General features: G+C 35.8%; 7 protein-coding genes across 8 annotated transcripts; 3 read left to right on the top strand and 4 right to left on the bottom strand.

The window, feature by feature from the left end:
- Nucleotides 1-32,614: 32,614 nt before the first annotated feature.
- LOC122403802 lies at nt 32,615-33,097 on the top strand. The gene has a single exon (XM_043407540.1). The coding sequence runs from the start codon at nt 32,615-32,617 to the stop codon at nt 33,095-33,097; it is 483 nt and encodes a 160-aa protein (XP_043263475.1).
- Nucleotides 33,098-66,278: 33,181 nt separating this feature from the next.
- LOC122403801 (enhancer of split mgamma protein-like) lies at nt 66,279-67,635 on the top strand. Its single transcript, XM_043407539.1, has 2 exons — nt 66,279-66,353; nt 67,075-67,635. Exons 1-2 carry the CDS (start codon nt 66,279-66,281, stop codon nt 67,633-67,635), a joined length of 636 nt encoding a protein of 211 aa, XP_043263474.1.
- An 8,534-nt stretch (nt 67,636-76,169) lies between these two features.
- Nucleotides 76,170-88,071, bottom strand: LOC122403796 (calsyntenin-1). Of its 2 annotated transcripts, XR_006259648.1 has the most exons (5): nt 87,691-88,071; nt 84,642-84,921; nt 80,129-80,940; nt 77,804-79,507; nt 76,170-76,987 (listed from the first exon to the last, which is right to left on the bottom strand). XR_006259648.1 is itself a non-coding variant. In XM_043407530.1 (4 exons), exons 1-4 carry the CDS (start codon nt 87,809-87,811, stop codon nt 77,868-77,870), a joined length of 2,853 nt encoding a protein of 950 aa, XP_043263465.1. In that variant the 5' UTR covers nt 87,812-88,071; the 3' UTR covers nt 76,170-77,867. The 2 variants fall into 2 exon arrangements, 1 of the variants encoding a protein (XP_043263465.1); XM_043407530.1 differs by having other exon boundaries at nt 76,170-79,507.
- A 1,282-nt stretch (nt 88,072-89,353) lies between these two features.
- Nucleotides 89,354-93,620, bottom strand: LOC122403795 (dymeclin). The gene is made up of 12 exons (XM_043407529.1): nt 93,292-93,620; nt 92,824-93,127; nt 92,514-92,717; nt 92,078-92,322; nt 91,661-91,876; nt 91,404-91,582; nt 91,170-91,295; nt 90,998-91,111; nt 90,718-90,930; nt 90,435-90,617; nt 90,249-90,365; nt 89,354-89,955 (listed from the first exon to the last, which is right to left on the bottom strand). The coding sequence occupies exons 2-12, from the start codon at nt 93,108-93,110 to the stop codon at nt 89,785-89,787; spliced, it is 2,055 nt and encodes a 684-aa protein (XP_043263464.1). The 5' UTR covers nt 93,111-93,127; nt 93,292-93,620; the 3' UTR covers nt 89,354-89,784.
- Nucleotides 93,621-95,037: 1,417 nt separating this feature from the next.
- Nucleotides 95,038-101,849, top strand: LOC122403800 (mitochondrial 2-oxoglutarate/malate carrier protein-like). Its single transcript, XM_043407537.1, has 6 exons — nt 95,038-95,131; nt 95,533-95,748; nt 96,177-96,313; nt 100,295-100,455; nt 100,891-101,003; nt 101,640-101,849. Exons 1-6 carry the CDS (start codon nt 95,052-95,054, stop codon nt 101,827-101,829), a joined length of 897 nt encoding a protein of 298 aa, XP_043263472.1. The 5' UTR covers nt 95,038-95,051; the 3' UTR covers nt 101,830-101,849.
- Nucleotides 101,850-102,233: 384 nt separating this feature from the next.
- LOC122403790 (ubiquitin carboxyl-terminal hydrolase MINDY-3 homolog) lies at nt 102,234-109,405 on the bottom strand. The gene is made up of 5 exons (XM_043407520.1): nt 109,118-109,405; nt 106,151-106,580; nt 105,727-106,007; nt 104,853-105,150; nt 102,234-104,581 (listed from the first exon to the last, which is right to left on the bottom strand). The coding sequence occupies exons 1-5, from the start codon at nt 109,221-109,223 to the stop codon at nt 104,275-104,277; spliced, it is 1,422 nt and encodes a 473-aa protein (XP_043263455.1). The 5' UTR covers nt 109,224-109,405; the 3' UTR covers nt 102,234-104,274.
- A 30,815-nt stretch (nt 109,406-140,220) lies between these two features.
- On the bottom strand, nt 140,221-142,727 carry LOC122403793 (the record flags this gene model as incomplete). The annotated part of the gene is made up of 1 exon (XM_043407525.1): nt 140,221-142,727. A coding segment is annotated over one exon (2,507 nt), but the record flags the coding sequence as incomplete, so codon positions are not given.
- Nucleotides 142,728-144,179: the final 1,452 nt, after the last annotated feature.

The raw sequence follows: 144,179 nt of genomic DNA, 5'->3' as shown, positions 1-144,179 counted from the left end.
GTAAAATGAAATCTTCGAAAACAAACCTAAAATAATGAATCGTATCTTTTGGCCGTGAATGGAAATAATTTCGATCTTACAAATTAGTAATCTAGGTTAGGTCTACTAATGAAAAGAGAAACAAAATCAAATACAATGTTTTGGTAAATTAAATCTCTGCTAAATCTTGTCTGGATTAGGCCTGAATTTGTTGTGGTTATATTTTAATTTACGTACACGAAATAAAAACTGTGTTTCAACTGCCATAGATCGCTCTCAGGTTCTATAATTATGTTTGTCCTGGGTTAACTCTAGATTATAGTAAGGAGCAAAATTGAACCACTGTGAAAAATTTTTCATAATAGAATAAAGATCAGCAATGATATGTGTTTCGTGATTGACACGGGAGACTTGCACCATGTTTAACTATTTGGAATAAGTTGTTTCTCGACTCTAAGAGTAAAAATTGATTGAATCCGTTATTATTCAAATTGTGAAGACGTTATACGAAATATTAGTTACAATGAAGCCGATTTCACGGTTTCGCTTCAAGAGAAATAATTTCTTTGCTGCGAGATGGGCTTTCAATGTGTAAGGTTATAAAAATGTGTTCTGTAAGTGACAGCAATACGCAGTACATATTTAACTTTAGAATATTAGTTTATTCAACATGTAAAGATATACAAATGAAATCCGTGGACAATAAGTGGAAAAATTACCGTATATTGTTAACAACGCGACGCGCGTACTTTCCGATGTCGTCGTTCGGAACCAACTAACCTATAATTTAACTAAATTGTAGGCATCGATTCATAGAGGGCGTTTATGTCGATTATTCATTAACAGTGAGCCAGTCTACTGTTGTAGTCATTTTTCGCTACATTACAAGTTGTGAGGTAGTATTGGCAATTATGACTACTCAACTATTATCAAAAGATACAAAAATCAAAGTTAGTAAGTGGATAGTTAGAAGAACATTATAGATAGTTAAGAAAGTTCGTTTCAATGCTCGCGAGAAGAAGAAAGAACCGATGATGTCAAACAAATACATTAGTTTGATTATAAAATATCATCTGATGGGTTTCTTATATTATAGGGGTGTACAACGGTATATGGTGTGGGTTCATTGCATACAAATGATAGAATTATGAACCAATGTATGTATAAAGACATTTTAAAGGAACAATTACCAAAATGTATGCAAATTATTTAAAGTAACCAAGCAAGTTGCAGTTTTCTGAAAAGGAAATCACTTTTATTGAGCGTTTTAGGTCACATGCACCTTTTAGGTTATTAGTGACCACAGTTGGGTTACTTAGTGGGGCTAATCATATTTAGAGCAATTGGTATACATTGATGTCTTTTAAGAAGTTTAAGACTTTTCTGCAGGAATCTGTTTCTCGTAAGATCGTTAGTGAGTTTTGTAACTTGTGTTGGATCCTCTTCATATTGTATTTAGGGCAGATTGTCAAGATGTGTTCAATACTATTTCGTACGTTACAGGTGTCGCAGGAATTTGGTTCGGTTTTTGTGATAAGGTATGAGTGTGTCCAGTTCGAGTGTCCTATTCTTAGTCGGGTTATTTTCACTTGGTCTTTTCTATTTAGTAGTAGCGCCGGATTGAAGTCATGTATATTATTTCGAACTTTATGTAGCTTAGTTGGTCTGCTATTTCTCCATTCTTCATTCCACACTTCCGTTTGCGCCTTGGTGCAATGCTTTTGGATGTCTTGATGAGTTGCCTGTTCACATTTCGTTATAGCTGTACTGGAGCTAGCCAGTTTTGCTGCTGTATCAGCCTTTTCATTACCTTCAATACCAATATGGGAGGGAATCCAGGAATATAACACTTCTCTTTTGTCTCGCTTAAGTGTTTCATTTAATTCAATAATGTTTTGGATTACAGTGTTGTTTGTTTCCAAATTTTGTAGGGCGAGTAGGACGCTTTTAGAATCAGTTAGAATGATGGATTTATTGTGTGTTGTTTCTTCTATGTACTTCAAGGCTTGTAGAACAGCTAACGCTTCACTAGTGAATATTGTGAATGTTTCCGGGAGCCTGAATAGGATCTCATGTTCGGGAGTGCATACCGCACATCCAGTCCCCTGTCCTGATTTTGAAGCATCAGTGAAAATTTGCGTATGGTACGGGTATTCATTCGATAATTCAGTATATAGACTTTTGAGAACGTTTGGGTTAATTTGTTTGCCTGCTTTCAGAATTTTATCGAGTATGCAAGGAGGATCTATCGTCCATGGTGGAATTTGATACTGTATTCTTGATATGATTTTTGGTGTATCCATATTTAGTTCTTGCCAGTATGTTTTGACTCTACTATTTAACGGTTCCGGAAGTTTGGGTTTTTCCTTAAATTCATTGAAATGGGCGATGTTAGTTAATTTCTCGTAGATAGGATTTGAAGGCGTTGATAATCTGGTTGCTGCATACGATAAGCTCAGTTGTTTTCTTCGAGTTTCCAGTGGTATTAGACCAGCTTCACATAGAATTGCATTTACCGGACTCGTTCGGAAAGCTCCAGTGACTATTCTAGCTCCGGCATTATGTATAGGTGCTAATAATTTTAGAACGCGTGGTTTTGCAGAATCGTAGACGATTGATCCATAATCTAGTTTAGACAGAACTAAGGCCTTATATGTATTACTTAGAATTTGGAATTCAGCCCCCCAGTTTTTCGAAGCGATGACCTTCAATATATTTAATCTCTTGACACATTCTTCTTTGAGCTTTTTAAGGAATGGCGTCCAAGTGTATTTGTTATCAAAAATTAGACCGAGGATTTTTGGAGTGCTTGTTATCAAGAGTTGGTGCTGGCCTAAGTGTAGCTGTAGTTGGTGGTTTTGTGTTGTTCTTTGTTTTGAAAAAACTGTAACGGTGGTTTTGTTTTTTGAGAATTTAAATCCAGTTTGTAGGGCGTATTTTTGGAGTCTATCTAAATTGTCTTGAAGGATTTGCTGACTGGTGCTTAGACTTTTCCCGGTTATAAAGAAGGTACAGTCGTCAGCGAATATGGTGTATTTAATTGGTTTAGAGAAGACTTCAGCGATATCGTTTATTGCAATCAAGAATAAAATTACGCTTAGTACAGATCCCTGCGGTACCCCATTTAAGATTTCAACTTTCTTGGATAAATTGCCGTTGACACGGACATATATAGATCTGCTTTTTAGGAAATTGTATATAAATTGTATCATGCTTCCACTTATGTTCCACTTTATAAGTTGTTGTATTATTCGGTGTCTCCAAAGCATGTCGTAAGCCTTCTCAATGTCTAAGCAGATTGCTATTAGATGTTGTTTTCTAAGGAAGGCTTCGCAAATGTTTATATCTAACATTGCAAGGTTGTCCATCGTCGAACGATACTGTCTAAACCCATTTTGATTTTTTCCTAGTAGGTTATTGGTCTCCAAATACCATCGCAGTCTTTTGCAGATTACTTTCTCTAGCAGTTTGCATAGGCAACATGTCAGGGCGATAGGTCTGTAGCTGTCGATTCGAAGCTTGTTTTTTCCAGGTTTTAGAATGGGCACTACTATTGCTTCTTGCCACTTGGTAGGGAAGAAGGAAATCATTTTTCGTCATAATCGAGGCCCTAAACGTACAGCAACAAACGTGACAAGTTGGCTAGCTATTTACGTATTTTTTATTTTACATTCTATGAAGATTATCGAAGAAATGAATTAATAACGCGTACAATTTTCCTCCTACTTCATTGTTCAAATTAAATTCGTGTGTTGAAGAACAGTGGAATCAAATGCCACAAGATTTCTATACAAACTTACGAACTAAATATGTACTGAAAGCTAATGAACAAAATATTAAATTGATTCTATGAATGTTAATTTTTTAATGTTAAAAAATAGTGTACATTCTTCGAGACAATATACAAAATTGTTATCAACGTTGATTTTGATTGTGCGTTGATATTTTTCGTAAAAATTTTTGTGATTGGTTCAGTTTTGCTCCTCAAATGAAATTTAAATACGATGTCCTTGTGAAAATATTGGACACGTGTCTTTTTTATTTGCAATCGTGCATTAAAAATCGTTTGCTATTGGAGATAGAATAATTATGTAAATTAATGAAATTGTTGTTTCTGGACAAAGAAGTCGACTATATAAAAAATTTTGCAAAAAATCAATTTGTTTAAAAAATATTCAAACGTTTACAATTAAGTGCAACAAGGTTAATACGACCGTTAGATGTCTATGGATTTCGTACCTAGAAGAATTTTGCAAGAAAGATTTCGGATTTAACAATAACTAAATGTCAATATTGAAGAAGTATTTAAATATGCATGGTTTTGATGTATGTACATAGCTAGATGGACGAAGAAGAATTAAAAAATCCGGTGAAAGTGCTCTGATTGCAGCGAAATAATTGCCTAGAAATGACAAAAATGCCGTTGTTTAAAAAAATTGTATATTATCCATTTGCAATCCTAATATTAACAACATAATACAATGGATCGTCCAAGTTACTAAAATTCGAAACAAACTCGAATGTAACATTCGAAATTCAATTCCCTGAATTATTCAAACGCAATTAAACCAAAACAAATGCTAGCCTTCGTCATAATCTCCTTTGTTCTCAGATTTCCCAACGTTAAAAAATGACTGCCGTAATTTTCAGCGGCTCTTTAGAATGGCAGCGTGACTTCCAGCGGAGCCACTAAACAATCGTAATTCCTCGTAACACAATTTGGGCCGCTCGGTCCCCACGGTCTCCGCGCCACGATTGGTTCGAACGAAACTGGAGAGGATCAGACCCTAATAAACGCCACGCCTACTCGCCATCGGCTCTCTTACGCGATTGGCGAAGCCTTTGGGGCCCCTTGCGTACTTTCCTTTCGATTTGTTTGACTTTGAAACTCTGTGCAGGGCTTTGGCCTCGCTCACGCTCGTTCTACCTTTCTCTTTCCGTCTGTTCATCATCATTATCCTCGTCGTCATTATTTTCGTGTTTACGCTCACCAACGCCATCGTTATTCCCGGTAATTACCACGAAACGTTCGACTTTCCATGGATTTTTATTTCATTCCACCAAATATCCTTATTTATTATTTATTTCGATGATATTTCAATGAAAAGTATATTCGCCTATTTTCATGCGATCTACAATTTTAAATGATATTATATGGGCTTGAATATAAATGACTCTGGTTTATCTGGAACACAAACTGAAAAGAGGAAATTTTGTAATATCTAAAAGAGTGCCATTTTTCATCCGATCTGCAGTTTTTCTAATGTAAAATGTGTATTTTTAAGTCGTTTGTGATAAGTTTTTGCCAGAGAATCATGAAATCTGTTTTGTCAAAATTTTATACACATACTTATCGATATTCAACGAATGTGTACACATTTTAAAGTAAAATATTAATAACTGACCATTCTGCACGTTTCAGAATACGGTAAACAAAAAACAAACTTTGTGTCATGTTTACCATGATTTCAGCCGTTTTGCATATTTAAAATGAAAAATAAAAGTAGATTCGTAATTGCGATGAGTTTCACTGTTGTTGGTTCCGAAGTCAAAGAAAAAGGTCAATAATTAAAGAAATGACTTCACTTTTAAATTCGACTATCAATTTTTCAAAGCTATGCTGAAGACGTATAGTAAGTTTTGTACGGAACAGTCAAGTAGATTCTGAGAAATAATAAAAACCATTTGAAAAAACAAGCTATAAAAAAAAATCATTAAAATTTGTTGATCATTTTCTTGAAACCAAAAAACCATAAAAATTAAGAAGTGTCAAACTAAAACTTTGCGGATACAATTTTTTCCAAAATCATACTAATCCAAAAAATTCAAAATGGAGTCCAATTTTTCCCAATGATTTATAAGTATAATAAACAGTAAAATATTTTAAATCAAAATTGAAGTCGATCAAAAATTTAATAAGCTTAGTTTAAAAATTATTCGACGATTAGGTTAACAATGGCGATCCTCAGAAAATAAACGGATCTTATGACTAGGGGGTTTGTGACAAGAGAGACGAGGTGGGGACAGGTGGCGACGACCAAAGCAGGAATTGAAACGGTTGAGGCGAGAAATGGCACTCGAATTAACGATGATTAATAAATGGCCACTTAGGCACAGGTGTGCTTTGTTCAAAACGGTTATAATGCAATGCGGGCGCTACAGAGAGAGGGGTCAAGGACGCCCCGCGAGCCTTTTAAAAAGGCGCATCAGGTGCATTCTGCATTCAAGGTGGAGTTTAATTGTTGGTGTAAATTTCGCAGCCAAGGTCGGACATTTTCAGGCTGACCAAGGTCGTTGTATCGAAATCGTTCTTCTTAAACTCGGTCTACGAATGTTCAGGGTCCTTTAATCTTGTCGCAAGTTCGGTGAATTTTGCGAATAAGCTGATTGCAAATTGTGTGAAAGTCAAACGGAAATGGGCCATTTTCAATATTGGTGTGAGTAGAATTTTTGCTGGATTATGGGGAATTTTAAAGAAGGAATCATGTTAAGACTCGCTTTCTTTAAATTTGTTATGACTTTATTTAAATTGTAAATAAACTAATTGCCAAAATCGGACGGAAAAGTATCTTCATTTTTCCACATATTTTTCAAGTGCAAAGAGATAAGTACAGACTTTGGGCTTTATAATAACACTACAAATGTTGTACGACCATTATTTACGAACTTCCAGCCATTTTAACCAAACAAAAACGAAACTCCAGCATCTTTCGATCACGTGTGATATAAAAATCGATATACGAGACCCCAACTTACACAAAATCTACAGAAAAAAATTACTATCAGTTTTAGTCATAATTGTGGACTTGGTAGTATCCTTCGCACGATTACAGCTATTCCACCCAGATAAACACAAAATCCTATCTTCCACGTGTTGCGTGTGGTACAATAATTATTATGCGGGGCCACAATTTGTGAAATAATATGTAGGGCTGAGAATGAAAAATTTTCAATTTGTATTGCTTGCAAAACATTTAATTTCCTGTTTATTGGTCGGACAGCGTTGGTCAGCGAGTGTTAACAAAATGGCGTCGCGGCGTGATCCATCGATTAACGGAGAACGATAATAATAACCCGCCGCTCCAGTTGCTTCTTTCCCAAACCAATTTTTCTCTATCCCCCTCCGTCCCTCTTTCGTGCAATCTCTTTTTGTTGGGTTTCCCCCACACGCACGCCCACCGCAACCGCCGCGCTGCGCCACGACCACGTGTTCCACACGCTTCGCGCGCGTGCGCACCGCTCAGTGTGTGCGAGTCTTCTGGTCCGAGTCACACCTGCTCCTTTTTCCCACGAGATCGCTTTGACCCCCTCCCCTCCCCGCCCTCCGCCCCACAAGCCTTCCTCCTTGGACGTCCTCGGGCCACCCTTGGCTCCTTTCGCTCTCCGGCGACCGGCGACTCCGGCCCACTGGCGGCGGAATTGACTCGTCCAAGAGAGATTCCCTACACCGTTCCACGCGATCGATTCCTTCCGCAGACTTGTGTGCCCCTTTCCAGCCTTCTTCCCTTCCCCCTTTACTATTTTATCGCTTCTTATGGATATTACACTATCACACAATATGCAAATAGTACAATTTTAATAAAAGCGACTAAATACTCTTGGAGAGAATTTCAACAATATTAACCAGGAAGTGTTGAAAATGCACATGTCAAGTAATTCAATCCTTCTTCCCTAACAATTTTCTTGACTCTTATAACAGATACTATAGTTGATAACCAACAGATTTAATTTCGAATTAATGCAAATTAATTGAATAGCTTAGAGAGACTTTTATCATTATTAACTAGAAAATGTGGAAAATGTACATATCAAGTAATTCAATCTTTCTTCCCTAACAATTTTCTTGACTCTTATAACAGATACTATAGTTGATAACCAACAGATTTAATTTGGAAGTAATGCAAATTAATTGAATAGCTTAGAGAGAATTTTATCATTATTAACTAGAAAATGTGGAAAATGTACATGTCAAGTAATTCAATCTTTCTTCCCTAACAATTTTCTTGACTCTTATAACAGATACTATAGTTGATAACCAACAGATTTAATTTGGAAGTAATGCAAATTAATTGAATAGCTTAGAGAGAATTTTATCATTATTAACTAGAAAATGTGGAAAATGTACATGTCAAGTAATTCAATCCTTCTTCCCTAACAATTTTTTTGACTCTTATAACAGATACTATAGTTGATAATGAAATGGTAGAGTTATAATATATTAGCAATTTTGGAGCGAATTCAAAGTCAATTGAATAGTCTTTCAGCAACATTCACCAGAAACTGATATAAATATGGTTATTAAATCGTTGGTTAGTTATTAAGGCGCATCGCATGCGTATCTTTGTTGATAGTTATCTCTTAATTTAATGGCGTGTATTAGTTCTCCATTAAGCTAACCTGCCTATTCATTGGTTGAATATTACATTGAGACTAAATTCACTAATGAGGATGTTCTATACTTCGAAAGCAAATTTAAAATTTCGGACAAATGTAATGCAAATGATTCTGTTAACACTTTGACGGCCGCTGTCACGTATATATGACTTTGAGAGCCAGCAGACGTCGGCCACTGTCACGTGCGCGTGATCTACTGTATCAGTTACCATTTTATCGTATATTCAACTTATTACGTTTGTTGAGGTTACATTTATAATTCCTTCTAATAATATTCCTAGCATCTTCGTGTATCTCACTTTGGTGTACAATATCAGTGGTGATGGACAACGGTTTTCGCGTCATACGTGCGGCCATTAAGGTGTTAACAAACCATATTTTTTGTTTGTGTGACAACACTTTCTTAAATAAATTATGAATTTTCGTATTACCATAAATATTTCCGAAAATACAAAATATGAAAAAAAAGTAAAATTCAAAGGACTCAGCACAGATCTTATGGAAAATGGCCCCCGGTTAAATTAGCTGTACTTTTGATATGATGTAGTTCATTATGTCTTGATGAAACGTTCCAATAGGCCCAAGCTCGTAAATTGAACAGTTTCCGCGATACGGGGGATCAAAAGTTAACACTAGAACTACCGACAATTATAGTGTGTTTATTTGTACCAAGGAAATTGAAACGATAGGTGCGTGAAGAAATGTATAATGCAATGGAAATAAGTGTTTATTCATTCTCTTATAGAAAATTACGGTAAATTTCCAAAAATTCAGTCGAGTAAATTTTTTACAGGTTTTATTTGAAATTACAAATGGGTCATTTTGACTGGTTTGGTAGTCTAGTGTTAATAATAGTGCGTCTTATTCTAGACTACCACGTTTGAGCATATTTGAGTGTAAGAAGCACTGTTGTACACTGCCCATTTATTTGCCCCCTTAAAACTCAATAGTAGTACTGTGGGCCCTTAAATATTACCCCTTGACCCCCTGACCCTCTGACTCCCCTTCAGGACTCAAAATAAAAAAACGCCAAAAAGGTACAAAATGGTTCTCTTTTTCAATGTACAAACATGATGCACCGTCGACATTAGCATTACTCAGTGTTCACCACGAAGAGGTTGCTCGATCGGATTTTGCACATCATGTGGCTCTGAAAAGGGCCGTTTTTATAGTTCTCTCTATTCGGCCATAAGAATTTCAACATTCATATTGTCTTAATGCCCTCTATTAGGGCCATCTCTGGTCGTATTTAGAAGAATGCCATCCGAATATTTGGCATGCCTTTGATGACAAGCAAATCCTAAAAACCTTAAAACACTTGCAATATGTGCGCATGTACCAAATGTTTTGGCACCAGATTGACAGGTGCAGTAGTAACTATTTATTACTTCCTCTTCTAGTTCCAGTTCATTTTCGGGAATGTAAGAAATAAGAACTTGATGTTTGGTACAATTCCGAAATTGTGAATAAACTTTTAGTCTTTTAAGGCTGTTATCTACCAACGAAGTGTCAATCTGTAATTCATCGTCATCATCTTTTTGCAGCAGAGGGTCAGGAGGTCAAGGGGTAATATTTAAGGGTCCACAGTACTACTATTGAGTTTTAAGGGGTCAAATAAATGGACAGTGTACAACAGTGCTTCTTGGGACTATTGGAACTTTTCATCAAGACATAATGAACTACATCATATCAAAAGTACAGCTAATTTAACCGGGGGCCATTTTCCATAAGATCCGTGCGGGGTCCTTTCTATGACTTTTATATCCTATAATAGGCAACAAAAAATGTTGGAAAAACATTTTTTGTCCAAACCACTGTTCATTTTTACGAATTTTATGTTTTGGTTTCTTTCGTGTAAACAGCTCTTTGAGAGACCTTTACAGCCACCCATAGTAATTGGAACATAAAATTTGTTGAACAGGTAAAAGTTCCTCCTTCCCTCCATAAAAAGAATACTTTTTAAACCTCGTCCGGTGGATTCCGAGTTCAATTTCACCCGCGAAAAGTGTTTATTCAGAGTCTCGAGGATTCTGGCTTTTTCTAAATAATGATAATAATAGTAGTAAATTGGTTGGTACAAAATATATGCTAATAATGAATACAAAGTTTACAAACATCATAATACAAATGACGCAGTAGGTATTTGAAATAATAAAATTCTTAGTTGGATCAGAATGGACCCAGAGCCCGCCAGTGAAGAGTTAATAAGCAACATTCATTAATATTACCATACTATTTCACATACCTGAATAATACTCACTATACATACAAAACAGTGTAAGATATAATTGCACACAGTAGTTATTTTGTATTTTATTATATTTTATTATATGTCACAATTCCATAGAAAATACTTAATCGTAAATACTTAATATTAAACGTTCGGAAATATTTTTGGTAAATAATTACGAAGCTTGATAATTATACAAACGGTTAATTATTTGAAACGTGTTACGACTGGACGTAATTATGGTAAATGGCACGTAATTTCACGTGAAAGCATTTCATTTATTTCCAGTATCTCCGTTGATTGAAAGCGCGCTTTTTCTGCACAACAGATCGATTAATCGTTTACATATATAATTATAGTTATGAGAAATTTCAATGAATATTTATGTGCACTCCTTTTGTCTATAATTAATTCATAAACGAAGTGACTCTTTCTCTCGAACTTTTATACAATTTTCCATCATTTCCGAAATCGTCATTTTCTTTATTTTTTTCAACAAAAAATCTAATTAGGAACTCCGATTATTTTTCTTCTATTTAATGTTTTAAAATACATGACCTCTACGAGGAAATCTAATAATTTCGAAATCATTAAACACTATAATCTGAGGAATCATGCGTAGGAAGAAAATGTTAGTAACAAATTGGGAGCGTGATTTATGCAATAGTAAAATTGTAATATCTCTAAAGCTATTGACTTTGGAACGTTAGTTGATAACAAATATAAATACCCAAATATTTAAAGAATTTCGGTAACCTTCGAGTAATCTCTGTGTTAGTCTAGGGGAAAACTGATAACACCAGAATGTGTGTGTGTGAAACATTTTCCGTTACGGATAACAACAATGTCGGAAATCGGGGTAACTTAACCAATACGAAGAATAAATGTTTATAAGTTTGTATTTTAAATGTTAATAAGTTTGTATTTATCATTCAAGTGCAAATAGGGTGAAAATAACCAGAAAAATTGAAATTGTTTCGATATTGGATATCGATATGGATCCATTCTATCAAGAGGAAAAAAAATTAATTTAGAAACCGGTAGAAAATATTTAAAATTCAATTAATTCAATATCTAATGATTGATGGGCTTGCCATATGTTAGAATTCCATCAGTGTTGCCAAATTCACGGAAGTAAGGGTCGTGCTTAGGCAGATAATGGAGGAAGATTAGGTTAATAGTATGCTTCGTGTTTCAGCAGCTATTTATAACGAATAACAACAAGCCTACGCATTAAACATGATATTTTTGTAACAATAAATAATCTACCATCTGTTATATTAATTTTAATAACTTTGTATCTTGCGATAATACTTTTGTTATTTTTATTTGAGACAGAGTATAATAATGAACTAAACTAATTTTTAATTACTTCATAATTTTTTAGCAAGGAATTATACAAGCTTCTTTTGGTTTTTCAATACATTTGAAATCGAATGCAAATAATTGTGAAAATATTTTTAAAACTTCAAAAGAGTCTATCGACGGGAATTAAATTTGACAAAATATTTTAAGTCAAAACATTCAACGCTGGCCTTTCTACACTTTTGTTAAACCGCTGTTCCTTTATACAAAAAAAAACACATACAAACACACTTTAAATACACATATAAACATATCAAATCACGACGAGGAAAAACGATTAAAGTTAGAAAAAAAAAATATTGATCTAAAAATTCAAAATTCTTTTTATTAGAAATAATTGTTAAAAAAAAAAAATATTTTCGAAATGTCCATCGAGGAAAATTTATTAAAAATATGATATAATTTTTCGATAGGAATAGTGTTAAATCCAGATTTATTTTTCCCTATAGTTGACCTCAATGACCTGCGATTGGTCGAAGCAGAAGGGTCTACCAAAAATTACTACCTGCATAGCTACTTTACGATCTCTTGGCCGAAATTACGGTAGTATTTCTACCGACGGCGCAATTTCTTCCATTTTCAGGCCCACTGACCGTTACGAGGCCCAATTTTTCCCCGATCGACGCAATCGTGACACAGCGGGGGCAAGAGAGGCGGGTGGGGTGAGAGGAGAAAATGAAGGGTGCTCGAAGTAGATCCACAAAAAAGCCACACGCTGCTCGCACACGACCACCACGCTCCCACAGTGGCCACGTTCTCCACTCGTGGCCCAGGGGTGAGAAAAGTCCCATTTACCTGTGTTTGTATGTCACCATACGCGATAATAATCGCGTTTGTACGTGTTTGTCAGTGTTATCGAGCTACAACAACCGTATAATTGCGTTTCCATATCATCGCGAATGATCACCAACCCCCGATTAAACCAACAACCTATACTTTCTTCGAAATAATCGCATCTTCTTAGGCTCAAATTTAACGTCAGTCTTTAACGATAAACACACAACTGCCTCACATCTTAATCCAGTTGGGTAGTAATTACTCTCTGTGTGAGTTTCATACACTAACGCTAAAACAAATTTTCCAATTTTGTTTGTAAATATACATACGTAGTAATTTTCGTACGGAATAAAAATTGAAGAAAATGAATAAATTCTAGTAAGAAAAATGGGGAGAATGGGAATGAATTTTTGAAATATTTGAAAAAGAATTATAAGTTGTAAAAGTGAATGTTTGATTGGAAGTCGTAGGTGGTATTGGTGCGTGGTGAAAAAAGGGTGATAGTTTGGTGGAGTTAGGGGAATGGCGTGATTGGTTCGCGAGGGGTTGGAGATCGAGAGATGGAAAAAGGAAGAAAAGGAGGAGGAAGAAAGAGGGTTGGCAGTCGCCTCGAGGACAGGTGGTAACGAGAAACCAGGGAACCTCAGACCCACCGAGTTCTCACGCGCGAAACCTCCAGCTGCCACCAAGAGGTACACACACGTCGATGAACGAGCCAACGCAACGCAACGCGAGTCGATCGACACACCCGCTAGTGCGTGCGTGTACACGCGTGGTCTACGTGTGCCCCCGGTAATCCATGAGTGGTGGCGTTACCGATGGGGGGAATCCCAAAACTGACGGGTCACTTCGAAAAATTTCCAACTCTTTTTCAAGTCTTCATAGTCTCAAATCTTTTTCAACCATTACAAATCTTGGAAGTCTCGAAAGTCTTGATCGCCGGTGGGGGGGAGGGTGTTGAAAAAGTCGTCTTTCAATCTTAACAAGTCTCAAAAGTTTTGAACGTGTCATTTGTCTTTGACAGCCTTGAAAGTCTCGATCTTTTTAAAAATCTTGATCGTTTCAAACTTAAAATCCTTGCTTGTTAGAAGTTTTGAAAATCTCCAATGTCTTGATCATGTTGGAAGGCTGTTTGTTTTAGATGTCTTCATCCTCTTTAAAGTCTTGATTGTCTGGGGGGTGTTAAAAGAGTCGTTTGTTTTTGGCAGCCCTGAAAGTCTCGATCCTTTTAAACTTAAAATCCTTATTTGTTAGAAGTTTTGAAAATCTTAAAAGCCTTGATAATGTTGGAAGGCTGTTTGTCTTAGATGTCTTCATCCTCTTGAAAGTCTTGATTGTCTGAGGGGGTGTTGATAGAGTCGTTTGTCTTTGAATCTTTACAAGTCTCCAAAGTTTTGGAAAAGTTATTTGTCTTTGAATCTTTTAAACCCCTTCGAAAACTTAAAATCCTTGATTGTTAGAAGTTTTGAAAATCTTCAAAGTCTTGATAATGTTGGAAGGTCTTGTTCGTCTTGATTCTCTTGGAAATTTTGATTGCCTTAGATGTCTTCATCCTCTTCATCCTGGGTGTCTTGGAAATGTTTAATGGTCTTGATCGTCTAGAAAGCCTTGGTTTTCTTGGAAACCTTGAAAGTCTTGTTTGTTTGCAAAACTCTTGATCGGCTTGACAATCTTCAAATTTCAAACCATTCAGTCAATTAGAACTCGAGATATCATGTCGGTCATGAGAACTCATTTCTTGTGACATCCTGGATACGTATTATAAATAGCAACTGTACATTGTATTGTTTAGTATGAAACAAAGTGTGTATTCTCGAAAGATTAATAAAAAAGCAAGTGGAACCCTCGCCCTAAAGATTTTGAAAAAAACCTTAAGGGTGTATTATACTGCCAACCTTTGAAGAAATTAATTCCATCTTGATTTTCTTAAAGGACATACTTCAGAAAATATTAAATATACTTCTTTGTACAAAACTACAAAACAACCCAAACCTTGACCACTGTCTCATTTTGGAAACTAGCATTGTCTTACACCCTTTACTTGGATAACCTCATCTCTTCTATTTTTTCAACACTATATGTGTATCTTGCGTTTTATCCCTCTGTCAAAATTAAATTTTTGACAATGTTTATATTCGGATTTCTAAAAATAATGAAGTTACAGCCGTTAGGAACATATTTTCAGCTTCATAGATTGAACAAAAAATCGAAATATATTAGTCACTGTTCTGTTAATCATCAATACTATTCGCTCATTTGATTTCCAGCTAAAGTTGCGCTCATGCCAAGAAAGGTTATACATAATTACTGGAGCCAGGGGGTGCGGTTTTTGCCAGTATTTCAAACGAGGGCACGTAGTTCTAACAATTTTGATCATTTCTGTCTGAAAAAAATTGTAGCGATTAACAAAACTGGTATGAATAAACCCTCAAAGTTTCATTTCAGAAGGCTCTACGGTTCCGCCGCAAAAAATTCGCAAGAATAAAATAAAAAAGTCGAGTAAAGTACCACGGTTCTACGGCCTTCCGTGCAACAAGTTATCCTTCCATCCCCCTTCCCCTCCCCCTTACCCTCTTTGAGAAGTGGTTAACGCGCCCTGTAACGACCAATCCATTCGTCCCTTTCCTTTTTAGGGCCACTCTTGCTTCGTTCCTTGCGCCGGAGACCCGATATCTGCGTCCTTCGCCGTGTTTGCCGCTCTCCTGCTCTCTCGACACCGCCACGCATGCGCAGCTCGTGCTCCGCGTACGCCCTTTTTTCTCGCTCGATCTTCCATCTTTCTTTTGCACAGCTCGTGCTGCGCGTGCGCCACGAAGCTATTTCTCTTCCCCACTCGTGCTGCGCGCACGCCGCACACACACACACACACGCGCGTGCGTACGCGGGCACGTACGTACGTACGCATATACATACACCAATCTCGTCTCTCTTTCTACTCGGCTTCCAACCGATATTTTTTGTCACTCTTTCTTTTTCCTTTCCTCGGCTAACTAACCTCCGTCATCGTGCTTTTTGCGTCTCTGTGCGCAGCTCGTGCTGCGCGTACGCCAACCGACCTTCCTTTTCTCTTTTACTCCTGTTCGTCACCTCGATAATCGCTCGTTTCTCTTTCTATCTTCACTAGAGAGACTTGTTTTGTTTTCTTCCGCTCCTTCGAAACGATCGCTTCCTTTTTCTGCCAAGCTTCGTTTGACGATCTTTTGAGCACTTTGGGACTTATTAATTGTCGCTTAAATTTAGATTATGTTTCCAATAAACGGTAATATTTTAATTGAACCCAAAAGAAAAATGTAAAACCAGAATAGAATAATTGATAAGAAATTTTTTAATTTAAAAACTTATACATATGTATACGAGTGTATGGAAATTGATTAGAATTTTTATTATTTATAATTATCTATAGAAGCCAGAAAAATTTAATCTAATTATAATTAAGATTAAATTTATTTCATTTTTGTTTACAAGATTGTTTCTCGATTTTTGTGGAATTGTTTTTGTTTTTTTCATCTAAGCGACATCTAACATAGATTAAAAAACCAAATTGTTGTCACACGAAACTGTTTTATTTAAACTATCAAAGGAATTCTAAAATATTATGGAAAATTTGAAATGGAATTGTAAATGGAGAGAATAATACCAAATTCAAACAGAAGTTAATATTCTTTGCTGTTTTTTTTTTTAATAATATAATAGACCAAATAAAGGTTATCATTATGATAGCTGACTTTAACGAAAGAATTGTGTAGCTTCAAGGCGAAAAATGATGAAAAATAAAATAAAAATACACAATTTATAGTAGAATTTTCCCTTAAAAAATTAATAATTATTCTTCAAAATGTTGTCAATTTTGAAGACGTTGAGTATTTTCTCTTGTTTGCTTCAAAAGAACTTCATTTTTTGTTTCAAACATACAGAACGGCTGAAATCATGTAAACTATAACGCAATGTTTGTTTTTTATTTACTATGTTTTAGATTGTGTAGAATGATCAGTTATTATTACTTTACATTCGAAAAATTCGTACGCATTGTATAAACATTAACAAATACGTGTAAATAATTTTAACAAATAAAGATTGAATTCCTTTTCAAAAATTGACCTATTATTAATACTTCACTTTAAGAAAATTCGTAGATATTGCATAAATATCAACAAATACGTGTAAAAGATTTCAAAAAAAGAGATTGTGTAGTTCCCCGGCAAAAATTTTCAGATATCGTCCTTAAGAATTTTGGGGTTGAAAAATATCCTGCGCGCAGTCGAATTTACGCACTTGTGCGACAGATCGTCTCCACCCTCTTTTCAACGACTTCGACGCGGCGCATGCGTGAGGTCTCGGCTATATAAGAGGAAGAATCCTCGACCTAACTCGCATTCAATCACGCCTACTCAAATCGTACGCTTCTTCGTGGAAAAAGCAAATCGTATCCGTGTGCACACGTGTCCACCATTCTGTTTCCGTCTCGCAGCCGTGGTCACACAACTACTACGTACACATACTTACAAGGATCGGCTGTCAACAATACCGGGTCAAGAAATCTGGTTTTAAAGCAACCAGGACCGGTTTTCTGCAACGTCAGTGCCATCCTGAGCACGCTGGTCTCGAACGCAACTAGTTCGATGACTGATCGATTTATTGACGGTGCAATCTTCGAGTTCGATTCGTCGAACTCTCGACAGTGTTGCAGACTTGGGCCAAGGTCAAATGACGACGATGCTGGGATGCAAATGGCTAAAGAAAAGTACTTGGAATTTAAATTACGACAGCCTAGAGAACAAATCCAACGAACTGAGAATGAAATTGCGAGTTTCTGACATTTCGAGAAGAAGATACCCATTACTACACCAGGAACTCAAAGGTAGCTTTAATTGAGCCATAACTTTAATCACCTAGCTTTAATTAAATAAGATTTTAATTCATTTGAAAAATATGATAGGAAAGTTTTTTGTAATGAATTTAGGTATAGATTTTTAAAAACGTTTTTGGAAATGTTTGAATAATTCGTTAACCAGTGCGACTTATATATATGTATGTGCGTTAATGGTGAAAATGGGTTAATAGATTTAAGTTTTAATGGCTTGTTTTCGTAGAAATTAGCCTTGTAAATTCGTGTAACGATTAACTCCTGGTTCAAAGCTTTAATTGTATTAGAGTTAATAACAGTTTGAGGAAGAATCGACGTTTTGTTACCGAGTAAAAATAGAATTTAGAATTAGGAAGTGATTGGTGGTCACCGGTGGCCGACGCATCTATTAACGTCTTTAAAACGCTTAGGTTTAACCAATTTTTTAAATAATATAAATGGTGTTAGGATTAATGCAAAATGCCATCATTAAATTATTTTTTACATTTTAATTGGAAAATGTTGATCGAAGCTTGGAGGGCACCGGTGACCGCCACTTGAAACATTCATAATGAACGAATCCTAATATTTACAATGTTTTAAATAACGTCATGAGACATTATAAATACTGCAAAATGGCACTGTAAAACTATTTTTTACGTTTTAATTGAGAACTGACTGCCATGGTGGTCATCGATGGATATCATTTCAAATTAGTGTATTTAAAACACTTGGTACAAACAAATTTTCATATTTAAAATTGTTTAATTAATATCAGTGACTCCCGTAACCCGATAAAATGGAGTGATTGACCAATTTGACACGTTCTAATTCGAAAAAATGACTGCTAAACCTAGGTATGAGAAAATTAACGTATTTAATCAGCATAAATTAGAAATATATCGGTTGTATTGATCTGAACAACGATACTAAATTTAGTTTCACGTATTATTTTGATAGATTATGGTAGATATAGCGATGTCGAACTACGTTCGAGGACATAGGCCGCCCAGTGCATATTCTATAATATGAATAACTGTGATACGCGATAGAAACTTTATATATTTACAAAAAGAATGCGTGTGAATGTGAAAATTGTAATGAACGAAGAAAATTATGCTTTCAATCAGCTGTGATGATAATTATACTATTTTATTAATTAAGCGACTGTGATACTAAGTGCTTTAAAAATAATGTAGAATTTTATTTTTCTAAGAAAGTAGAAAATAAGTAAACAACAAATCTGTGATAATAGTTTGTAGAAAATAGTAATTAGAATATGTAAATTAGCTTAGAATTAGCTCGAGTAACATATTGTGATAAACAATATAATCCAAGTAATATTTAACAAAATTATGGGAAAAATGTTTTTCCTATAAAAATCAAATATTTTCTGAAAAATAGGATCCTTAAAATTGAAATTTTCTTTTACTTTTATTTTATCGTCAAAATCCATTTTCTTTTGTTATTAGACTAATCTATGTAATTGTGTTGCGTTTTCGTTTACTTGTAACTGCGTTTGACAAATAAATTGTGTGATTCAATACTTATTTGTTGTAGCTATTTATTCTATTTTTATTCTCAACTAAAAGCAAAGTAAATATTTACTTTACCGGACTTTGCTCCAAATGTATTGACTTCTTTTCCTCTTTGTTTAATCCTTTATTTTATTACTAAATCCGATCGAGGGAGCCTGAAAAAATGTGGACGCATTAACAGATTTCGATGATTTTCAACTAGGGGAGCATTGCCACGAAGGGGCACAGGTACAATTATCCAAAAAATTGTGAAATCTTTTTATAATGAAATTACACTTGTTTTCTAACTATACTATGCGTATTTAATTACACCCAATTTTAAATCACTGTCACTTCATACGTAAAAATGTCAGATGATTAATTTCTTTCATGTTTGAAAGTAATATTTTCCGTTTCTCAAAATGTCAAATTAACCAAAGATATAAAAAAGACTTATGCAATTTGAAATTAATATACAGGGTGTTCGGCCACCCCTGGGAAAAATTTTAATGAGGGATTCTAGAGGCCAAAATAAGACGAAAATCAAGAATAATAATTTGTTGATGGAGGCATCGTTAAAAAGTTATTAACAATTAAATTCAAAAATTTCAAATCGTTCTGGAAAAATTATTTTCGGTTGCGGGGGTCAATTACAATCATTTTTTATGAATACACATATCTCCGAAATCCTATCCATTTTTGAGAAAAAAAATCGGGTAGGTGTCTAAATTTTTCGACAAAAAAAAATTATTTTCGGTTGCGGAGGTCAATTACAATCATTTTTGGTGAATAGACATACCCCCGAAATCCTGCGCATTTTCGAGAAAAAAATTCAGTACAGATGGAACTTTAAACGTTAATAACTTTTTAACGAAGCCTCCATCAACAAATTAGTATTCTTGATTTTCGTCTTATTTTGGCCTCTAGAGTCTCCCATCAAAATTTTTCCCAGTGGTGGCTGAACACCCTGTATAATATTAAACTGATGGAGATTGAAGTTGTGCAGTTTTCCGTTATCTATGTGTGGCGCTGCTGCTGTTAGCGCGACGCGCGGATTTTTCGGTCACCCACTTTTCGGTAGACATATTTGAAAACATAGTAAAAAGTACAACGTGTATCGCTTTCAACATCGTGTTTAATACTTCATATTAAAGTGTATTTGGCCTTTTCTTTTCATGACACCCGTTATACATAGATATGCTGCAACCACCGATCACTCCACCACACCACTGTCGTGGATGTGCACATATGCAGTAGAGCTCCGATTATTCGGCACCCACTTATCTGGAATGTCCGAATAACCGGCATATTTACACCAAATATTCTTCGATAAATGTTACGGATTATATTTCACAAAAACAAAAAAGTCAACTTCAAAAGTATATGTATGTAGTCGTACCTTGTATCTCGTACTTTTTACCTTATGCTTCAGGTAAAAACGGGTATAACTGTGTATAACAGTTTTATAAAATTACCTGCTAACTCAAGTTACTGTTCTAAAATTAAACGCTATGTTTTGTACCCGAAAAAATATTCGATTATATCCTTTTAAAATTTTTAATCCGACCCATACTTTGTGTTAAAATGGCATATAATATTTAGTTCGTCATAACAAATTGATACGGTTATCTAAAAACATATCGAGAAAAATCATTATTAATTAATTTCTGCAACAATTAATTCTTCTGTTTTGTTCATATTATAAAAATAAGAACACTTCTTATTGAAGAATGCTACAGCGTGCACGATATTGGCAAAGAGTGGACTCTCATTTTAATTTATTAATTTTCAATCTTAAAGCATTCTGATTTTGAAAAATCGTATTAATAATTTACATATGTACGCCCATACATAGGAATAATAAAAAAATTTATTTTTTTTCAATAGTTAAAATATGATCAAGGGATCTTAAAACATATATTTCCGTAATAAAAATTTCACAAAATTTTGTTTCATTGTGAGCCTACATAGGTCGGAAAGTAAAAATGCCTGGACAGTCGAGATTTGACGTATGCCATTGACGTGCAGTCGGATTTCAATTGTTCAAGAGCGAGAAGGTAAATGTGAGCCTTTCTCTCTCGACTCCCACGAGACGGTACGAAATTACTTCGGGCAGCTTCGGAGAATCGAGAAAGAGAGCATGTGTCAGTTGGCCTTTGTCGAGTCTCCGAAACTCTACGAGCTCACGTACGCGTGATCTGGCATAGTGTGAAAAAGTGGAATGGGGTGTCTCCGGTGCAGCCAGGGCGCCGCCTGGCGTAATAATTTTATATACTTCATTTTTTATTAATAAATTGCATTACTACATTACGCATGGTTGTGTTTATTAAAAATTGAAAACTATTTTTCAGAAGTATCGAAAGGGGGTAGGCGCTGAAATTATTCGGATTAAATTAAAAAATTTTAAATTAACCCAAAAAAATTATTTTTTGTTGTGGGGATCAATTCCAATCATTTTTTATAAATATACATACCCTCGAATTCCTACGTATTTTCAAGAAAAAAATTCGAATAGGTGCCTAAATTTTTCGGTCAAATTGAAAAATTTCGAATCATTTTGGGAAAATTATTTTTGGTCGCAGGGGTCAATTACAATAATTTTTGGTGAATGGGCATACCTCCGAAATCCTACGCACTTTCGAGAAAAAAATTCCAGTAAGCGAAATTAAAAAATTTCAAATCGTTCTGGAAAAATTATTTTTGATTACGGGGGTCAATTGCAATCATTTTTGGTGAATACACATACCCCCGAATTCCTACGTACTTTCGAGAACAAAAATCTAATATGTGCCTAAATTTTTCGGTCAAATTGAAAAGTTTCAAATCATTCTGGAAAAATTATTTTTGGTTGCGGGTGTCAATTACAATCATTTTTTATAAATATACATACCCTCGAAATCCTACGCACTTTCCAGAAAAGAATTCTTTACCAAAAATATAATGTGTGGCCAGAAATGTTTCTGTAACTTCATTTTCTGTCTCATTTTCTCTTGTGTTAATTTTGCGTAACCTGTTGGTAATGTTGCGAGTTACACGAAAATGTCGATGGAAAATGACTAATGAGCCGATAAAGTATGTTGAGATTCATTCATCTATTTGCACGCAATTATGTTAATAGCATACTTTTTTTATAAAAGTCACATTATGACCAGAAAGTCCCAAAACATTTATTTTCGTTCAAAACAATTTTCGAAAATTGTTTCTCAATACTTGTCTCGGAAACTAGAGCCAAGCAACAGTTACATATATAGGTAAAAGTTGTTTTGAATGATGTCTCGATCAACATATTTCAATGTGATCCGAATCAGTGATGTCGCCCCTAGTCTGTATAATTAGTAAAAATTCGTAAAGAACAGAATTTTTTAGAACTCCTAACTGAGCAGGATCCCATAAAGGAGGAATATTTCGACAACTAGTTTCGTAGGTGTCAGTCTCCTTTACAAATCTCGGGTGGAAAATGGCTAGGTCTGACAATGAGTCACCCTTGCACGTGTTCGATTTGAGCCCCTTTCAAGGTTGCTGGTCAGAAAGCTTCTTTCTCGGCGGACCGCCCCGCCCACAAGACCTTTCCCGCATGGAAAAAGAATCGAGTAGCCGGAGAAATCCGACAAACAGCTTCCAGTGGCCACATTGTGACCGGGGAAAAAGGTAAATCGGAGGAAAGAGACGGGAAAAAGGCCCGTTTCGTAGCCATTGCAAAAAGTCATTGTAGATTGATGGACCTATCGGGATGCTGAGCCCATTGAGACACGAATACAGTTCGATAGCTACGAACGACTATTATCAAACCAGGGCGTTCTGTGGACCACACATTCCAATACCGTTGAAATCGTTTTTCTTTTTTTTTTTCCTGTGACGGAATTTTTGTCGACGAGCCATTTTCTGAACTTCCACCGAACTCGTCTCGTTTGAACTACAAGGAAACGTGAAGAGGCTTCGAGAACGATCACAATTATGCTGTCTTTAATTTTGGACTGTTTTTATTGAAATTTAAGGACACCTGAGTCTTAAAAATTGAATGAACGTGTGTGAATTGTAGTCGAATCTTGGTTGGAATGGCCACCGAATCGCCTGGAAAGTAACGCTTCATCCAAAAGAGTCGATCTTGTTCTTTTTTCGAAGTTTGGAGTCGACTAGAAAGGAATAGAAATTTCTAAGCCGCTACTGGTCATCCAATAGGACGCTGGAATCGCATAATTTGTAACGATAATTCTCGAAGAATGGGCCAGAGCTCGTTTTTCTACGACCATTCGCCTTTTTCACATCCTCCCTCGCGCTCATTTTTCGGGCCACAAAATTCGTTTCGAATTGAATTTTATTAAAAAAATATTCGTCCGTTGAAATTCCTTTTTTTCTGGCTTTATTTGTTACATAAATTCTGCATAAATAATTTATATATGTATATAGTTTAATTGAAAGATTTATCGAAATTAAAATTCAGAGGCAGCGCAAGTGATGACTATTATAGAAGCAGATACGAAATTCGGATTAATGTGACTAACCTGTTCGTAGCGATCTCCTAACCTAATTTCTAACCCTTTTACCTGCTTGCAGTCTGAAAGGGTTAACGGAAGTGCGTTAACGATGGTGGAAAGGGAGAAACGGTCCACCTATAAAAGGGTTAAGGCCTTACAAAAGGAACGAATCATTGTTGAAGACACTATAGAGGAACAAGTGCAGAGAAACAGTATTAAAAAGCATCCTAATCGCGGGACGGCGGACTTTTGCAGTCATTTCAATTTTAATCGAGCATGTGGAACAAATTTTTAGGAAATTTCTGCCTTTTTTGCAACCAACTGGGACTTTTTAATAATTATTAACCGTAATAAAAAATGATTACAATCGCTTGGAATTGTTAATTAGTAACCACAACACATAGAATTGTTTTATTATTATTTAGAATTCAATTTTGACTTTTATGGTGACTTTTAATATGTATGTTTAGTCGATGATTTTCGAAATTATTTTCGGTTTGGAAATATCGTCGAAATCAAACTATTTCGATTTATTGAAGTATACTTTATCGATTGCAACGGATAGATCTAAACCTTTTCTGCAGGTTTGACCCTTTTTACCTGGAATTTGGCAGTTTTAAAGGGAAACGCTATTCCTGGCCTTTTGAATCATGTAAGATATGCATCTGTGAGCCTGAATGAGCTTGAAAATAAGAAATCCCGACAGAGTTTCATGATTTTGAATAATATTGCATTCCCCCTTTTCTAACGTCGCGTCGGCTGGAACCTTTCAAACGCATCGAAAGGGTCCGTATCGAGGTTATGGTTGGTCCTTTGTTATTGTACCTCACCGAAACGGGCCTACCGGGACAAAGGATTCCGCGTAGGTTTTTCAGAACGGACCGCACGGTGGAATTTAACCCACCTGAAACGAGAAAAACTTCGGTCGTTGAAACTTCATCGATACCAGAAAACAGAATACAACAATATTGGACATGTGGCATTTTTCGAGGTTAGCTTCGTATTATTTTTATTATCGTTATTAATCAATTTAAAACTTTTAAAAATTGATTTTTGAATTTTTTAAAATATAGTTTTTTAATTTCTAAATTCTACAATATTTTAATTACATTTAAAATATGTTGGAAATATACACGCACATATGCATATTGGAAATTGGAAATCATATATTTGTAGACAGACATATAATAGTAAATTAATAGTTATTGATTTTTAAATGCAATTGGAATAAAATTGTTAACTGAATGTATATTAAATGAAATTGAAAATGTGAACTGAATGTTGATGTTGATATTCAGAATTTTTAAAAATATAGTTTTTTAATTTATAAATTCTAGAATATTTTAATTACATTTAAAATTCCTGAAAATATGTTGGAAACATACACGCACACACAGGGTGTTCGGTCACCCCTAGGAAAAACTTTAATGGATGATTCTAGAGTCAAAAATAAGACGACAATCAAAAATATCAATTTGTTGATTGAGGCTTCGTTAAAAAATTATTAAAAAATTTCAAATCATTCAGGAAAAAATTATTTTCGGTTGCGGGGGTCAATTACAATCATTTTTGGTAAATAGATATACCCTCGAAATCCTACGCACTTTCGAGAAAAAAATTCAAATAAGCGAAATTAACAAATTTCAAATCGTTCTAAAAAAAATCATTTTTGGCTGCGCGGGTCAAATACAACCCTTTTTAGTGAATATGCATACCCCCAAAAATCCTAACTATTTTCGAGAAAAAAATTCCTAATCGAAAATGTAATTTATGGGCAGAGATGTTCCCCACAAAATGCGAATCTATAAAACGGTATAACTTCTGAACGGATTGGAGGATTTTAATGTTTCAAACGGCAAACAACGCGTATTTTGGTGAAGAATATGTAGAAATTCTAACAATATTGAAAAAGTTGTTTCTTGACTCCGTAAAGTGAGAAAAGTCCCACAAAAATGGTCCAATTTTCAAACAGCCATAACTCCTACAATAGTGACCGTATCTCAATGAAATTTAATGTGGAAGTAGAGCTCATGGATACCTACAAAAAAGTACTAAACAACATTTTCGTAGGACGTCAAACAAATTTATTAAAAATCAAAAACTAATTTTTAAGAAAAATCGATTAAGTAGTGCCTAAATTAAAAAAAAAATTTCAAATCGTTCTCGAAAAATTATTTTTGGTTGTGGGGGTCAATTACAATCATTCTTGGTGAATACACACACCCCCGAATTCCTACGTACTTTCGAGAAAAAAAACTCTTTATCGGAAACATACTGCATGGCTGGAAATGTTTCTATAACTGTTTAACAAAGACTAAATCAACAAAGTAGTACTCTTGATTTTCGTCTTATTCTGGCCTCTAGAATCTGCGATTAAAATTTTTCCCATGGGTGGCTGAACACACTGTATATTGAAAATTGAAAATTATACATTTGTATACAAATATATAATAGTAAATTAATAATTCATTGATTTTTAATTGCAATTGGAATAAAATTGTCGACTGAATGTATATTAAGTGAAATCGAAAATGTGAACCAAATATTGATATTGATATTCAGGAATGAAAAATAATGTGATTGTTAATTGGAATTGAGGATTGACAATAGTAGTGACTTACTTTTTTCCAAAATTCTATTTAATTTAAAGTTATCCTAGTTTGGTCATCGTATGAAATTAATCGTCTATTAATAATTAAAAATAACGTAATTGTAAATTAGAAACGAAGGATAAACGTGTAGTAATAGGATCGTCGACGGTCAATTAATATACATATATATATATTTCCCTCAGAAGAGTGACTCTGCATTCGATCGACGAAGCGTAAAATAAACACGGCAGGCAGGCAGGCAGGCAACGTCGATGTAAGCAGGTAACCAAATCCGTACCGGAGCGAAGGGAAACCTGGAGGTATCTCGATCATGAAATCAGTACGATTACACGGTCGAGCAAAAGAAGAAGGGGCGGGGGGGCGGAGGTTGGTTAGAGGGAGTTAGGGAGCGAAACAAGACGGAAGAAAGGTTGGGGAGAGCGAGAGAAGCAGAAAGAGGATGGCCTTCTGGGTGCACCTGCCAGTGACGTCAGAAGGGACTTCTCGTTTCGAGCTGCACAGCCCCCGGGGGTCACTACTACTGTTTCACTATCCGCCTCTGCTTCGATTCTTCCTTTTCTTCCCCTTGCACTCGAGCACAAGTTACACCGACCAAAGAGAAAAGAAACCTCCACAATTATTTATATGGTAATCGAAAAGCTCTCGGGGTAAACGCGTACGATGCATTCTCTTTCGCGGATCTTCTAATTCATCCACGATCTATGACAACTAGACTGACGGATGTTTATCCATTTTTGAGGAATTTTAATTCTTGAGAAACTACAAAATTGACTTAACCCTTAATTGGACTCTCGATCCCAACCGAATTATTTTACTTAATGTTGATTTTTACAAAATTGTTAAATGGGAATCAACTTTCCTTTAAAGCGTTTAAACAATAATGAACTAATAGAAGCGACCCCAATAATCCACTTAAGTGTTAATATGGAAAAATATTTAACGAATTATTATATTCAGGGGTTAAAACAACCCTCTACAAAGCTCCCATTTCATTAATTCTATCAATGAAAATATGAATTTGCTTAAAGATCCGCAGTTTAATAATAATTTGTTGGGTTTAGAGGTTTCTCGATCGATTCGAATTTTTGGGCAATTACAATTGTTTAGGAATTTTTTATGGTAATGTTAATCGATCGTTCTATACTGCTCTAAGCAACTGATTTTCTCAGTTAGAAAATTCTATTCTTAGTTACAATTGCCAATGATAGATTGCAAGTAACAATCGATCGATTATTAATTTAATTAGAATGATAATGGATCGATTATATAGGTTGCAAATAATTGATTTGTTTCAATTACATTGACCATTGAGAATCTTTCATTAATTGCTAATATCAATTGACTCGATATCGTTGCGACTGTAATTTACGAAAATGAATCGATTATCATTGTAATTTTGTAGTTCAGAAAATATTATGTATATACAGGGTGTTCGGCCACCCCTGGGAAAAATTTTAATGGGACATTCTAGGAGCCAAAATAAGACGAAAATCAAGAATACCACTTTGTTGATTGAAGCTTCGTTATTAACAAAATTATTAATAAAATTTGACCGCCTACACGAATTTTTTTCTCGAAAGTGAGTAGGATTTCGGGGTTATGTCTATTGATAAAAAATGATTGCAATTGACCGCTTCAACCGAAAATAATTTTTCCAGAACGATTTGAAATTTTTTTTTCGCCGAAAAGGCACCTACCCCCTGTTGATTTTTCTTACAAATTCGTTTTTGATTTTTAATAAATTTGTTTGGCGCTGTATAGAAAAATTGTCTAATATTTTTTTATAGGTACCCATGAGCACTACTTCAGAAAAAAATTTCATTGGAATAGATTCACTATTGTAGGAGTTATGGCTGTTTTCTCGAAAGTGCGTAAGATTTCGGATATATGTCTATTCACTAAAAATGATTGCAATTGACCGCTTCAACCGAAAATAAGTTTTCCAGAACGATTTGAAATTTTTTTTTTCGCCGAAAAATTTTCCACTTATTGTTAGTATGGAACTTTAAACGTTAATAATTGTTTAATGAAGCCTCCATCAACAAATTGGTATTCTTGATTTTCATCTTATTTTGGCCTCTAGAATCTCCCATTAAAATTTTTCCTGGGGTGGCCAAACACCCTGTATATGATATAATATACTATAACTACTGTAAGTTAATAGAATTGCTTTAGAATTTATATAAAATATAGACGTTTATGCCCTCCTTCCTTGTATGTATAATAAAATACATGATTTACGGAGAAAGATAGGGAAAAAACTGTAATAGTCTACAATATTATAATATGTGTGTGCATGTGTGTATTATACTATAAAATATAATATAGACTATGGAAAATATGTGTAACATATACATCGTTACATAAACATTTATCAGGAGATTTTTAACGCGTGTTTGCTCATCGAGCGCGCCGAAATTGCGTCCGTTTGTTTCGCCGAATTACGCATAAAGTTTCGCCAGGCCCTGCCATAACGCGTTTCCCTCGATTTAAAAATCCTTCAGCGGCGAAGGAAATTGAGGAAACGGATAATTTGCTCGCAACGTTTGCCCGCGTGCGAATCGAGAAAACCGGTTCTCCGGTTAGGCGTGCACGATACATCACAATTGTTTTGTTAAAATAGTTGTAAAATGTGCATCTGTCTATCGAAGCGTTCAAAAAATCGAGTCTCCGTTCGGATGAACCGGTTCCCAATACAGATCGTTAAATTCTAATTAACTAGAGATCGAGTTTTCTTCTTTTTCTTTTTTCTTAAACATTGCTCTTACGTGCTCCGGCGCAGTTACGTTTATGCGAACGCGTGATCGAACTGGTTTCGGTGATCTAAAATCTCGGAATAAAAGCAAAACAAGATCAGTTTGTGTTTGCTTTTAGTTTATTATGTCCAATTTATTTTCATCGCTAATTATTAGTTCCTTCGATTATAATTTCTAGCTTGTAACTGAAAATATTAAATTATCGTTTTCTAATTTATTAATAAGGGTTTCAAACCATTTTTCTGAGTATTCTTCTTATCATTATCATTTCTTAAAGTATATTTGTGCGCTTGATAAAATTCAATTCGAAACGTACGTTTTTTTTCAGCCTGACAAGCAAATTATAGTATAAACAATACTATTAATATTATAAACAATATCATTAACATTTCTACAATTATATTTTCAGAGTAATTTATTTTCCAATTCGTTTACCTACTATTTTTCTGCGTTATATCATTTTTATATAACAAATTGTTTAATTATATTTTTGTACACCAAACGTTTGTTAAATTCTAAAGAGATATTTTCTCAGACTGGCAAGCAAATTATAGTATAAACAATAATAAATATATTAAGAACAATCTCAACGGCTATTATTAAAATTTGTACAATCGTAAAACCTGATTTTCAAAGCCGCGAGAATCGGTCCTTAAATTATGCAAATACCCCATGGTAGACGTGAATCGATCAGATAAAACTTTTTTTTTCTCGAGGCAACTATTCTGACATTGGTGGTAGCATTAGGTAAACGAAGTGACACGATCTTGATTAAAACGCCATTCAACGGAATTCCGATTACTATCGTCGGTTCGTGGACGTTTTCGCAGTCGTTTTTAATAATATGTTCACTGTACGTTTGGCGCAATTGAAAGAGCCAATGTAAATTTTGTATGACAGAACTTTTTTACTATGCAAAAAAAAAGAAAATTCTTCAGTTGAAATGTTAAAGAATATGAAGTTTAGGTATTAGTAAAATTAAATTACACACAGATGTTTTATTACAATTTAAATCAGTTGCAACTGGAAATTGGTGATGAATTTTCAATTGTCAATTGTAATTAGTAATTGATGATTGCAAGTAAAGGGAAAACTACTATGAATGGGACATAAAAAATTATGAATCTCCTTATAATGAAATTAGCAATGTCAGGTAATTGATTTCTTTCATGCTTCAAAGTAATATTTTCCCTCTCTTCGTAGAATGTTGTATGAAGTGCTGTTAATTCTGATTCAGTTTTTATTTATTGCATTCGATCAGATGTTTCTTCAAGAACATTGGCATATAACATGAGATATTTTTTTTATCATAGTAATTAAATAAATTAAATTTCTAATGTTGTTGCCTTTATGAATAGGACAACACAGAATATTTATGGATGGGATATCTATTAATGTCATGTGAAACGTTATAAAGTCTGAGTCAGATGAGAAAGCAATTACATTAAATTCCCAACACTGTGCTCTAACATCTTTTACAAAATCGTTTCTTAATTAGAAACAAAAAATTGTAGAAATTATTTATGAAAATTTCCAATTCAAACAGTAAACTAGTCTATAAATATTGTAAAATAAACAATTTGCCTGAACAATACGGAAAGAAATATTCTAGGAATTATTCATAAAAATTTACAATTTAGACAAACTGTAAAGTAAATGACAAAAAAGGCAAGATAAACATTTTTTCTAAACAACAAATCACTATCTACCAAACCCACGAAAAAAGTATAAAATTGCTTGCTAAACTTCCAAAGATCTCTAAATAAATAAATAAATAAATAGATACCCGGCTAGAGAAAACGAAGATGAATCGATTATGGTTTGTCTAGACGAAAGTAAAACTATTTTCTAATGCAGGTACGTTTCGTTCCCTGCAGGTTTGACGAGCAAGTCTACTCACCTGTCACTAACTATAGTTCCAAAGTGAAAACAAATACCCCCTCGATGTACCTGTCCCCCAGGAGGGCAACGGTACCCCACGAATTTGCTCCGACCTTCGCAACCTCCCGTTCAGAACGGTCGACCCTAAACTGTGCAACCACTTGCTCGATTTTAAAAATCTTCTTCTCTAACCCTCGAAAATAATTTCCACCAGCCAACAAATCTACTGTTACCCAAACAATTTAAATTTAAAAATGTTTCTTACATCAAATGTCTCTATAGGAACAATTTCTTTACCTTTGGCCAATAATAACGATTATCTACCAAAGAAAAATATTGCTTCAATATGATACTAATTCAATTTACGCTCTTAATTCGTTTTTAGTGATATAGAATATCTTTTATTAACAAAAATTATTAAACATTACCAACAAATACCAATTAAATTTACTCTGGGAATGAAGTTATAAATATTAAACTATATGATGAATGAAATCGATTTAAAAATAGAAACCAGAGTAAATGGAACTGAATGTTATCTTGAAATTGATTTATAATTTAGAAAAATATAATTTTAGCTAATCGTAAAAGAAAGATATATTAATTTGGAGCTGTACAGAAACAAATGAAATGTTCAATTTAGAAACAATGAAACATTGAATATTAGAATATAAGAAATACATATATCTGGTAGAGTTTGTATACAAAATGTAATTAAAAAGACTGGTAATGACATGATGTCGATTTGGGCTTTTTATTTTTTTTCGTTTTGTAGCGATTAGAAAGTATATGTTTAAACGCGTGGGGGATGGTGTAACGAATATTAGATTCTAGTTTATTAAATTTTTAACTAAAATATAAACAGTTTTAAAACATAAGTAGCATTTGGAAGTTAAACTTTCGATACTTTATCTTTTGTTTTTATCTTTTTGTCATCTAAAAATCCTAATCAAGACGATAAAAACTCGTTTTCTGAGGATGCTTTTTTAAAGACAATTGGCCTATTACATCTCAAGGCACCATATCAAACAATATTTCGTACAAAATGTATAGTAAATCTATTCAAACGTTCTCAATTCATAACTTTTCTATTTTTCACAAATCCAATTAAATGACCCCATAGAAACCCCAATTACCTAAAAATCCGCTTGAAATTCATCCTTGCTCGACAATTTTCAATAAAAAATGACTGCGTTTCCCCAACAAAAAAAACTCTCGAATTCTCCAAAGTTCTTCGCTCGACGATTTCATCTCCGCTGGAACACGTTCGAACCTGTCGCGACAGGTCCAATAGCTCCCCTAAACGTACCCTAAAATTCCATCCCGTTGGTCAGAGAATACTCCCCCGGAGATAGTTCTCTCTGAAAAAGAAAAAAAAACAAACGAAACCAAGGGTCTTTGAAGGGAAATCGGTGAAAGGAAAGGAAGGGCGGAGGGCGGAGGTAGGTGGAGGTCGGGGTTAGGTCCGGATTAGCTTCGCGGGGGTGGGGGAAAAGCGGCAGATGGTCGGCGTTTCGGGATTCGACGTGGGAAGCTCCGAATTCTGCGAGTTCCCACAGCCGCATTGCACCTGTCCCCCCACTCCTCGGGCCCGTACTGCCCGCCCGGTCCTATAAAAGGCACAGGGCAACTCCAGGAGAATCATTCGCTCACCAGAGCTCAGTTCGAAACCATTCAAGCTCCCGAAATTTCCCAATTTTCTACCTCGAAAACTCGAGTCTCGATCATCATCGGTGATCAGCGCAGAAACGTCTGTAAACCGGTTCAGTGCGCGCAGTAGCCAAGATGGCCACCACCGGACCCAACCACGTGTTCGATCGGGAGAACGAGCTGAACGACAACCTTTACAACTTGAAAATGTCCGCAAAAAATCATAGTCTGAGACTTAGGCGAGCCCTGAAGCCGATTATGCGACTTCTCCGAAAGAAAACCAATAAAAACAAGGCGGACAAGGAGAAGAAGACCGGCTTTCATGCGGAAGTGTTCACGGAGGAGGTGGACAATCAGAATAATGCCAACGAAAGTTTAGAAAGGAGACTTTTGGCGGATTTGGAGGACGCCGAGGAGGGAGCTGCCATCACTGTGTGTTTAGACGGTCAGATGACCGTCGTGCCGGTTGTGCCTGGTCAGTGCTACGTGCCCGTCCACTTTGCGCACACCCACGCCGGGGATTTCTACTGGACGGTCTTGAACATGGCCGATAGTGATTTGTGCTACAAGGAACGAGCTTACTCGCAACACCAGACCCCGGAGATGCAGGTTGCGTGAAATGTATCGATCGTTTGATGCTCGATTCGATCGAGACACGATCGAGAATCGATGGCTTCGAGTCGATTCGATCGAGGAGGAGTCGATGCGATCGTCAATGGGACAACCTGAACACCCTTGCAGAGGACGAAGAGTGTTTTAAAACTGTGATACATAGACTTTAAGTTTGTGGGAAACTGTGGGAGATCGTGCGAGGCTTTAAGATTGTAAAAATTGTGGGAATGTCGGAGATTTTAAGATTGTAAAGATTGTGAGAGATTGTAGGAGTATTTAAGTAAAAGAGATTGTAAAAGTTGTCGGAGAATTTAAGGTTGTAAGAGATTGTAAGGATTGTAGGAGAATTTCAAATTGCGGGAGAATTTACGATTGTAAAGATTGTGGGATAAGTTTTTTTTTTATAATTATGACGTTGACCTGAGATTGTGATATTTGTACCTTTTAGACTAGTTTATAAGATGTACGTTTGTGATATTGGCTTTAATTTTCGACGATTTAAGTCGATTATCCTTGTCTTCCGATTTACTTGAGAAATAAATGTAATTATAAGCATATCTATTTTACTGTGTAATTATTTACTAGTTGTTAAGTTCTTTGGGCATGACTTGGGGAAGGATAATTGTTTTAATAGCTTCGAATTCGTAATCGATTTGCAGGACAGAAATTTATAAATTGTTCGAAAATAGATCGATTCACCTGCAAACTTCGGGAATTATTAGTTTTTCGTGACATAAATAGTATTTTGAAGCGGTCATGCATGAAAATGAAACATTTATTAAGATAATTAACTTTTTAAACCTAGTTGACGTGGGACAAAATAATTGACTATCTTAAAATCGAAATTGCATTATAAAATAATTATAAATTACTTGAGGAAAAATCGATTCACCTGTAAGCTGGAAAAATTTTTATTTATTTGTGATTCAGACAGTATTTTTAAACGCCTGTTTTTGAAAATGGTCCATTCGTTAAGAAAATAAGCCTTCAATTCCAGTTGAATTAAAACGAAATTTTCAACTCATGATTACATTAAAAATTATTTATAAATTGTTTGAGAAAAGATTTGCCGTCAGAAAATTTGTTGGTTTCATGGTGGATTCACCTGTAAGTTTGAGGAATTGCTATAATATTTCTGGACAATTCAAAACAGTATCTTCGACCGTCCAGGACTCTGAGAAGGTCCATTCATACCTGAAACTGGTTTCTGAGTGTCTTACATTTCTCGAATTGGAAAAGTTTTGATAACAAGCACTACAGAATGATAGAGAAACATCAGACAACACTTTTCCATCGTTCAAACTTTTCTACAAGCGTTCACTGAGATCTACAAAATTATACTCTTTTGTTATTATTAATATATTTGTAAATCGTATAAATTACTTTCGATTTTATCAATTACTTGTCTTAATTTTTTTTGTAGTTTTTTTTTTATGAAAAATGACTTCTTTCATCGAAGAGTACGATATAAATATTGCTACATTTGCATAAATTAAATATTGACAAGGAACCTTTTTTTCTCGTACTATTTAATGCTTGCGTCCAATTACCTGTTTTTTAACGCGACTCTTCGAAACTGGTTTCTTACATAATATTAATTTACTTCTTGTTTCTTAAATTCGTCACGATCTCCGCGAATAAATATTCTTTATTTTGTTAAAATCGTCACAAGTCTCTGCCAAAAATGACATTTATGGAATTCTATGGCGAAACATTATTGTACAAAATATTATATAAAAACAACGATGAGTTTACTAGTTTCTTTAGAGTTGGCCGTTATTATACCAATTTTTAACAGAAAATTTGCTCTTTGAAGCATTGGGGGAAGCATTGGACATCCTGTCGACATTCGTCAATAGCGGATAGTTGAATGGAAATAAAATGTGGTTAACCCTATCGGTGAGTCGGTCACAAATTATTCACCCCAGCTTATTATTCTTCTATTATTTGAAGCACACTGCATTCTTGTTATTTAGAGTTGTAGGGTCGGCTACTCCTCCTCTAATCTATGGGAAATCATGTGAATTCACGCACCACATGTGGGACACGTGTGCACCTAACACAATCTGTTCTTTCACGAAACGAGTTTTTGTAACACGATATATATTTTCTAAATTAATTTATATTCGTCCTTTTTTCATAATATTAATTTATAAACAATAAAAAATAAGCTTAGTTACGAATAATTTCAATATAGAAATCAAGACGAATAGTAATAAGAAATTGACAAAGTAAGGTAGTGTGACCGTAGTTTCTAAATCAATTCGTTCTTTAATTTAACAATAGAAAATAAACTTAATTTCGAATGATTTAAATATACAAATTAGTATAAATTAGTATAAATAAATAAAGGAAGACAATAAATTCCTTGTAATTTGATAATTACTAATAAATTATTTCTCATTTCAAGGCGACCTTAAAAATTTGCGGACAAAATGCAGTTAACAGAAAATTTAGTATAGTCAGTTTAATATTTAGCTCTTTCTGAACAGTGCTATCTAGACAGAAAACTTTTTAAACGGTCCACTAGTAGTAAAATATATTTATTAAGCTGATCAAGTAAAATGTCAGCAAAATCTCACTACGAAACATTTTACAATTTTTTAGAAGCATAACAAAGCCTAAAAATTGCAAGTTTAAAATGTTTTCTTAAAATACTGTGCATGGTTAAAATGTCACTGAAATATATATAGAACATTTTAATAGAAAGGAACGTCCGGTACCCGTTAAAAAAAGATATCAAACAGAACCTTGAAAGCTCTGTATTCCAAATACCCGGTTAATTGATCAATCCTCTGAATCATTAGCCGAATACTCCCCCCTAGTTCAGAAGGAGAGGGCAGATTTAAAATACTATTCATGATCAAAATATTACTAAAATATATTGTATATAGAACATTTTAATAGGAAGGAATATCCGGTTCCCGTTAAAAAAAAATATCAAATAAAACCCTAAAGACTCTATATTCCAAATACCCGGTTAATTGATCGATCCTCTGAATCGTTAGCCGAATACTCCCTCCCAGTTCAGAAGCGGAGAGGAGGGGTAGATTTAAAATACTGTGCATGGTCAGATTTAAAATTCTGTGCATGATCAAAATATTACTGAAATATATTGTATATAGAACATTCTAATAGGAAGGAATGTCCGGTTCCCGTTAAAAAAGGATATCAAATATAACCTTGAAGGCTCTGTATTCCAAATGTCCGGTTAATTGATCAATCCTCTGAACGGCTAGCCGATTATCCCCGCCCAGTTCAGAAGTGGGGGAGCAGATTAAAAATAGTGTGCATGGTAAAAATGTCACTAAAATATACATATACATATAGTACATTCTAATAGAAAGGAATGTTCGGTTCCCGTTAAAAAAAATATCACATATAGACACGAAAGCCTTGTATTCCAAATACCCGGTTAATTGATCAATCCTCCGAACGGTTGGTCAAATATTCCCCCCCTCCCCCAGTTCGAGGGGGGTGGTGGGGCAGATTTAGCAGAGATTCGTGTAAGAAGCAAACGCGGATTCTTTCGTTGTACTTTCTTAACGTTTCTCCGGGGCGATTTACGGCCGGTGGAAAAGCACGTGTCACGGTGCGGAACGGTAATCGACCGTAGCGTCCTTGTCCGTCTCTGGTTTCGCATAAGTCGACGCTCGTCGCGGCGCTCGTGCCAGAACGGTCGCCGTTGCACGCTCATTCCCACGGCCCCGAGTGAACGCCGTATAAACACCGGCGTACACGTGCTCACGCGATGTAAGCGCCTGTGCACGCACTCCTGTCACGTGTGTCGTGTGTGCTGTGCGCGCTGTGTGCCGTCTGTGCCCCCCAACACGCGCACACACACACGCGCCTCGACGGGGCGCATACAGGAACGCGCGCGTGCGCCACTACCGGTTACGAGCGAGTAACTGATTTCTCCTTCGCTGCCAGTCTATTGCAGAAGTTATTGGTTTAGCGAATATCTACGTTACTTTGGAGTGCCATTTTCGGGATATTTTACTAACGGCACTCGCAACGTTTTCAATCACCTGGGATCCTTATAAATTTTTGGAGATTTTATAACCGAGCACCGTATATTTATGTATGTATTTTTATAGATACACTAGATGGATTGGAATTTAATTCATTTATCACCTATGATAAAAACCATTTTTAAACATCTTTTTGTAACAAATTATTACGTATAAGGTCCATAAAGTAATGTTTGATAAAAAAAGCAAACTATTACCTTAACTTTTAGTAATTGTTATGACCGTCCTTTTTCCCTATGACCTACAATTAGTTCTTTTTTTTTATTTCTGGACCAATCGAATCCCACTCTGCTATAATTTCTTCTGCAATTGCTCTTTATTTCTAGTGTTAAATTTTCTTATTCTTCTTGCCGTTTTATCCCACAAATGTTCAATAGGATTCATATCCGGTGATTAAGGTAGCATTTAATGGTCTCGGTGCATTGTAGAGTAACCTCTCTTCGTCACGTTTAGCGGTATTTATGTACTACCCGGGTTTCGGTTTCATTAAAAAAATTAATTTTTCTCTATTGTATTTTACGGTTTACTGTAATATGGTTAAATAGACATATTTATCCATTATATTATTGTAGGAGATTTGTACTATAAATATGTGCCGCATGTAATTTTATCTAATGTTAATTTATGTGCAAAATGTGTGTTTTGTTGAATAGATGTTATTGCTATACATTACCAATTTGTGTTGCCAATTGATAACTTGTGTTACAAAATTTATGTTAATAAGTTCATTCTTATAATTATGTTATTTATTATTCCATTTTCAAATATTATTTTCTTATCGATTAATAATTATATCTCTCATGCATCGCAAAACTAAAACACCATTCTCTTCATGTTGAATCAAAAGACATAATTGAACAATTAAAATAAGCATTTATTATATCTATTTTTATATTAATAAATATTTAAATATATCAAATAAAAGAGAAAGAAATATCGAAAACTTGTTAGTTTCCAAATTCCATGTTCCTTTGAGGAATCACCCCCATTTTGACAATTTTATTGAAGTCTCCCAGTGATGGAACTTTGAACGTTTACAATATCTTTGAAACCTTAGACGTCTTGAAAGTCTTACAATTCTGAAAATTTCAATAGTATTATTGGTTTCTATGCTTTACAATTTCGTGTAACGAATATGTAGTAATTGTTTAATTCTCCATTAATTTATTAATTTCTGAAACTCCTGATCCATTCCATGTTTCTTCGAGCGAAATATTTGACTGCAGCTTTTTAAACAAACACTATTATTTATCTATTTATACGTATGTTACGTAAGCTTATTTTGGCTTGAATTTTTATATCTTAATATGACATCAGTCATTAACTTGTTTTAAACTAACAAGATTGACGCTAATTGCATTGTAAAAGAATGATCGGTACTGGAAGGAGATTGAGATGGTATTGGGCCAGACATTTTAGTCAGACACCGCGACGCTTGTGACTAATCGAGAATTAATCGACAGTATTAATAATTTCCCTTATTTATGGTTAGCGGTGGGATTTTAAACACTTCAAATCGGTTCTTCTTACAAACTCTTTAATTCGTCAAATATTTACTACTAGTTTAATACCTATGTATTACGATGTATAAATCAACTTTGACAATTTATAAATAAACAAAAGTACCAATTGCAATCTGAAATATGATTACTTGTCGAAAAAAAAATTAAAAAAAAAACTATTTCTCCGCATTTTAATGTAGTCGTGGACGTAAAGAATTTCAATAAAACTATGTAGAATCAGGGTTTGTAAATCTAATGTCAAATGACGAAGAAAGTCAAATTAATTTTCATTAGATTTCTAAAATGTTGCGTGAAAGAAGCTAAATTGGCAACCTTGGGACTAATATCTCCTAATGATAAAGGAAACAACTGAAACGGTTGCGGGTCAGTTGTGACCCAACGGTATATATTGTGTGATATTTCTCCAGATTTCTAAAATGTTGCGTGAAAGAAGCTAAACTGGCAAACCTGGGACTAATATCTCGTGATCATAAAGGCAACAACTGAAACGGTTGCGGGTCAGCTGTGACCCAACGATATAATATCGTGTGTTATATGGAACGAATAGGTGTCAGTTACGGTAGCCGATGAGGAACGAAAAGAAAAGAAAAGAAAAGGCAAATCGTCTGGAGATACCTCTCAGATTGTTAGTCTAATCTTCTCCCGGGGGTGGAAGGGGTGGTAGGCGGTTGGGGTTAGGGGAGGGGGGAGGGAGGAAGGAAGATGGACAGTGGAAAGACAAGTGGCGAGTGTCCGGGGGGACGCTCGGGCCACGTGGACGGGACTCAGCGATGGCGGACGAAACTTTCTCGATGCTCGGCTTCTTCGGAGGCCCTGGTTCTCGTGGGAACTCGAGACAGATGCGTCGCGCGTGAGAATCTCGGGCAGATGCGGGCTTACGCACCTTCTCTCCCAGTACTCTACGCACTGTCTCATATTTATAAGAAGCTCGTGTAGGTGTACGTGTACGACATGCCGACTCGAGTATTATACCACTCTTTTCCCCCGTCTTTCCACCGCCACCACCCCCCTCCTCATTTCCCCCCTCCCGCATCTCGTTCTTCTACTATCCGCACTGGTCGTGATTGTAATCTAGGTGCTCCGGCAAGGCGTGTGCGTGGAACGTGTACGGAACGTGGCTCTTTTCTTCCTCTTGCCTTTTCTTACCCCGTTTTTCTGCACCATTTACCCTCAGTAGACGCACGTTCATGTTTCTAATGAACAACCGTTTTATTAGATCACGAATTATTTCCCACCATTCTATTTTTAATAATAGTTGCCGTATATAAAAATTGTTTATCATTTTATTTTTATAATAAACGATCACTGTATTAGAACTCGAATTATTTTCCACTATTCTATTTTTAATAATAGTTGCCATATATCAAAATTGCTTTTTATGATGATCATCCCCCTCCCCATCTAGGGACGTTGACTTTTATAATAAACAACCGTTATATCATTTCATTTTTATAATAAACGATCACTGTATTAGAACTCGAATTATTTTCCACTATTCTATTTTGAATAATAGTTGCCATATATCAAAATTGTTTTTTATGATGATCATCCCCCTCCCCATCTAGGGACGTTGATTTTTATAATAAACAACCGTTATATCATTTCATTTTTATAATAAACAATCACTGTATTAAAACTCGAATTATTTTCCACTATTCTATTTTTAATAATATTCCGTATATCAAAATTGTTTTTTACGACGATCATCCCCCTCCCCATCTAGGGACGTTGATTTTTATAATAAACAATCGTTATATCATTTTATTTTTATAATAAACAATCATTCTATTAGAACTCGAATTATTTTCTACCGTTCTATTTCTAATAATAATTGCTATATATTGAAAATGTTTTTTTATGATTACCATCCTTCTTTTCCTCTATTTTTATAATAAACAATCGTTATATCATTATAAACAGACGATTAAACATTTTTGCTACTCTTTTAATTATTTTTCAAAGTGACAAGTTTCGAGGAGAGGACTTCTTCAGGAATTTAAAAACACGAATTGTGAATAGAAAAAAATGACGCTCTCGTTTATTGGTCTCTCGACGAAGTCTCCCAGCGGGCAAGAAATAATTTAGTTCCCGTTTATTGCCATTTAATGAAACGGCCGGGCAATAAAATTTCACTCCGATTCGCATAACCGCTTGGAAAGTAAAACTTAATCGCCGTTGAAATGCAAACAGTGTCGTCCATGTATGTGTCGAAAAAATGTTGCAACACCGAGTATAACGATTCATTAGGGCTCGATAAGCTTCGAAATGTATTCGGTTAAAAGTGGTATACTTTATGAAGAATTTAAAAAGTTCAGAAAACTGCATCCTATCGACACGTACTATAACTGGTCCACCAATTTATAAATAATTAATACTGTTTACATTAGATTTGTCCAAAAATGTCTCGACCAACCTTTTTAAGTACAGAATCACTTAAGGGGGTATTTTACTGTATTATTTATTCTATTTTAAACCCTTCGAAAGCATGAACTTTTTGTTTCTTGAGGAATATGATTTGAAAAATGTATATGCAAGATCCAATGTCCAAACCTTTCATACTTTGGTAGCTATGAAAATAATAAAAAGATTAGAAGCTACATCAATAGCATTAATATATATCATTTTAAATCGTACTAAAATCAATTGAATGTTTTTTTTTTTTCATAGTTTTGTAGTCCGCAAAACTGATGGAAACCATTAAAAAATCAATAATTAAATTTCAAAGCGAATACCATTTTTGTAACGATCGACTTTTTATTTTTTTTTTAGTGACTGCTACAGTCAAACTCATTCCAATTAAGAATCTGTTCCTAATTTTCATTTAAATCTGCGGAATGATACGAGCCACAATACAACGTTGGCCAATTATCAATATTTCATTCAGAAAAAATTATTACTCATTTCATAAATCTCAATAAATATGTGTGAGATATTTGTCAAAGATAGCTGTATAATTCGTTACGAAAAAATGATAGAAAAGTAGCTAAAAATACACGTGTTACTGTAGAATACTCCCAATACTAATATTATACACAGTATGTCGGAAAAATAACGGAACTTTCTAAATTTAATGAAAACTGCTAATGCTATCTATTGAAACAATATGTAACCTGAAAGCTGTATATTTCCTATACAAAACAAAAGCATCATTATTGGATTCAACTAACGGATTGTCAAGTTATAACGGTTAAAGTGGCAGTATCTTCTGTCACTTCGTCGCAGAAACACAATGGAACAAAGAGCAAGTATTAAATTTTGTTTCAAGCTCAGGAAAACTTTTACAGAAACATGTGAATTGATGAAAAAAGTTTATGCTGATGATTGTTTATCCCGTACACGTGTGTTCGAATGGTATAAACGATTCCAGGACGGTCGTGATACTTTGGAAGATGACTCAAAACCAGACCGCCCAAAAAAGAAAAATCGCGATGAGTTGGTGGAAAAAGTGTGTGAAATGATTACCTACGTTGCGACTTCAAGTGTGAGATGGATGGCAGAGGTATTAAATACGACTAAAGACATGATTCACGAAATTTTGGCAAAGGACTTAAACAAACGAAAAATCTGTGCTCGATTTGTTCCTCACGCATTAAACGAGGACCAACAAATTGCTCGCGTTGAACATTGCAAGGATCTTATTAAAACAGCCAGACGGAACTGCACATTCCTGGAATCGATTATGACTGGAGACGAGACTTGGTGCTTCAAGTACGATCTACAAACAAAGCGCCAAAGTGCAACGTGGACCCTAGTAGCACAAAATATTGTATACACATTCATATAATATTAAAAAGAGATTCAATCTTTTTTTAATATTCAAATATACATACATACAATATTTATTTTATATTAAGTAACAAATATTTTTTTTTACATATGCAGGAAATATCTATTTCATGTTACGAGAAAAATATGTTTTTCTGAATATTAAATGAATCTTTACTTCGTATTAGAAATAGAATATTTTTTCCTAATATACAGATAATATACATATATTTCATATTACGAAAAAAATATTTTTTTCTTGTTATAAAATGAATCTTTATGTAATATTAGAAGTAGAATATTTTCTTTTAAATATGCAGGAAATATTTTATGTTTATCATGGATGAATATTTGTTCCAGAATATGATGCGAAATAAATTGTTTTCTTTTATTTTACTTTGAATTCGTGTATGTCACTTAATCAACATGTATTTATATTATAAGAACATTAATGCGACAAAGTTGTGTATGAAAATAATCGTGTAGCTCTTACGTCTTACGTAATATGATTAAGTGCATAGAAAGTAGTTGATATTGTATATAGAGATTAATTTTTTGTATAACTTTTTCTTAAATTTGAAGATTTTATCGAATGGTATTTAAATATTGAATTTATATTTTTCAAATATTGGATTTTCATTTTTTAAATATTTACTTTATATTTTTTAAATATCTAGTTTATATCCCCTGAATATTTAGCTTATATTTTTTAAACATTCAATTTATACTTTTTGTAGATGTATATAATATTCAGATCCAATATTTTTCTCATGTGAAAAAATGTGGCTTAAAAAATATTTTTCCAATATTTGACAAAAATATTTATCCGATATTTTTGTGCTACTAGGGGAAGTTCTCAGACTCTTCGAAATCGAAAAAATTGCGATTTCAGAAGTCACGAGAGAAGACAATGTTGATCTGTTTTTATGATTCCAAAGGTATTATATGTATATGTACTTGGGAAATTCGTTCCACAGGGTGAAAATGTCAATGGTGAATAATCTAGGTGTGATGGAGCGTTTGTGGAAAAAAATCGTTCGAGTGAAGCCGGAATATCGAGCGCCAGGAAGTTGGTTTTTGTTGCACGATAATGTACAATCGCACAGGACAGTCGTTGTTCATGAATTTTTGGTGAAAAAACAGGTCTGCGTGCTCCAACATCCTCCGTATTCGCCGGAACTTATCTCCATGTGATTATTTTCTATTCCCAAAACTTGAACTGACCATGAAAGGAACGTTTTATGACAGTGTTACACAAGTCGAAGGCGCGGTGACAAGAGTCATTGAGGCGATTCCGTAAAATGATATAAAAAAATCTATGCTGGCACTAGTCGAACGTGCCCAGCGGTGTATTGATGCAGAAGGGATGTATTTTGAATAAGAAAAATAATTTTCTTCTTTTAATTTAAAAAGTCCCGTTATTTTTCCGACATACTGTATATTTGCATACAATAACTGATGCAAAACTTTCAAATTAATACAGTTTACGTTAAATGAGAAAGCATTGTTGAGAAACAATTAAATCAAGATTATTATGCAGGAAATGAAAATTGATATCGATTTATTGGATGAAAAGTATAAGATATCTGATGAAAAACTGAAAAAACAAAGAAAACTATATCGTATTTACATAAAATAACAAACCCCCTTAATAAATGCACCAATACTAACATTATATTTGCAGACAATAATTGATACACCACCTTATAAATAATACAGTTTACGTTAAACGAGTAAAATTGTTAAGAAATAACTAAATCGTGGTTGTTATGCAGTAAAATTGATATCGATTTATCGAATGGAAAGTACAAGTACGATATTGGATAATAAATCGAAGGAACAAGGAAAACGATGTCGTACCGACATAAAATAATTGTTACGGGCATAATTAATCGAATTTGCGTAAAAGTTGTTAAGATTGTTGGAAACGGATAGAGACCGGTGGCACGGCGTGAGAATGATTTCGAAATGACTGGTATTTCCGTGTGGCGGTTCTCTCTGGTGGCCGGAGGCGCGAAGTGAACGGGAAACTACTTAATCCGAAAAGCTGTCGAGGCTAACGTTACTCTGGTAAAAGCAAATTGGGTGTGATTAAAGTAGCCAACAACTGGAGGGGGGAAAAAACGTTGATCGTTTTGTTGGATCCTCTCGCATCCTTCGAAGCGGAGATAACAGAGTGAATGGACACCGGATAACCCCTTCCGAACGATCTTACACGGATGAGTAACGAAAGGCCACGAGTATCGAATGAAACGTAAAAAGTATATCCTGCTTAATGACCGTACATCCTTCGTTCTATCCTCTCCGCCATCCCGTAATATCGAGACTGAAGCCAATTACTTCTACCGCGAGAAAGGAAACGACGCGAGATTACTGGTCGAATACACGTGTACAGGCTGTCCCAGCATCGATGTTACAGGGCCTGATTCTAAACACCTCGACAACGCAAACGAATCGAAAATACAAAATGAGATTCCTTCGATTCGACTTTCGTTTTCAAGACAATTTATTTTTCTTGAAAACGAATGCCAATTTATCTGGACGCTAACGTTTGCACTGATACGACGAAAAAATGTTTGAAATCAAAGTTAATGGGTATTCGGGAAGAACGATAATTTTTGTTATTCGATAAAAAAGCTCGGATCACATTTCTTTAAACGTCATTATGTATGTTTTGCCTTTGTAGCGCCATAGATAACGAATTCCACCAAATAATGATCTTTGAATGAATTTTAATTTGAGAAGATAATTTTCCTACGTGATGATAGAAATTTAAAAATTTCAAATACTTTTTGTTCTCTAGTCAAAATGTCATTAAACAATGATGACCATTTTGTGGTTACTAGGTATCGAAGCAAAAGAATGTTCGCTTATTTTTGGAATATTTATTTATTTAAGAGTAAATGTTTTTATTTCTTTTTTACGCATATTTTCAAAGTATTCAGGAAAATTAAATAAAAAAAAGAAATCGACTGCATATATGTATACATACGTACAGTATAAAAATAGATATTGCAATCTATATTTTTGTGAATATTGCTCTTTACTTTTTTCCAATATTCTAAAGATACAACAAAGGATAAAAAATCAAAACTTTCGTTTAGAAAAGATCAAATCGATTCTTTAGAGAGCCCATTAATTGAATCGAGATTATTGCGTTTAATAATAAAATAAAAATGTTAAAATATCGAGCGAATATACGAGATCTGTTCAAAAAATAATCGAACTTTTTTAGTTGTGTGTTTGTGTATCGTCATAGCAACGAACAGTTGACAGCACTGCAATTGTCATAATCTTCCGCGTAACTGACTTTTTTACAAATTGTTTACATCTTGTTTAGTTTCCGAGTTATTACTATTTGAGTGCAACGTACTTCACTGTTCGTGGCGATTTTTCGATTTTTCGTGAAATTTTGCGTAAAACTGGGGAAAACAATCAACGCTCAGTACTATGAAGGCGTTTTAAAAAGGTTGCGCGAAAAAATTCGCAAAAAGAGACCACGTTTGTGGCGAGACAACTCATGGTTCCTTCACCATGACAATGCACCTGCCCACTCAGCCTTGTTAATTCGCCAGTTTTGTGCCAAAAATCAGATGACTGTCCTCTCCCAACATCCCTATTCCCAAGACCTTGCTCCCTGCGACTTTTTCTTGTTCCCAAAATTAAAATCAGTGACGAAAGGACGCCGTTTTGACTCAATTGAGGACACTAAGAAAAATTCGTTACAGGCATTGAAGGATGTTCCAAAAGAAGCTTTCTAGGAATGCACCGTAAAATGGAAACATCGCTGGAACAAGTGTGTGAATAGAGGAGAGGAGTACTTTGAAGGAGACAAAGAGCAATAAGTTGTACATTAAATAAAAAAATTTTTTTAAAAATAGTTCGGTTATTTTTTTAACAGATCTCATATCAACAAGTGTCTATACATATGTGGGACCAGTATGTAATTGGTAACCGAGCTTGGCGATTGTAATCTAAAAGAGGAAGGGAGAGAGAGAGAGGGAGAGGACGAAAAGGATTTTCAACAGGCGTCTCGGGGTCAAGTTTAGAAAATACGGAAACGGTTCATTCATCCGTGGGTATCCAAGCTCGTGCATTGCACGCTCCAGAGGCGAAAGACTTCCTCAAAAGGAGGGTTGCTTTTTAATTTCTATGGGCTCCCACCCTCGGCGGTATGTATAGGGGTGAATTCTTCTGGTGTACGTTTCAATGGGCCAGAAAGTGTGGGAACGTAGAAGCAAAGTAAGAAAACGGACCGTCGAACACCCGTATGGGATCCTGTTACGTTTATGGGGGGCTCGTGCTATACACACGAACGACATGCGTCCCTTTATGCCAACGTCAAAACCATAAGCGTCCCGATTCTATTTCCATTCTTCGTGCCAATCTTCGAATAAATATTTTAACTCGCTAACATTATTACTCTTAATGGTTAATCGACGATTAAATTCCATTATCTACAGAATTTTATTATCATACTAATTTTCATTAAAAATATTCAACTCATTTACTTTCGTAACCAGTCGACGAATTGAAATCGTGGTTGATACGATTACGAGAAGGGCCTTCAAAATGATGACATTTGATTTAACTTTTTTTATCCACAACCCTATAATTTTTGTTTAATTAAAATTTTTATTCATCCATTAGTTACGAAAATAATTTAGATGTTCAAGTCAGGTGATCCACTCTCCATATATGCACATATGTGTATATACACTAAATATTTAGAATTTTAATTTTTTAAATAGTATTTTGTATATTCATATATACAGTATATATGTATAGATATGTATATTATGAGGTGTGCTTGTGTGTATTGAAGTAGAATATGATGTAATAAATATTCCTTAGAAAATTTGATTGGGGTTCGCATTTAACAATCAGCAACAACTATTGAATAATTTTTTATTTTTATATATAAAAATTAATCGACCACTGATCATTTAATTATTCCTGTTAATCGATAATTGGAATTCGCTATTAAAATTCTGTTTTTCATTAAATAGTATACTTGATCCTCGAAAGAATAGTTGATCACGGATTAACTTCTGAACATTTATTTTATAAAGATTTTATTATCAATGCCAACATTTATTCCAAACTTTCGATTCTCAATATATGTGCATTGCATTTGCAATTGCACCAATGCGTTCGAGACAAAATTAGTATATTTTGGAAATAACTTACAAAACGAGGAAAATCATTATATTATCATACAATAATTGATTGGCCAATCTATAGTTAATACAGTTTATGTAATACGTGTTATGATTGTTTAAAAATGGCTCAACTTTTTCAAACACAAAAGTGGTATATTTCATAAACAACTTAAAAAAAAAAGAAAACTGCATTCTATTGACATACGATAACTGATCCACCAAGCAGTAATTAATGCAGTTTATTATATTAACCGTGTTAAGTTAGGTTTGAATTCAGTTAAGTCTGGTCTGTGTTGTTATTTCTGAGTTTCTTCCCCCTTTATCGAACCGAAAATTCCTCCCGTCGCACAGTACTGTACAAAATAAGTTTCAATTCTCTGCCTAAAATTCCCACAAATGTCACACGTGTTTGCGTTTCCATTCATCGCTGTTCTGCATTTGTTGGGATTGGTTGCAGGTGTCCTAGGGAAATTGAACCTGGGATAGAAATGCACAACAGGTGTCTTCTTTCGTTAGGGATCCATTTACTACAAATTCCACCCACTCCTAAAACCAATCTTTTATGTTCAAAGGACCATTAGAAGGAACGTTATTTTATCGGTCCACGCAAGCTTATGTAAATTTTCTCTTCGAAAGTTACTAATTTATTGCTTATAAATTTGTAATACCGTACGATTACTACCTTTTAAATACATTATAAATCATATATATTGTTTCATTACGCTCGGTTATAAATTATATAACGGATATAACGATTAACCGACGCTGGGACTTGTTAATTTAGTAATAAGCGGTACATAGTATTTAATGAGAATCGCCAGAGACAATTTAATTGCATTTTTTATCTCGAATCGTGGTTTTAAGAAAATTCCACGGCGCTGCAGAAACATGCAGGGCACGGTACATGTTAATTTGTACTTGTTAGCCTTATATTATAATCGAAGAGCGTAAAGTTAATTATAGATCAAATCGATAGATATGTATGTCGACGCGACTCTTCGCGTTTATAGTCTCTACCAAGGATTAATCGATCCAGATTAACAAGTGCTCCGTAATTACAGACTTTCTACGGTGAGGACAATTTGTGTAAACGTATCTGAGACAAACTATACACTATGTGTCAGAAAATTTTTTAATATTTTTAAATGCATAATACGTACTGTAAGAAGACACATACACATATATGTATACAGTGTATATATGTATGTATACGATGTATAGTATACATACATGCAGAATAAAAATAAATATTGCGGTCTATATTTTTGTAAATATTGGTCTTTAATTCTTTTTTTTTTAATATTCTAAAGATACAACAAAAGATAAAAAATCGAAACTTTAATTTTCAAGGCTAGAATTTTAGAAAAATCGATTTCTTTCATTTAACTTTCAAGTAGAAAGCTTGAAAAGTATGTAAGCAAAGCCATTTATTCCGATTTGTAAAAATACAGAAGTTATAGAGGTTTAAATATGGAGGTTGAAATGTTTTATATTTTCCTCGAAATTCAAATTTGAGGGAAATCTTCAGAGAACTCCAACAAGAATTTTTGAAAAACATTGATTTTTACTATCTGTTTATAATATGAAAAGGTATAACAGAAGAAAATCGAAACTTTGATATGCGAATGTCACCATTGTTTTATTTATTGAGATTCTTCAATGCATCCTAGTTTGTAGAATAACTAAACACTTTCAAATTAACCAGACGTACAAACTAACAAGACCTAAAATTTAAAAAAAAACGAATTCGATTCGACAACTTCGAAATTTTAAACTTTAAAGTCATTTTTTTCAAAAATGGCTGACCATAAACGACTAATATTTTACAGATTACGTTTGACCCTACAAATCTACCGGTTCAAATCCCAGGTTGACAAGTCGTGACCTCCCCTTGTAAGATACTGTTTCCTCATTTTTTTTTCAGATTAACAGGAGGGGTGGAATCGTATCAGCCATGGGGGACAATTTTTCTTAAACAAATTTTCTTTGATGATTCATCAATCTTTATATTATCAAACCCTAGAAATTGCATATCTAATCTAAAATAACCCCTTCGAAGAATTTTAAATAATCTACGGCTCCTATAATTATCACTATTTTTAGTTTAAAAAATATTGTATATACTTTAAACATCGCTATACACATCTCTAAAATTCCAGCGGAGACCATTACACGGGTTTCCTTTTAAAAAAATAACAAAGGAGTCCTCGATCATGGAATTAGTTCGAAATCCCCAGGTTTCCACCCCCGCGCGGAGTTCCCCGTAATTTCCCCGGTAGAATCGAACCGGAAGTCTTCGGTACCCAGTTAATTGGCATCGGAATCATCGAAGGAAAACTTGTGTAACCCTCCTTCTTATCGATTCTCCCGACTGTCGCTACTTGTCCGCACGCACACACAGACGCGAGTTTACCGTGCGTGTACTCGGTGTGTAATATAGCCGGGATGAATGGCGGCGAAGAGGTACATCTCTCGTTTCTGGATCTAACTACCACCTGCCTTATTTTCCCACGAGCCCGAGCCTCTCGAACACGGGACGAGATAGACGAGGATGAACGAGGACAGTCCGAAGGACAGAGGGCCCGGGAGGGAGCGAGAAAAACAGGGTCAGACAGAAACAGAAACCAGAGTCCCCTCGGAGTTGACGAGAGAGCCGGGCGCGGGGAGGTGGAGGGGGAACAGAAGAGGGAGAAGAGGGGCCAGAGACCGAAGATGCATGGTTAAAATATCAGAAATAAAGACGGAAAGACCGGAGAACCCAGAACAAATGTGATTCGTGTGTGAGAGAGGGTGGGACGGAGGGAGAGGGTAGAAGGGTCCTTCCAGAGGCAGGTAGAACACGTGCTGACACGAGGTGACTCAGACTCGACCGGGGAATATCGAAACACCGGAGGCTCTCTTTCTTTCTTTCTTTCTTTACTCACAGAGGCTGGTGGCTTTGTCTCTCTTGGTGGTTCTTTTTGCGAATACTCGTGAGATCGAGGTTGGATAACGTTGAATTTAGAAGGCTTGACGGCCCGGGGAAATTGAACGCCACCATTTTCGTGAATCTTTTATTCAAAAACGCAAATTCCGATTTTTTGAAGTTTTCGGAAAAATATTTTGAACGTTGAAATATTCTATATATTGGAAAGTACATTTTTTCAATCGTCTTATATGATTCTGTACGAACGTTTTTTAAAAGAATTAAAATGCAAACACGACTAGTGTATAAATATATATATTTGTATACTAGTCGTGTTTGCACTTTTATTCTTTTAAAATACACTCTTACAATTCTTTATTGAAAAATGTCAACTTTTAGGGAATTTTTGAAAGTTGTTAAGAAATATCGTAAAACCGAAGGTTTTCTTTCTCTCTTTTATGATTTTCTTTTTTGCGAATATTTGTGAGATCCGGCATTGATAGACTTTAATTTAGAAGGTTCAATGATTGGGGAAGGAATTGGACGTGTTGATTTCAAGCGGATTTAGTAAATTTTTTTTTAATCATCTTATGCGATCCATTGTTTAAAAACGCCAATTCTGATAGAATTTTTGGGAATATATTCGAAAGGGCGTTAAAAGTTGAAATGTGTTCGGTAGGAACGAATCGTACATTAACCTTAAAGTAATTGTAAAATGAAACCCAAAAAAAATTTGTCAAACTCCGTGGAGTCATTGGAATTTGGAGAATTTTGTAATGTGCAAAACTGGAAATGTGCGTCATATGAGTGACATAACACTATGGAAAAGAATTGTATACTAACTGCTAGATAGGTTATTTGAAAAAGGAGGAATTTTCGAATTCATCGTGGTTTCAGACAGCGAGAAAATTGTTTTCAAGATTTAGGGAGTCGTTTAAATTTGTTCCATATTTTCGCAAAAACTCATTTTCAATATTTAAAACACTGTCCTGCGTGTTCATTTTTCGCAGTTGCGGCTAAAAAATGTTGAGTGTACTTTTTTAGCAGCCTTGTTTTTGAGACTATTTTCAATCTTTCGTACTGGGTAAAACACTCGATAAAAAAGAGAAGTACTAAAAACTAGCAACGCTCCATAAAAAGAAAGAAAGTAAGCTAGTAAAAAAGTTAGAATAAATAAAAAAAAAAAATCGGTGAATCTGTGATCTGTTGGGGGTTGTCATCCCTGATTCCTATTCGGCGGGTATACACGGTTAAGAAATGCCGAAATGTCGAAACGCGTCGAGTCACGGAATCCCATATACGCACGGAGATGGGAAAAAAAGGTGAAGGAGGGGTAGGTAGTCAGTCACCCCAAAACTCGTGCAGCACACGAGCAAACCGATGCACATGCTTGATGTTCCCATGGATTCCTTGCCTTATGGCGGACAAGGATAGGTCCGGTCTTTCCCCTTCTTTTCGTTCTACGCTTCTCTTTCCAAACACCGGGAGAATTTCCCTCTCGTGTGCAGACCACGAGCATGGCGTGTGTAGGCACGCACATGTCCCGAATTCCCACAGTCCCGAGGCATCGGTTCGGCGCAGCGGCGCGGCGTGGCGTCACCTTGTGAGGCAGAAAAGGCGAAGGATGCGTCGTAACGTGTTCCTCCTGCACGCACACGCGCACAGAACACACGCATTTGAAAGGGCGACGAAGGGGAGAACGAAGGACGGCCACGTGCACTCACGTGCCCATTTGCCCGCGCTTTTACGAACGGGAGCTCCCCTTTCAAAACACCCACCGCACCCCTTGGCTAACTGCCTTTTTTCTTCCAACACGTGTACTGCTCTTTTCAAGTCAGTACGGAATATCAGGTGCGATTCGACGATCGATATTTAGTCAAACCCGATAAAATGACCCAACTGGTCCCATTACTCACCGGACCCCCATTATCTTTCTTAACAGTAACAATACGTTCTACGAAAGCTGCAAATATTGGCTGAAATTGACGGGGATAAAATTTGCGATTTGATAGAAAACAAACAAAATTTATCAGTGTAATAAATTTAATTTCGACTACGGAATTAATTATTTCCTTGTGCATTTGTGTAAACGTTTGCTGTATCTGATCACGATGAACGAACATTAAAATGTAAAATTTTCATCCATTATTAATGTTTAATAATTTTTAAATGTTATTTTATAATGTTATTATAATGTTATTTTCTTGTTACATGCTCTTTCCGCAATATTGGGACACTTGATCGAACAATGTTTTTTTTGTGGATATTTTCAAAAGTGGAACAAATTCAAATTGGTTCCAAAAATTACAAACATTTTTCTCCTCGACTGAAATCCAAATACATTTCAAAATCGGAGCTTCTACTTTCTAGTATCCCTCCCGAAAAGTTCTAGTAATCATTAAATATCATCCCAATACATCTAAACATTAGTCAAAGTATATTTCTCCATCTGCGTTTTTAAGTTCTCGCGAGGAAATTAAAGCTTTTCGATAATATTATCTCCACACGAATTCTTTAAAGATTATAATCGAAGACGAATATTTAGATATTAGTAATTACAGTCACAAACACATTCACTCTAAAACCTTTGCCAACACGTGGTACGTGTTTTAAAAATTGTAATAGCTGTCCTAGTTTCAAGGTTTCGAGTAACGTAGAGAATGTTTCATCCTGTCGCGATTACCATCTGATTTATTCGGCAGTATTAATGACGTCTCAAATTAAAGTATGTGTTGCACTTCATTATCTTCGATTATGACGATGTTAAAAGGAGGACGAAAGTGGGTCCGGGGCAGATCGATTCGATCGAAACATGACAGCTCACGATTGATAACAAGTTTCTTCCAAAGTGTATTTCAAAACTATCATATTGCGCACGAAAGTGTCCAAAACATTGTAAGCGACAACCACACACCATGAATGGGACATTACAATTATCTAGAAAAATTTGAATCTTTCTGTAATGAAATTATACTTGTTTTCTAACTACATTATGTGTACTTGATCACACCTAATTTGAAATCAACGATTCAAACGTAACAATGTCAGATAATTAATTTCTTTCACACTTTAAAGTAATATTTTCCCTTTTTTCTCGGAACATTATATGAAGTTAGTTTTGATTCAATTCTTATTTAGTGCATTCAATCAGGTATTTCTTCAAGAATATTTACATACAACATGATATATCTTTTTTTTTTATTACAAATTAAATTTCTAACGATATTGTCAAATTTATAAACAGGGACAGAGAATATTTATGCATAACACAGGTGCTAGGTTAGTTAAGAAATGGGAAAATAAAACTTTGTTTAAGAATCCGAAAATGTTGAAAAAAAACACATTTGCATATACCTATATAAATAAAAAAGCTATTAAAAAATTACATTAAAAAAATTCAAATCGTTCTAAAAAAATTATTTTTGGTTGCAGGGATCAATTACAATCATTTTTGGTCAATACAGATACCCTTGGAATCTTACCCATTTTCGAAAAAAAATTTGAATAGATGGACAAATTTTTCGACGAAATTAAAAAATTTTAAATCATTTTAGAAAAATTATTTTCAGTTGCGAGGGTCAATTACAATTATATTCGGTGAATAGATATACCCCCGAAATCCTACGTACTTTCGAGAAAAAAAATTCGTGCTGGTGGGCAAATTTTATTAAGAATTTTTAACTTTTGTTAATAACTTTTTAACGAAGCCTCAATCAACAAATTAGTATCCTTGATTTTTGTCTTACTTTGGTCTCTAGAACCTCCCATTAAAATTTTTTCGCAGGGGTGACCGAACACCCTGTATAGTACAATGTAATGCATAATCATAATTTATTCGTGAAAGATTGTTACCTGGAATTTGGTTGTGTTTGGATGGAAATCAAAGTGAATTTGAAGGTTGAACGCACTTGGAAAGCGAGAAACATTGCATCGAGAATCGGTTGCACCGATCGCAAGTTTGTACGAGGACGGGAGCGATCGTGTGTGAACACGTGTCCGCGCACGAGAATCAGGAATCACCATTAAGTGAGTGGCTAAGATTGCCTCTCGTTTACTTTTCGTCCGTCATGCTTGCTCCCGTTTATCGCCATCCTTTCTCTTCCACGCTACTTTTATCTCGCTCCTCCGCCGGAGTGGGCGGGAAAGTTCACTACCACGGTCGACGATTAAGGAAAACGCTCCACTATCTGTGAACTGCTAGGGCTCTCAAAGAATAATCTACAAGCGCCGAAAGTTACACTTAAAAGCTTACTTATTATTTTCTTTTTAACGCGCGCACACACGAAATCCGATAGAACAAAAATGTCACTAAAAATCTCCGTTAAAGATTAAAGTATTAAGGACACTAAACATGCGGAATCGTTATTACAAATGATAAAACAAATAATTTTGATCACCATTTTTTATAGATCTAACATTGAACGTAGGAATTTTAAAAGTTTCAAAATTTTTGTTTCTATAGGGAAAAAGGGCAAACGTTATATTTTGTAAATTCAGTACAGACGATAAAGAGCTAAACACCCGACTTTTTTTCATTTTAGAAATAAATAATAGTGATCTAATTCCACGATAAAATGTAGATTCGAACGTTTAAAGTGTACGCCTTTTTTCAGGGAGCAATTAGTGTTACTGGCCACTCCACGCCAAGGGTTTTAGACCCATAAGGGTGGTTCAAACGACACGATCTAGACTCCAATTACTATTGCAACCACGTTTTCTCTATGGTCTTTTCTGACTATACAATATTACAAACAAAATACATGGGGTAAATTACAATTATTAACATTTTTAAATATGGTCACAAATGAAAGTCGCATACAAAAAAAGTAATCTAGTAAAATTCTGAAATTTATTAAACAATAAAAATTCATTTAGAAATTTCAAATGAATTGATTTGAAAAATAGATACTATATAGAATTGAATACAGTGGCTTATAAATTTCATTGTAAAGCATTCACGTCTGCGAACGTTAGGGACAAGAACGTCCGAAATATGCGAAACTAGGCTTCTCAATTTTCCAATCTAATTATATACATACGTTATATGCATTGCTTTTTACAATATCTTTTGTAGGAAAAAGCATATACAGTTGCAGATTAAAATGTTTTTTTTTCAAAATTTATGGATTCTTAACCAAAGTTTACTTCTTGTTTTCTTGTTTCTGAACTAACCTATCACCTACGTTATGCATAAAGATTCTGTGTGTCCCATTTATAAATTTGACAACAACAATAGAAATTTAATTTGTTTAATTTACGATAAAAAAAAGATATCTCATGTTATTTGCGAATGTTCTCGAAGAAACACTTGATCGAATGCGATAAATAAGAATTGAGTCAAAACTAACAGTACTTCGCATAACGTTCCGAGACAAAAAGAAGAAATAGTAGTTTCTGACAGCACTGCGCACTATTTAACTATTTACAACGGGACATTTGTACTTACCGGTATCGTTGTTCAGAACCAACTAACCTATAATTTAACACAAAACTTACGGAACACGTAAATTCGATGCATTCAGATTCTAAATCTAACGTTGCAGATTATGTTGAATTTAATTGCCGTAATGATATGAATATACGCCTTAATTAAAAGAAAAACTACATCTTAACGTAACTGTCAACACATCAAATTACAATAAAACTATGCACAACGAGTGACCGCGTAAATCTGATGTTATTTACAGTGCAGGCATCGATTCATAGAGCGCGCTTATGTCGATCACCCATTAACACCTTCAAATGTAAAAAAAATTAATTATTTGACATTGTTACGTATGAACCGGTAGTGGTTTCAAATTAGGTGTGATCAAGTGTGCATAAATTGATTAAAATTAATTTTATAATTTTCAAGAAAAGTTAAGTAAATTGGGTAAAGGAGGTTTATTTGGCAGTGAATTCGATAAAGAAGAAGGTCGATTCGGTGAAGGAAAAAAAGACTAATAGAAGGGACGTAGGTCCGTGGAGGTAAATAGTAAGATAGAAGTGTTTGGTTGGAAGAAGGTGACTGGTAGGAGGTCCCCCGGAGGTGGACTCGGTCTATCAGGCGAGCAGATAGTCGCGAATAAGTGTGCGGGGCACGCATTTAGCGCCCGGGGGCTTTCTCATGCGAAGATATCGGCAGCTGGGCCCCGAAATCGTGAGAGACTCGGGCAGATGGCCTGCTCCGAACTCCTCCGCGGCGTGGCGCTCACGTGTACGTGCACACGACCACTAACGATCCCCGCACGCCTTCCTAAGGAAGGAACCACCGAGGATGTTTCCCACGGACTCCTGCAGCCTCTCATCTGCCGTATTACACCAATGTGCCCTCGATTCCTTCCCCACTTCTCGCCCCGTTCCTCTTTTCTCTTGCCGCCGAAACGTTAATGCACCCCTTCCTTCTACCGCCCGATTCGACGACCTTTCCACCATTCCGTCAATCCTCCAATACACCCATTACAATATATCTATATACTGTACATTCCATATTACTTAATTTAACCCTTACAACTTTTTAATCAATCGTTGAAACTCTATCGAAAATAACTATTTCAAACTACCATATAGAGGTCTCTGCAACTTGTGCACCTCTGTAACATTCAAAGTATGCGTTGCACAAAAAAATTTTGTTCCTAACCCAGACTTAACCTAACTCTTAAAACTTTTTAATCAATCGTTGAAACTCTATCGAAAATAACTATTTCAAACTACCATATACAGGTCTCTGCAACTTGTGCACCTCTATAACCTTCAAAGTATGCGTTGCACAAAAAAATTTTGTATAAAAAAGTTGCATGGTTTGAAGGGATACACTATGAAGTGCATTTGTCTTTTTTATGCGCGAAGGCGTTTCGGAGATTTGAAGGTTAACTTTGTTCTTAAAAATGGAATAGTATGCCTTTTATACCAAAATATGGAAGAATATCGAATTCTGGGTGAAAAAGTGTTGATCTGTATCAGCCCTAAACCTAATAACTAATAGGTAATTTCATTTTATTCCTTGAGAATTTCCTTCGCGTAATATTGAATTGAAGACTCAACCTTGTCACAAATTTCTGTAGAACAGTGAAAATTGTCAAGAAATGTAATACTAATGAGTATAGTGAACAGTGAATTAAAACAGTTATGAGAACCGAAAGTATATTATATTTATTTTGTGCGTGTGCATTCTGAATTTGTGAAAATATTAACACATTCCGTTTATCGCGTTTCACATATTTCGTATTTTATGTCGAGTGTCAGGAGTTGGACAGGAACGATAAAAACCATAATTTTTATTACAGCATACTTGCATATTATATAGAACCGTAATTGAAACAGAACTGAAAAATAACAGTTATAGAACCGATACAGAACCGGTATAATATCGGTTTTGAAGAACCGTAACTGAAATCGCAATAAGCCAGAACCGACATGTCCAGAATAGTTATAATATTTTTTCGCTTCTCGTAACTGCTACAAGAACCGTAACCGATATTGTAATTGTTATCAACTACTGTAAATGTCTAATAATATATAATAAATATTAGCACAAGTTGAAAATAATATTTATAACACACTCATCTATCATGCTTTTGAATTTTCGATATCTCTTCGAGCAAAATATGATTTTTCTTGTTCTAAATTTTTAATTTGGTGTTTTAGAAAAACAACTACTTATCGTTACATGGCGTTCGTAAGCGCGCCATTAATGACAATTTATAATTGAATTGAATAATCAAATGTCTCCAATGTTCTGTTGTTTCTTGGCGCCAATCATCGTTCGACTAAACATAAAGCCAAGTACACACGACAGGTACGCCTGAACAGGTCGCCCATTATGTATTCGCACATAATAGATTTCCATTAGTTACTGAAGAGAGTTTTGCAAGGAAAAGAAAACGAAATACACGGTGTAAAGAGCGGTTAAAAAACAAAAGAAAGAAAAATATATTTTCATGTGACTTTGTTGAACGAATTGCAATCTACGACTAGCGATTGGCAGAATTATTTGAGAATGGACAAAAGTACCTATAACCTAAGATTCTTTTCTTTTCGTTACACCATTAATTTAAAAGAAAGATACTGTTATGCGGAATGCGATTTCACCGGATGAAAGATTGACAGCAACTTTCGCTGGTAATTGACTTACCCTTCGATTTGTGTGAATAAACAGAGTTATGTCATAAAATAGAATGGAAAACTTCAATTTCTGGCTGAAAACAAACGATCGTAAAATCGACTTTACTACACACACTTTGTTTGTACAGATCATTCCGGCTCGGATACATCGAATGAATTTTCGTATTTGTTCCGATCACCTGCACAGGTCAAAATAACTGCACAGTTTTCAGACGTACCTGTCAGCTCGACGGGAACGCGTGTAGCAGGCTTAACAACTCGTGCCAAATGAACACTGCGAACAATGAACAGTAATACATAGCTAGATTCGTGAATTTCAATTTAAGTGATTTATCTACGTAACATTTTCTTTGCCTTATAATTTAAGTGAGTACCTATTCAAATTTGTTGGTTGATGAAATAGTAATTGAAGAAATCATAGTTGTATATTCACAAGAATTTATGTACAAAGTAAGACGCGTTCGCTTTAGCAGCCGATGTGTACTGAGAGATCGACAACGTGCACAGCACTTGTACAAAGCCTAGATGGCAGCAATACAATGTTTATTGTATGATAACATAGATGTCGCGATTAGCCCTTTTACTCAAATCTTCATATTCCAACAAAATTAAATTACTGATAAAATTAGAATTTTTATAAGTTAAATACACAAAGACACGTATAATAATACGTTGAAAGTAAATGAATTATATGCTCGAACCGTCATGCATTTCAAAATACGTAAAAATAGACGGAAAATTAAAGAAGGTGCTAATACACCTGTAACGATGGGACATAGAACTTAAAATAAAGTTACTATCAAATAGAAAGTAAATTCTATTGTAAAATATGTTAAAAAAACAGTTGCTATATCTAATTTTCATTTTTTATTTTTTTAACTTTCTACTCGCCGAAACGTTAATTTTGTCTTTTTTAAATAGAATTTAATTCGAAGTGTAACAACCGTCATCGGTCTCCCCTAATCGAGTGGTGTTATTTTTTGTTTACGTATAGGAGTATGTAATTATACCTAGGATGTTTCATTTAGTTTCTATCTAACTTTCTTGGGATTATCTTGATATTTAGTCGAGAATCATGGTATCTAGAGCTCATACTTGACATATTCAACAGTAATCAATCACTATTATTTTAAGTTTCACTATAATTACACCTAGAATGTTAATCTATTCGTTTAATTTTCATCTATCAGGATCTGCTTTTCTCACGATCATCTTCTATGAGATATTTGCAAACGTTTCCATTAAAAATCTAGTCAGCTAAATATCAATGGTTTTTTATCAACAATATCTGTTTCACGAACAAAAAGCACTAATTCTTAATATTTCAATTGCAATAAATAGATACTTTCGGACAGAGAGCACAAACGCCATTTATTTTTAAATCTTCCAAACTGAAAGTAATTTTCAACGAAAATAAATATTTATTATTTTCAATACTAGATCAGCCCTTACATTTTACGGGTTTCATAGGTTTTACACTTTAAATCCCAGAGCTCGTAAATGTTATTCTCTAGCTATTTACGTTAAAATCAATTCACATAAGTATAAGTTGTAATTGTCGTTGTAACCAGTTTCGCTAAAAATATTAACAACCGATTACCTCGGAAATCCAATGTTAAGTGATTCGGTGGTGCCATAACTTCCGAAAGAAACAATGTAGAGGGTATTTTATTATCCTCCGAGTGGCGAAGAAAGGTCGAAGGTCGGAGGAAGCCGAGCCTCGTTCCCCTCCCCAAGCTCCCCTCAAGAGGAGGTTTTGGCGGATAATCCCGTGTGGGGTAGCACGTGTATTGTGGTCACGTGCTGCGGAGCCAGCATTGAATAAAAAAAAAGAGGAAAGGTAGAAAAGGCCATTTAAATAGGACGAAGTGCACACACACGATGCGTGCACACGCCGCGCCACACCGCCAGTTGAACAACTCGACATTCCGTGAGAATGCTCTCACTTCTCCGCTCTTCTCTTCTTCCCGTTCTTCATGATTACTTCACCAGTAGGTCAACCACGATTCCTTCGTTCTTTGCGTCCCGGAGACCTCAAACGTCTCCGCGCACACACACACAAACATAACGATTGCTCACCCTCTAAACTAGTCTACGTGAAAGAAAGTTAAAATTAGCGGCGCCGCATACCCTCAAACATAGTCAAACATTGCGATTCCTGCCATTCTGTTTGTTTGAAATGAAAAAAGATTCTTAACCTCTTCGCGCCCTTGGCCACATATGGACATTTAATTTTTCTTTTTTTTATAATTATAGTTACTGTCAATAATAAATAGACAAAAAAAAAAAAGAAATCGTCCTTGAAGAGGTTAATTAGTATGAGTAAAGATTAGACCAATGTATCTGTCCATTACGATGTATAAACCAAATTTATATATGTATAACTGGACAGAAGTATTCATTTCATTTTATTTTTTTTTTAACATTTTAAAAGAAACGATCATTGATGGCTTAACAAACGGGGAATTAATGTTCAAAATTTCTTAACGTTCATCCGAGGGCAGATTGTTTGCTCGATAAAAAAAAAACAATTTCTTCGATAAAGACATTTAGAGAAATTTGCAAAAGAGTAGCCGACCTAAGCAAAAACAACAATTAGACGAGAAAGCAAAATTTATTATTTATTGGTTGCAAATATAAAAAAATAGCCATTAGTATTAAAAAAAAATAGAAACAAGAAAGTTCATTTTCAGCTTGCTTGAAATTATTTACATTGAACCCCATTCGATTAGGCAAAAATGGTTTTTCAAAAAGGAAGAATATTTAATGTTCTTTATCAATTTCCCATTTGTAAACCGTGATACAGGTAGTGTAATGATGTATGATTGTTTTTCTGAACAGAATCATCTTAGGGTTCCAAATGTTGCTCTATGCATTTAAGAAACTGCCAAATAATTAAACATTTCAGACATAACGATCCAAAACATATTTCATGTTTTGTAAAAAATTGATTAATGTAAAAGAAAATTTATATAACAGTCATCCCAAAGTGCAGATTTAAATCCAATTCAACATTTATGGAACCACCTGAAACAAAACTTGAAAGTTGAGAATATTACAACCGAAGTGGCAAAGTGTTCGATTCTAACGGATATACAACAAAATATTCAGCATTCAAGTCAAATACTCTTATAAAAGTATTAAAATTATTTGCTTTTTTTTTAGTTATAGAAATACTTTTGTTACATTTTAACTGGTATAATTTGGAATTTTTTAACAATAAATACAGGGTGTTCAGCCACCCTTGGGAAAAATTTTAATCGGAGATTCTGGGGGCCAAAATAAGATGAAAATCAAGAATACTAATTTGTTGATTGAGGCTTCATTAAAAAGTTATTAACATTCGAAGTTCCACTATCTTGCGCACGCAGCTGTTGGCAGATTGCCGCTCTACAGGCGGAACTTTAAACGTTAATAACTTCTTAACGAAGCCTCAATCAACAAATTGGTATTTCTGATTTTCGTCTTATTTTGGCCTCTAGAATCTCCCATTAAAATTAATTCCCAGGGGTGGCAAAACACCCTGTATACATTTCACTTTATTATAGAATCTTAAGAGAACAATTTTCGTAGAAAAACTTGATTTGTAAAAAGTTGAATTTGGAGTTCAAAGTCAATAACTGATAAATTAGGGTTTTTTACTTATCATTACGAAATTCCAAATTTCACTGTACGTAAATGATACTGACAATTAATTATTGGAGATAATAATTCCAGGAGTGACGTTAATTAAATCTGCTAAATATTTACAGTTTCAAATATAATTTGATTTTCGAAAAAAACCGATCGATGGTATTCGTGGTATACCAAGGATCGCAATAGTTAAAAAAAAAAGGATAAATTTGGTTTGAATGATAAAAAATGTAAGTTGTTTAATAACAAAATGGAATTAGAATTGAAAAAAGCTGTATATCCGTTCGATTCTTTTTGTATTCTCGTTTTGCGTTGCCATTCCCCGTAACCTTTTTCTTTTTCTCCGTTCGTTCTGGCAACTACATACCTCTCTTATTTCCCCGGCGAGTGGGGTACTTAAACATCGTTCGCACCGAATAATTACGCACGCTAGTTTCGTCCTTAGTCTTCTCGGTCTCGACGAGCCTTCTTCTTGCTACTGCAACTTTACGAGCCGTCCTTTTCCTCTTCTTCCTTTTCTTCTGCCTCCATACCTTTCTCGGCTTCCTCTTTTTTCACGGGCTGCTCTCTTCGAGCCGGCCAATTGCACGTGGCTCTAACGACACCGCCACCTCCATGGAACTTGCGCCGATCCAGAGATAAAACGTCTTCGATCCCCCTTCATTTTATTCTTAATCTCTCACCGGTATTCCTTTCCATTCATTTTCTTGCCTTTAATAAAACTGCAACAAATTTCAAATTTCGAACCAGCTTAGAACATTTTAGCTTCCGAACAGTTCAATTTGTCTAAACCTTCTAGCCATTTTTCCACTGCTTTCTATTTCGATTACACATTTTTTTTAAATAATAGACAAATGTTATAGCTTTCTAGTTACTGTTTTATATGGATTTCAATTAGATAGTTTTTAAAGTAATTATCACAGAATTGTTAAACGTGACTACATAATTTGTCGATCTTTGCAAATAAATATTAAATAGTATATAATAATTCAAATGTTATGCCATTTCAAAGTAAAAACTATTTTGGTATATTTGATGCATCTAACATCAATAAACTGTAGGTTGATACATGTCACAATTCTTTAACTATATTGGTGTATTTAATGCGTCTAAGAAATGCAACTGCACGAGTACCTCGATATTTATTTTTAAAGATTGAAAAACTGCGTCGAATAGCCAAATCGAAATAATAGAGTTCCATTTATCTTGTTTGAAACATGTGCACATTATGACCTCAGAGAGGTTAGTTATGAGTAGACTACTGTATTCACTATAAAACTTACTATAAAATGTAACTAGATTCTTCCTTAACCCTCGGTTGGTACCATTGGGTTACAGATGACCCACAACTCTTTCAATAGTGTTGCGTTTCTAATTTTTATTGCAGTAGAGATTTTAAACGCCCTTAAGCACTGTGAATCAAAAAATTGTTCATGGAATCAGAAATTTATTATTAAAAATATTTATAAATCTTTGTAAGGAAAAGGACAATTTGAACTTCCTAATATGGCATTACAAAATTACATTCAAGTAGCCGATTGTTTTTATCGAAATGAATTCTTCGAATTCATATTTTTATTAATAGAATTAATGGAATGAGAGCTTTGCAGAGTGTTGTGTCAATTACTAAATATAATAATTCGTATCTTAATTTAAGTGTTTCTTATATTTGTACGTATTAAATGTATTCTGTAGTTTTTTGAGAATTAAAATTTCCAGTTATGAAGTATAGTGGGCAGAGGCAGAGAGAACAGCGTTCTCGCACGGGCGACGTGGCTCACGGACGAGCCGGCTTGGTATTTCCACATCCGATCCAGTATAGCCGGCGCGGAGAGCACAGAGTCAATTTTCTTCTTCTCGCCGAACACGACCACTCCCCAACTAGCTAGATTGGAAAGAAACATCACACACACTCTTTCCTCTCACACCCTGGTTATGAAGTATAGTATATATGCATTGGCCAGTTTATAAAATTGGTACGGAATCACGAGTGGTTGGGTCACACAATCTGTGCCTTCAGCTATCGAACCGCAAGTTTCGCGCGTAACAAAATACATTATAGGGTTTCCTCGAACAAAAAACGAACAAACTTGGATGCAAAATGATCAGACGAAACCTTTGTCATGTTTTCTGCCAGGTAATTGCAATAAAGGGTTCGAATACTAAAGCCCTTTAACCTCCAAACGTCTTTTTTCGGTTCAGCATTTTGTTTTATTATTCTTTTTATTTTGACTTTCAAGTTCAGAAGGTCAATTGTTTCAAGAATATTTGACAGGAAATACACTTTCAGTAGACTCTGGCTTATTCTTTTGTCTTTAACACAAGTCTTAAGATATAATAATAATACAAATTATCAATTATTTCCATAGTTATTTGCATCCAAACAAATAACAAAATTATCTTGAAAATAATTTTGAAAAAGTAATTTTTAACTAAGACACTTTTGTCTTTAACATCTTTGCCAAAAATGTGTTCCTTTCGAGATACTTAAATTTAAAGGTCTCTAATAAACACCCTGTATATTGTTGAATTATTTTCTACTTCCATAATACATAATTCATTATATAAAATAGGTTCCCTTTTAATTCTTGTTTTTTGTTTTTAAATACAATTTATATTGCAATATACCTACATACATAAATCTTATAGAATTTAAATTTTTAGTTTCGTTAGAATTCTTATAAAATGTTTCAAATACTTTTTCTCAGAAACACTAAATACGATTTCAGAACCCATAACCTAAAACCGACTTTTTGCGTTCCTAGTGGCGTTAAAAAAATTAGTTTCTGTGCAGTTACTCCTTAAACTTTTGGTTCCGTTAGAATTTCAGAACGTTTAGATTTTTCATACCAAATTTTCACCTTTTTGCAAATCAAACTTATCTAGATGTAGGGAAATGGTATGTACATACATATATGTTCTGGTATCTTGGGAGTATTTTCACGATATTCTAACCTACCTAATTAGTGTTTACTCTGTCTAGGGATAATATCGATATTTTTTTTCAAATTATAGCATAATAAATAGAAATATTCAATAGTTCAATGGAATATCTGTTATTTTGTAGTATTCCTAATGGCAATGAGATTATTAAAAAATATATAAGTATTAAAAACACGTCGTAAGATTGAAGAGCCGGTCACCGGTGACCACCATGACAATCAACGTGTTAAATGCAGTTTTATAATCTCGAACAAATGGGATTTGACAATATTTAATATAGCAAATAAATTCCTTTTCGTAAAATAGTTGAAATAGTTTTCTTCGGAACTGGCGTACGCGATAAAAAAAAAAATCGTGAAAAGAAAGTTGGATACGTTTCGATTTGCATACAAAAACCACTTGTGGTACGTGTCTAGTGAGAAGTAAGCAAAGAAAAAATTGCTGCGTTAAAAAAAGATCCCGATGAGTTTTTCGGTGTTTCCCACGGGACGATCGACAGAAAACGATCGTCCAATTGGCGGGGCAGGAAGCCCGGTGGCATAGACGCACGAACCGTGATTCAGTAACGTGTAACTAGTGGGATTGCGATCGGACTTGTGCCCAGCACGCTCCAACTCTCCACTAAGAGCGACAGGGATCGATAAGAAGATGTGGCACGAGTGGCTAGAATGGAAAAAGGAGCCCGAAGGAATCTCTGTTTCTCTTCCACTCGTAGAAGAAGGAAAAGGCGTCGATATCGTGTAAAAGAGAAAGACGAGGACGGAGAAACGGTGACGATGGGTTGGTGTGGGCGCGTGTCTGGCAGCTGCCGCTTACAGGTGGTGTGCTTGCTTGGGAACCAACCTCTACGGACCGTTCCCACGGAAGGCCTGTCCCCCACCAGGCCCCCCCCTGCCCCGCCCTTCGCTATATAAGCCCCAGCCGAGGCCCATCGGCCACTACAATCACGGTGATCTCCGACTCGAAACCAACTCTTGTATTCTACTTCACTCCTCTGTGCGTTAAAGTTTCTCCAAACCCGATCGGTTTCGGACGAGTGTGATATTACAGACATTGGAACGTTGTGAACATTATTAATTGTTGTGTGATTTACGACGCCAGTATAACGAGCGAGGATTAAAAATGCAGATGCACGAGCAGATCATGATGGTCGACGGACAAGAGCAGCCCATTTCTAGGACCTATCAATACCGAAAGGTGAGGAAATGTGATTTTCAGAACTTTCTTTCGATCTCTTCAATCTTTTTCAAATCGTTCCTTCGAAAGGTGGTTTCTTTTTAGAGTTATGGGGCCTTGAAAAATATTGTAATTTGATTTTGAGGAGGGTTTATTTTCGTAAATTGAACCATTTAATTTGTGACAGCTTTTTAAATTTACGACACTTTAGTTTTGAGCAAAGTTTCTTTAAAAACTATAGTTTTATTTAAATTAGTTTTTTTTAAGCAAAATTTGGGAGTATCTTTCGTAGGAGTTTCTAAGATATGGGCGCTTTGGGAAATATTGCAATTTGTTTTTGGAGAAAGGTTTCTTTAAACTCTATATCGTCTTACGAAGTATTCTGATTTGTTTTCGGAAAGTTTCTTTAAAATCTACAGTCAGGCTTTGTAGCCTTTCGTTTGAGAAAAGATTTTTAATACCTATAGTACTTTTATAAATATTCCGATTTGTTTTGGGAAGGTTTCAAATCTATGGTAGCTAGGGGGGATATTCTGATTTCTTTCGAAAATTAGTTTTAAAGGTTAGGTTTTCCAAAATCTCTAAAACCTTCTAAAATATTATAACTCGTTTTATGAAGGTTTCTTGAATACCTATAGCTAGATTACTAGTCTGTTTTCGAAACTACACTTTTGAGAGCTCTAATACCGATTCCTTGAAAATCAACGATCTCTCTAACAGTGGTTTATCTTTAATTGTTCAGGTGATGAAACCAATGCTCGAGCGGAAACGCAGAGCACGCATAAACCGTTGCTTGGATGAGCTGAAAGACCTGATGGTGACAGCTCTGGCCGGCGACGGCGAGAACGTAGCCAAACTGGAAAAAGCCGATATTCTAGAGCTGACTGTGCGCCATCTTCACAAGCTCCAAAGGCAACAGAGACTCTCGGCGAACCCTGTGATCGACGCCGATAGATTTCGCGCGGGTTACACGCACTGCGCGAACGAAGTCAGCCGGTGTCTTGCCGCGACGCCAGGCGTCGACGTCGCCCTTGGGACCAAACTGATGACCCATTTGGGCCACAAATTGAACTCGATGGACAAAACCGGACCTCTGACCATCCACGTGACAGCGCCGCAGTCGTCTCCGTCGTCCAGCAGCGACCTAAGCTCGGACGAGTACTCGATGCCCCTGACGCCTGCCTCCAGCCAACCCTCTCCCGCCAGAACGGACTTGGAAACCCTCTCGCACCCGCACCAGGGCCTCCTACAGGTCGCGAAACCCAACGAACCGATCTGGAGACCCTGGTCGACGAACAACTAGTGTTTTAACGAACCTTTATATACGTGTTGCAATTTTATCTGTGATTCCGAGATTATTGTTTTAAAATGTTCTATGAAGACATAGGGAATAGACATACGGTTTTTCCTTATTTGCTCAATACTAAAGTGAAACGTCTATTTCTTTTTTTTTTTTTTTGTGAAATTGGTGAAGATCGTTCAGGAATCAGGAGGATAACCGAAAGCTTTAATTCTGAGACGGTTTTAGAGTTTTCTTATTGTTTATTTCATACTTTTTATTCGAGAATAGTTTATTTTGAACTAGTTTTCCGAGCGCCGAGAAATTTAATTCTTTGCGTCGAGGTATTCTCTTATTTTTTATCGGCGCTCGGAAACGTTGTTATGGCTCCTCCTCGGTCGATTCTGTGCGAGTTTTTGTACTGATTTTTATTATATTGATCAAGTGGGACCCGAGGATATTGTGATAGAGAAACGTGTACCTGTGATATTTACTTGTAGACCTAGAGAAATGATACTAGATTTTTAATAAACATGTTTCATTATGATCATCGTTTCACCTTTTGTCAACCTGCCTATCCTAATTTTCATATTCGATTTACATGTACTTTTGTCTTTTGTTATTTGTCTTTTCGGAATATAAAAAAAACTCTTTCTGTAGTTATACAGGTAACCCTCCTATAACACGGTAGATAGGTTCCTAGAAAATGTCGTGTTGTGTGAAAGCGTGCTATATGAGACCCAAAGCCAGTACAAAAAGGAGGGTTACATTCCGAAAACTTATTAAAAACAAATATTTTTTTTTTAATTCTACATAAACAACTTAATGTTTATGAAAAATATAAATGTATGTACAACACAAAACAAAAAGAAAAAAGAAAAAAATATTATTTTAATTTAACTCAACCTTAATTTAATAAATTATAATTTGTTTAGATAATTTCATGCAAAGCCACTATAGTTCATTATTATTAAGCAAAAATCATGTTATCCAGTGTTGTACAAAGGTTTTCGCAACTAGCGAAACGTGTTAGAGCGAAACTGTGTTATAAGATGCCGTGTTGTAGGAGGGTTCTCGCAATTTACGAATCGTGTTATAGCGGAACCGTATTATAAGATGCCGTGTTGTAGGAGGGCTACCTGTACTTTGTTGAATAAAAATTACAATATTTAACAAAGTAAGAAACAGTAATTTCAAAAGTTTGGATGAAAAAAAATCATTAACGATGACGTAATTATTATTTATGTTAGACATGGGAATTACACAATATACAGGGTGTTCGGCCACCCCTGGGAAAAATTTTAATGGGCGATTTTAGAGGTCAAAATAAGACAAAAATCAAGAATGCGAATTTGTTGATTAAGGATTCGTTAAAAAGTTATTAATGTTTAAAGTTCCATACTAATAATAAGTGGAAAATTTTTCGGCGAAAAAAAAAATTTCCAATCGTTCTGGAAAAATTATTTTCGGTTGAAGCGGTCAATTACAATCATTTTTGGTGAATAGACATATAACCGAAATCTTACGCACTTCCGAGAAAAAAATTCATTACCGAAAATATAAAAAATGTTACCCCAAAATTTCGTACGAATTTTTAAAACATCATAACTCCTGAACGGATTGAAGGATCTTAATATTTCAAAATGCAATCGTCGCATATTTTGGCGAAGAACATGTAGAGATACCAAAACTATTCGAAAAATTGTTCCTTAAACCCGTAAAGTAAGAAAAACCCCATAAAAATGGTCCAATTTTCAAACAGCCATAACTTTTACAATAGTGAATCTATTCCAATGAAATTTTTTTCTGAAGTAGAGCCCATGGGTACCTATAAAAAAATATTAGACAATTTTTCTGTACAGCGCCAAACAAATTTATTAAAAATCAAAAACGAATTTTTAAGAAAAATCAACAGGGGGTAGTGCCTTTTCGGCGAAAAAAAAAATTTCAAATCGTTCTGGAAAAATGATTTTCAGTTGCAAGGGTCAATTACAATCATTTTCTATCAATAGACATAACCTCGAAATCCTACTCACTTTCGAGAAAAAAATTCGTGTAGGCGGACAAATTTTATTAATAATTTTGTTAATAACGAAGCTTCAATCAACAAATTGGTATTCTTGATTTTCGTCTTATTTTAGCCTCTAGAATCTCCCATTAAAATTTTTCCCAGGGGTGGCCGAACACCCTGTATAATACAATACATGACTTGAAAAATATCGATTTTCATCGTTTTAGCTGCAAATAACGTTTATAATATAGGAGCAATTTTTTTTACCAATAATTATTATTGATGAAAGGAATTTTTCGGTTGCTCGTAACAATTGTTAAAGAGAGAAATTTTTATTTTGATGAATTTTAATAGTTATTAACGAGGCAAATTTATTTTGGTCGATCATAATGGTGTAATATTGCATTGTTTTGTTGCTCCGTAAGAAAAGAACAACCGATGGAAAGCATAAGTACATCAATTGAATTATATTTTATAATTTTGAATAAAGAAAGTGCAATCGAAGCAATATTTCTATCGTCGATAATTGTTATGAGCGACCGAAATAAATTTCCTTCTTCAATAATGATTACCGGCAAGGAACAAAGTTTTTTGCAAGCAGTGAGCTACCTAGCAAGCAGTGATAAAGATACGACGAAAGTACGAGCCCTAGTGGTGCTTAAAATCAGTTTCGAAATATTTTTCGAATGTACATCTTTATTAAACAAATACAGTTGACGTCTTAATGTTATTTATAATATGTCGTTATAGATATAGTATTTCACTTTCCTAGCCTGTGCAGCGTGTGTATATGCGTCTCTGTGTGTGTCTCTGTATGTAAGTCGTGTGTACAGTCTATTGCTAACATTTCTCTCGTCGAACGATTCTTCAATTTGCTGATTAACAATTTTTTGTTATTTGACAATTTCTGTGCGCCGAGCAACTCAGTGTGTCGATTAAAATTATAAACAGACTCTCCATTTGCCATAACTCCGCGTCGTTTAGCGTACAGATAGTATCCTTTATTCATATATAATTAAATCCCTTAATCTCTACTATTAATTATTATTATTAATTAATCTTATTAGTTAACACACAATCTGCAATGGGAGGGAATTTTAGTCGGCCTGTATTATATGTATACTTCACTAGCCTAAGCTAGTCTCGGTCTGATCATTTCATTCGTCGCCGTTAAGATTGCTTACTTTCGTTTCAGCTTCATTTTTTAGTAGAATCTTTTCAATCAAACGTCTACAAATATGTCTTATTTTTCTTTTTCTTCAGCATATACAAGTGGCTCAGAAAATTATTACGTTTCCATGGATTCCTATTTATTAATAAATTCCATATTCATTTGGAAATAAGAGCGATACAGGCATCGATTATTAGTTTAAATGTTGTGCACAAAATTGGAAAATAAGAAATTAGTTTAAAATTTTTTTAATTAAATAATACAATCGAAACCTATTCGTGAATAAATTTAAAATTCTACTTTGTTTGGTAATGAGTGAAGAAATATTTTATTGTATTTAAAAATAAGGAATTAAGAATTAAGTTTCTAAAATATTTGGAACTACACATATATTTAAAAAAGAAATCAATTTATTGATTTTTAATATTACTGTTTTTACTAAAACATGTGCCTTACACTTATAATTAATTAAATAATAAAAATAATGTATTTTATTATTGAAAAATTTATTGTGATCACGGTTTATGCAAAATTGCGTATCAAAATGGTTAATGAAATTCCAAAAATAAATGTAAAAACAAGAAATATTATAATTTCAAAAAATTCTTAATTGTAACGTTTCATAATTGGATTGTATATCTAATAAAATTGTTTTAAAAAAATAAACGAAAATCAAAATGGGATTCTTTTGGTGCTAATTATATTAAAAAATTAGGCGAATCGATTAACAGAGGTAATTAAGTAGAAATCCCACGGAGCTCTGAAAAGTAAATTTTTGATATAGTTTTGTATGTTTTGAAAGAAAAAAAAAACCATTAAAAATACCTTTTGCGAGCCATTAAATTAAAGATTTCTTTTTCAAATATATCTTTTTTAAGGTCGAGAAACCACATGTTGGAAATTGTTATTTTCGTTCGTCGAAGATAAATATTACTATCCTTTCAGTTAGTTAAGAGTGTGAAACTCATGTTTTGAAAGAAAAATTATTAAAAATATTGCAACCCATTGAACGAACGGGTAGGTATATTTAAAATAAAACTTTAAATAATTTTGTGACCCACTTGTATACCTATATCTTAATTTTGTTTACAAGATGCGTGCGTCAAAGTGTTAAAAAAAATTAGGATCAAACGTTCCAGGCAGGAGAGGGGATGCACGGTCGCCATTTACGATCGCGACCAATAATAGTCCGTAAAAATGAAAATATTCTGCGGGACTATTTTTAGGCGAACGGTACAGTGTAAATGTCGAACAGTATGGTATTATTTATTTATATACGTAAACAAACATACACGAATACACGTGCATATGTGTACGTACGCTAGCTGCCTACAAAATACAATAGTTACATTACAAATTCATACCGTATCATCTCTTTCCCGTTCTCTTTTCTCTTTTTTTCTTCTTTTATATCATCATTTGCAAACAGCTTAGATATATTTTTTGTATGTATAATATATATTAATAATAGTATAATCTAGTTGGTTTTTCTTCTGCGTAGTTCTTTCCTTTTCCGTTAATTAATAATTAAGTACATCTTTAGAGCAAGTGTTTAATAAACACCACGTTTAGGTTTGCGGTGGTGACGTTTATTCGAGATTATCGTCGAAAAACGAGTCCTTCCGATTACATCTTCATCCAAACGATTCGTTAGACCGTGTGACAAAAGAATGCTTCCGTCTCCGTAATACTAATCTCGACTTCCCCACGAACTTTATCATACAGGACCATTTAAATCGATCGGTTCGAATATTTTCGAAACTATTCGCGATAGCGAAAGACTATTTTCGGTGAAAATTGAACGATTTCGAGGTCCACGCGATCCCCGGTGCGACCAACTTTTTCCTACGTGGACACCCAGAGGCCACGACGAAGGTCAATTTTGTTTTCTCGATCCTCGATGCACCATTCGTGTCACGATACGGCAAACACGCATTAATCTCGAAGACAATTCGATTTTAATATCGTTGGTAGCGCCATTACAGAATATTAAAATTAAAATGTCTTCCGAACCAATGATTTTTCGCCATACCGATTCGAATGGTGTATCGAAAAATATTTCGTTAGGGGGGAAAAAATCGACCTTCGTGTGACCTCCAGGCGTCCACGTAGGAAAGAGTTGCTTGCACCAAATCACATGAGCCCCGGAAATCACGCGACTTTCACCCAAAACGTTTGCCGCTACCGTCAACAGTGTCAAAGATATTCGAGCGGATCGATTCGAACGAGCCACCCTGTATTATTTATTCCATACTCCGCGCTAAATGCTCCGGAAAGCCAGCGTTAGTTTTTTTTTTTTTTTTTTTTTGTGCAGTTTTTACATTTTATACTTATGCCGTGTGTAAAAGACTCAAGGATTTTGGGCGCCGTTGTGCGATCGAAGAGGAAATACATCGATCGAAGTTCGCGAACTGGATGATTCTTTTTCTTTATGCTTTTAACGGAATAAATCGCACGCGCGCGCGTGTCTGTGTGTATGTGTGTATTTGTGTGTGTATATATATATATATGTGGTTACTCCTAGAAAAAGATTGGAACCATTCTTTTCATGTAGGATCGTTTCCCCGAGCGTTCTACTGTACAGAAGTAAAATGCATTCAACGTTGGGTAGATTTTTTATCTGAACTAACACGTTGACTGTCCTGGTGGTCACCGGTGACCGGCGGGTGAAACTTTTAAGGTTTTAACACTATTTCTATCTTTTTCTGTTCTTTTCTACGCGTATCCTGCATCTGTTTCATCTCGCACGCACGCTTTGCATTTCGATTTTTAATATCGCGTTATCGAGGAGAAACAATTAAATAATTTTCAAGTTTTAAACGTTGATAGATATCCTTCGATAGAAATAGTGTTAATGCTTGTAAACCGTTGAGGGAATAACCAAGTTTTGTCGATCGCGGAGCATCTCTGTAAAATTGTGCAATCAACGTGTTGTTTCGCGTATTTTTTTTTTTTAACGACAATCAACCGAAAGGCGAACCGAAAATCGAACATTTGCAAATGCGCATACATGTGTGTCGCATAAGGAAAATTGTTCACGCTCCACTGTAGCGAGTTTGTCTTTTTACATTTTCGAACATCCCGAGCGAAGTTTGTTCACCGACGCGAGCTTAAGAAACAAATGGATCGAAGAACGAGGGCGAAAATGCAAGCCGCGATTATGGCAATCAATAAGATGACGGTGGGCTATGTGAGGAGCTCTCGCGAAATGTTTTTCAAACTTCCGACAAATCTCTTATAAAAATGATATGATATGCTCGTTGGAAAAATAAATTGTCCATATAGTTTCTATGAATATAGATATTCCGTACACAAACTTTCAGTACTAAATATTCGACCGGTCGGTACAACTCTAAATACAGAAATACATACATAAGATCCTTTCATTACTTCGTAGCGAGTATGAATGCGCAGTCACGAGATCATTTCGCCACAATTGCTACACTCCCTGGCGTCAGAGCTGGTCAAAACGTAATCTAATTAATCATCCAACATCCTGATTAATTTTAAATCATGCTATTATTAAATAATCGGTAATCATTAAAATAAATAATCACACGGTAGAAAGTAAAACAATAATTATTATTTTCAATAATAATAATGATAATAATAATAATAATGTGAATATTTCTTTTGGAAAATAAATATTTATTATTTATTATTATTATTATTATTATTATTACCGCAATTTACTTTGATATGCAAGTGTTTTTTTTTTTTTTTTTTTTTTAACATTTACGTTTCAAACGTTTCGTTATTATTGACACGAGCTTGAAAATGGCAACGACAGTGCTGCGCGAAAGAGAAACCCTTCTCATTGGTCGAGCATCGTTTAAATTTCTATTCGATTGAAATAATAAATATGGCACTCGTAATGATCGTTTGTTATGCGATTAAAAATGACTAATTAATGATTACGGATTACAAATAATTTGCAAGATTGCTAGAATTACAATCACTGTGATCGATTAGAGTAATGAAAGAAACGATCACCGGCCAACTCTGCGGATAAATTTTCGACCGACGATTAGTTTTCACGCCAAAGAAAGCCACCGATCGTACGTAGAAGACCGTGGTCGACGAATCGATATTATTTCAGCGCACATGTCTCTTAACACCTACGCGATTTATAACAGGTAATTGTTTAAAATACAACAACAGTAGAGCAGTTTGGTTCCGAGCGGCACGCCATTAACCATGCGAGATATTTATTACTGACGGAGAAATCAGTCCGAGTTTCGCTATTAAAATATAGAGTAGAATTTAACGTACTAGTTGCATAAAGGCACATAAAAATCAGTTTCTCTATGTAAAAGAGCGATTGCACGATAATTAGTTTTAACGAAATAACAAACGATACCACCGAAGTCGATCGCTGCGCATTGTTTAGAAAACAATCCTTTTTTTTTTTCTTTTTTCTTTTTTTCTTTCCGCTCCACGTGTTTACCGGCTCCTCACCACAGAATAATGATCGGACACTGTATGTATATGCAAGTACACAGGAATCGTGTACTAACATACAGCCTTGTATACGCAAATAGATTCACATACAAATCTATATGCATGCGCACACATGTATACGGATATTATACCGTATTTAATGGTGAAGCACAGAGTCGGTCAAATATTATTCGAGAACATCGAATCCACAATTTCATTTTATAAACTAACTTCCCCTGTCCACGTTTTATTACTAGACTCGACAGTGAATACGAATTAACGGATCGTCGATGGATCCCACATTTTTATTTGTTAATCGTCAATGGAAATTTTTAGATCGATCGACCAACTTTCTCTTCACGTTTCATTAGTAAATTAGAATTCATTAACGAATTCTACGAACCAATAATTTAACAATTTCTTCAAAAAGTTAGTTTGCTAATGGGGCTGAAGCTTTTGTTCGTTATTCGGGCATAAAATTTACCCGACTCTGGTGAAGCACTATCGTAAGATGCGCGGCAATGTCCTTACTAACGCCGACGAGTTTACAGATTTATTAGGAAGGAACATTGTGCAAAATTATTACAGATTTCACTTAACGATAAAACGTAAAACTGGGCAAGTATCGTATCATAGCCTAGGTTCGACCCGATTCACGCGCCTTCCATAAAGACTAATTATGTAAATTAAGGAATTCGACCTTCGAGTATTCAAAGTAACGTTCGCGAAATTTCAATCCGATTTTGTTAAACAAAATGTTAACAAAAAAAAAAAACACTTGGGTAAAATACGAAACTTGTTTCCCAAAGCGTTTGTATTTAATAAAATACGTTTAAGCTTAAGTTTAAAATAATTAAAAAGGGAACAAATTAATTATAGATAAAATATAATTTATTTAAGTAGATTTAAAAATCCGCTCGAAGAAATGAGCTTTGTTCTATATTCTTTTTTTCTTATTGAAAAATTCCTAAAACTACAACGCTTTAAACTTGAAATAAAGATTTTCTTTTGTTCGTCGAGTATAAAATAAAAAATATAGGGAACCTAACCTACACTTACATTTCTCCAAATTTCGAACTGTTTTGCTTATAGTACCACTCGAGAGGGCGGTGAATCTCCTAATTTGCATAATTACTCGATAAAGTGATAATTTCTTCTTTTAGAAAAATCGTTTTCCTTGAATACGCAAAAGATATATTTATGAGATCAAACGTAGACTTAAGAATTCATTTTATATTTATAGAAGGAAGAATACGTCTTGAAAAACCGTCAGATCACGATCTATCGGGCCGTCCTACCGTATAAACGAAAAATCCTGATTGACAATATATATATATATATATATATGTATATAGAGTCAGCGTTAGAATTTGTAATACTAACGGTAGAATAGAAATAAATGGCGGAAAAGATAATTAAGAGTATAAAAAGAAAAAAAGTTCCCCTGTCCTACTACTACTAATAATAATGAAAACAAGAGTAGTAATATTATTAATAATAATAATAATTAGTACTAATGAGTGAATATAAATTAATTGTTTACCAATATTTACCGAGAAGATCGACGGTAAAAAAAATGAATCCTTTTACGCGTTTTAAACTATTCGATAAAGCGTCCCGCACTCTTACAAATTTTGCTGGTCTTTTTAGAAGAGTACTAACTAATTGGTGCGTTAACGTTTTCACGGTTCCAATTTCATGTATTTGGGGACGGATACAACACGAACCTTTCGTAATGGTGGTGAATCGGTTGCCTGAAATCAAATACTCCAATCAAGACCCGAACAATACCAACGAACGAGAAACGAGGTTAGATTGACCTAAGAGTAATTGCGTTTTTTTTTCTATTTGTACCATTTAACTAACTTCGTTTTAAAGGAAAACCGTTTATCCCAATAAGTTCAATTGCAAGCTTATTTAAAAAAAAAAATAAAAACGTACATGATTCCGTTAAGAAAACTACAAACGAAAATATGTATACACGGTGTTTCACGTAATTGGGAAAACGTATACTTTTAGAACGATCAGGAATAAGAAGAAATATCATAAGGCAAAATGAAACACCGTCAAACGATGCACAAAAAAAAAACTTCGTTTCACTCATTTTTACGCATCGATGCGTTAAAACAATTCAACTGTATTCTTTTTTTAAACTGCATAATTTTGATCAGGCTATTCAGTGCAATTGTTTAATCTCTAAGAAAAGGTATGGAGATACTTATGCCGTAAATTTTGTAGATGCATAGATGCATTAAATGCATCAAAGTAGCTTACCAAATAATTCTTGAACCATTGAGCTTAGAGCATAAGCAGCTCAATAATTTTTAGAGATTGAAAAACCGTATCGATCAGTGGAATCAAACTCATACAGTTCCAAGTTTCGTTTTTAAAACTGTAAATTTGGCTTGAAACGATCAAAATCTTCGCTCCGCTGAGTATATGAAGTTCTTGTTTTCCACGAAGAAATTCTTTCATTTGCACAGAAAGAAAAGAAAAAAAAGAAACACGCAATTATCTTCGGCGAAACCCAAACGGAAATGGGGGGAAGTGGTAAAGCAATGAGTTAGTACCCCGCTGAATTGCCGGCACGAAGAAAAGGGGGGTGGGGGGATGAGAGCGCAAAGGAATAGTAATTTAAACGTCACGATGGTCCCACTCGAGGTCGTGGGGCGAGTTGTGGTGACGATGCCGATTGTTCATCCGCTCGGGAGTGTTTTCATAATCGGAGCTGTCCAGATCGTCGTCCTCGGAATCCGAGCTTCCGGAATCGTCGACGTCCTCATCTCTCTGGTTAGGATGCTGGGAATCGTACTCCGTGAGCCTTTCCATCGGATTGACGATAATGGCCAGAGCGGAATCGTCCCAAGCCATTTCCGTCTCGGCAGCCAATTCATCCCCGGCCGATCTCCGACGTTTCGCGGCGCCCCTGACTCTGGCTGCCCCGACGGTGGCCATTAGAAGCAGAAAACAGATGCAGGCAGCGGCCACGATAGTCACGGCGTGGCTGCCTCCCGCACCATCGATGTTTTTACTTTCCCTCAGAACCGACGTCGAATATTCCGCGAGCAAATCCACGTGGTGGGGGGACAATTGAGCGTGGCCTGGTATCGGGTCTAGAATTCTGGCTACCGGTGGCTCGTCGGGGGTCGAATGCGGCAGAGAAGTAGTTTTCTCTTTAGGATGTATAACCGCGAGCGTTTGAACGTATTCGTTGCTGGCGAATCGGCCACTGAGCTCCGAGCAGGTCAGTTTGAACACTCGGTCCAGGTAGTAAGCCGGCTTGCGATTGGTGTACATGATCAGACGAATCAGCTGCTGGTAGTTGTAGGGTGTGTCCGCGCCGGATAGGACCACGCCGTCGCGATCGACACGTGCAGCGATCGAATGGATTCTGCGCAGAGCGTCACCGGGCAGACCCAGGCTCTCGTGATCGGGGTTCAGGCTCGGGTAGACGCTCACTGCGCACGCATCGAGTCTGGCGGCGGAGCCGGCCGTGACGCGTGCGTCGGGGAACACCCGAACGCCCAGACGAAAATCTGCGTACTCCCTGGCCACGTATCCGGTGCCATTTACGGTTATTCCCGGTCGCGGTGGAGGCAGAACGGTCACGTAGGACTGGACCGTAGGCACTGGAAGCGGATTATTCTCGCTACCCTCGCAGACGATCGTGGTTTCCAGCCGGAAGTTGCGTCTGCCAGGCGTGGGGAACCGCCTCGAGTTCGAGTACCCGATACGACGGAGGAGCGTCTCCACGTTGGTACGATTATCCCCGTCGATTCGTACTTCCGTTAGGTCGGAATTGGTAAGAAGCTGAGTTCCTGGTTGCAGAAGGTCCATCGACGGCACGCGGATCCCTTCCTGGCAACGACGCAAACAAGACAGAACGTCCGGTTTCTCGTTTCGACCAACCAGGACCGAGAGACCAGCTAAATAGCCCCGGAAATGGTGTTTCGTTTTGTTATCGGAACCCTGCCAGCAGGCACCGATCACCAGAGTCGTGTTCACGCCTTTGGCAGGGTGCAGAGGCCAATCGTCTATCACTTCTGGGTTCTTCTCGTCCGTGCGCCATTCCTCTCCGTCGACTAACAGCGTCACGCGTGGAAAGTCCACTTGGACGGCGTAGTGGTGCCATTTGTCGTCACAAGCTTGAACGAGTTTCCAACGCCACTCCGCGGGACGAAATATGTTCGGGTCACCCTCCGAGAAGTCGCGTCTGAGCAGTAAAATCAGCCTGCAGTTCCTAATGAACAGGGCGTAATGGTGTCTATTCATTTCTGGAAGCCAAACAGATTAGTCATTTAGTAACATCGTTAATGATAAGCAAATTTATGTATTTTACCATATCTACTTGCATGTAAAATATGTAACTAACGAAACGGACACAGCCTATCCGATTAAATAAACTACTATACAACAAATTGTACATAATAGTTGTATGCATGCACAGATTAGGCTCTGATTAGTTAATCATCCGTTCAATGCATTATCTTTGTACAGGTTCAAGTTTTATCTCTCACACTAATTATGGTATCTCAATATTTATAATTTTTTATAATAATATTCCTATCGTCCTTGCGCGCTTCGCTTTGATCTACAATGTCAGTATAGAAAGCTATCTTCTAAAGCAGTTGTCTTCAAACAAAGTAAACAAAAACGTGAGTTCCCATAAATTCATAAATAGTTTGCAACGAAGATTATATTAATTAAATTAATATATTAAATTATATTAAATTAATGAAACTGACATTTGCATATTTTCTCAGTAATAAAATTGCGTTGAATTTAAAACTTTCCAAAAGTAAAGAACTTTTATGGACTCTTGGAAAAATCGCCTGACGACCACCGAATCGTTAAAACCAAAAGTAAATAGGAACTGATCGACAACTGAGACTTACTATGATCGTCGGCAGCGCATAAAATGTGTTCTTTAACGTGCGGGTCCTGTCTGGGACGCGGTCGGTGTTTCACCCAAACTCCAATAGTGAACTTCTGCGCCAGAGTATGCTCGAGTACGTCGCTAGGTATAATGGCGGCGGAGTCTACGCCGTCGAATTCGAAGATCTCGTCAGCTTCTCTGCCCTCGTCACGGGACAAAGACGCTGTCCAGAAGGTTGTAGGCCCGGGAGTCGGTAACAAATCGACGCTGTCGCGGGAAGCACCGCACAATTTGCGTTGGCTTCGCACGCCGTACGTGTCGCGGTCACAACCTTTGCCTATGTGGTCCGTGGCGAGTGTCAAGGTGGCTCTGACGTTACGCAAAATGCAGGGAGCATCGCAAAGATCCAATTTCGCTGAAGGAAGCAACGGCTGGGAACCCACGCCAGCCGCGTAGTCCACTCTTTCCGGGATTCCCCTCCAACCAGGCGCGCACACGCGGTTCACCTTTACGGTTACCATCGCCGGAGCAGACTGTTTCATGCCGCAATCGTACGCTACGACGCTCAGTATGTAATTGTGGGAACGTTCGTAGTCCAATGGTTCTGTGTTTCGTATGGCTCCCTCGTTGTCGATGATGAACGGCTGATCGGCCGTCAGGATCTCATATTTGCATACATCACCGAATTTTGGCGTACAGTCTCTGTCTGATGCTTCCACGCGGACTACTTCCTCGTACAGACGACCTTCGTCCACCGTGCTGACGTAGGCCGGTTGGAGAAATTGGGGCGCGTACTCGTTCACATCCACCACGGTTATGTGCACCGTAGCACTAAAATTAAATTAACAGTCGTTTTAATTTAACGAAATATTCAGGCACTTTAACGGTGACAAAGTTTCTTGTTAGTTATTATATGATAATTCACTGATGGAAAAACTTAAAGGGTGACTCTACAAGACAAAGATAAGACAAAAATTTAGAGTCGTTTTGAGGAGAACCTCTAAGATTTCTTTATTAGAATACTGTTACTTTTGGAAGTACTTTCTAAGATTTATTTAAACAACGATTATACAGGGAAAGATAATATGGCGTTGCCTCCCAAGCTCGCCAACATCACCAGCGCACGACTGACCCCTCGGTTGCTATATGTATACAGGGTGTTCCGGCCACCCCTGGGAACAATTTTAATGGGAGATTCTAGAGGCCAAAATAAGACGAAAATCAAGAATACTAATTTGTTCATGGAGGCTTCGTTAAAAAGTTATTAACGTTTAAAGTTCCGCCTGTACCGAATTTTTTTCTAGAAAGCGGATAGGATTTCAGGGGTAGGTCTATTCACCAAAAATTATTGTAATTGACCCCCGCAACGGAAAATAATTTTTCTAGAACGATTTGAAATTTTTTAACTTTCATCGAAAAATTGTTTTTCATTTTTAATACGTTTGTTTGACGCTCTACAGAAAAGTTTTCTAATACTTTTTTGTAGCTACTCATGGGCTCTGCTTCAAAAAAGAATTTCAATGAGATACCTTTACTATTGTAGGAGTTATGGCCGTCTTAAAATTGGCCAGTTTTAGGGGGTATTTCTCACTTCACGGTGTCAAGGAACAACTTTTTTCAATATTGTTAGAATTTCTACATAATCTCCACTAAAATACGCGTTATTTGAATTTTGAAAAATTAAAATCCTCCAATCCGTTCAGGAGTTATGACATTTTAAAGATTCACATGAAATTTCAGGGAAGCATTTCTGGGCCACACTTTAGATTTTCGGTAAAGAATTTTTTTCTCGAAAGTGCGTAGGATTTCGGAGTATGTCTATTCGCAAAAAATACTTGTAATTGACCCCTGTAACTAATTATAATTTTTTTAGTACGATTTGAAATTTTTTAATTTCGTCTAAAAATTTCAATGCCTACTCGAATTTTTTTCTCGAAAGTGAGTAGGATTTCAGGGGTATGTGTATTTACCAAAAATGATTGTAATTGAGCCCTACAACCAAAATTAATTTTTTCAAAATGATTTGAAATTTTTTAATTTAATTTTTCAATAACTTTTCAACGAAGCCTCATCAACAAATTGATAGTTTTGATTTTCGTCTTATTTTGGCCTCTAGAATCTCCCATTAAAATTTTTCCCAGAGGTGGCCGAACACCCTGTATAGAATCCTCGACCGATTTCTCAATATTCCGTCATCTAAGGCAGGGCCTGTTAGGAAGCCTTACCGATGAGTCCACTAGCAGGCCCGAACGAAACGCGCCCCTTCTGGTGGCGAGCATGGGAGGCAAAGCCGCAATAAGATAAGAATTTGAGAGAAACTAAGATTTCTTTGTTAAAACATTTTTCTCTAACTTCTCTCCGAAATTTATTTAAAATAACAGACGCTTACATAATCCTTGAAGGCAATTTTATTATTCGTTATTTTCACTTAACCCGACATACTCTTGGAGAGAAGAAGATTCGCGTATCATAAGTAGTTTTTTAAGTTATTTTTAATTTACTTAACTTTCACATTCTTTCAGTAATAATTGATAATATTAGTTGTACAAATGAATAATCCAATTTTTTCAGCCACATTCAATGTTTATTTTAAAAGAAAGTAAATTGAATTGTTCAATCGAAGTATTCGCCGTTACATTCTATAACTTCAAATCATCTTTCAGGCAGATGAATTCCATCTCGGAAAAATTTTACGTTTTTGGACCCGATAAAGTCGTCAAGCCATTTTCGGATCTCAACCACTGATTGGAAGTGCATATCGGATAAGATGTGTTGCCTCGACCGGAACAGGTGATAATCAGATGGAGCAATGTCTGGTGAATACGCCGGATGCTGCAAGACGTCCCAGCCAAGACTCATTATGGTGTTTTTTGTATGGGAAGCAATATGTGGCCTGGCGTTTTCATGCAACAATTTCACTGGACGTTCTCCTTTGCCAGTATATGGACGTTTTCGTTTCAATGCTTGACTCAAGCAGATTAATTGAAGTTGGTAGCAGTCCACAGTAACTGTTTCACCCGGTTCCAACAACTCATAATAAACCACGCCCTTGATATCTCACCAAATGCAGAGAAGAACCTTCTTTCCGAAGCGATTGGGTTCTGCAACCGATGTTGGTTGATGCTTCACCAGGATTTACCCATGACTTTCTGCGTTTCAGATTGTCATAGAGTATCCACTTCTCATCGCCTGTAACGATTTTCCACAAGAAAGACTTTCGACGCTGGTTATTGAGAAGAGAAAGACACGCTGCTACTTGTTGATTTTTGTTAGTTGCAGTGAGTTCATGCGGAACCCATTTTCCTTCATTCTGGATCTTTCCCATCTCACGTAGACATTTGGAAATCATTTGGTGGGTTGCTCCTAACTGTTCTGCAAGTTCTTTTTGCGTTTGTGCCGCATTCTCAGCGAGCAGTTGTTCCAAATCATCGTTGTCGGACTTCCAAGGGCCTCCAGGGCGTTGTTTGTCGATTAGACTCAAATCACCGCTTTTAAACCGCTTAAACCAACATGCGCACACATCATACGATACAACACCTTCACCGCGAAAGAAACAAATCGATTCGCATGCTCTTGCAGCATTTTTCCCGTGTTGGAATTCGTGAAGAATGCAGTGCCGGATATGCACCTTATCTGTTGCCATTTTCGACTCTATTGAATTGAATACTTTTGAAGGTTATGTTGGGCCTTTCGCTAAACTATCTTTTGTTTTAACTAGCTATATGCCAACATTATACGACCGCAAAAGAGCGGGAAAATTTATTGACTTTAAACTTGATTTTATAACTGCTTAAGATAATTTGGATTATTAATTTGTACACCTAATATAATACGTCTTTCATACATAGTGATAGACTTGTGAAAGCGTATATGTATGTGTATATATACGTCTTTTGATTGTATTAATAGACTTGTAAGGACGCATATATGTATACGCCTTTCGTAGTCAAAGGGTTAATTTTGGTCTGCAAAATCATTCCCTAGAATATTCACCATCAGCAGTGAATAAACTAAAGTTAGAGATGTACATATATTTCTATTTATATGTATCGATCATTTTAATATTAGCGTGTTCAATTAATTTCTATCTCTTCGTTTCTGGAAATGGCAAAATCGTAATGTTACAAAATAATAAATATACACTTTTATATCCGTACGCATATTAATATTGTTTAGAGAAATAAATACAAAATGAAGGATCGAGAAATAGGATATTCTATAAAAAAAATACCTTACGGTTTGAATTTCTTTGAATTTGTTTGTTTACATTGAATAATTTTTAAATTATTAACTTGTTAGATTTAAACGAATTTGGCAGGATTAGAAAAATTTTGAAGAGGAGTATCGATATAATAATTCGTAAAATAGAAGAGAATTCCATAAGCAGTGAATATAAAAATTTATCAGATATTTTTTTAAGTATTTCACTGTAATTTTTATGTAAATTATGACTCTGTGACTCGAGATTCTTTATCTAACTTCATAACCGTAATAAATTAATGTAATTACAAAAAAATATGTATAATTCGTACTTTTCCGACAGTGCTCCATTGCAGCCAATCGCTTGAACATCGAACTTGTAGTTGCGCCGTTTTTCGCAGTTCAGAACACGCAGAGCTCTCAACTCCGCCATTCCTTTCTCTTTCAAAACGATCTCGAATGGTGCTTCACCATGATGTTTATTTGCAATACGAAAAGAACAGACTTTGGCACCCAAAGCTCGTATCTGTGGCGTCACCTCCACCAGAGTTTCATTTTCTTTCACTAGACCGTGATATCCACTTTCAAGACTATCCAAATCCAGTCGTGGAACTAGAAACAAACACAATATTGTTTAATGCAACAACGAACAAACATTATTTAATACAGTTTTTTAACATGGGAGTCAAAATCCATTTTTCTAAATTTTATTTTGAAATTAGTTTTCTAGTTTTATCATTTTTTCATTTTTTCATTTTTCTAGTTTTATAATTTTTGTTTAATGCAACAACGAACAAACATTATTTAATACAGTTTTCTAACATGGGAATCGAAATCTATTTTTCTAAATTTTATTTTGAAATTAGTTTTCTAATTATATTATTTTTCACCAATAACATGATTCGCATTAATAATTATCTCCACAGTTATTCGCATTAAATGCAAAGCGTACGAAAAGTCAGTTTTCAAAATTACAATTGAAAATTATTTTCCAAGTTTAATCATTTTTCTTTGACATTAAAAAGTAAGACAAATTAACAATTATTTTCAGTCATTTGCGTCGAAGTTGTGGTACTGGTTGTCATAGATATGAAGTGAGTGATATTTTATATGAAAGATGAGTGCGACACGAGTGATTGGTCTAAATAATTTGTATACTTTATGATTGAAGAGTGAACGAAAGAGCGATGTGTGCGAAACTGGTCCCTTGTAAGCGAGCATTGAGAGTGAAAAGACATGTGAGGCAAATCATTGTTTTTGTATCGATTTCTTGTAAAATAGTTTTTACCAACGTTATACAATTATAATAAATACGTTCTAAACATCCACCCACAGAAGTATGCATAAAACTACGATAGAAATAATTAATGTTAATAACAGACGTGGTTTCTACGTAAAAAGTAATTTTTTTTATCGTAATTTAATATCTCCAATATGTATAAAAATATTTACTAAATGATTTATTGATACTTCATTTATCTCGCCTGACTGCTCTTTAAAGAAAATTTATTGTCGACAATAAACTTTTAAAAAAGAAATCTATTTTTTGTTATATTTTCTTGAAAAATATAAAAAACTTCAAACATGTTTTTCTATCATATTGTTTTAACTGATTTCCATGATACCTCAATATCTGATTAACCAATTGGCACAAAATTTGGTCTACATCATCAGCACACATAGCATTATATCCTATGACTAAAATAAATCGAATGTCGTATTTTCTTAGTCTGCGAAAGTGATAAAAAAAAAAACATTTAAAAATTGATAATTAAACTTCAAAGTGTTAACATCTTCGTAACCATTGAGCTTTTATTTTTATTTTAATACCTGCTATAATCAAATTCATTCTAATTAAGAATTTATTCTTATTTTTCATTCCAAATGTGTAGAATAACACAAACCACAATACGACGTTTTTTTTTGTTCGACTACGTTCTATAACACGCAAAATGGCTAATTATTAATATTTTACTTTGAAAAAATTGTACATACTTCACAAATATCAATAAACACATATGATATATTTCGATAAAGAAAGTTGTATATTTCCTGGCCAAAAAATTATCAAAAAGGATCTAAAAATACGCGTTTTACGGTAGAATTGTACTGTGAATGGTCCGTTAAAAATACGAATGATATCAAATATCTTTGCAAGCAATAACTTCGCAAGAATTCAAAATTTAATGTATTTTCCCTTTTAAATTACACGATTTTTATACAAACAACCGTTTTTCAATTTACAATATAGTTTTCCTAGTTGATAACAATGAGTTACATACAAAATTTCTTATTCTTGCTTTTAAAAATTATACAAGTAATTAATGGTTTTTGTTATGACAAATGTCATTTATGTTTGAGCAAAAGAAATATAAATTTCGAAATTGAGTGTTATAATATGTTAAAAAAAAAACCCACAGTGAGTATTGCTAACACTTTTCTCTGGAAATTTATTTTTTCTTTTTTGTAATCTAATAACACAGTCTCACGATTAAAGGAATAATGCGACTATGTAAAATTCGGAATAAACGTAAATTAATGATGGAATTCAATTATTTCGAAAAAAAACAAATAATTTTCATTTTATTATTATTAAATCATTGTTTATCGTATAATACGATGCACACTCCAACTATATTTTGCAACGATGCACCAATAAAAACAACATTTCTGTTTGATCACTATTTTGCATAACAAACACAGGTGATAATGATTAATTATAATACGATAACAGGGTCTTAATCAAAACCCAAACGGAAATGCGATTATTTGCATATAGACGATATACCTTATAAAATAAAGATTCATAACGATATCGTGTATCGATAATTATTAATGATCTTTAAACACGAAAATATATCAAAATATTATTATTTGTGATATAAATAATTACAAACAATAAGACCGTTCGATTTTTAATAGCATACGTCTTATTAGACGATACTTCAATTATCTAATTTTAATCGAATCCGTTTCCGATGTCATCGAGGCCGATTCGATACAAATCTATTTTGTTATCGACATAAAACGTGACTAATATGATAACAGATACCATAATAGATAATCCACACTTATATATAGCTTAAGTTTCTCAGCTGGATTTATGACACAATCGATTAGAGTGCATAAACAAGTATCGAAGGACCTATTGGGATTAGTCAATGAATTCGCCATAACAGTTTGGGTGACTGCAGGTGCTCGCGAAAGAACAATTGCATCTGCGAATCACCCGTTCGATAGTATAATGATACCCTGTCGAACGAATCGCGACTCGACGAAAGGAATGAAACAGATTCGTCGTGGGCGGTTTTTCAAGCCGAATAAAGGGTTTGTAAAAGGTTTAGATGAATGTAGGGCATGAGAAAAGAGAAATGAAATCACCTCCATGATTGTTGAAGGAACTCGGTGTCGACTCGAGGGCTGGGATGTTCGCGTGGGAGAGACCGAGGGTCAATCCGAAAAACACAGCACTGGCCGCCAGCATCTTCCTTGTTCCTCGCATCCAAGATACTCCTATTAATCGGTCCTCTGGCCAAACACTCGACGTTATCACTCGCTAGAACTCGCTTTTTAAAAGAGCATCGCCGTCTACTGTACGGACTCGCTTGCGACACCACTCACAATCGCGAAGTCAATATTTGAGCAGAATATCGATTCGCCTGAAAAACTAATAGCGATTCTCGCCGCCAGGCGGCGCGTTAATTCCGGGCCGCTTGGAAACCGAAAACAAATACAGATAAATTCGAGAATTTCCAACGCGATTCGGCGTTTATGAGCTTTTGATTCACATAATGCACGCACCAAGTTTTCTTTTAGTGACGGAACCGAATTTTCAACAGCAGAAACAGAACGAAAAGGTAAAGAAACTTATACGACCGAATAATTCTCGAGCAATCTGACGTTTGGCTTTTGCCCGCCAGGGGCGCTCATTTTCCCTTAATTTTACGTATACGTAAATATGTAACCAGCGAAATATATTTCACTATATCTCGGATAATGTTAATTAACACGTAATTAAAATCTATAACAATTTTTATAGTTTTTAGGTTTTGCAAGAAAAAATTATTTTACATACGTGTATCGATCTACGTTGTTATAATTTTAGTTATTTATGACTGCTTTCTTTATTATGGTTATTCTAGAATTAAATACTGATTTCGATTGCAATTTAAATCTGATTTCTCTATTTATAGTTAATATAAATTTGGCTCAATTATAAAAATATGTTTACATCATTTGCCAATAAATACATAAAAATTGTCTCGCTTACAGTTATTTTTAATAACACTAAATACAATTTACTCTAAATAAAGCATGTTAATATTTAATATGACTTATGTTGCATAAATAAAAATCTGGTAAAATTCATAGAGAGGGAATTGGTCTAAAATCATTTTCATAACAAAATGGAAAAATATACAATTTGTTAGTGAATATAAAGATAGAGTAGCTGTAAACAGTACTGAAATCAGAATTCTATTGGTCCGCCATGTTTACCGCAGGTTTTACTAGGCCAGCCATTCACACTATCGAATAAAAAACCCATGTCCAGTTTTCTAATTTCCACTATATTAAGCCACTTATTCCATTATAATTTTTGGTTTTAAGAAAACATGATTTAGGACAGTAATATGATATTTAATAAAAAGTAAAAAAGTTAGCAAGTTTGATTTAATCGTAGCAAATTGATTGTTATGCCAATCGATAATAATCGCAGCTTCAAACTTGCAACGATTTTTTTAAAATACTTCTTTTTATAATTACTATTTATAAAGTTTTCAACAATATTATTGCTATTAGAAATGTTATATAATAACAAGCAAGCCATTGAAATATTAAATATTTGTATTTCTTTACACTATAGCTTGAAGAAATTACGAGAACATTCGTGGACATGGAAAACTAGTACGATTTTACTTACTACCATTTTTACGACGCTCTAATTAAATATTTTTATCTGCTAGTTGTGTTTAAATACTTCTATAATAATGCAACCTTCGTATAGTAATAAATTGAACAACTCCAGTCTTAGTAGTACATAATCTTATGATATCGAATTTAATTGTTACTGTACAGCGAATACGTTTATATTAGCATTCACGAACCACAATCGCTTTATAATACCATAATTAGGCTCATGCATTAAACATTAAACCACCCTATAATATTTCGTAGTATTACTGTTTTTAAACTCGATCAAAGACTGTTATCAAAATAAAATAATATAATCAAGGGAAGCACCGACAAAGGCGAAAGACAAATACCGTTAAATAGATTCCAAACGTAAAATGAATATGTATTTTTAAACAATTTTCTTCTATTTTACCCTCTTTCGTTTACTTTTACAATAAATAATCAAAATAGTGTTTCCTTTCTGTATCAAATAAGTGTTCTGTTGCGAAATATTGCCTCGCATATTTCTTACTTGGTTTCTATTACGTATAGTTACTGCGAGCAGCAGCTTTTTCCTCAATATCAGCAAACTATAATCGTTGTTTGCTCGCCACTGTGAGACGAAAATAATTTTATATTCTCTGCGCTCCAATGTAATAGTGCGCTTTGACAAACTATGCTCCATACGTAAGGAATGAAGAATTCTTCTGGCTGTTCTTCCTCTACGTACTTAAACTTTAGCTCTGGAAATTTCTATAGAATACACAAACACCAATCACATTATACAGTAATAAAAAGAAATACGATATCATTATTTACAAGGTAGAATATTATAGATTCTCATTCTGCATTTACTTTGACAATTTTGTAATAATTTGAATGAAAGAAAATACGTACTATCTAAATATATCGAATCAATTTAAATCTATCATTTTATATATAAATAAAATAGTTTCTTATAAACCTTTTGAGATTTATATAAAATACGTACAATTTTCGCAATTATATGTATTATTTGCTTTAAAGAAACAAGTATTTCTACATACCCTTAACCGGTCGCGTGGCCATTCGCTGGTGCCTTGTTGTATTGTGGTTAATACCTGACTAACTCCAAGTTGCGACTGATCCTTTTGCTCCAATTTGTAAGAAAAGAAGTTTATGACCTGAACGAATTTTATTCGTTATTGTTTAATGTATTGATAAAGAATTTAAATTGTGCTCGTTCTACTCACAGAATCTATATTTTGTACAATATCTTGAAACGCTGAATGTGTTCTGAATGGTTGGAAAATATCTTTCTTATACAAAAGCGTGTATATTAAATTTGGATTGTGTGCGAGTCTATAAGTTAAGCAACTATTTATGATTTCTAATACCATTCGCAGTACTTCTTCGAGAATCGTTAAGTCTTGAATCTGCAACATAACAAATTTCATGTATAGATTACACATAAAAATGGTTCGTTTTGGCTACAGTATTCTTTGTATATTATTTGACACAGCAAAATATTCTTACCAAATCTGTATTTGTGGTAGTTCCATTTACTGTAATAATGGTATCAGAAGAAGTGGAAGGTTGTGCGTGTATTTTCGATTCCAGTCTAACGTGTTTTTTTGCAAGAGTTTCGAACAAGCTTAATAATCTTTGACTGACGTAAGGATGTAACGACGTGAATTGCGCTGACATATTTGCCAAAGCCGCTAAACAATTTGTGTGCAAATATTTATCCTATAACATATACATACCACTTTATAGCGTGTCAATAATTATTTGTTTACACAGTATACATCTTTACCCTCATTTTAAACATGTTGTATTGTATTGTCCTTATAACGACGAGAATTAGTAAACCGCCTAACGATATTTCGCTTATCGATCTTTCCGTGTACCAACTTACACCTTTCAGCATCTGAAAATTCATTATCATTATAAATAAAGAAATTGTTTAATGTGTACATTGCACTTACAATTTCATGTATTCTCTTATTAAACGTTTCATCTTCGCTTAAAATTAGGAGAATAATGAGAGACATATAAATATGATGAGACGTATTGTTTGGAGCGTAATATAATATTTGCAATATTGGTATTACCTGCGAAAAAAAATATCATCGCCTTAGAGATTTATTTTTCACTCAAATCGTAATCATGATAATCTGAAATTTTCTTTTTTTTTAATGAGTTAATCATTTTATATTCACCAATAGTTGTATATCTGGTCTTCTCATAATGTCTTGTTTTACGCTCGAATTTCTATGTAGCAACATATATAATAATAACGTAACTTCATCCGTGTTTGGTATTTTACATATAGTACTGTACAATTTATTCAAATTAAACCTAAATGCATCTTTCGTTTTCGTCGCAGAAATACAGTCTTCTAAAGGAATATACGAAAATTTTAAAATCAATTTATGTATCAAACTAATAGATTTACTATTGGTTTGGGTACACTAACCTTCCATATCAACAAATGCGAATAGTGCATTTCTGTATGGGTTTTGCATAGCGGTGCAATGATTCGTCAAAACTAATAGCAATAATAAAGACTGACTAGCAAGAGGCGTTTCTGTATCACGTTTTCTTTCCTCCTCTTCAGAAATACCATTACTTGTGACTTGCACATTCTTTAAACTACTACCCATACCCATTGTAATTACATTCCACAATCCAGCTGAAAAATGTATCATTTATTTTGCATAACAAATTATGGATAGATAAATCGCTCCATTTTCAATAGATAAAATTATATCATATGGTACATCATGCATTTATTGCATTATTTAGATTGAAAATAGAAATAACATTACTTTAAAAAATAATTGATATTTTTTCGCATACGAAATGGTAAATTTATTTTCATTGTATAACGTACCAGCTATACTGAAAACTATACTTCCTCCTGGCTGATGTGCGAGTAAACCTGGAGGAGCATGTTCTTGCTGTACAAAATTATGCAATAACGTGCACACCATCGCGGGTGCATGTTCGCTAGAATGCGAATGCATAGCTATTTTGTAAATGTTGCTATACTCAGCTGCAGTTTGTGAAAACAGTTGTACAGAAAGTAGAACTAGCAAGCAATTTATCGCTTCTAGATGGACAACATACGTGAATTCACTGTTAAGACAAAATCTTCATATAAAATATATTACTTTTTACAGTTAGCTGATAATAAAGAAATATTATGTCACATCTGTTTAAATCGATTGTGCAAGAAAGTAAAGTTTTAAAACTTTTCTAATAACGTGTATAAAAATTTTAAAAATATCAATGAACCTATATATTAAAAAGTATTATAAACCATTTACCATAATGGTACATCTGTTACAATGTCGATTAATGCTTCGAAAAGTTCTTCTAATCTGTACGACGAATTCGACTGTGTTAGCACAGGTAATTCAGGTGCTTCTATATGTTTTACCATTTCTTCTTCGCCAACCGTTTCAATCAAATACTTTACTATACATCTTACAGCGAACAATGCATTATATGTTTGCCATGCGGATATGATTCTGTGAATATATTGTTACTAAGTATAATACGCATATGAATATTTCCTACTTCTGTTTATACTTTCAACCTTAATTCTAAAATTCTTTAAAAAAAAGTATACCATACTTCTGATTTTGCACAGATGCGAGCAAGTTGCTGGCACGTGTAAGAACAACTTGTATCAAAGTGCCAAAATTGCCAGTGGTTAAATTGTTAGCAAGCAATTGTTGGCACAACGAGTCCAACCGGGAATCTAACTCTATTTGATCGTTTCTCGTAATAGGCGGGCGCACATTGTAGGATAAAAAGGTATCCCAGAATGAATCGTTTGGAAGAATACTCTTTTTCCCACAAAACCTTTCCAAATAAACATTTTTAGACAGATCGTCGTACCGACTTGACGTTGCACCCATTGCCTTCCCTTAAATTTCTAAAAACAAATTAGTAAACTAATATTTTCATTTACTACTTTTAAGATACTTTCTAAATCTAGGCCGCTAGTTTTAGATTATTTTTTCTTAGTTATATAGTGTCTACGGTTCTTCGATAATACTAAAATAACAATGAAATAGACGTGAAATGTTTTGGACATACTTTGACAATCTACTGTCATAGAAGCTTATTAATTCGATAACATTCACCAACAATGGAATTTAGCCTTGTGTACTATTTCTTCTACACTTTTACGTGTTTTTGGCGGTGAAACTATCTTTAAAACTTGTTTACAACTTCACAAACAATATAAATAGTATAGATTCTATACTATACAATAGACACGAAGAAATATAACCTCTTTACATGTCAGCCAAGTACTTTATGGCATATAGAATATAGATAACTCAAAAAGAGCGCCACCTTCATAGTTCATTAAACCTACATGTTTAATTATTTACACTAATACTAATTTCTAACTACATTCGGTTCTGTCGTTTCCTGGATACGATTAAAAATATGAAATATAGAATCTATACGCGCATGCAACACATGCATAGATATAAGTTCCACATCATTAACATGACGTATCGACATTGTCTTAATGACGATACCTTTATTAGAAATAGTAGTAAAATAAAGGATAATTATAAATTACGACGAATCATAGATATATTTTTAGTATATCATTAAAGTAAATCATTAAAAAATTCTATTATGAAGATTCAGCAACAAATTCTCATTATTCAACAATTTTTTGGAAATTACAAAAAGAAAATATGTATTTCACATGAATCGGGTTCGTTCTTAGGTTTTACAAGAAACAGAATTTGTCACAAAACAATGATTAAGTTGTGATGATACTATTCTTTATACGTTTTGTTCATTTTTAAATATGTTGTAAGAAGCAATATTTCGAATAAATTGGAGAGAAAAGGATAAGAGTAGGCGTTTCGTCCCGAGTCTGCTAGCGAACTCGTCGATTATACATCCTAGCCAGAGATGCCAGAAAAGCACCGCCGGGTGCACACGCACACATGCCAGATACGCGTACGTGAGCTCGTGGAGTTTCGGAAAGTCGACAAAGGCAAACTGACGCATGCCCTCTTTCTCGATTCTCCGAAGCTGCCCGAAGTATATGCAGATAGAAGATCGGTCGAGTGCTTGCGAGAGGAACAGTTCCTCTAGCGGCAAGTACGGGAAGCAATGGACCCCACAGTAGTATTCTGATCAATTTTTGTGATGCGAATCTTAATTTGTTAGAATAAGTAAAACGAACGCAGAATACGGAAATATTTTTCAAAGAAATTGTTTAAAAAGAACGATTCGTTACGATCAATATAAAGAAATATCGAATGTTGTACGTTTAACGGTTACGAAGATAAAAGTTCCTTTGAAAAAGAAATTTTTATAAAAATTGCTTCGAAATATTCATCATATTTAGCAAGTTTCTCAAGCTACTAGAAATATATAAATATACAACAGTGAAATATTTGAAAACTTTAATTATTATTAACACTAGATATACGAACAATGATTGTTCATATTTTTATTGAAACCCATCATATTGACGATTATATTAAAATATGTTTCAAATTTGACATATGCAGATCGCTAATAAATAATATTTCCAAGTTTTGTAATTTTAAATATGAAATCTGAAACTCGTTAAATTGAAACTGTCTTCTAATTCGTCGAATCGATACTATTTTTACAATGGAAATGGATACTGCATGGAACGTTTGACGTGTAACAGGTTAACTATTTTTCCAATCACTTTTTCAGCCCCGTATTTGCAGTTTAACCATTTTCACACTCTAATGTTTTTCTAATAATTATTTATGGTACGTAGAAATTTTACGTCAAGCTGAGGAATTTTTGTAACTCACGTATACGTACAAAGAACTAAAAACTGACTGGAAATGACCGAGAAAGGTGAACCTGCAAAGGATAAGAAACCTCTGCCACCGATATTCACCTTTATAAATGCTGGACTTTCCGGGTATTAACCTCCATCTTTAATGTTTTAATATTACAATTTTTTTCCGAGATAAATTTTAATAATTCCATCGATCTTTTTTATTTCTTACGACGAACGAAGCAATCTTATTTTTTTAGGAATACAAGGATAAAGATGATAACTAATAAAAATTGATTTATACATTGTATGTTTTTTTGTAGTATGAAGCTCAATAATTTTTTTACTTTATCGTGTACAGTTTCCTTTCGAAAAATTCGTAAAAATCACGTATCTTTCGATCAATTTGATTAGAAGCTACCCTTAATTAGCTGAATATTAATTCTATTTTCTCGTCAAAATTTTCTACAGTAGAGTTACGAACTATAATTACGTAAAACATTATAAAAGTTTTGACAATACGAGTGTTTGTTACGGGATTCTAGAATGGCTGCAACCTGCGTAGTTCATCCTATGGATGTGGTGAAGAATCGAATGCAAATACAGACGGGAAAAACCTCGATCGGTTCCATAATTAGTTCAGTAATTCGAAACGAAGGATTTTTTAAATTATATACCGGACTCAGTGCAGGTCTCGTACGACAGGCAACGTACACGACCGTCAGGCTTGGTATTTATAATCAAATGCAGGAATACTGGAAGTGAGTTGAAAGTCATACACGTAGTATCAACACCCACAAAATTAAAAATGAAATGCATTGCAAAAATGATGCATTAAAATATATGACGCCAGTTGAGATAACAAAATTGACCTTTGTATAATCTCTACGCATCTATTTAGGAAAATTTTACTTAAACCAGATTATGTGACTCTTAAAAGTATTCAACTTTCGCCTGAAATATTTTTTAGTATCGTTAATAGTTTTTAAGATATTCGAGTGGATCGGTTTAAATGGGCCACCCTGTATACTCGTATCACTGCATCGATCAAATTCTACATAAATTGTTAAGAAATAGCATTTATAAGTTCTGTAACTTCAAGTTTAGAATCTGAAAGATGTCAAATTGACAGATTCCGTAAATCTAATGTTAAATTATAACATGCTTATTAATAATTAATTTTAAATAGACAAAGATATCCTGGAAAACCAAATTTCGGGGTATTGTCGCTTATGGCAGGTACAGCAGGGGCTTTAGGGGCCTTCGTTGGCACACCGGCGGATGTTGCCCTTGTAAGAATGACGGCTGATGGGAGATTACCAAAAGGTTTTTAACTATTTATCATTCTTTCTTTATGGTAACGTATTTATTGCAATAACAATATTATTCAAACTTTCATAGATATGTACTGTGTTTCATAATATTCGTTTTAGACGAGGTGTCTGTCCATAAGTGTCCAAACAAATATTTCGAAAATAGCTCAAGTTACGAAAATGTTCAATCAAAGAAATTTACACGCCTTTAAGTCAGCTACAAAGTGTACATAAATTATTTTTTTTTTATTCATGATCTATCCGAGTTACAATGGTCAACCTAGTTTGTTTGAACACGTGGACTGTATAAATAAGATTGCCGATCGGGTAGACGGTTCGCGAAAAATGAGTTGGTGCAAATATTTTAAACAAGGTCTTTATTTTTAAAACGCAATGCAGTGGTCACAAGAGAGTTAATATTAATGAGAACCGTGAATTGAGCTTCTAATGAAAATGACGATGTTATTGATCGCCATTTCCAGCAGAGATTGAGCTTTGAAAAACTGCCTAGATTATGCGTTATTTCAAAACACATAATACCCTTGCAATTGTATTAATTGCAAGGGGTTTATGAGCTTGACCCTTGTATTAATTAACATGAGAGAATTACATTAAACACAAAGGAAAGATTCTATTCACACAAAGACTTTTTCACTCTTGAACTACGTATTGCACTAAGGCCGGTTTGGACCAGTGTGGCCAGATCTGGCATAATTCGTTTGGACAAGACTGTGCTAATGGTCGCGTTCTTGGTCGCCACGAGGTTTCGACCGGCACGCAGAAGATCGATGCGTGCACATGTCAATCATGTGCAAAGGCCCAAAATCGGTTTTGACGCATCGCGCAATGGGCGCGGCTAGCGATTCTCTCGAACACAAAGCGTGCCCGAGAGGTGCTGCTAATGAGACTCGTAGCGGCCAAGAAATGAACTAATTCATGAACATAGTTCAAAGATAACACTTACTGTATTTGCTTCGATAAAACACCTTGTATATTTCGTGACTTTATCTTTTTAATTTTACTTTTTGTGTACTTCTTTCATGCCTAAAAGAACTTTGCTTGTAAAGAATAGTATCAGGATTAAATGAGACTGAATGAAGGGAAATAAAAGAATGTTTGATATATTTAAATCGTGAATTTGTACATATTATAAATCAGTAGATTGAAATATATAAAAATCATCAATATTTACAAGGTGTTCAGCACACACGCGAAAGATAATTTTGTGCGAATCTTGAAAAATACGTATCAGGTGTACAAATTAGTTCGTGCCCCTTGAAATCAACTTTAACATTAATGTAAAATTCACAGTCACTGGCTTTATTTAACTCCAGTACCATTGTAAAAAAAATGAATGCATGATTTTATGGTTGTCGTAATTTAAAATAAACAGTGAAGTTTGTACTGTTAAAATGACGTTCCTGAAATAATGCTACCGAAGCTATAGATTCAGAAATACGCTCATTCAAAAGAATTAAAAATTGACATTAATTCAAAAATATCGTATGTGAGGAAGTATTTGTATCCCTGATATTTTAGTATAATTTTTTGCATTATACAGGGTGGTCGGCCACCCTTGGGAAAAATTTTAATGGAAAATTCTAGAGGACATAATAAAAAGAAAATCAGGAATAACAATTTGTTGATTGAGGCTCCGTTAAAAAGTTATTAACGTTCTATGTTCCGCCTGTAGAACGGCAATTTATCCACCTACTCGAATTTTTTTCTCAAAACTGCGTAGGAATTCGGGGGTATGGATATTCGCCAAAAATAATTGTAATTGCCCCCCGCAGCTAAAAATAATTTTTTCAGAACGATTTGAAATTTGTTGTTTTTGTCGAAAAAAGGCACTTACCTTCTTAAAAATTCGTTTTTGATTTTTAATAAAATTGTTTGACGCTGTACGGAAATGTTGTCTAATACTTTTTTGTAGGTGCTCATGAGTACTACTTTAAAAAAAAATTTCCTTGAAATATATTCACTATTCTAGGAGGTATGGTCGTTTGAAGATTGGATCACTTTTATGGGTTTTTTTTCATTTCAGGAAGTTAAGAAACAACTTTTCGAACATTCTTGGTATTTCTGCATATCCTTCACCAAAGTACGCGTTGTTTGCATTTTGAAACATTAAAATCGTCCAATCCGTTCAGAAGTTATGGTGTTTTAAACATTCGTATGAAATTTTAGGGAAACATGTCAATGTGCAGTCAAATATGAAATATTCAGAAACGAATTTTTTTCTCGAAAGTGCGTAGGATTTCGGGGGTATGTCTATTCACCAAAAATGATTGTAATTGACCCCTACAACTGAAAATAATTTTTCCAAAATGATTTGAAATTTTTTAATTTAATTTTTTAATAACTTTTTAACGAAGCCTGAATCAAGAAATTGATATTCTTGATTTTCGTCTTATTTTGGCCTCTAGAATCTCTCATTAAAATTTTTCCCAGGTGTGACCGAACACCCTGTATACGCATGTGGGAATCCCATGTTTTTTTATACGTACATAGGGGAATAACCGATCCGTTATAGGTTACACACTTACTTATTGGAGTTTGCAATATTTTTAAAGTGTGATTAGACACCCGAACACCGTACGAATCAAAATGAAGGTGTGAAATTATCAAAAAAATCAATAACAGTTTTGAAATCAATATGCAAGATCGAAAAACAGTAGTTACAGCGCCTATGTAATATCAGTTTCCAAGAACCGAAACCGGAACCGATATATTCCCTGGTTAAAACTAGGTGAAACGATCAATACAGACCGCTATCAAGAGTAACTGATGCGTCTGAGTAACGCCATTGAAGAAAAAAAGACCATATATCGGAAATGGAACGTGGCAAGTGACACTGCTCCATTGCAACGCATGACCACATACTGTGAAAATGACCAAGGAGTTCTTCAATGCATTAGGGTGGGAAGTGTTACCGCATACCGACTTATAGTCCAAACCTGACTCTATCGGACTACCATTTATTCTGGTCTTTACAATATCTGGCCGTTTCCCCAACTTAATAACGTTGGACGACGTAAAGAAATGCATGGATGGACTACATCGAAGCGAAACCGCCATCTTTCTTCCGTGAAAGCATCCGTCACTTGCCCGATACATAGATGACAAAAATATACAGGGTGTTCGGCATCTATGTCTCCAAAATTTGAGGGATGATTCTAGAGGCCAAAATAGGACAAAAATCAAGAACAGTAATTTGTTAATGGAGACTTCGTTTAGAACTTATTAACATTTAAAGATCCGCCTGTAGAGCGAGAATCTGCGAACAGCTGTGTGCACACTATTCGCAGATTGCCGTCTTACAGGCGGCACTTTAAATGTTAATAAGTTTTAAACGAAGTCTCAATCAACAAATTACTGTTCTTGATTTTCGAATTATTTTGGCCTCTAAAATCGCCCATTAAATTTTTGACATATACTTGCTGATCACCCTGTATAAATGCAGAGTAAAACTACTTCCTAGATTAAAGTGTCACCCGTTTATCTTTAAATAAATATTGATGTTTGCAAAAAACGACCGAGAACTAATTTGTACGCTTAATATACAGGGTGTTCGGCCACCCCTGGGACAAATTTTAATGGGGTATTCTAGAGGCAAAAATAAGACAAAAATCAAGAATACCAATTTGTTGATGGAGGCTTCCTTAAAAAGTTATTAACGTTTAAAGTTCCACCCGTACTGAATTTTTTTCTCGAAAATGCGCAGGATTTCGGGGGCATGTCTATTCACCAAAAATGATTGTAATTGACCTCCGCAACCGAAAATAATTTTTCCAATACGATTTGAAATTTTGTAATTTAATTGTTATTAACTTTTTAACGAAGCCTCAGTCAAAAAATTGATATTCTTGATTTTCTTCTTATTTTGGCTTGCAGAATCTCCCATTAAAATTTTTCCCAGAGGTGGTCGAACACCCTGTATTACAGATGTAATACCTAGTATTTTCGTCTGTAACTTCTAATTTGTTTTTTACAGATCAAAGGAGAAATTACAAAAACGTGTTCCATGCTTTCGCGAAAATAGCTAAAGATGAAGGCATTACCAACCTTTGGAGGGGCAGTGTGGCGACAATGGGGCGAGCAGTAGTCGTTAACGTATCGCAGCTAGCAACTTATAGTGAAATCAAGTTTCTATTCATTTCAAAATGTATTACGACATCTAAATTATTTTACCCCTTTTGCATTTCATTTTTTTACATCGTTCTTATTCGGAATTTTATAGGTTTTTCTCTCCAAATTAACTCTCTTGCAGATCATATTCACCTTTTTGCACTATAAATTATCCTTTTGAAAAATAATTAATTCACCTTATTGCAAATCATATTCACCCTTTCACAAATGATATTCAACTTGTGAGCGACTAAAAAATGAAATAATACAATGTTATTTTCTCGTTTTCTGTGATTTTATTCTTAATTAGCGAGCCAACGTTGATATTTTTAGTGTAAAATAAGTATTTTACGTCATTTTTTGTTTAAGTACTATAGCTTCAAATCGAAATTTATTACAATTAAATTCATTTTTTAACACATCATTCAACCTTAGTCTAAATATATTAATAAAAAATATTACATTTATTGCGTAGCAAACATGAAGGAAGGCATAGGGTTACATTTTTGGGCGTCCTTGTTATCGGGATTAATCACTACTTTTAATTCGATGCCATTTGATATAACTAAAACGAGGTAAAACTATATTAATCTTTCTATTATACTTTTCTTCAATTAATTCCACGAGTATTAGAAGTATAGAAATAACAAAATAAAACGTTATAGTAATGTATACATACATACAGGGTGTTCGGCCTCGGAAAAATTTTAATGGGAGATTCTAGATGCCAAAATAAAACGAAAATTAAGAACACCAATTTATTGATTGAGGCTTCGTTAAAAAGTTATTAACATTTAAAGTTCTGTCTGTAGAACGGCGATCGGCGAACAGCTGCGCGCGCGCGATAGTGGATCTTTGGACGTTAATAACTTTTTAACAAAGCCTCGATCAACAAATTGGTATTCTTGATTTTCGTCTTATTTTGGCCTCGAGAATCTCCCAGTATAGGCAGAACGTAATTGCGTAGAGCGAAAATGTTTTGCAAAAATCACAATAAAATTTTATAATTAGGATTTCCACCCCCTCCCACCTACTCTCCAAAAATTGAGTGCCAATCGGTCACTGGGGCTTTTTGGAAGAACAGCCGCAACGGAAATTAATTTGAATAAAATATTTGTTTTACCTTTTTTTTTTAAACTAAACCTAGACTTTTACTGCAAAATTTGAATGATTTATTTGAACGTTAATATATAGTTTCTGTCAATTTTTAGGATACAAAACATGAAAAGCACTTCTAAACCGCCTGGTATGGTGTCAATGATGTCGTCGATAGTGAAAACCGAAGGTCTAACAGCATTGTGGAAAGGTTTCTTGCCCACATACTGCAGAGTAGGCCCACATACAATTTTAGTGTTCATAGTAAACGAACAAATCGGGAATCTATTTAGACGATACGTTTAGTAGTTGAATACTAAGATAGAAACGATGAAAAATGGTTATATTTGCAAATTTACATATACATAATATGCGCGTAAGAAAATATTCAAGCACGATGTTACCAAAGGGTGTTCATACAACAATGGGACGATTAAAATGTTTGGAAATAGGAATCACTACTGTACCAATATTTGTTTGAAATTACGCTTAATAAATGTAGAAATGTGTATTGTAAATACATCATCGAACGTGTATTCAATCTTTCTTGGTAGAGATTCTTTTCAAATAAAAACAAGTTTCGCTAATTTAATTTTTGTATTATACTCTAAATTGTATAACATACCTTACTTGTAATAATCCGCCTAATCTAATGTTTTGTAACGTTAGGAAAGGTTATAAAAGGGTGAGCACAATATCTGGACCACAAATTTTATTTGAAACGAAGACGTGTGGCTATCTCTACAGATTGTGTCGAACTCGTGTCTGTTTGGTATATTTATACGCGTCTGCGGAAAAGATAACGCCTTTTCGAAGATTCGAGGGTGGATCCCTTTTCTTAAATCATCGCCCTTTTTCCCATTTTGGCGGAGGAAAGAAATTCTATGTCGTCGATTTTAGATGCTGACCTTGGAATATTCCAGGCCACGTTGAACCTATGGATGAGGTGCCCCCTAACTGCCGGCCGTAAATTAGCGGCAGTGGGTAAAATTATGGTGAGCTAGTCCGCCACCAGGGATAGAAGCCCCGAAGCCACGCCCCATGCACTGCCTACAAACGGGTCACGTGCAGCCAGTATCTATGAGAATTTCCCCGCGTTAAAAACAAAAATGTGTGTATAGCTTTTCCGACTCTTTATATTTCGGAAATAAGAGGAGATGGTTGGTTGAGAGGTATTGAACCTTTTCGCGCGAAAGAAGCAAGCAGTTGAATAAACATCTTTACGAACGAGTCTTCTGCACAACCCATCACATTTATTTCCACATCTTGCGCCTACTGTGTTTGTTACTTAAAGAACTATACGTTAATTTATATAAATCAAATTTGTTTTATTCTCTCACACCATCTCGTCGGTGTTCGAAGTCAATCAATGAAACCAGCGTTATTGATGCAATCAATGTATTTTATACGTTCAAACGTTTCAAAGAACAAATTTAAATTATTAAATACTGACAGGACAAAATTAATTAGTAGAGTCCTAAAAAATTCTATTGTACCCGTGTATTTCCCTGCTTTTCCAATCAGATAAAATACTTATGTATATGTATATTGCCGAAGATAATAACATAAAAATTACAAAAATTGATTTAACTATAATGTTCAACCTGAAATATAGGAATAGTAAAAAAAAACGTTGTTGAAAACCGTAGAAAGTGACTAGACTATTACTTTAAAGTAAATTATATATTTAGATTATGTACGACTTATGCAGATTGTACATAGTCATCTATCATTTTTCTTTCTCATTCTTCTTGCACCCCAATTTCTCTTTGTTACATATTTTATATCTTTTTCATTCTTTTGCATTTAACCACACTTCGTATTTTGTATTACACTGAACGCGTTATTTATGAATTTCACGTTTAGTAATCAAAATCATCTTGTAAATTTTGTTACTTATCTCTCATTTTTCGTCTATTTAATTTTCTTTTTCTTCTATTGATTAGTACGTTCCTTCTCTCCCATTGAGTGAATTAAACGATCAAATAACTATAACTTATTTGATGTTATATAAAAACAATAAACTAATAGATAATATACAAATTGCCAAGTTTCTTCTAAACTTGCAGAAATATAACATAATCGCTGTGATATTAGTGTACAAAGTATACTTAAAATTTTATTTAACAGCGACACAGATTTATTTCAGACTTGAATTTCGTTTGTAAAAAACTAAATTCGTTTTTAGATAACTCTATCCGACACGAATTTTGTCTTTCAATAATCACTGGGTAATTCTTGTGGAGCCTCGAATCTGAAAGCCGAATTGCTCAGTTTGCGAATAACACGAGTTTTTCTAAAAACCCAAGGTTTTCGACAAAAATCCTGAACTTTTACAAAAACTCGTATTTTTTAAAAACTGAGGATGATAGAGCAGTTCGGCTTCCAGATTCTTATATGGAGAGCGAAGCTCTACAACGATCATCCAGTAGTTATCGAAAGGCAGAAAGAAAGTTTGAATTTGTCGGACAGTGTATTTGAATAACTTCAATTTTCTATGGTATTGGCGTAATAAAAATGGAAAAACCAATTCTAATTACTATTAAACGTTTTTAACATGTTTTTCCCCCATTGAATAATAGTTTTGTAACTGAACACCTCTAGCTTTATCAAGCATAAAAACATCTTCCTGGTTAAATTGTATGTTGTTTAGACCGGCACTTTTTTCAAATCGTTTTATAATTTAGTCACTGGTTTCCTTATATAGAAACTCCAACAATATCGTTAAAAATACAATCTGAGCAACACATATTAATTAAGGCTCGGAGTCTGTCCATCGTCCCATTGGACTTCGATTCTGGGCCACTTTGTTTGAAGTACTGTCAACATGGGATTGCTTTCCAAAATACCCTTAATTGTACATTCCAATAACACCGCTTGACCTTTACGATACATCACTTTATTTTCGAAGTTGCTACGTTGAAGGCCATTATAATGATATAACGGAAATATGTCGGGACAAGTCCGTGATTCCTCGGGAAAGAATTCATCCATAAAGGAAGAACGTAAAATAATCCCCAAGTTTTCGCTATCCAATTTTTTCCTCATTATATCAACGCTGTAAAAGAAATTAGACTTTATGTGAACGGAGTTGATGTAATTAAATTAATATTAATATTTTTTATTCTCCATTAATTAAGATATGTTGCAAGAAAAACACGATTAAAATTTTCTTAGACACCGCGCAGAATAATTTGCAAATATGTATTTAATATACATGATCATAAAAACAATATGTTGCTTTTTTTTTACTCATTCTTATTTTTTTGCAATGGATTTTTATACAAATATACACCATCGAAAAAAAATATTCCAGAAGTAATACTTACTACTCTGCATCTGCGACTAAACCGAGTTCAGCAAGAAGATCTTGCAACAGGCTAGCAGGAATGAAATTATTTCCTTCGTGATCGAACTTTCTAAAAACTCTTTTTGCTTGTTCTGCAGGTGTCTCCGGACTCACCAATCTTTTCTCAGTAGAGAAAATGACGCTCAAGTGCGTTTCTGAACCCAATACCCAAACAGGATGTGATGGAGACTTTAAGAACGTCCCCACTTCGCAGTAACGTAAATGTTCAAGAAGTGCAAGGAATCCTACAGAATTCTGCTTATCTATTCCTCGCAATTCTGTAATTAACAAATTAGTTACATCAGAAATGATTTTATTTCTCAGCTCATCGCTTTAATTAGCCCCTTAAGATAGTAACGGTAGGACATGTAGGGAATATTTTGTGCATTTGAAATAACATTGTAATTTATGGCCATTAAATTGTGTCTGAAAATAATGATTGCTGATCTCGTAAAATTTAGTCACTTAGCTTTTCAAATACGACACATACAGTGTAAGTTAAAAAACGTTTCAAACCCTTTTGGTAAGAGAAATGTCCCACCATGGAGTGTTTATTAATTGTAAAACCAAAGAACAATTAAGTCACTCGACGCAAAGCAAACACTATACATTATAATTTTGATATCTGCCTACATATTCATTCGGTCGCAGGAATCCATATACAATCCATAAAGTACAAAACTGTATTGATACGAAATTTTGAATAACCATGAGAGTATTGATTTATATATTTGTTTGCATGGCTTCGTGCTCCCAATAGTCTATAAAGCATAGGCACTTCTTAGCCAGACAATGTTTTATCAGTGCATATATTGGCTTAGTATTTAAATCACACTATGTAATAAATGTCTTACTGAGATCTCCAATGGTTTGATCATAATCCCATACATGACTGACTGCCCTGCCAGTAAGTATCAAATTTATGAGACTTTGACTACCGTAACCATATGTTGAATCAATCATTGCTTCTAAATCATTACTTTCTAAATCCTGCATTTCAAGATGAATTTCGGTAACACCTTTTGTAACAATTACGCTATAAAGAAGCAATAAGATACCGTATCGGTCTTTCAACATTTCCAACCTCTCCGATAAGAATTCTTCCACATGTTCCGAAACATTCGTTGTAAATAACCTAAAACATTGTTTATTGTTGTAAAAAATGTTAAACTGTTTATGTATGTACATATTTAAAAGATAATTACAGTAGTGCCCACTTAAATGCGTGTTTATATTATAGTTATTATTGTATCATACATAATAAGAATTATTTCTTACCTCAACTGAGAATGAAAGACATCAGGATGCACGCTTTTGGTATCCTCGTTCGCTTCTTTGTTTAACGTTTTGTCCTTCTTTTTATCAACCTCTTTATTTTCTACATTTGTTTCTTCATCTTCGCTTTCTATTTTTGACACTTTTATTGACCATCTACTTTTATCTTCATTTTCTTCGTTTGCAGACTGACACGCCATATACACGATAGAAAACTTTGGACCGTTTTCTCCTGCAACTTGCTTTAAAATTTCCACAGCAGCTCGCACAAGAAGCTGATAACATTTGTCTAAATTTATACTTCTCCAGGTTGAAATATCAACTTCAGAAAGCAGCTGCTTTAAAATGAAAGCTTGAACAGGTGCTATTACTGCGCAGGGTCCGCCTTCTGTTTGTATTAATGCGGTAGGTTCATCTGGACTAAAATAGAACCCTGAAATAAATCAACGCAAATTACACTAATTATACAACTTCTTCCTAATTTCGTTGAAAATATTTTCTATTATCTGATTTTCTATGTGTCATTAAATTTTTATTTTAGTAATAATTAAATAATAAAAATAATTTAGTAGTCTAGATCCCATTTTCTATTGATTTAAATAATGTTAACAGATAATGCTTCGTTCTTAAAACATAATAGCTTAGCTGAAAGGCTAAGTACTTAAGATTTCTATTATAATTATGCTCAGTAATTGGTGATAATTCATCATTGGTAAGCATTGCTATTTGTAAACATGTATTAATACTGTTTAATCCGTGTTTTAAAAATGAATTTAAATTATAATACTTGAAAATACTATCGAACCCATCTTTAAAAAGATATACAAGGTGTTCGGCTACATCTGGGGAAAATAAGATGAAAATCAAGAACATCAATTTATTGATTGAGGCTTTGTTTAAAAGTTATTAATAGACTGCGGATCTTTCTGCAAATTCACATTTTTATTAATAGAATTAATGAAACAGAAGCTTTGCAGAGGGCTGTCTCAACCCCTACATATAATAATTCGTATCTTACTTTAAGTATTTCTTATATTTTTGCATATTAAATGCATTCTGTAGTTTTTTGAGGATTAAAATTTCCCATAAATGCATAAACATCCGCAGTCTAGTTATTAACGTTTAAAGTTCCGCCTGTAGAACGGCAATCTGCGAACAGCTGTGTGCGCGTAATAGTGGTTCTCGCTAAAAAAACTGTAAGGCTTTCGATACGTCACTAAGTGGAGTTTCTCATGCTGAGTGAGAACCACTATCGCATGCACGCAAATTGCCGTTCTACAGGCGGAGCTTTAAACGTTAATAACTTTTTTATTCGTCTTATTTTGGTCTCTAGAATCTCCCATTAAAATTTTTCCCAGGGGTGGCCGAACACCCGGTACAGTAGTGCCCCCTTAAATATCCGCGCTTAGGAACGACCGCGGTCACTTAAGTGGCCATGGTTATTTCTCAGAATTCAACGGAGACAAGAAAAGAGAAGTGCAAGTGAGATATAATAGCTAGCACCCGAAACTTTATTATGTCAGATAAAGATAAAAATATTAGTTAATCCATGCATGATTTTTTTACTTTACCAACAATAAATGATCTAGTTTTCTATTTACATTATAGTATAATCCAGAACCATTGTAACAAAGGATTTTCGTTTTTAAATATCTGCAAAGTATTTGTACTATATTATTGAAGGAGAGATTAGATATAACAGAATGTAAAATTAATATTTTTATGAATTTAATGAATATTAACATGTATTTGCAAAATAAAACTAAAAATTCAATTCATATTAGAAAACGAAGATCTTCAATCTTCGCAAAAAACACTTACTAAAATATCTATTATACACTTATACAAGATGAAGCAATTTATTTTTTGAACTCTATTACCAAATGGTAATACATACATAGGTAGCTAGGAGAAATAAAAAATTTTAAATTAAATAAATCAAATTAAATGAAAATTAAAAAAAATTAAATTAACTACTTTAACACTTTATCATCAACATAATTTCTATAAAAATCTTGCATCCATTCCCAAAAACACTGTTTACTTCAATTTAGTCTATAAAAATTCAAGATGAAAATTTTCTTACAACAAAAATGTAAGTACGATGAAAATTAATTTTTATTTACTAAAAAAACAAACGCATTTTTAAACTTACATATATTCTTATTACAAATGTTTGCTGTCATAAAAAACAATAAAATTACACATATTGCCAAGTCATTAAATATGCTAACATTTGATTCGTCAAACTAAAAGTAAGAAATGTTCAGAACAGACTGTATATTTTTGCTGTAAAATATCATGAAGTGAAATGTAGAAATCAATGTCTAAAATAAGTAAACTACAGACAGTGACTGTTGCTCAAAATTATTATTATTGACATGTTTGTACGTGCTATTCAAATGCACGTATGTTGTGGGAAATGCGTTAAAAGGTTAACAAAATAACAAGTAAATAGTACCAAAATAAAATATTTATCGCAAACTAAAGTTCTGCAATTTATATAAGGGAACATTAATTAACCTGTATGGGTGAATTTAATATCTTGTCTATATCAAGATTCAACAAGAACTCTTTTTAATATATATTAACTTGAACTTTCATATATTTTAGCTTTTCTAAAATTATGTATATAAATCGTTTGAAAATTATTCTTTTTATCTCAAAGATAAACAAAACTACATTACATTTAATCTCTTTGTTTTCAAGAAATGGCTTGAGTCCTGCAACAGGATTGACATTTTGATTTTCTAAAATGTATTAAATAAATTTAAAAACTGATATTGTAATTAGTTATAAGGAAATAACTAATTAGTAAATCAACGTGTTTTTTCCATCCTATAACATTTTTCTTTACGATAAACAATTAAAATGAACTTGATATAACTATACTCCAGAAATAATAGACCTGGTTCAAAATACTCATCAAACAATGAAAACTTTAAAAAAACTATTTAAATATACACTTACCTTGAGCCCACCGTTTAAAGACATCTTCTTTGACAGTGCTACCCCAGAGAAGTGTTTTGATGGAACGTAAAAACTCGTCATCGCAATGAGCAACATTTTCAGCCATTATCCAAGTTTTCGTCGATCAATAGAACATTAAAAGGCGTCACAAAGTAATAAATTATTTCAACGTAATCATAATATTGTTTTCGTAGCCTTAACGAACCGGATTATTTAGATATTTTTTTAAATATTTTGACTTATGTCGTATAACCTATTCCACGAGTAAGATAACTACCAAGCAGGTCGCCATTTTGAATCCAAGCATAGCTAACAAAAGTTTGATATGGATGGTATTTATTTTGATATTATATACATAAAATTAAATTTTATAATGTATTATATCTTTATACAACATATGACATTCTACACCCGTATGTAACAGTGATAATACCATGTTTATGATGTATATATTTTCTTTTTACATAGACAAATAAAAAATCGAACATTTTCCATGCAGTATTTGAGTATTTAGATCTAATTTATAGGTATAATGAAATAACACCGTCAAAAATCCATTATTTTGTAGTAACATGCAGTATCGCCATAGACCAAATACAGAATAGACCCATCATCACAGACGAGATATATGAATAGACGTTTCACGTAATGTAATTTTTCGGCCGGAGTTTCTGGGGTCCCGGGACCCCATTACCATTTTCGTGTCACTCGCTACGTTATCAACAGATTCAGAATTTAACACAAGAGGAAGTGAGACAGAAAATAAAACTACATAAATTTTATTATTTTTTAACGGAATTAAAGCTGTAGGGTCCATCATTGGACATTAATCGATTAATTTCATTGGAGAAATCAATCCATGTAGAGTATTTAAAAATTTCAAGATTATTAAAATTCATAAGGATGTATTTCATTGATACGTACACCGCAAATTCTCTATTTTTTATTTTAAATTGTAATACATCATTTATTAAAAAAATAACTCGGCAGAAACGTATTTGCGACTCGAAATCAGTTTAATCAGATTGTGCATCGGGCCCCCGGAAACTCCTCATTCCTCGCTTTCGCACACTATGCTCAATTGCGTGTACGTGAGCTCGTTGAGTTTCGAAAGAGCCGAGAAGAACAGGCTGATACTCGCTTTCCTTCTCGCTCTTGCATCGTTGACGTCGTTTACATTTCTCGAAAGCAAGCCTGGCATCGCCAACCGTTCGAATCGTCAGTAAACGACAAAAGCCATCGTGACCGACAGACCTTACATTTCTCGAAATCGGACCTGGGCGCTTTTTGAAGATTCATTGACTTTCCATACGAAGCGACCATGCGTTATATACATATACATGTTATACATGCTAGGAACTATAAATTGTATAACTTTCATTGTATATCTACTTTCTAATAACATGGGAAAATTTTAAAATATAAAAAAATGTAAGAATACTGTAGAATTTTTGCAATGGAGAATTATTGAAAGAAAATGAGGTAATTATTTAGAAAAGGCCGGGTCTCACCGATTTCGATGATTTTTGAATATGTTGTAGAAATCAACATTTTGAGCAACTTTTTCCTATACATATAACCGCCGCTCGGCCTTAGTTTCCGAGATTTTTCTTCAAAAAGATCGCTACTACTACAATGAATTCTGTCTATATGTACATATCTGTGGCTCTGTATTGCATCAGTCCACGATCGTTGCTTTTTTCTCTTGTTTGTATTAGTCGGCATAACAACCGACGACAAATAATGTATAATGTGTCGAGCTAAATCTAGTTCTGCATTGTTGTCAAAGGTTCGAATTTTCTGAAGTATGGAACTCGCCAAATACATTATGTAGGCTATTTAGGTGAATTCTTCTTCCGTCGACAATATCATGCTAATGATCTAATAATTAAATTTGTCGAAATAATGGCTGAAATCTTTCCCACTTCTGATAATATCAATAAAGAAAATTGAATTAGAAAATGAATGCGTGGCCGCCGTTTGGCGGCCGGCTACACAAATCGAGTTTTTAAGCACAGCTGTTATACGCATTCATTGCCGGCCGCCTCGATGTATCTATAGAAAATAAAAAATAAAAATTTATTTCTCATAATTTTCTATGGTATGGTAAATTCTGAAACAATTCCCAATATACATAGGTTGATTTATACATGTTTCACAATAAAATGTTGTTTGACGTCTTTCTCCTGGTGTTTTCCTGTCGGAACAAATAATGCAGTCCCGGTTTCTTTGGTCTACATTTGGAATATGTAGCTTATTATTCATTCTATTGTCCGACAAAGAACGTTAATTTATTTAGATTATAACGAAGATAGCAATAGGAATGGTTCGACTTTGAATGAAGTTTCGATTTTACGTTTATAGTTTTTTACGTTTACGTTTTATGTTCTTTATGTTAAATAATTTCAGTAAACATTAAATAATATAGTTTATATAGTTACGTTTATTGTCCACGTGTTTGAATCCGACCATACGCCTCTGACCATCATCGACAATCCTTCCACTTCCAACGTAAAAACGGCTGATATATTTCTCATTTTAATAGAATATTTCCCATTTTAATAGGAAAGTACAGGAAAACATGTGTTTCTTAAAAAATTGCGGTGAAATCAGTTCATTCTCCTTAATCACTAATAAACTTTCATGTCCCCTCAGAGGGGACGACCGAGTGCAAAGGGTTAAAATATGTTCATAAAATATTATCGTTTTAAAACGTGTATTTCCGTAAAAACAAATTTTTGTAATTTTTTCTTCATTATGGTATATTGCTTATACGTTGTATATGCCTACACAGGTCAGAAAGTCAAAAATGCCTAGGCAGTCGAGAATCTCGGCTCGAGAATATGCGAGATCGAATTTCAGCTGTGGTGAGAGCAAGAAGGATAGACTGACATTCGCCGCCTTTCTCGAATCTACGAAGCTATACGAAACGTCAGAACTCATATACAAGGTGGTTGGCATTAGTGTGTGTGAGTGGTGGGGCAGTTCCCTTTGGGCACGGGTCTGCCGTCTGATAATACTCCACTGTCTTTTCCAATCCCTCCCATAATCAACTCACATGTATTTACGTACCCACTCAGCTGGCTGCCCATCAATACTAATTCAGTGCCTAGTTTCTCAACTAACCGCCATCCATGAGAAGAGGCCGCTAAAATCAGCTCCGAATTTTCAGGTCGGTATGGCAGTCAGATTCGGCCGCGAAAGTCCATAAGGTGAAAGGTCTATTCATATATCTCGTCTGTGAAAGTGATAATGGGACTTTAGAGCCCCAGGGAAATGGATCGAAAAACTAAATTGAATTCAACGCCTGTGCTAAAATCATTTTACGAGGTCGGTATTTCAGTTTGTACGACGATGATGGCACAGACGAGATATATGAATAGACGTTTCACCACAGACGAGATATATGAATAGACGTTTCACCTTATGGACTTTCGCGGCCGAATCTGACTGCCATACCGACCTGAAAATTCGGAGGTGATTTTAGCGGCCTCTTCTCATGGATGGCGGTTAGTTGAGAAACTAGGCACTGAATTAGTATTAATGGGCAGCCAGCTGAATGTGTGCGTAAATACATGTGAGTTGACTATGGGGGGAATTGAAAAAGACAGTGCAGTATTATCAGATGGCAGACCCGTGCCCAAAGGGAGCTGCCCCTCCACTTACACACACTAATGCCAACCTCCTTGTATATGAGTCCTGGCGTTTCGTATCTCTTCGAGGATTCGAGAAAGGCGGCGAATGTCAGTCTATCCTTCTTGCTCTTACCACAGCCGAAATTCGATCTCGCATAACCTTGAGCCGAGATTCTCGACTGCCCAGGCATTTTTGACTTTCCGACCTATGTAGGCGTATACAATGTATAAGCAAAATACCATAATGAAACAATAATTTCAAAAATTTCATGTTTTAGGACCCCTTGATCATATTTTAACTATTAAAAAAAGACATTTTTTTACTATGCTTATGAACGTGCGTTCATATATTTATACTATTAATACTATTGGGTCTAAACAACCGAATAAATTTCACTAAAATTTTTAATTTTTAAATCGGAAAATATTTGAGAATACTGTCCTATTTGTCCTCTTTGTTTAGCAATTTAAAAAAACGCTGACTCATTAAAATTGTTCAGCGCGCACATTTATCTTTTTCTGGTTCTGTGATGCGCTTCAAGCGGTAACTTAATAGCGCTTGAATATTTGGTGGTTGGTGTAATAATTGAGATACAATTAACTATTTTTAATATTTAATAATCTATCTTAGTCTACTACAGTGCGGTCTTCACCTTTCTTGTTTAACTTTGTTTCCTGGTTTAAAAAATGTGTATATGATGGTAACCGATTCAAACTTTTTGTTGTTATCTCTCTCCCCGTCAGAAAAGCTACCCTTAAATCAGAGATGCCAGAAAAGCACCGCCGGGTGCACACGCACACATGCCAGATACGCGTACATGAGCTCGTGGAGTTTCGGAAAGTCGACAAAGGCAAACTGACGCATGCCCTCTTTCTCGATTCTCCGAAGCTGCCCGAAGTAATTTCGGATCGCCTCGTGGGAGTCGAGAGAGAAAGGCTCACATTTGCCTTCTCGCTCTAAACAACTGAAATCCGACCTCCCGTCAACGGCATACGATTTGGATTCTCGAGCCGAGATTCTCGACTGCCCAGGCATTTTTACTTTCCGACCTATGTAGGCGCACATAAGCAAAGTACCCATAATGAAAAAAAAATTTTGTAAAATTTATTTTACGGAAATACACGTTTTAAGACCTCCTGATCATATTTTAATTATTGAAAAAAAAGAAATTTTTTTTTATTCCCATGTATGAGCACACATGTATATTATTAATACGATTGAATATAAATAGCTGAATGAATTTAAATGAAACTTTACATTTAAGTTTTATGTTCTCATTTCAAAGGCGTGTGGACGGATTCAAATACGTGAACACTAAACGTAACGATGTAATTATATTATTTAATATTTACTAACTATTTAACATAAAGAACATAAAAGAAAGACATAAAACGTAAACGTAAAAGATCATAAACGTAAAACTGTGATTGCTCTCGACTAACGTTCGATACAGAGTGACGTTCCTGCAGTCAAAGTCGACCCTTCCTTATTCCTATCTTATAATAATGATCTAAACAAAACGCACGTTCGAGACGCAGTCTCTAAAACGTATTTCAGCTTAAACCTAAACACCTCACTCGATACCTACTCTAGCTTAGACTAAACACTCCTATCGACGCAAACGATAACGGTTCTCCTAGCCACACACATACACTCCTTACAGATTATACCTCTTGTTTCATAGTTGTTCCGATATATAGGCATAATGTATAAAAAATCTTTTAAATGTTTCATATAAATCTTAGGACGAATTAAATTTTATATAAAAAAAATTATATAAACTTTTTCTCTATCTTCTCTAGAAAAGAAAAAATTAAATGAAATCTTATACATTACATGCTTACTTAAATCGCATTGAAAACGAATACCACAAATGTTTTAGAATAATGTGCAAAATGTGATTGCGATTTTCGCTAAGACAAATTGAAAACTCGGTTCTAACAAGGAAAAGTTGGAATGGTACCCGATTTTGGGTTAGGTTTTACTTTGAGATATTATTAAAGTTATTACAGGTACTTATTTTCAGAAATAGAACTATGTTCACCACTAATCAGCGTGGCGTGAGTGATTAGGTCTTTGCCTGCAAGTTCCGAACTTCTTCTGCTCTGCTGGTTCGAACCCTGCTTGAACTTTTTTTTTTTATTTTTTCAATCATACTTTAATCGTACACTAAATATGACATTACATTTTTGTCTGACCTTCGAATATTTTTTTTTAAAGTTAAATTTAACCGATTACATTTAACATATGTTATTTTCCATGTACGAAGTACATGAATCTGGATGGTACTTTTCACAAAAACAGTAAAAACATAAAAATTTCAAGCACCACGTACATTTACTGAAAGTTTTGTTTTCACAGAAATTACAAAATTTTGTATTTAACTCTGATGGAAAGGCCGCTTCATTTACATTGATAAAATGTGAACGATTTTCGGATAGTCGTACCTTGTAGCTCGTACTTTTTACCTTATACTTCAGGTAAAAAGGGATATAGCTGGGAAAAACAGTTTTATGACATTACCTGCTAACTTATGTTACTGTTCTACAATGAAACGCTATGTTTTGTACCTTTAAAAATATTCGACTATGTCCTTTTAAAATTTAAGATACAACCCATACTTTGTATTAAACTGGCAAACGGGATCACTTTTCCTCTGTTTCTAGTTAGTTCTATTTAGTTCGTCATAACCAATTGATACGGTTATTTCAAAACAATCGAGGAAAATCATTATTAATTAATTTCTGCAATTATTAATTCTACTGTTTTGTTTATGTTATAAAAGTAAGAACTCTTCTTATTGAAAAATACCACAGCGTGCACAATACTGGTAAAGAGTGGAATCTCATTTTAATTTATTAATTTTCAATCTTAAAGTATTTTGATTTTCAAAAATCGTATTAATAATATACATATGTGTGCTCATACATGGGAATAAAAAAAAATTTCTTTTTTTTTCAATAATTAAAATATGATCAGGAGGTCTTAAAACGTGTATTTCCGTAAAATAAATTTTACAAAATTTTTTTTTCATTATGGGTACTTTGCTTATGTGCGCCTACATAGGTCGGAAAGTAAAAATGCCTGGGCAGTCGAGAATCTCGGCTCGAGAATCCAAATCGTATGCCGTTGACGAGAGGTCGGATTTCAGTTGTTTAGAGCGAGAAGGCAAATGTGAGCCTTTCTCTCTCGACTCCCACGAGGCGATCCGAAATTACTTCGGGCAGCTTCGGAGAATCGAGAAAGAGGGCATGCGTCAGTTTGCCTTTGTCGACTTTCCGAAACTCCACGAGCTCACGTACGCGTATCTGGCATGTGTGCGTGTGCACCCGGCGGTGCTTTTCTGGCATCTCTGCTGCAGTCCGCTAATTGACTGTCTCCAGTCACCGATCTTCGTCACCGTTATCGACCAATACCTGTGAGCAGTGTGGCCAGATCAGGCATAATTGAGTGCATCGAAATCGACAACAGTGACGACGAACTTCCTTAGCGTCTAACGGAATGGTGGGGATAGCAGGCATACACTACCGCACGAGCCACGTGTACGTGAGCTCGGCACTTCGCACAACTTCGGCAAATCGATAAAGAACGTTAGTGTGAGCCTTTCCTTCTTGCTCTTGTAAAAGACAAAACAACTGAAATACGACCTCGCGATAAGTGGCATACGATTCCAAGTCTCGACTGCCCCAGCATTTTTACTTTCCGACCTATACATATGTAAGGTATAAGGAAATTTATAAAGTATCATAATGAAAAAAAATTTTGAAGTTTTTTTTTAGCGGAAATACACGTTTTGGGGCCCCCTGATCATATTGTGACTATTGAAAAAAACGATATTTTTTTTGTTCCTATGCTATTAACATGAATGCATTAAACGACTAAGTGAATTTCAATAACGAAAAAAATATTTCGAAATTTTTTTTTAGCGGAAATACACGTTTTAGGACCCCCTCATCATATTGTGACTACTACAAAAAAACATATTTCTTTTTGTTCCTATGCTATTGACATGATTGCGTCTAAACGGCTGAATGAATTTCAATGAAACTTAACATTTAAGTTTTATGTTCTCGTTTTAAGGTCTCATTATATTTTAAGCGTGATCAGCTCCCATATAATGATGATTATACGTTTTTAGTTTTATAATTATTTCGATACATACACATCATTTGTAAGAAATTTTTAAAGCGATTTATATAAATCTTAAGAAGGATTAAGATCAAATATATTTTTCTCCTATCTTTCCTAGACAGGAAAAATTAAACGAAATCTTATGCCTTGCATACCTACCTAAACCACATAAAAAACGTATTCCACAAATATTTTAGAATAATGTTGTTCAAAGCAGTCTTACTCGTAAAGGGTTAATTAAGGGTTAATTAAAATGAAAAACCACTCTTAGCCAGTACCGTGCACGCTACAGAAATAGATTACTACTGACTTTTCCCACTATGTTTTTTAATAACCGTATCAAATTGTTACACACAATCAAATGTTATATATTTGACTTAACTTTACATAACAAAATAATTGTAACGATAGGTAAAAGAATAACGTGCACGCTACCGTTCAATGGAAACCACGGGAAGGTGGTGGTCACTTCCATCAGGAGGGAAATGTAAAAAATTGTTATTTCTTTGTAACATTATCACATGCCATATATTAGAACGTCTATATTCTTCTTTCCTTTTTTTTTGATTCCCCTCTAAATTCATTTCTGCAAAATGAAATATATTTTGTATCCTTTAGAAACAAAACGTATTTCTAGTGTTTTACAAAACACTAAATTTTCTATTTATATTGATGAAACATCCGACTCGACCAACGAGAAATGGATGACGTTTCTTGTTCGTTATGTTGCACCCGAGACTCTGGATGTTCGAACGGAATTGGTAGAATTATTACATCTTGATGCCACAAATTGTGGTGCTGATAATTTATTTAAAACATTTGAGATTGCCATGATTGAAAGAGAAATTCCGTTCGAAAATATCGTCGCTTTGTCATGTGACAACAAAATACATACAGGGACAATTTTTTGACTGTCCGCTGTCCGTGTCATCTGTCTGCAATGGTAGTGCGCGAAGCGTGCAATACTATTCCAGACATATGCGAGGACTTGCAAGTAGCAACTTTCATATACAGTAGTCCCAAACGTTCGGCTATATTCCGCGAATTTCAACAATACTTTCAAACAACTGAGAGGAAAATTTTTAAATTGTGTTCTACGCGATGGTTATCGCATTATACATCCGTAGTTACACTTTTAGAGAATTGGGACTCTGTATTGCTTTTTTTTGCAAGAATTGACAGTAAGCGAGAAAGTCCGGGAAACGTCTGTTAATCTCGATGCAAAATCCAGAGGCCAAAGCATATCTTTATTTTCTAAATTACGCTCTTTTTTTATAAATTTAGCATTTTCTTTCAAACTCAAGAGACAAGAATTCATTTGCTTCAAAAGACTGCGGCAGAACTTTTATGCGATATATTACGCAATTTTCTGAAACCGCAGCTTTTGAAACACATGAGTTTAGTAAGAATGATGAATTTTCTGCATCAACTGAATGCAGAAGGCAAGTCCGACATCGTAGAAACCGTAAGGAAAAATTGTTTAATGTTTTATATTACAGCTGCAAACGAAATTCGTCATCGATTGGCAATCGATGACGAATTTCTTAGCATGTTGTATGTTTTTGAACCAACTTTTATATTAAATGATACAAATAGAGACATTTCCTTCAGAAATGTTCTCTTAATCGCTAAGAAATTCGGCGGTTTCGACGAAGAAGGACTGCAAACAGAATGGTCAGTATTGCCTTTGGAATTTACAACGAAAGGTAGACAGACGCTTATCGAGATGAAATTCGATGGTTTCTGGAAAACAATTTTATTAACGCGAAATTTGGACTATAAAATTAAATTTCCTGAATTGATGAAATTAGTAAATACAATTAGATCACTTCCAAATTCCAATGCCGATGCAGAAAGATTGTTTTCCATGTTACCTGACATAAAAACAAAGAAACGGAATAAACTTTCTTCGGCCAGCGTCAACTCTATTTGCGTTGTGAAATCTTCGTTAAAGGCGCAGAGGGAAAACTCTCAACCCATGGAGGTAGATGACGATCATCTAGCTCTATTGTATTCCAAAAATTTATATCATAGATTTGCTAAGAAGCAAAAGTGTAATTTAAGATTAAACGCAACATATGACAATAACTTTGAGAATTTTCCCGCTACGTCATATGAGGAAAATTAAGGTACCGATTTACTACAGAGCTTTTCTCTAGAGAGATTTTTCTCTCCAGAGAAAAGCTCTATAGTAAATTCGTACTATTAGGCTGCAATGACAGTATAAACGTTTTCATGCGACGTAGGCGTAACAAGGTGTGATGCATGTATGTATGTGCCATAACGTCACGCGAAAGCGCTTACACTGCAACCGCAGTCTTGTTAGTGATGTCCAAAATATTTTTTTTTGGACATCGCTAATATGTAAATAGTCGTTCAATTTGTCTCGCGTTGTTACTTTTTTTACGTATTTCGCTTGCTGTAAATACTATTCTGCTTGCTCTAACTATCATTTTTTTTCTTCATTTATTTGCTTATATTTTGCCGTATATTTTTAGTTAGTGAAATTGCTTGCTGTAGATAGTGTGGCTATGACGTAGAATGTCGCGCCTTGTTACACTTACGTCACGGTACCGTAAGAGCAACAATGCACGACATAACGTGCCAGCTTAATCGCAAACGTCCTATCCCGACATCCCATCCTTTGGAAATGTAAACAATTATATCATTTTTCCATTTTTATGGCTCGTGTGTATATTAATAAAAATTAATGCATTCACGAGTTAGTTTTTCATTATATTGTAATTTCATTACATTAATAAAAACATTTTAATATACGGCATGTGATAATGTTACAAAGAAATAACAATTTTTTACATTTCCCTCCTGATGGAAGTGACCACCACCTTCCCGTGGTTTCCATTGAACGGTAGCGTGCACGTTATTCTTTTACCTATCGTTACAATTATTTTGTTATGTAAAGTTAAGTCAAATATATAACATTTGATTGTGTGTAACAATTTGATACGGTTATTAAAAAACATAGTGGGAAAAGTCAGTAGTAATCTATTTCTGTAGCGTGCACGGTACTGGCTAAGAGTGGTTTTTCATTTTAATTAACCCTTAATTAACCCTTTACGAGTAAGACTGCTTTGAACAACATTATTCTAAAATATTTGTGGAATACGTTTTTTATGTGGTTTAGGTAGGTATGCAAGGCATAAGATTTCGTTTAATTTTTCCTGTCTAGGAAAGATAGGAGAAAAATATATTTGATCTTAATCCTTCTTAAGATTTATATAAATCGCTTTAAAAATTTGTTACAAATGATGTGTATGTATCGAAATAATTATAAAACTAAAAACGTATAATCATCATTATATGGGAGCTGATCACGCTTAAAATAGAATGAGACCTTAAAACGAGAACATAAAACTTAAATGTTAAGTTTCATTGAAATTCATTCAGCCGTTTAGACGCAATCATGTCAATAGCATAGGAACGAAAAAAAAAATATGTTTTTTTGTAGTAGTCACAATATGATGAGGGGGTCCTAAAACGTGTATTTCCGCTAAAAAAAAACTTCAAAATTTTTTTTCATTATGATACTTTATAAATTTCCTTATATCTTACATGTAGGTCGGAAAGTAAAAATGCTGGGGCAGTCGAGACTTGGAATCGTATGCCACTTATCGCGAGGTCGTATTTCAGTTGTTTTGGCTTTTACAAGAGCAAGAAGGAAAGGCTCACACTATCGTTCTTTATCGATTTCCCGAAGTTGTGCGAAGTGCCGAGCTCACGTACACGTGGCTCGTGCGGTAGTGTATGCCTGCTATCCCCACCATTCCGTTAGACGCTAAGGAAGTTCGTCGTCACTGTTGTCGATTTCGATGCACTCAATTATGCCCGATCTGGCCACACTGTGCAGGAGTTCTGTATTTGCTTCTCTGTGGAGTAGTGCTGTGGAATAGGATCGGGGTTTGTTGAGTATGATCCTGAGGTATTTATTTTGGATTTTTTGTAATGTAGCTATGTGTGTCCTTGCGGCGGTGCACCATACTGGTGCTCCGTAAGTTAGGATGGGGCGGATGCAGGTTTTGTAAAGTCGGATTTTTAGTGGGATAGGAAGCGGGCTGTTTCGTGCTAGGAACGGGTATAGAATGCGGAGGATCCCTAAGCTTTTGCAGGCTCTGTCTTTGGAGTTATGTTGCCATTTTAACTTGTTGTCAAACCATATTCCTAGGTATTTTACTTTGGAGGACCAGTTGATAGGGTGGTTGCTTACTATTAATTTGTCAGGGTTCTTTAGCCTTTTTGGGGTGAAAAAAATTGCTTCTGTTTTGGTTGGATTTAGCGCTAGCTTCCATGTGGTGGTGAATCGGAGGATGTTGTCGAGGTGGTTTTGTGTGTGCTTGGTTGCCAATTTGATTTGCCACGAGGAGGAGTAGATGGCTGTGTCGTCTGCGTACAGGGCTAGTTTTGTGTTGGTGCTTTTGGGAATGTCGTTGATGTAGATGTTGAATAGGATGGGTCCCAGGACTGATCCCTGGGGTACCCCGGTGTGCAGGAGTCTGGGTGAGGAGATAGAACCATTGTAGGAGACTGTGGTGAGCCTGTCCGTGAGGTAATTTTGGATTATTTTAATTAGGTGGATGTGGAGGTTGATGTGGTGCAGTTTGAGGAGGAGGCCATTGTGCCAGATGGTGTCGAAGGCCTTCTGGAGGTCTAGTAGAACTAGGACCACCGTCCGGTTCTTGTTCACCTCCAGCGCAATGTCCTCCTGTAGCCTTAGGGCTTGCTGGACGGTGGAGTGTTTGGCTCTGAAACCAAATTGTTCTTGAATTAGGATGTTGTTGGAGGAGAGGTGTGCATTGACTTGGATGAGAATTATTTTTTCCAGGATTTTGCCGAGTAGGCTCAGCAGGCTGATTGGCCTGTAGTTGTATGGGTTTAGTGCGGATTTCTTGGGTTTGGGAAAAGGTATTATGCGGGCTGTTTTCCAGGCAGTGGGGTAGTAGGCTAGGTGGTATGACTGCCTCAAGATGTAATAGAGTTGGAGGGTCATTCTGGGAGGAAGGTGTTTTAGTTGGATGGCTGTTATTTTGTCAGGGCCAGGGGATTTTTTGTTTTTTAAGTTCTTAATCAGTCTGAGAATTAGTTGGGGGGTGATGGCTGTGGTGTTTGATGGGGGGGTGTTGGTGTTGTTTAGCTTGTGGATGAACTGCTCAGTTTCCTGATCTATGGAAGAATTGTTGAGTATGCTGGGTGGGAGGTGGAAAGCTCTGGCAAGTGATTCCGTTTTGTCTGCGTTAGTGTAAGCTATGGAGTTGCCGTCATTGAGTGGTGGAATTGTGGTTTTGGTTTGTTTTAGGGATTTGTATGTCGTCCAGAGTCTGTTGGGATTGTTAGCTATTTGGGAGATTTTGTGCTGACATGCTGTGTTCTTTAGTTCTCGGATCTTGGATTGGATTTGGCTGGTGAGAGTGTTTCGGAGATGTCTGTGTAGTGGGTTGGCTGTGTTTTGGAATTTGCGTCTGTATCTGTTGCGTAGTTTTATGAGGTTCAGTAGCTCGGTGTCTGGTTTTATAGTTTTGTGGTAGGCATGCGTGGTGGTGGTTGCTCTGTTGAAGTTTTTTCTTATTGAGGTTTGAATTTTGGTTATTTCTCTGTCTATTTCCGGGGTAGAGTTTAGGTGCGGGTTTATGGGGTAGTTGTTCCCCTGGGAGCGGAATAGGTGCCAGTCAGTAGTGGAGAGGGTGCAGTTTGTGAATTGGGTGTGATTGTTGGTTTGCTGGAGGATTATTGGGAGGTGGTTGGAGGGGAGGTCGTGTATTGTGTGGCATTCGGAGTAGTGGGTGGAGTTGGTTAAGAAGATGTCTATATTGGATGATCTAGCGTGAGGCTGTTTGTGGGAGTAGGTATCACTGTTGAGGATGTGGTAGGAGTTTTTGGTCATGTGGGTGTTCAGTGCTTTGCCGTTACTATTGGTGGTGGTGTTGTTCCAGCAGGGGTGCTTGGCATTGAAGTCACCCCCGATGATGAACTTTTGGTTGTGGGAGGTTAGGGTGTCCAGGTCATGCTGGGAAAAACGTTTGTTTGGGGGGAGGTAGGCTGCTCCGAGAATGATTTTGGGGTTAGTGGTGAGTTTGATGAAAATGCCCCCTACTCTGTCTAGGAAGGGTTGGGGGAGAGTGTCGTACTTGAGGTTCTGGTGGATGATAATTGCTACTCCTCCATGTGGCGTGTGTCGGTCTTTCCTAATTACATTATATCTGGGGAAGCGGATGTCATCGGTGGGTTTGAGCCAGGTTTCAGTGATTAGGGCTAATTGAATTTGATGTTGTTCGAGGAATATTTGGAGTTCAGAGGTTTTGTTGATGATGCTGGTTGCATTCCAGAGAAGTATCTTGGGGGGTAAGTTAGCCATTTATGAGTTCGGCGGCTTCAAGGAACGCTTGAAGTTTCTGAACTTTAGTGTTACATGTGCTGAGTTTAGTGTATAGAAAGTCGAGGGCTGCGGCCATGCTATTTATGTCCAGGATTTCATTAATGGCTTGAGCCTTAGCGAATAAGCTTGAGAGGTCCGGTTGTGTAGTCTGTCTGTTTTGGGTGGTGATACTGGCGTATGTTTTTCTGGGGGTTACTGTGGGAAGGCTTTGCTGGGGGGGTGTGAGTGTTATTGGTGGGGGCACGCTGCAGGGAGTGGGGTTGGTTGTTGGTGATGTTTTGCTCGCTTGTGGTGGGGGGTTTTGTGCAGTGGAACGTTTCTTGAGGAATGCTAAGAGGGAAGGGCACTGGCTATAGTTGGCCGGGTGGGAGCCTCCGCAGTTGCAGCATGTGGCTGGGGTTGTGGGGGGTTTAGTGCACTCTTTGGTGCTGTGTTTGCCCGCGCACTTTAGGCAATTGTGTGCTTTGGTGCAGTTGGAGGAGGAATGTCCGAATGCCTGGCATCGGTAGCACTGAATGTACGGGCGGGAGCTATTATATTTTTCCCAGTATGCTCGGGTGTGAGCTACATTCCTAACATGGTTAATTTGCTGCAGGGTGGTGCCTTTAGCAAAAATTACTTTGTATGTCGCGATGTAGCTGGGTATTTTCCGTTTGAGTTCTGAGCAGGAGAGGGCGTTTAGGCCCTTCGCCTGTGTTTCCGCTAGAATTTCGTCCGTCGGGAGTTTGGGGAGTCCTTTGAGAACTACGGCAATTGTTTTTTCCGCTGTCAGGGAGTATGTGTGATATTGTATATTGCTAACGGTTAGGAGGTTTTTGGTAGCTAGGAAGTCGGGTGTAGAGGCCAGGGTGACTTTGGCTTGATTTGAAAGGTATTTTACCTCAAACTTGCTATCGATGGTGGATTTTATCAGGTCGCAGAGTCCGTTGTGGTCTTTGATATGCGTGTGTATAAATATCGGCGGCGGCTTACCTTGGGCTGCAGTTGGAGTTGGGTTGTTAGGGGGCGTTACCTGCTCCTTGGGGGAAGGTTGTGGGTTGGCGTCGTTGCTGATGTCAAAGATGTCCGCCAGGGCGGCGTATCTGTTACTGATGGGCGTTGGCTGGGTGGCAGGGCGCGTCGGTGCTCCGGAATTGTCGGCGGATGCTTCCTTCGATGTCTTTTTTGTACGGGGTAGGATGAATCCGTCCGCGGAGATATTGGAGTATGTAGATGTTGTTGGTTTGGACGTGTCCATGTTCGTGCTTGTGGTGGCGGCGGTGGAGATTGGCGTTGCTCTACTTGAGTCGGAGGGCGAGGTTGCTCTCCTCCTAACTGTTATTGGCGCGTATGGTTCACCTTCCCATCGCGCTGCCTGGCGATGGAGGTGTTTTGTTTTGTTTGGCCCTGTGGCCAGCTTGCTTCTGGAGGGCACCTCCTGGTGTTGCCTTTTGGGCCTCGGACCAAAATGGTTCGGCACTTCACTGGCTGGCGCTTCCACTGGTATTATTACGGTGTCGTTCGCTTTTCGTTGTTCGCCGCTCTGCTCTATCGTTACTCAGTCGCTGCTCGGTCGCTTTCGCTACGGGGTGGTCCCAAGGTCGAGTCTCAACTCCTGACGACTCCCTAACTCCTAACTCACTCTCTCTGATGATGTTACATTTCGCGCCTTATATCCTAATGCAAGAAGTCAGCCGCATCCAATCAGAACCTTTTTCGTTCAGGATTGGTGCGCTGGTACTTCTTGCATTTCGTGACGCGAGGGTGGACCGCGCGTCCCAGGTATTGGGAAATATCCTGGCCCAACGGTCAGGACCAGGTCGCGAGGCCGCTGGAGCGGGCCCTTTATGGCGGTTATTATATACTTTGGTTTGCATTGACACTAAAGCTATTTAGCTAATGGCTTGTAGCATCAATGCAAACGCTGAATTGCCATTATAAATGAAACGACATGTTTCGCGACGTAACATGCCGCCTGCCTTGAACGGTCGCGTTCAAAGAATCACAGTAAATGAATTAGTTGTTGCGAGCGATATGACGCGTTAATATACAAATCGATTTGGCTTGTTTTGTTCGGTTTATCTAAGTTAAATTAATTACTGTGTGTTAACCTACGCTTACTGTATCGTGTAGGACTTGTCCTTAAACTTAAATTAATGGCTAAATTATGATAGCGAAGAATGTAGCGGCGGGTCTGCGCTAGTCGTCATCGATGGGCAATGGTGACAGTTTCTTTATGCTGCGCTTGTACGTGCCGTGTGCTGTCCGTACTGTCACGACCCTGGGTATATTGTCCTCTCCTGGGTGTAAGGCAATGATTCGGCCAAGCGTCCAATGTAGTGGTGGGGTGTTGTCCTCTCGCATGAGCACTAATTTGCCCTCCTTAATGTCTTTGGTATCTCCCAGATGCCATTTCTTTCTTGTGTGGAGTTCCTGCAAATACTCCTTTTGCCATCGTGACCAAAAATGCTGTTTCAACCTTTGCAGGTGTTGCCACTGGGAGAGTCTATTAGTAGCAGTATGCATAAAATCGAGCTCGGGTAGATTTGTTAACGTATCGCCTATGAGGAAGTGGCTGGGAGTGAGAGCTGTAAAATCTTTCGGATCAGAGGATAACTGGGTTAAAGGTTGGGAATTCAATATTGCCTCAACTTCAGTTAAAAATGTGTAAAATTGTTCATATGTGACTAACGTTTCTCCTATTGTTTTAGTTAAGTGATTTTTTAAAGATTTGACTCCTGCCTCCCAAAGCCCGCCAAAATGAGGTGAACGGGGAGGAGAAAGGTGCCATTGAATACCTTCAGTGCTCAAATAATGTTGTAGCTTTTGTTGGTATTCGTCAGACTTGAGAATTTGCTCTATTTGTTGAATTTCGTTCTTTACACCTATAAAATTAGTTCCATTATCCGTATAAATGTTATGCGGTCTTCCCCGGCGCGAAAGGAATCTTTTTAAGGCTGCTAAGCAGGTCTCGGCAGTTAGATCTGTTGTCAACTCTAAATGAATGGCTTTTGTCGAGAAACAGACGAAGACTGTTACGTATGCTTTAATTTTGTTCTTGTTACGGAATTTCTTTTCTTTTAAAAAGAATGGTCCGCAGTAATCAATTCCTACGTTTTGAAAAGGTCTTGACTGAGAGACCCTGTTTTCAGGTAAATCGCCCATTGTATAGTTTGGTACCGTGGGATTTGACTTATTGCAGCGAATACAACGATGGATAATGCGTTTTGTCGTATTTTTTCCGTCTAATGGCCAATAGCTTTGCCTAATCGCGTTTAGTGTGCCCTGTATACCTGCATGCCAATGCCTTAAATGCGTGTCGCGTATTATTAGGTCTGTGATGTGATTGGAACGCGGTAGTAAAATTGGATACTTTTGCGCAAATTTTATGGGCGCGTGTTTTAACCTACCACCGACACGAAGTATACCGTGTTCATCAATAAATGGGCTTAGATTTAATAATTTGCTTCGTTTGTCCAGTGGTTTACTGTGTTTTAAATTATTAATTTCCAATGCAAAAGTATTAGTTTGGACTAATTTTATAACGCGCATATGTGCATTGTGAATTTCTAATGGCGTGAGTTCGCCTGCACTCCTTATCTTATGTCTTGTGGCGTTAAGAAACCGTAATGAAACGTACCGTCGCGGCGGGTACTGGGCAGGTAGACGCGTGAACTCTCTTTTGACTCTGAGGGGTTGTAAGGCCCTCGTGACCCTCGTGGTACGCGGATACCTGCACCGTCGTTCGCGAAATTAATGTTGAACGACTAGTTCAAATTGTCGGACGCCAAAATAAATTCTGAAGCTGCACTTGATCGCCGTCGCGTCGCGTTGCTGCAGTGAATTTACTCGGACACGATGATTTTCCACGTTTCTAAGACAGCGCGAACGTTGCTGCTAAATAAACGTTGAAGTCGAAGTCCTTTGGTTATTATCGGTTTGAGAATTGAGGAACGAGTCGGTTCGATAGTCGTGGAACGAAAGTATCGATGGTCATGGAACGAATGTCCGAAGTGTCCGGAGCCCGTTTCCTCCTCGGCTTGAACCCCCTCCGACTCGCGATTTCGGGGGTTGGTCAACCGATTCGCGTTGATTTTTCCCGTTTATCGATTGGCCTTCGACTTGGGGGAGGACGATCGATTTTCCTGCCCCGTTGGGCAGGAAACTCCTCCTTCACCCGATGGTGGTGGAGGCAAGGCCCAGGTCACCCTGAAAGAGAGTGGCCAAGGTTTTCTCCCCAAGTCGAAGGCCACGTTAATTTTGCCGAGGAAAAAACGGAAGTGCGGATTGCGCGTTGCTGCACGTGCGTGGCAGCCGGTTTATGGCTGTATTGTTCCACGAGTTGGCGATGGTCGTTGTAGAGGACCGTGCCACCCGCGGAACAATACAGCCCTTCGTCGGCCGACTCGGGCCTTGCGCTTTCGAAACGTTGAGCGCCTTGACGATTTATGGTTATTTTTGCCAGATGCGGAATATTCGAAGACTTTTTCGACAAAGTCAAATTTCCGCATCTGGCACCATAAACACGCGGAAAAAACCCGAGCCGACCGGACGGAACACGTAATATGTATGCTATTACTCTGTTTAATAGGTTAATGTCTGAAAAACGTGTTAATAATTCTGTTTCCGATTGTTTGTTTACTACTAATGTTATTGCGCCTTTTCTTTCTGGCAAATCGTCTGTGATTGATGGAATGTTACTAACTGGCCATGTATCTTCATGGTTGATAAGCCAATGGTGACCACGTATCCAGGTAGTATTGTTAATGAATGCCGATGGGGTTTGCCCTCGCGATAAGAAATCTGCTGGATTATCCGCAGAAGGGATGTGAAACCAGCTTTGGCAGTCTGTTTTTGATTGTATATCGCTAACTTTATTCGCGACGAAGCTTTTTAGTAAATGTGGGCTTGTTCTAATCCAATGCAACGTTATGGTCGAGTTGGACCAAAATTTGATGCCTTTGAATTTTGTCTCGTGCATTGCCTGACGAACTTCTGTGCATAGATCGGCCAGAAGTTTTGCTGCGCAGAGTTCAAGTCTGGGCAGTGAAATGGTTTTAATAGGGGTGACTCGCGATTTTGAACATAATAATTGTACTTCGTTGTTGCCTTGTCTATCGGATGAACGAATATAAATGCACGCACCGTACGCGCGTTCACTCGCGTCACAAAATCCGTGTAGTTGTATATGTTCGTTTTTTACTAGAACAACCTTTCGTGAAATAGAAAGATTGTTTAGTAAATGTAATTCCTTTTTTAACTCGGTCCATGCAAGATGAATATGCTGTGGCACGGACTCATCCCATGACACTTCGTCCTTCCAAAGTTGTTGCATTATAATTTTTGCTTTAACTATTACCGGTCCTAATAAGCCTAGCGGATCAAATAGTTGCGCGATTTGTGATAAAATTGTTCTTTTTGTAATTCGTTGAGTCTTTTCTATTGTTTTGACGGTGTACGTTATTTGATCTTTTAAGGGGTTCCAAAGTAAACCTAATGCCCTTTTTGTCTCTCCGCTGTCTATGTATAAATCTTTGTCAGAACAGTGTGAATCAAAATTCTGTATTAACCGTTTGTCGTTGGAGGTCCATTGGCGAAGATGAAGCCCGCCTGATTTCGCTAATTCCACTAGTTCGTTGCGTAATTGTAGTGCGGCTTCGTACGTCGCTGCCCCGGTAATTAAGTCGTCCACATAAAAGTCTTGTTTAAATTTTGCTGATGCTAGTGGGAAATTTGATGCCTCGTCATCTGCTAATTGTTTTAAGCACCGTATTGCAAGAAATGAAGCTGACGCGGTACCGTAAGTGACGGTGTTTAATTTGAATGTTTTAATTGGTTCATTCGTTGAACTGCGCCAAAATATCTTTTGATAGGATGTATCGTCCGGATGAATAAGAATTTGCCGAAACATTTTTTCCACGTCGGCAGTTAAAACGAACGCATATGATCGGAATCTTAGTAAGATTGTGAATAACGAATCTTGTATGGTAGGACCTGTTAATAAACAATCATTAAGTGATAGACCCATTGAACCCTTCGCGGACGCGTCGAACACAACTCTTATTTTTGTCGTTGTGCTTGTTTCTTTCATAACCGCGTGATGGGGCAGGTAGAAACCTTCGGACCCTCGGTCTTGTTTGACCTCGCTCATATGCCCTAAACTTTCGTACTCCTTTATGAAATCTACGTATTGCTTGAATAAAATGGGGTCGCGTGAAAATTTTTGTTCTAATGCATAGAACCGCCTTAGTGCTCGATACTTTGATTCGCCGAGTAATCTTACTTTGTCGTTAAACGGTAATCGTACAACGTATCTGCCTTCGCTGTTTCTGGTTTTGTGTTTAACGAAGTGCTCTTCGCATGCGATTTCTTCGGGAGAATTAAACCTTTTGCATGGTATTTCTTCGATAGATCAAAATTTGGTTATTTGATTTTCTAGTGATGTAGCAACATGACAGGCACTAACGGCTGTGGAAGGAAGATATTGTTGCTGTAAGTTTATTTATCCGGTTAGAAGCCATCCCAATTGTGTTTTTTGTAAAATGATTGAATTGTCGTATAGTTTAATCTGGCCTACGTTTAATCGATTGTAAAATAGCGCATTGCCAAGAAGGGCGTCTACTTGCCCGGGTTTATGGAACTCTGAGTCAGCTAATTTTATATTTTTTGGGATCGTAAGCGCGTTTCGGTTTACCTGTCGAGAAGGTAATAAACCTGTAATTGACGGTAGAGAAATGAACTTAACTTCGGTTGAAAATGCGTTTGTTCTGGATTTAATGTTGGCGTGAACGTAATATTCCGCGCGCGTGCTATGTTGTCCTAACCCGGAAAATTTTAAATTGATTTTATTTTTCGTTAGTTGTAATTTATTCGCTAGTTGGTCTGTTATAAAATTAGATTGTGATCCTCCGTCGAGAAGTACGCGGCACAAGTGTTCTCTGTTGTTTTTATCCATTATAATCACCCTTGCTGTTCCTAATAATACCTCTGAATCGTATGATGCGGTTAACGCGGTTTTAACGTTTTCTAGAGATTTCGATGGATTGGACGATACGTTAGCTGTCGTGTTGCGTTGGTCAGATTCTAAATGAAGTAAGGAGTTGTGTCTTCTGTTACATATACGACAATTCCCGAATGTACAATTGATAATGTTATGATTAGGTCGTAGGCAGTTTGGACAAAGCCTTGCCCTTTTTACAGCTTCTAAACGATCGCGAACCGTTAGTCTCAAAAATTGTGGGCATGCGTATAATGGATGTTCTTGTTTGCAAATAGTACATGTACTGCTAATACTTGTCGATATGTAATTATGTGCGCGAGTCTGAACTGGTGTTCGAAAACGTTTGTCTTGATTATTAAATTTGGTTGTGTTCGCGGTTGTACTTTCTATTTCTAATTCCTCCCCGCGAGCTTGTTTCGTAATAAACGCGATCAATTCGTTAAATGTTGGTAGTTGGTTATTTTCCAACGTACGCTCCCATGCCCTGCGAGTATTCTTATCTAATTTTTTTGTTATCGTATATACCAAAATCATGTCCCAATGTTGCGTGGGCTGACCTAAGGCTTTTAAGGCATTAACATGCATCTGAGCACGCTCTGCTAATGATCGTAACGTTCCGGGGTTGTCGCGTGTTATTTCGGCTATCTCAAAGAATGCCTTTAAGTGTGCTTGTATGATTTGCCGCGGTCTATTGCACCGCTGCTGCAATAGATCCCAGGCTACGTGGTAATTTTGCTCCGAAGCATTTAGAGTTGCAACTACCGCGGCTACGTCTCCGCGGAGAGAATTCTTTAGGAAATGAAATTTCTGCACCGTAGGTAATTCTTCATTATCATGTACTAACGACTTGAACGTATCATGGAACGTATACCATTCAACGGGATTGCCGTCGAATGGCCGAATTTCTATTTTAGGTAATATCGTGTTCGGTTGGCGAATCACGACTGCACTTGGGGAATCTGAGTTTCTTACTGCGTTTACGTGGATGTTGGGATTTTGTGCACCGTTTAGTTTGTTCAAAAATAATTCTGACGCGTAAAAATATTGTTCTTCGAATTGCGCGCGTTCAGTATCATGATCGGACTCGTCCTCGATTTCCTCTATAGCTGACTGCGTTTGCTCGTAAGAACTGAAATATGCCTCTAATTTTTTATGTCGTGTATCTAGTGCGTTAATGGACGCGTCTGGATTGTCTTGAACGAAATTCAACAAACGCGTTAATTGAGCTTTTAGCGACGTTCTCTGTTTCTTCAACGTTTTTAATTGCGTTGCTACTGCTTCGTTAGCCATTTTTAAATGAATTGAAACTGGGAATTGTACGAGAGAGAAGGGAAGACGATTCGTTTACTCACCCGAGTGTCGATTTTTGCCTTGTTGCTTGATGACGATCGCTCGGGGCCTGATGCTTTGGATCTCCACGGTCCGTTGGTGGTTGCACTCGTTCGGCTGCTGCGTGGATCCGGTTGCCTTGAATTCACAGGAAATCGCACTGTTCCGCTAGCTGCTGCGTCTAATCGGCTGCTTCGTGCTGCTGTGTAGTCGGCTGCTTCGAATAGTCGTCGGAACCCAAATGTCTTTAGGTTCTTCTCCTTCCAAGTCCACGTTGTTGTTACGAAATGTAACTCGAAGGACCAAATGTAGATCGGTCGATGTTTTGTATTGATCGAAGGACCAAATGTAGATCTCTCGAAATGATGTGTGTTGCCTGGTTGGATTCGGCTCGAAGGACCAAATGTTGAGAGCTCGTACAATGTGTTGCACGTCCAGAGCTCTTCTTGCACGTCTGTTGATATGCAAGGCGTTGGTTGTGTAGTGGACTGTATTTCTGTTGGACGTGGACCCTCTCTCGTTCGTACGGCGTGTATGATGTTAGACGATTTTGTAACCTTCTCTCTGATGATGTTACATTTCGCGCCTTATATCCTAATGCAAGAAGTCAGCCGCATCCAATCAGAACCTTTTTCGTTCAGGATTGGTGCGCTGGTACTTCTTGCATTTCGTGACACGAGGGTGGACCGCGCGTCCCAGGTATTGGGAAATACCCTGGCCCAACGGTCAGGACCAGGTCGCGAGGCCGCTGGAGCGGGCCCTTTATGGCGGTTATTATATACTTTGGTTTGCATTGACACTAAAGCCATTTAGCTAATGGCTTGTAGCATCAATGCAAACGCTGAATTGCCATTATAAATGAAACGACATGTTTCGCGACGCAACAATGGCTTCATAAACTTATTCTTGCTACGGGTCAGGGGGTTTCTTTAGACCTTTTGGCGGGCGTACATGGGTCCCGCTGTAATTAATGTTGTTACCTCGTAACATGCCGCCCGCCTTGAACGATCCGCGTTCAAATTGAAGTAGTTTTAGAACATACCAGTTAATTATAGATAGGTACTGTGAATTGCTGCTACAAGCCGTAGTTAGTGATCACGAATCTGATTCTTAAATAATTAACGTGTGTAATGATTAGCATAACGATTAATAATGAGATTATGACTAATTAATAGTTAATTAATGCAATCATAAATGACTATACATGGTTACTAGAACTAGTAATACAATAACAAAGACATGAATAAGATAGTAATTAATCTTCTACAGGAATATCAATCGGTAATGGGCATAGATTTTTTATACATCGTTTATACGTTCCGCGATTTGTTTTCACGGTTGCTACACGAACGATTTTGTCTTTGCCAGGATGAGTAGTTATGATGCGACCCATGCTCCAGTGCATAGGTGGGACATTCTCTTCTTTCATCATAACAAGTGTTCCAATTTTTATTTTTTCAGAATCACCCTTGCGCCACTTACTACGCAGCAGTAATTCATTAAGTACTCTTTATACCATCTGTTCCAAAAATGTTGTTTCACCTTCCCAATGTGTTGCCACAATGACAATCTGTTTGCTGGTATATCTTGAAAGTTGTGTTCTGGTATGCTCATTAAAGAATCTCCAATCAAAAAATGAGCTGGGGTAAGGACAGACATATCATTAGGATCAGAGGATAATGGAATTAGAGGACGGAAATTTAAGATTGATTCAATTTCGATTATAAATGTATTAAATTGTTCGTATGTGAACAATGAGTCGCCAACGGTGCGATATAAATGGTGCTTGAATTGTTTTACACCTGCCTCCCAGAAGCCTCCAAAGTGAGGTGAACGCGGTGGTGAAAAATGCCAATTAACTCCTTCATTTGCTAATTTGTACATAATTTTATCATTATAACTTGCAGATAATAATAGTGCCCTGACATTTAACAGTTCATTCTTTGCTCCTACAAAATTTGTTGCGTTATCGGAATAAAGATTTTTTGATTTGCCCCTGCGTGCGAAAAAACGTTTAATTGCTGCTATGCATGTCTCAGTAGTTAAATCTGTAACTAATTCTAAATGTATAGCCTTCGTTGAAAAGCAAACAAAAACAACTACATATGATTTTAATTTTATTTTATTTCTAAATTTCTTCTCCTTTATAAAAAACGGACCACAGTAATCTAGTCCAGTATTTTCGAAAGGTCGAGTTTGCATTAACCGATTTTTAGGTAGTGGACCCATTAAATAGTTTGGTGGCTTAGGATTTACCTTGTAACATGCAATGCATTTATGTATGATATATCGAGTTCTATTTTTGCCGTCAATAGGCCAATAATTTTGTCTTACAATTGCTAATGTATTTTGCACTCCTGGATGCCAATGTTTTGTATCTGCATGTCGTATTATTATATCAGTCACATGATTGCTTCTGGGTAATAAAATTGGATGCTTGTGTGAATAATTTATATTGGCATTGGTCAACCTACCACCTACGCGAAGAACGCCGAATTCATCGATAAAAGGATTCAATCTCAGCAACTTGCTATGTTTATCTAATTCATTGCCCTTTGTTAAACATTGGAATTCCTGTTGGAATTCCCTTTCTTGAACTACCTTTATTACTTGTAAATGTGCATCTTGTAACTCTTTTACTGTGAATTCACCCTTGATTTTATTGTTTGACCTTTTATTTTTAATTGCTCGGCTACAAAGAGCAACAAAACGATTCAAAGTAATAATAGATGAGAATCGTTCGAAGGTATCATTATGAATATTATCCCCTTTTTTTTTGTTTTAAATTGTTATAATTTTGTTCTGTAGTAATTAACCACATTGTGTTGTTGCTCTATGTTATGGTTCGTTGATATTTTCGTGATTTTTCAAAGAGATTCATCTTTGGAAAGCCACGTAGGTCCATTAATCCAGCATGTATTTTGAATAAACTCTGAAGGAGTTTGACCGCGAGAAATATAATCAGCAGGATTATCGTGTGTTGATATGTGATACCAATTATTTTTATCAGTGAGCGTTTGAATTTCAGAGACACGGTTTGCTTCGAAAGTTTTTAAAGTATGAGGTGATGTGTTAATCCAATTTAGTGTAATACTTGAGTCAGAATAAAAATTAGTTTTGCTGAATTGTAGGTTTAATGCGTCTGCTACGGATTTATACAAATTTGCTAATAATTTGGCAGCACAAAGTTCTAACCTAGGTATAGAGATTGTTTTGATAGGAGCGACGCGTGACTTTGCGCATAATAGCCCTACGAAATGATTATTAAAGTTATCAGTGGATCTTAGATAAATACAGGCACCATAGCCCCTTTCACTGGCGTCACAAAAGCCATGTAAATGTAATTCTACTGAATTATTTAATATAACCTTACGAAGCACTGAGAAATTATTTAGTATTGGTAACTGCCTTTTAAAATTGACCCATTCAGTATGTAACGATTGTGGAATTGATTCGTCCCACATTAGGTTTGCCTTCCATAGTTCCTGCATAATTAGTTTAGCCAGAATTATTACGGGGCCTAATAAACCCAAAGGAACGAAAAGCTGGGCAATTTCGGACAGAATTGTTCTTTTCGAAATCGTTCTTTGTTCAGCAAAGGGTTTTACGTTATAACTAATAGTATCAGTATATGGATCCCACTGAATTCCGAGAACCTTTTTTGTTTCATTGGCGTCTAAACATACGAGCTGAGATGTGGAGGAATTCTTTAGTTCCTTTAAAAGCTTTGGCTCATTTGACAGCCACTGGCGTAAATTAAAACCTCCTAAATTTAGTAATTTAATTAACTGATCTATTAAACGCCGGGCTTGATTCAGATCATTTGTTCCAGTGAGCAGATCATCGACATAAAAATCACGGTCAAGTATTGCTGCAGCTAATGGATATTTATGTCCTTCGTCTTTTATTAATTGTTTTAAACAACGAACCGCGAGAAATGGAGCTGAAGTAGTCCCATAAGTAACCGTGTTTAAGGGGGTAGGCACGGCACGTGACCTCGCCGATTCGGCAGGTCGGTATTACAGCAGATATTCTATGCACAGAAATGGTAATACCATCAGATACGCTGCCGCCTAAAGAAATCAGAGGCAGCTGCTTGCTATTGCCATATACCATTCCGAACAGTGTGACCAATCGACAATAGTAACGGCGAACTTCCTTAGCGTCTAACAGAGTGGTGGGGATAGCAGGTATACATATACTACTAACCCAGCCCTCGATTCTACGGCTGTATTTCGTTCATTTTTTCCTCGACTTTCGACGTTTATATTAATAAATGTGAACAGAATCTCGTTCGATTTTGACCAGAGCGCACTGCATTGGACCTTCCTCTTTCGAATGAGACCTCATCCGACCCAAAAGCTGCTCATATAAGGGCAAAATCTCTTATTTCGACATAATTGAGTACATCGAAATCGACAGTAATGACGGCGAACTTCCTTAGCGTCTAACGTAGTGAAATAAAGAACGCTAGTGTGAGCCTTTCCTTCTTGCTCTTGTAAAAGAGAAACAACTGAAATACGACCTCGCGATAAGCGGCATACGATTCCAAGCCTCGACTGCCCCAGCATTTTTACTTTCCGACCTATGTAAGGTACAATAAGGAAATTTATGAAGTATCATAATGTAAAAAAAATGTCGAAATTTTTTTTTAGCGGAAATACACGTTTTAGGACCCCCTGATCATATTGTGACTATTAAAAAAAAAGACTTTTTTTTTTGTTCCTATTACATATAAACGGCTGAATGAATTTCAATGAAACTTTACATTTCAGTTTTATGTTCTCGTTTCAAGGTCTGATTAGATTTTGAGCGTGATCAGCCCCCGGATAATGATGATTATACGACTTTTAGTTTTATAATTATTTCGATACATATACATTATTTGTAACAAATTTTGGCAATTATTTAGAAAAGGGGGAGGTCTCACCGATTTTGATGATTTTTGAATATGTTGTAAAAATCAACATTTTGAACAACTTTTTCCTATACATATAACCACCGCTGGCCTTATTTTTCGAGATTTTTCTTCAAAAAGATTGCTGCTACTGCAATGAATTTTGTCTATATGTACATGTCCGTGACTCTGTATGCGTCAGTCCACGACTTTTTTCCTCGACTTTCGACGTTTATATTAATAAATGTGAACAGAATCTCGTTCGATTTTGACCAGAGCGCACTGCATTGGACCTTCCTCTTTCGAATGAGACCTCATTCGACCCAAAAGCTGCTCATATAAGGGCAAAATTTCTTATTTCGAAACCCCCTATTTCGGGCCAAATTGTGTCGGTATACCGCGCGCTGCATTGCTCGTGCCTACCTCCTTCGGTGTCTTTCAATCATCGATTCATTTTTGCTCATTTATTATTAACAATAAATCCAATATAGAGTCTCCCACGAAGCGGGATCTATGCAGGTGATTCAGTATTGGAATCGTACAACTCTTTTAGTAGCCTAACCCATACCTCGATTCTGCGGCTGTATTTCGATCATTTTTTCCTCGACTTTCGACGTTTATATTAATAAATGTGAACAGAATCTCGTTCGATTTTGACCAGAGCGCACTGCATTGGACCTTCCTCTTTCGAATGAGACCTCATTCGACCGAAAAGCTGCTCATATAAGGACAAAATTTCTTGTTTCGAGAACCCATATTTCGGGCCGAATTGTGTCGGTATACCGCACGCTGCATTGCTCGTGCCTACCTCCTTCGGTGTCTTTCAATCGTCGATTCATTTTTGCTCATTTATTATTTATAGTAAATCCAACACATACTCTCCCACGAAGCGTGTATATAAATGAAGAAGACTTTCGCGGCAATATTTTATTTTAATCAACATGCAACCCCACTCTAAAATCTTCCACAATAATGTTTCCAAAAAAACTTGATTACTATGCATTCATTTGAAAATTTTACTGTACAAAATAAAGTAACATTTATTTTCGTGAATAATGTAGGGTATGAAATTGTAGACAATAATGTAGCGAAAGGCTGCAATACTTACTTTGAATATTCGCTCAAGTAGAGAGGTAACGCGTGCGCGCTCTAGCCGGATTGGAAACATTTGAAAACCTGGAAAGTATTGTCAGACTCCAAACTCGCAAAACTATTGGCCGATTCAAAACTTGATCGATTCCGAGATCCATATGGAATCGATAACTTTCTGTAGTAATTTGTGCTTGACGATTATTAAATATTAAATGTGGGTAATTATTTAGATTACGGACGGTAACTCCGATTTCGGTGATTTTTGAATATGTTATAGAAATCAACATTTTGAACAACTTTTTCCTATACATATAACCGCCGCTCAGCCTTAGTTTCAGAGATTTCTCTTCAAAAAGATCGCTGCTACTACATGCAATGAATTCTATCTATACGTAAGTACATGCTGTGGCAGCGTGTGTGTAAGCGTTCAATCGCCGATTGTTCATTGTTTCTATAGATGCATCGAGGCGGCCGACAATGGGTGTGCCTAACGGCAGCCGGCATAAAAACATCTAACCCTTATAAACCTAATTATTCTACCTAGTAACTAATATAATGGATTAGGTCTGGGTTAGATTTTCTTATACCGGCCGCCGTAAGGCGGTCGGCCACGTATTCATTTTCTATTTCAATTTTCTCTATTGATATTATCAGAAGTGGGAAACATTTCATTATTCGATCATTAAAATCATATTGTCGATGGAAGAAGAATTCAGCTAAATAGCCTACATAATGTATTTGGCGAGTTCCATACTTCGGAATATTCGAACCATTGACAGCAATACAGAACTAGATTTAGCTTCACACATTGTGCATTATTTCTTGTCACAAACAAGAGAAAAAATCGGCGATCGTGGACTGACGCATACAGAGTCACGGACATGTACATATAGACAAAATTCATTGCAGTAGCAGCAATCTTTTTGAAGAAAAATCTCGAAAAATAAGGCCAAGCGGTGGTTATATGTATAGGAAAAAGTTGTTCAAAATGTTGATTTTTACAACATATTCAAAAATCATCAAAATCGGTGAGACCTCCCCCTTGTCTAAATAATCCCAAAATTTGTTACAAATAATGTATATGTATCGAAATAATTATAAAACTAAAAGTCGTATAATCATCATTATCCGGGGGCTGATCACGCTCAAAATCTAATCAGACCTTGAAACGAGAACATAAAACTGAAATGTAAAGTTTCATTGAAATTCATTCAGCCGTTTATATGTAATAGGAACAAAAAAAAAGTCTTTTTTTTTAATAGTCACAATATGATCAGGGGGTCCTAAAACGTGTATTTCCGCTAAAAAAAATTTCGACATTTTTTTTACATTATGATACTTCATAAATTTCCTTATACCTTACATAGGTCGGAAAGTAAAAATGCTGGGGCAGTCGAGGCTTGGAATCGTATGCCGCTTATCGCGAGGTCGTGTTTCAGTTGTTTCTCTTTTACAAGAGCAAGAAGGAAAGGCTCACACTAGCGTTCTTTATTTCACTACGTTAGACGCTAAGGATGTTCGCCGTCATTACTGTCGATTTCGATGTACTCAATTATGTCGAAATAAGAGATTTTGCCCTTATATGAGCAGCTTTTGGGTCGGATGAAGTCTCATTCGAAAGAGGAAGGTCCAATGCAGTGCGCTCTGGTCAAAATCGAACGAGATTCTGTTCACATTTATTAATATAAACGTCGAAAGTCGAGAAAAAAATGAACGAAATACAGCCACAGAATCGAGGTCTTTTTAGGTTACTAAAAGAGTTGTACGATTCCAATACTGAATCACCTGCATAGATCCCGCTTCGTGGGAGACTCTATGTTGGATTTATTGTTAATAATAAATGAGCAAAAATGAATCGACGATTGAAAGACACCGAAGGAGGTAGGCACGAGCAATGCAGCGCGCGGTATACCGACACAATTCGGCCCGAAATATGGGTTTTCGAAACAAGAAATTTTGTCCTTATATGAGCAGCTTTTCGGTCGGATGAAGTCTCATTCGAAAGAGGAAGGTCCAATGCAGTGCGCTCTGGTCAAAATCGGACGTGATTCTGTTAACATTTATTAATATAAACGTCGAAAGTCGAGGAAAAAATGAACGAAATACAGCCGCAGAATCGAAGTATGGGTTAGGTTGTCAGCATCTGGCTTTCTCGGGGTGGGGGGCGACGGGCCTATGTATCGAAGCTAACGCTTCACTTTGGTATGGTTTCACCTTCACAGCCCTCTTGATTAGGCGCCATCTCGTAGCGACTGCCTGAACTAAATTTGTCACGTGACTTGCTCTGCTATTACCCATGTAATGGCGGAACTCGCTTGTGGGAATGCAATTCCGAAATAAGAGATTTTGTCCTTATATGAGCAGCTTTTGGGTCGGATGACGTCTCATTCGAAAGAGGAAGGTCCAATGCAGCGCGCTCTGGTCAGTATTGGAATCGTACAACTCTTTTAGTAACCTAAAAAGACCTCGATTCTGTGGCTGTATTTCATTCATTTTTTTCTCGACTTTCGACGTTGATATTAATAAATATGAACACAATCTCGTTCGATTCTGACCAGAGCGCACTGCATTGGACCTTCCTCTTTCGAATGAGACCTCATTCGACCCAAAAGCTGCTCATATAAGGGCAAAATCTCTTATTTCGAAACCCCCTATTTCGGGCCAAATTGTGTCGGTTTACAGCGCGCTGCATTACCCGTGCCTACCGTTTTGATAGGTTCATTTTTATTTTCACGCCAAAAGATTTTTTGGAATTTTGCATCATCTGGGTGTACTTGAATTTGCCGAAACATTTTTTCAATGTCGGCAGTTAATACAAATTGATGAGTACGAAAACGCATAATTATAGAAATCAGATCGTCTTGAATTGTAGGACCCTGCATTAATGTATCGTTTAGTGAAAGAGTGGATGATGTTTTTGCAGATCCATCAAAGACTACCCGAATTTTTGTGGTCGCGCTTGATTCCTTTATTACCGCATGATGCGGTAAATAATAACCGATGTGTAGATCATCTGCATTGGTTATGTCAGTCATATGTTTCAACTCTATATACTCCTTTAAGAATGCACTATATTGTTTTTTTAATTCTGGACTCGATTCTAACCGTTTTTCTAGAGAATAAAAACGTTTTAAAGCCATCCTATGTGATTCTCCGATACCATCCCTTTTCTCATTAAATGGCAATCGTACCGTATATCTTCCGTTCGTATTTCGATCAATATTTTGAATAAAATGTGTTTCACATGCTAACTCTTCGCTAGAAAGGTGTTTTTTATTAGGCAATTCTTCGATCTCCCAAAATTTACTTATTTGTTTTTCAAGGTTTGTTGTCAAAAGACATGTTTTTTTCTTGTTTGACTGGTTATTGTAAAGATTAACTTCTCCTATTACAATCCATCCAAGTCGAGTTTTTTGCAATATTACTGAATTATTGCACAATTTAATTTGACCTACACTTAACAATTGATAAAATAGAGTGTTGCCGAGTAAAGCTTCAATCTTGGCTGATTTATGGAAATTTGGGTCAGCTAACGCAATATTTTTAGGAATAGATAGATTATCCTTGTCAATTTTTCGAGAAGGCAATAAACCAGTTATGTTAGGTAAAGCTACTAAGGTTAAATCGCATGAAAATGGAGTTGTTCGAGATTTAATAGTTGTTTTGACCGTATATTGTGCCTTAGTTAGATTTTGCCCTAAACCTGAAAATGGTGAGTCTATTCTCGTTTTATCTAATCTTAAACGATCAGCTAACCTTTCCGTTATAAAATGCGTTTGTGAACCTCCGTCTAAAAGTACTCTACACGGAAATTCATTCTTGTCCTTATCTAAAATCTTAATGTAGGCTGTTCTTAACAATACTTCCGACTCGGATGATACCACTAGATTTACTGGTGGTTGTTCTTCTCTATTCTGAATGTTTGATTCGACAGTGTTGTTTATGGAATTCTGATTACGCGCCTTGTGTGTTTCGTTAAAATGCAAAAGCGTATTATGCTTGTAATTGCATTTCTTACAACCACTAAGATAGCATTTGCTTGTTTGGTGATTATTTTTTAAGCAATTTAGACATAGTTTTGCCTTTCGAGCTAATTCGAAACGTCCCTTTTCATTTGTTTGTAAAAATTTACTACATGTGTAGATTGCATGATTTTGACCGCAGATAGGGCATTGAATCTGCACTTGTGTACCTACGTGCGATTGAATGTGATTAGCTCGTTTTTTATATGGCATTTTTGAATTGTAATTGTTATGTTGTGTGTTTGATTTATTCGCGTCAAAGCAAATTGTGTCGAGTTCATCACCCCGTGCTTGTTTGCCGAGAAACTTTAATAATTGTTTAAAAGCCGGCATTTCCTCGTCCTCTAACGTACGTTCCCAAACTCGACGCGTGCCCTTATCCAATTTCTTGACTATTATGTAAACGAGTAATGCATCCCACTGATCAACCGGTTGATTTAAAGCTTTTAAAGCGTTTATGTAAACCTGTGCCTTTTCTACCAAAGAACGTAGATTGGCAGGAGTTTCACGATAAATTTCTGGAAGTTCCAATAACAATTGTAAGTGAGTTTGAATGATTTGGCGTGGTTTGTTGCATCTTTGTTTTAAAGTATTCCAAGCCACCAAATAATTTTCTTCCGAAGCATTTAAATTTTCCGTTATTGAAGTTAATGGGCCTTGAAGTGCATTTTGCAATAAATAGAATTTGTGAACTGGTATCAATTCATCATTATCATGCACTAAATTTTTGAAGGTATCATGAAAACTGTACCAATTAACAAGATTTCCATCATAGGGACGGATCTCTATTTTTGGCAGAAGATTGTTGGTTTGTTTTATAGTTATCGGCGAAGAAGAATGCGAAGCTAAATTTGATGTCCTAGCTACCGGCAGTTCTACTGAATTGATTTCGCGAAGTCGCATACTTATTAATTTAGCGCACGCAAAATATTGATCATCAAACTGCGATCGTTGAGTTTCATGATCCATATTTGTTTGATTTTCTTTCTCTGCTACAATTTCAATTTGTAATTGAGCCTTTGAGAAGGCTTCGTAGGCTTCTTCTAATTTTGCTTTGCGGTTCTGAATTTCATCTATTTCCGCATCCGGGTGGGTATTGAAATATGTTATTAACCGCGTAACGTTTGCTTTAATAGCTGTTCGAGTTTTAATTAATGTTTTTAAATTTTCTGACAACGCCATTTTTCAAAAGAATAATCGAAATCGAATCGGTTGAATTATAATGGATGTTATAGATAAGGATTGATTGAATGGTGATTTTTGAGCTTACTCGAGCGATGACTTCTGCAATAGCGCTGTTGCTTTCTTCGTTGTTGTTGAATTATTAGATGATGATATGTCGATTCGATGAATGTTGAACTGATTGTCCAGGTGAATGAAATCCCACGTTCCGTCGCTGCTCTCGTGGCTGCTTCTCAATGATGTCCGTTACGTAAGTTGATGATGAATGTGTTGTTGAACTGATTGTTCACCAACAAATACTCCGACGTCTGCTCTCCGAATGGGTTGTCCGCTCAGCACGTGTTGTAAGATTGTTGAATTTGATTGTTTAATAACAATACTCCGACGGCTGCTCTCCGCATGGGTTGTCCGCTCAGCACGTGTTGTAAGATTGTTGAATTTGATTGTTTAATAACAATACTCCGACGGCTGCTCTCCAAATGGATTGTCCGCTCAGAGTGTTGTAAGATTGTTGAATTTGATTGTTTAATAACAATACTCCGACGGCTGGTCTCCGAATGGATTGCCCGCTCATAATACAATCTTACTGATTTTGTTGTGTAGTTCAATGCACTGCACTAAGCACCGATAGATTGTTTATTGAGTGTTCTTATAATTAACTGCACTTGCACCAATATATTATTCAATGTTTAAAATCTTTACTATAGTAATAAAGAATCCGGCTCGAAGGACCATGTTCAGCGCGCACATTTATCTTTTTCTGGTTCTGTGATGCGCTTCAAGCGGTAACTTAATAGCGCTTGAATATTTGGTGGTTGGTGTAATAATTGAGATACAATTAACTATTTTACTATTTATACAATTAATATTTAATAATCTATCTTAGTCTACTACAGTGCGGTCTTCACCTTTCTTGTTTAACTTTGTTTCCTGGTTTAAAAAATGTGTATATGATGGTAACCGATTCAAACTTTTTGTTGTTATCTCTCTCCCCGTCAGAAAAGCTACCCTTAAATACAAATCGGCCTTGGGTTCTGACGGGGATGAGGCACGCGGATTGGCTGCTGTGGTGTTTTGAATTTTGTCAGGGAAGGCGGTCGTTTTCCCTGATTGGAGAAGTATTTGTTGAACATATTACAAGTGACCGCCTCCAAGCCATCGGTCACCGTTAGGTACCGAGGGCACCATCGAATGACGTCCGGGAAATTCTTTTACTTAATCTTTTTCGAAGGCGAAGGCAAAAAAGTCGATTTCGCCACGGCAACAATGGTTGGACGCGACGCGTGGACATTCTCCCGAAATAGGGGATCGGCTTTTGTTTTCCCGGAAACGCTAGCGACAATGTATTTTCCAAGAGAGTCGAATGTAAGGACCACTGAAGGACGCTCAGTCTACGATACATTTAT

Source organism: Colletes gigas, unplaced genomic scaffold, assembly GCF_013123115.1.
Source record: "Colletes gigas isolate AHSC1104 unplaced genomic scaffold, ASM1312311v1 Colletes_gigas_Sc00075, whole genome shotgun sequence".
In the NCBI taxonomy this organism is placed as follows: Eukaryota; Metazoa; Arthropoda; class Insecta; order Hymenoptera; family Colletidae; genus Colletes; species Colletes gigas.
The sequence above is the reverse complement of the archived record's forward strand: the minus strand, read 5'-3'. Positions and strand labels throughout refer to the sequence as shown.

What these genes read in the sequence shown, in the direction of transcription:
- LOC122403802 (XM_043407540.1), top strand. Translation starts at nt 32,615, where the DNA reads ATGGCCACCACCGGACCCAACCACGTGTTCGATCGGGAGAACGAGCTG.
- LOC122403801 (XM_043407539.1), top strand. Translation starts at nt 66,279, where the DNA reads ATGCAGATGCACGAGCAGATCATGATGGTCGACGGACAAGAGCAGCCC. An exon ending in GGACCTATCAATACCGAAAG is followed by an intron (nt 66,354 to 67,074) that starts GTGAGGAAATGT and finishes TTAATTGTTCAG; the next exon opens with GTGATGAAACCAATGCTCGA.
- LOC122403796 (XM_043407530.1), bottom strand. Translation starts at nt 87,811, where the DNA reads ATGCGAGGAACAAGGAAGATGCTGGCGGCCAGTGCTGTGTTTTTCGGA. An exon ending in TTCCTTCAACAATCATGGAG is followed by an intron (nt 84,922 to 87,690) that starts GTGATTTCATTT and finishes GTTTGTTTCTAG; the next exon opens with TTCCACGACTGGATTTGGAT. An exon ending in AATGGAGCACTGTCGGAAAA is followed by an intron (nt 80,941 to 84,641) that starts GTACGAATTATA and finishes ATTTAATTTTAG; the next exon opens with TGCTACGGTGCACATAACCG.
- LOC122403795 (XM_043407529.1), bottom strand. Translation starts at nt 93,110, where the DNA reads ATGGGTGCAACGTCAAGTCGGTACGACGATCTGTCTAAAAATGTTTAT. An exon ending in ACAACATGTTTAAAATGAGG is followed by an intron (nt 90,931 to 90,997) that starts GTAAAGATGTAT and finishes TATATGTTATAG; the next exon opens with GATAAATATTTGCACACAAA. An exon ending in CTACCACAAATACAGATTTG is followed by an intron (nt 90,618 to 90,717) that starts GTAAGAATATTT and finishes GTTATGTTGCAG; the next exon opens with ATTCAAGACTTAACGATTCT.
- LOC122403800 (XM_043407537.1), top strand. Translation starts at nt 95,052, where the DNA reads ATGACCGAGAAAGGTGAACCTGCAAAGGATAAGAAACCTCTGCCACCG. An exon ending in ATAAATGCTGGACTTTCCGG is followed by an intron (nt 95,132 to 95,532) that starts GTATTAACCTCC and finishes ACGGGATTCTAG; the next exon opens with AATGGCTGCAACCTGCGTAG. An exon ending in CAAATGCAGGAATACTGGAA is followed by an intron (nt 95,749 to 96,176) that starts GTGAGTTGAAAG and finishes AATTTTAAATAG; the next exon opens with ACAAAGATATCCTGGAAAAC.
- LOC122403790 (XM_043407520.1), bottom strand. Translation starts at nt 109,223, where the DNA reads ATGGCTGAAAATGTTGCTCATTGCGATGACGAGTTTTTACGTTCCATC. An exon ending in CTTTAAACGGTGGGCTCAAG is followed by an intron (nt 106,581 to 109,117) that starts GTAAGTGTATAT and finishes GATTTATTTCAG; the next exon opens with GGTTCTATTTTAGTCCAGAT. An exon ending in TTAGTCGCAGATGCAGAGTA is followed by an intron (nt 104,582 to 104,852) that starts GTAAGTATTACT and finishes TTTCTTTTACAG; the next exon opens with CGTTGATATAATGAGGAAAA.